The 144179-nt window shown below is 36.6% G+C and overlaps 2 protein-coding genes across 2 annotated transcripts; one reads left to right on the top strand and one right to left on the bottom strand.

Annotated features, from left to right (window-relative positions):
* Window positions 1-38868: 38868 nt before the first annotated feature.
* LOC145682718 (uncharacterized) lies at window positions 38869-39366 on the top strand. Its single transcript, XM_081754104.1, has one exon. The coding sequence runs from the start codon at window positions 38869-38871 to the stop codon at window positions 39364-39366; it is 498 nt and encodes a 165-aa protein (XP_081610230.1).
* Window positions 39367-47118: 7752 nt separating this feature from the next.
* Window positions 47119-110487, bottom strand: LOC145683805 (GATOR1 complex protein NPRL2-like). Its single transcript, XM_081755396.1, has 9 exons — window positions 110136-110487; window positions 96751-96842; window positions 84175-84331; window positions 80905-81037; window positions 69138-69274; window positions 64736-64833; window positions 62207-62337; window positions 53346-53515; window positions 47119-47870 (listed from the first exon to the last, which is right to left on the bottom strand). The coding sequence occupies exons 1-9, from the start codon at window positions 110241-110243 to the stop codon at window positions 47706-47708; spliced, it is 1191 nt and encodes a 396-aa protein (XP_081611522.1). The 5' UTR covers window positions 110244-110487; the 3' UTR covers window positions 47119-47705.
* Window positions 110488-144179: the final 33692 nt, after the last annotated feature.

Raw genomic sequence — 144179 nt, 5'->3', positions numbered from 1 at the left:
TAAGAGGTTACCACCCGCAGCGTTGTTTAGCTGCTGATTTATGGTCACTTTAAAATGCTTTTGTCAATCTAGTGTGGTACGGTGAAACAGGATCACTGCAACCATCCAGTAACCCCTTGTGAATTGCATTGTGTTCCTTGTTACTTTACGAATACTCACTGTTCGTGGTACGGAAACATTATTTAGGCGATCACACAAACACTATACTTTAACAGTCTCTAATTCATTAATGCAAAGTAATAAACTGCCATCAATATGTAAGCATTATCACATAACTCGTTCGTAACTTGTCACTGAACCACTACACAAGCGCATTCCAACAGTTTTACCACATCAAGACGAGCGACCTCATAATTACAGATAGAAACCGAAGAAAGGAGTGAAAAAATAATTTGTGATTTCGCAGCTATTGTGATAGAAAAATTCAGACTTTGAGTCCAGTAGTTAATCCTACTATTTAATGTCTTTGTGATATAGGCGAATGCAGTGCAGGCACCTTTAAATATAATCTCTGCCTGATCTCCCAAAAACTTCTCCCCCATTCCATTGTTAATTTTTCTAGCACATGATGTCCTAATACCAATTCTGTCCGCAATTTGTTTAATAATCAAATAACATTTTCATTAAAATTACAAATTAATTCGTGGCAAATCAATAATATATTGAAATTAAAAGTATTTTTTACATATTTAATCATAAATCAGTCAAACATAAAACATTTAATGATGATTTTTTATCTTTAATATTTTACCTTTATTATTATAAATCTTATTAACTGATAAATTAATGTGTATACATCTTTTTTAGGAATACTGCAGGAGTGACCGCAGTACATTTTTAACTTCGCCGTAGCCGGTCCCCAGCCCGGTTGAGAAAGAAGGAGGGAAGATGTACTGCCAAGTAAGGATGGTTCTCAAGGAGGAGGGGAGATGTGCTGGCAAGTAAGGATGGTTCTCGAGGAGAAGGGGAGATGTGCTGGCAAGTAAGGATGGTTCTCGAGGAGAAGGGGAGATGTGCTGGCAAGTAAGGATGGTTCTCGAGGAGGAGGGGAGATGTGCTGCTAAGTAATGATGGTTCTCAAGGAGGAGGGGAGATGTGCTGGCAAGTAAGGATGGTTCTCAAGGAGGAGGGAAGATGTACTGCCAAGTAAGGATGGTTCTCGAGGAAGAGGGGAGATGTGCTGCCAAGTAAGGATGGTTCTCGAGGAGGAGGGGAGATGTGCTGGCAAGTAAGGATGGTTCTCGAGGAGAAGGGGAGATGTGCTGGCAAGTAAGGATGGTTCTCGAGGAGGAGGGGAGATCTGCTGGCAAGTAAGGATGGTTCTCGAGGAGAAGGGGAGATGTGCTGGCAAGTAAGGATGGTTCTCGAGGAGAAGGGGAGATGTGCTGCTAAGTAATGATGGTTCTCAAGGAGGAGGGGAGATGTGTTGCCAAGTAGTGATGGTTCTCGAGGAAGTTATCGCTACAGGTTAGACATGAAATCTATTTTAGTATCATACATTTGTACGATCATTAGGTAAATGTAATGATAAATTTATTTATTGTCTTTTTTTCCGAGGTGATTTCCTTTTGGTCAAGTATTTGAAGTACATGTGACTAGACAGCTATAAGAGAGAATAAGCAATTTTCTTTTCGGAAGGTCTGCATAAACTGAATTTCGTTGATTAGATGAAAAAATATAATAAATGTTAAGGATTATACAAAAGTATAGCCATCATCTGTTCGATACAACGAAAGTTTGTCCCCGTCTTTTTTTTTTTTCATTCATTATAAATAAATATCCATGAATAAATTGTGAGAAGAAACTTTCTTAAATTTTCGCCCAGTACTATTGAACTTCATCACGCAGGAAAAATAGGTACAAAGATAAGAACAAAATGTTTATAAAGCAAGGATCATACATCGTTGTAAAGTGATAAAAACGGGTACCTGAAGAAAAATTGAAGAGTTTCATATCATGAAAAGTATCTGTGTGTAATTCGCAAGGTACTGTTTAAAATAAATAAATAAATAAATAAATAAATAAAATCATATTTGCTATAAGACTTCAATGGAGATCGTTTTGAATTTTACGTATTTGTTAAAAGTTAAATCCTGACTTCTAGAAATCCCTTCTTTCGACAGATAAATGGGAAAGTACATTGTGTTACTATAACTGTGATTATTTAGTTAACTGTAATAAATTTTTTGGAGAGGATGTGAATACGGGTCGAGTTTCTAAGCTGGATTTGAAAGTTACATACGAGGATCAGTCAAAAAATTCTCGGTACGTTGTTGTAGCTCTTTATCACCACAATATAAGTACATACAGGGTGTCTACTAAAATTCCAAAATAAAATTTCGTGACCTTTTCTTTCCCAAACCATAAAATTTAGTAACATTCTCAAGAGCGAATTTGGGTGCGAATAGGGCCGAATTTTCATGCATGGGATACAAGCGTGCTCTGCTTGCGATTTGGTAGCGTCTAAAGCCCGACCATAGACATTTTTGGTGGTGAATTTTGCCGTTTTACACAAATTTTTTTAGTCTTCACTTATATTTGTACCGATTTTTTAAAAAATCATGACCCAAAAGCTAAATTTCGTGACTTTTTCTTGGCTTTCAAAACCGTTTTCTGATTTCGTGACTTTTTAATGACTTTCGTGACCGATAGACACCCTGAGTCTATACTTATATTTGTACAGATAAAAAAAAAATCGTGACCCAAAAGCTGAATTTCGTGACTTTTTCATGACTTTCATGACCGTTTTCTGATTTCGTGACTTTTTCATGACTCGTGACCGATAGACATCCTGACATATTTACTTAATCGCCTTCAAAGTATGGACCTTGGGAACAAACACACTTTTTTCAACTATCCTGCGATTGATGGAAACGCCAGTGAAAGTCCTCTTTTGGTATATTCCAGAGTTCAGCCCGCGTTCGTTTTGATCTCTTATTCGACAGGTACCTTCGAGGCCCATTTTTAGCACTTTTAGGCCAAACATCCCTTGGTGGTACACTATTTTTAAGGTTATCAGAGTCTCTGGATCAGATTTTCCCCCATTTGCACATGAACTTGATGGTTGAGCGGTGGTCTGTGGCGATCTGTGAAATTGTTTAGTTATAGGATCAAAGCTGTATAATAAACTAACATCCTCCATACAGCAGCTGCCATTTAAGGTCTCTAAGAAAAAGTTATAGGGTAAATGTGCCAGTCCTCGACCACCTAACTCATTTTCTTATGGTCCTTAATCGTTTTTCATTCAATAGAACAACTTAGGAGGATGCAAGTAGCTCACATTTATTCCTAAAACTATATTTTATCTATACTTTATCCAAAACTGAGATAACTTATACCATTTATGTAATATTAGTCGTAGGAACACCAGTAACTGATTTCTTTTAGTGTTCGACCATTTTTCGTTAATGTTCGACCGCCTACTGTTTAGTCATCGACCACTACTCGGTTAATGTGCTTTTAATTACAGTATGAAGGCTAAAGCATAACTTGATCAAACTAATAGCATCTGTAGATGTTACATCATTAGTTTTTCAGGTATCACTTAGCATTTTCGCACAATAGTCGCTGAGATTAAGTAATTTTGTGATAGTTTTGTCAAGAAAGGGACCACCAAATTCATTTAAGATTCAGTGGAATGCAGCGCCAAACATGCTTCGTCTTCTCTGGGTTGAAGGGGTATAAACTCCATCTTCTAAATTCGTTTTTAATTACTAATTGTGTTGCTACCTTGTATATCACTCTTTTAATTAGTGGTGAAGAAATAACACGTGTAACATTTTACTCAGTTTCCATGTAGTACTCTCGAAAACGATTTGAACACCGATACGTCGCAGAGTTGAAGAATATGTGTGCTGTTTGGTGGAAGGCAGTAGAGTACTATAGTATGGCTAGAACAAAATTCGTTGACTTTCATTGCCAAGTGAGTCTTGTGGCCGTCGATTAGCAGAAGGACTGGTTTCTTAATAGAGGGATCATTCACCCATTTTAGGAAGCCGTTTGCTATCCATTCGTAATGTTTCACTTCGCATCCAGCCGCTATCTGACCTGACCTGCCTATGAAAATCTCTGAACTGCACTGATGACGTCCTTTGGAAGATGTCTTACATACAGATATACGACCATTGGGGATACAATTTCTCTTGCTGCGGAAAAAGTGCAAAGCAGTGTTAATGTTTCTTTCTCGTTGCCCTTCACCTCGTACATATTTTTCCACGCTTTGGACCCCAACGCCTTTCCTGATTTGTGACACAGTTGAAAGCTGGATTCATTAGCATTCAATATTCGCTCAGAATCATTTAGAATACCACATTGTCCCGTTTCTTTCAAGTATTTCTCAAGGTCCTAAAACCACAAGCGAATGTTTCCCTCGGTGGGTGTCTCCTCAAGTAAGTGTAGTACCAGGTTTCACCGGCTCGATTGTCTTTGAACAGCGTTTTGCGTTTTTCTGAATCGACAATTTTTTAACACTGTTCAGAAGATCGTATTTCTTCTGTACAAAGCCCTTTTGCTCATATTAAGGAGCCAGTTTGCTAATCCTTCTTCTTCTTTCTGTGTTAGGTATGGTTCTGGATCTATTTTTCGCTTTTTGGGACTGTGACCATGAAATTTATCCATCAGTGTTACACGAGGAATTCCATAGATTACTGATGCCTTTCGTATGAAGCGCTTTTTTTTATGTTGTTGTTGTTTGTTAGTTAGTTTGTTTGCGACAAGCCTCCAGAGCTTTTTGTAGATCCTCGTTTGAATAAGCTGGCAGTTTAAGCTTAGGCCTACTCACTCATTATCTCTGAAAGAAACAAAAATTCTTAGAGACATGCAAGGAAAACATATGTATTCCAGACGTAAGCTGATAGTTGCTATTCCGCTAACAATATTTGAATGCGTTCCACGACGAAGCGAGAATAGTGTAGTTCAGTATTAAACGAATTAGACCAAATATAATAAATTTATTATTCAAATGAAATGTCATACCCTAACAGTGTCGTTAATTTTCCATGAAAATGTTGGGAAACTACATGAATATTCAGTTATTTGAATTTATTTTTTGGCCTTTAGGCATCTACGGTTCCGACCGGGATAGGGTGGGGGAGAAGATGTTGGAAGTTAGATGGCCAGGGCCAATTTTGAAGATACCGTCCCAGCATTTGCCTGATGTGACTGAGGAAAAACCCGAAAAAACTCAGTCAAGACGGTCGACCGCTGGGATCGAACCGAGGACCTTCCGAATGCTAAGCCAACGCTTTACTATTTTTTTTTCAAAGTTCGTCTCAGCCGAGACATTAAGTCTGAATGCTCCTCGAGCCAATTGGAGGTAATCCAATCCTGACAGGAACACGAACACAGAAATATCGAGGACAAAAATACCCTTGCTCTTGAGAGGGATTCGAACCCTCAGTGGATTGCCTCTTCACCATTACCACTAAGCCACGGCCATTCGGTGAATATTCATGTATTAACGGTAAGACTCAGCAGATGATTATACAAATGTAAATTGATCACTGAATTAGCGTTTGAATCAAAAAATTCTGCGAGAAAATACAAACGCAAAGCATGGCCGGACACTGAGAAAGAAACAGCTGTTCTTCGACCAGTACAAATGTATTACGAAAAGTAGTGGTCGAACACTAGTAAATGTTTTCGTATTCCATTATAACTTCAGAATTGGTAACTAGGTACTCATTTCATGCAGATTAATCGAAAGTTAGTCGTTATTGATATTTCTACAATTTTTCAGTGCTCGACCACCCTGTGGTCGAACACTAGTTAACAAAGAATATTTCATAAGTCATTGTCCGACCACTACATTTTATTGATTTATTCTTCATACCTTACAGTTATCACTAAAATTTAATTACTAAAATGTGCTCTACAGTTCCATGTAACAGAATAATATGTGCATTTCTTACCTGGTGAGATAAAACTATTGAAAAGCACGAAAAACAGGGCGCTGTCGTTCCCATTTGCAACAGATTAAAGTTGTCAAAAATTCAGTGCGTCTTCCGTAGGCATACATTTGATTGGCTATTACCGAATGCATGTGCAATATATTTTGTCAGTATCTTTGTGATTGGTTCAGAATAAGCTGCAATTCAATTATAACGGAAAAGCATGCTTTTTTATCGGAAAATAAGCCTAATATATGGTTTTAAAGTAAAAAGTGGTCGGCAACTAGGGGGTGGTCGAAGACTGGCACAACCACCCTATGATTGGTTAATAACGAATTCATTTTACTCGACTCAAGAGTTTAGTGAATGTCAAGACATTGTGTCCTAATTTGGAGTGTCACTTTATTTCAAATATTATTAGGTTGTTCATTACAATATTAACCAATAACTGATTGTCTGTATGTAATGATTATTTTTTTATATATCTGTATCTATATGTATATCTCATTCGGACGTTGTCTATTGCTTGTAAAGGTCAATGACAATAAACTATTCTATTCTATTCTATTATTGCGCCAATTGATCACTACACACTTCCGTTCAGCTACGCCGTATTTGTACACTGCCTGCTAAGACGCGTTGACACTTGTTAGATTCGTCAATGGTAATTGCATCACAAATGATAAAACTACAAAATTCCGGGAACTTTTTGCCCCTCGTACTTCTTTAAAGAATAGTTTTAAGAGTGAACTGCCTCAAAATATTGAAAAACTGTGCCTCCCGAGATAAAACCATAGACGTACATGTTATATATATCTTGTCGTATTAGATTTTCATATCCCTTTTCAACACCGAGAGCATATATAACTTGAATCCATAGTTTAACTGAAGATTCAAACTACATTAGTTCACTACCAGAATCGAACCTAGGACAACTTTCACAGAAAGACTAAGCTAAAGGTTACTTACAGTACGCAGGAAGTGTTTCATCAATGCGTAATAATTATGAGGTACGTCCACATAATAAATGTACCAGGGTGTCTACTAAAATTCCAAAATGAAATTTCGTGACTTTTTCGTGACCTTTTCTTTACCAAAACATGTAATTTTGTAACATTCTCAAGAGCGATTTTGGATGCGAATTAGGCCGAATTTTCATGAATGCGATAGAAATGCGCTTTGCTTGTGATTTGGTAGCTTCTAAAGCCGACCATACACATTTTTGGTGGCGAATTTTGACCTTTTATAGAGCAAAATTTTCCAGTCTGTACTTTTATTTGTACAGATAATAAAAATCGTAACCCGAAAGCTAAATTTCGTGACTTTTTCTTGACTTTCATGACCGTTTTCTGATTTCGTGACTTTTTCGTTACTTTTGTGACTTTCGTGACCGATAGACACCCTGTGCCCTCGCGGGCAGAGGGAATTTGTTATTGCTATGTTGGTCACACTGTCATGTAGGTTAGTTTCTATCCTTTCCAGCGAGCCCAATCACGCGTCAGTACGACCAAAACTGGCCACAGTAACGTATCCCGTTAAAGATGTCGATAAAATCTGCCGGAAAGTGCGAGATTAGCAGCGTTATTCGTTATCTCGCTGTGAAAGGAAAATCTTTGTCTGAAGTTTTTAACGAGATGAAATCAGTTAATTGCGAAGGAATTATGAATCGTACGTGTGTGTTTAAGTGATGTGGTGAACTTAAAAACGTCGTAGTGATGTGCACGATAACCAAAGGAGTGGAAGACCGTCGATATTATACGCACTTCAGATTATCATTTGTTCACCTCCCTGAAGATACACATGGGTGGGGAAAAATTTCAACTGACGAGAAAGTGAAGGTGGAGATGACGAATTGGACAAAAGAGGTGGCGGCAGACTTCTTTGACTAAGGCATAAAAAAATTGATCCCTCGTCTCACTAAGTGCATCGAGAAGGATGGCGACTACATGGAAAAATATTTCACATATGTACTGATGTAAGCATGTAAAAGTTTTATTTTCAATATTTTTTTTGAAACCTACAAAAATCTAGTACACTTATTTTCTGAACATGCCTCATATGTAATTAATATTCGTTTTAATTGTAGTAGTCAAGAAAATTGAAAAGAAAATGTGCCCGCAGTTATTATCCCGGGTCATTATGTAAGTTATATGTACTGTGGAATATGTGAATACAGCTAAAATGGATATATCTTGTCTATATCTATATATCCATACTATTGGTCATTTTTACTGAGTACAAAATTACACTTTCGCTTAAAAATGTTTTAATTGCTTTATATATATTATAATTTCAACAGTTTTTGAATCAATGCGCTTGTAAAAGATTAACCTGTAAAATGGTGAAGACGAACAGTAAGTGCATGTAAAATGAAAATCACAAGTAACCAAATTAAAAGATACTTAATAATACAATTTCTTCTAGTGAATGAACTGGATTGAGGGATATCAGAAATCCAACACGAAAATTATTTGCCGAGCTCTAACGTCGTATGAAAAGACTGGCTGTATTAAATACAAACAGTCGAATGGTCAATATTCTGTGATTTGAACCACAAACAATGATAACAATTAGAAGAGAAAAACGATAGAAAACCCAGCCATATCAACTCGACGAACCACTCATCGAATGAAGATCAACGTATCAGGTAGAGTCAAACTGAAACGAAAAACTAAAATTGTGCCACGGGTAGAGGTTGTGGTTCCATTATATAAACTAAAAGAACATAGACGGGCTAGGAGATGATGCGTTAATCGTTAACACGTTAACTACCGGCCAAAATTAGCTGGTTGGGCCCCAGGCGCCATTGATATATTATGTAACTCTCACTGAAATATTCACTGGTTGCTATAATCCTCCTCCCATAAAGTTAGTAAGCAAAAAACTTTTTCACAGGCCCTTAGTTCTGGTATACTTTCGTGCACCGTATTGGTCCGACAGCACGAATAAGTAGCTTTAGTTGTGAGCCAACGGCTGGGAATATTCATAAACTCATTATTACAATGTTGGTCCCATCGGATCAACCCGGCGCAGTAGGAAAGTTCACTGTTGCGCCCATCGGCCCAACACGGCAGCCAACGTGTTAATATAAACTTTTGTGGATGAAAATTTATACATATAGATGGTGAGGATCTTACTTCATTTTTTAGGATTTTTCTGTGATCCTAACTATGTTCCATGAGACAGTTCTGAGCTGATCTATTTACGGGGGGATGTCAAAAAGTAAAGGAACTTTCGAGGAAAGGTACGTTTCGTCGTTTGAGATTCAATACCGCGTAAGTAACATTTCACCAGTTTTACAGGAGAGACAAAAAACTGTTTAAAAACTAGCTTCAGCCTCAATATAGGCGATATTACTTTGAAGGAATAACAGAGCCATTTGTCATGATATAGGTGCACTACTTAACCAGTTTATGCGCCATACTATACTGATTCTAATGTGATATTTTCCATAAGTAGAAGCTTTGCTTTGTTATAATTAAATATAAACTAATTATGCTGAGCGAAACTATATATTTTCGTTAAAATTCAACACGTGTTACAGTTTCGCCAACTAACTCTTTGGCTTCATCACTGTCTGATCAGTATAGGTATCACATAGTGTCTGATGAAGCCAAAGAGTTAGTTGGCGAAGCTGTAACACGTGTTGAATTTTAACGAAAATATATAGTTTTGCTCAGCAAATAATTAGTTTATATTTGATTCTAATAGTATCAAAAACTTAAATTCGCCAAAATTGGAGATACGCGGTGTTGAATCTCAGACGACGATCTATTCTAATGATAGAAAACTGAAACATATATTATTTTTCTACATAAACTCCCTGCACTTCAACGTACTTTTCCCAACGTTTCACAAGTTTTTTGATTCAATCAAAAAAAAAAAAAGTTTACGGTTGCACCTGTAATCAACTTTGCATCGCATCAATGACTTCTGAATCGGTTGGATCTGATTACAGGTTTCAGTTTAGTTCGCAATACATCAAAATAGTTTTCAATGTTCACAGTTTCTCCTCTTCGGGTGAAATGAACGGCTACCACACCTCCCATGTCCCAGAATAGTGTTAGCATAATCTTACCAGCTGATACTTAACGTTTAAATTTCTTAAGTTCTATTCGTAAATTTGCTTCGCGATAAACAGCTGTCTCCATTCTACGCTTGCATTCGACGAATAATTTCCACAGGTTTAAAACCTTCCGCAAACGAAAAGCGAATCACTATCCTCATTTCCGTCTTGGTGCAGATTGATAACGGCCCCATGCTTAACGGTCTGCTACACTCCGATGACTAACGCGGGAATAAGAGTAACACGCTGCATAGAAGTGTTGCAGACGACACTAAATTCAGCGCTGGATACTAGCAGTGTTACCAAACTCTAGTGCGAGGCAGTGTTACCGAACTCTAGTGCGAGGCAGTGTTATCAAACTCTAGTGCGAGGCAGTGTTATCAAACTCTAGTGCGAGGCAGTGTTACCGAACTCTAGTGCGAGGCAGTGTTATCAAACTCTAGTGCGAGGCAGTGTTATCAAACTCTAGTGCGAGGCAGTGTTATCAAACTCTAGTGCGAGGCAGTGTTATCAAACTCTAGTGCGAGGCAGTGTTATCAAACTCTAGTGCGAGGCAGTGTTACCGAACTCTAGTGCGAGGCAGTGTTATCAAACTCTAGTGCGAGGCAGTGTTATCAAACTCTAGTGCGAGGCAGTGTTACCGAACTCTAGTGCGAGGCAGTGTTATCAAACTCTAGTGCGAGGCAGTGTTACCAAACTCTAGTGCGAGGCAGTGTTATCAAACTCTAGTGCGAGGCAGTGTTATCAAACTCTAGTGCGAGAAATTGTTAAGTCCCTTTACTTTTTGACTTCTTCTCGTACTTCTTTCGACAAGCGATTCATCAAGATAGCGCTATTATTAAATTACTTAGAAAACAGTTCAGTTTGAAAGGAAGATATACTGAAATGATGTTGTAGAAGGTTTATGTAACGGGTATATATTTATCAACAATAAATAAAAATTCTTAAGTTAAAACATTCCCCCCCCCCAAAAAAAATCTGCAAAAACAACAAAAAAATAAATAAATAAATAAATAAAATAAAAATAAATAAATCTGCAAACCGTTTCGAAGCACTCCCCAGCTCTTCTTCGGCATATCTAAATAATAACTTGTAACTACGTAAAATATTCTACTTGTCTATTTGTAGAACAAAAGAGAGATGGGATAAATTTGTAGTTTAATTGTATGATTTCCTTCTCTTCCTAAATGATGGGCAATGAAAAGTTCATGCTACATGCTTCTACTTAAGATCACAAATAACAAACACCCGAGTAATTGACGATCTTGAACTAACCTTCAATTAACAGCCTTGAACTGGAAATCAATTTGCAAACTGATGATATTGTAATATACGTTGACATTTTTTTTTTTTTTTTTAATTTCAAACTTTTACACGCACTCTAGACGTACTTGCTGTGTAGTAAATTTTGTGAAGAAAAAACGCAACTATAAAATTTATTTAGACGCATTGGGGAAAAGATAAGGAGTGCCTCAAAACCGTTCGCAGGTTTTGCCTTTTGGATGTTTTAAAGCATGAGGCTTGTATTTGAAATTTGCAATTTAACTTTCTAATTACAGACCATTGCAGCGAACTAATACTATCATTCCTGCTAGAGGATAACATAACTTTCAACCCAAGCGAAGACAATTCTCCGTGTACCTAAGTGAGGATATTTTTGGGCACTCGTGTGATGCAATATTTTAAAATAAACAAAAATCTTATGGATGTGGCCACATTCAAGCATCCATGAACTCGTACCTAAGATAGTCATTCATAAATATAATATGATCAAAATTTTCTCTACAAAATTTTCGGCTGGTTTGTAACCATAGTGACGATGAAATAAATCTAAATGTTATAATGGATTCTATGTATTCTGTTTAAAATATCAGTATAAGTGTGATTGAAAAATCATTCTGGATAAGAAAACTAAGTTTTTTTAAATCTTATTGCATCTTATGTGTATTTCATGATAGGGGAAGGCGTTGTACCTTTGAAACAATGTACTTTGAACACCTGTGCTTTTCTCGAATTCAGAGCTATCTGGGTGCAGTGATTAAATTTCATTTGAAAGATTAAATGAAAAAAAGCACTGCAAACGCGTTTGGCTGTTGTTTACTGAGTAATGTGTCGAGTAATGTTCCTTTTAATTTTTTCACCCCCAAAACGAAGATTTTTTTGTAATTACCTTTTGAGTTCTGTGCTCTTAGGTTTTCGTAACTTGTGATATTTATTTGTCCAAACTTGGGTTAGAATCATTGGTGAATACAGTAATAGTTTTAGTTTTAACTTCTGTTCAATATTTAAGCTAGAGGATAACTTTTTTCCGTAATGGTCACCCTCTTGTACCCTCTTGTACATTAATGCATCGTGTACCTTTGAACGATAAATTATACTGTTTAAAGCTACACAATGTAAGTAGTTAAAACAATTGATATATTTTATATAGGTTAGGTTAGGATATAAAGTCATTAATTATAATTTTAAGTAGTTTCTATATATTCGCTTATTACATAACATAATGTTAAGAGTTGTATATGCTCAACTTTATTGTTCACAAGTTTATGTTAGAATTTCTCTTCAATTTTTAATTTAATTGATAAAATTTTAATTCTGGGAAGCTTTTTATAGCTAAACCTTTTATTGCAATTTATAACTGTTAATATTTGTGGCTTCTTTTTATATTATTGCCACAGAAACATTGTAATTATCACTGTTCAAAGGTACAAGAGGGTCTGTTCAATGGTACACGACCATAATGTACCTGTGAACAAAACGGATTTGTTCTTATTTTATCTTATAAAAGCTATTGTAAGTATGTAACACGTTTAAAAATCACCCTATCTGATAGCAAAGAGATGACACTTCAAATGTACGACAAAAATTGCGGAAAAAGTGCTGAATATTAGCACCAAAATTTCGAAGACTCTAAAAGTGTTCACAGGTACAACGCCTTCCCCTAGATAAAATATCATAAATGAAAGATTTAATACCTTACATCAGGGTTCCTACTGATCTGGAGAAATCTATTTCCCTGACTTTCCCTAACCTTTGGCAGGAAATTCCCTGACTTTTATGACAGATGTCGGATGATGTTGACATATAAATAAGGAATAAACAACGGTGAGTATTTATATATGAGAACATTTATTCTATAGACACAAATACTAATTAATTGTTCATACGTATATACCACTTACCTCCCATAAAAATCTGAGCAACGTCCCATACTGTGATCATTAATATCTACCCACAAACGTCTGACAATCAATTACTCTGAAGATACGATACTTCTTATACATTCATTTAATAATGACAAGGGTTCTTTTAAAATATCCATATCCAGCCTCAATAAAGATATGTTACTTATCCAATACTGCAATTATTACTTAAAACATGAGATTGTATGTCAAAAGGAAAATTAAATAACATGAGGAATTTTTTTCATTGTCTCTTTCCACAAGTTTCTCTCCGAAATCATGCCAAATTTCAACTCCCCACGTCAACCGGGAGTTTGCGTTGTGTCAGTCAGTTCGTGCAGTCTCTTTTGTAGCTTTGTGCCTTTTTTTCTTGAGCTTGTCTCTAAAAGTCTCTTTCTTTGAGAACTTGTCTCTCTCTCTCTCTCTCTTTATTTTTTCTAAAAGAATGTTAGTATCTGCTTTTTTTTTTTTTTTTTTTTTGTACATTTACATTTTTTTCTAGGTCCAATGATAAAAGTAATAAATTTCAGGATGTAATTATTTCATTTTTTCGGTATCATCTCTTGTGTCATTTCTCTCTCTATAGAGTTAAACTTTTCCACTGCTCTTATGCATGTTTCTTCCTTCAGTTTGGATATTTGATCATACCGAAGATGTCGAAGAACGCCATTTCAATGAGTTGTGGTTGGAGGACCTTCAGTTCAAACCTTGGCTTGCTAAAGTAGATGGAGATCAGTATAAGGCCAAATGTGTTTATTGTAATAAAACATTTGATTTGAGCAACATGGATCGTCGTGCAATACATAATCACTCTGCAAGTAAAGGACGCCAGAAGGACCACAGTACGTACTAAGTCACAACCAAAGATATTCGAGGCTTTTCGTAGACAGCCAGTCATTTCAGTAAACCGCGACTCTCCACAAAGTATAGAAATCAGCCACCCTGAACAAGTGAACTTGCCAGCAAGTAGTTCTATCCAGGTGGCCAATAACTCATCAGAAGTACAAAAGCAGAGATACTGTGAGCGCTAAAAGTTGTTGTGAGTCACTTTTCATTGCGATCGGTGGACAATTGTTCTGAGTTATTTAAAACAAAAAATGTTCTCTGACAGCCAAATAACTACAAATTCGAAATGAAGAAAGACAAACTTTCTTATACTATTGTGTATGATCTTGCACCATTTTTCAAGGATCAGTTAACAGAATCTTTGAGGCGTGTTAATGAATATGTTGTGTGTTTCGATGAGTCTTTGAACAAAGTAGTTGAACGTGGTCAAATGGATGTGCATCTCCGTTTCTGGAATGATAAAACAGACACAGTTGAGACAAAATACTTGATTTCAGTTTTCCTTAATCATGCGAGTGCTGAACACCTGCTGAATGGTTTTAAGAAGTCCATTTGTGAGTTAGATATGCATCAGATGCTTCAAATTTCTATGGATGGTCTTAATGTTAATTTCAAGTTCCTGGAGCTACTACAGGAAGACATGAAAGATGATGACAGTGGTACTAACTGGAAGCTGTGTTCTGCATGTTATAATGGAGCATTCCGTTTTGCGTTCAAGAAAGTGAAATGGGAAATAGAAGAGTTCTTATTTGCACTGTGCAACCTTTTCAAGGATTCACCTGCAAGAAGAGGAGACTACGTTGATTGTTCTGGTTCAAATATTTTTCCTAACAAGTTTTGCAGGACATGCTGGCTGGAAAGTGTATCTGCAGCCAGTCGAGCACTTGAAATATTACCTAACATTAGAAAGTATTGCAGCCAGTACAAGCCAACATTTAACAGCTACAAAATTGTAACACTTGCCTTGGAATCAATCACAATTTCTTGAAGCAAGGTTGGGCTTCTTTATTTCTGTGGCTGCACAGTTGGAACCTTTGTTAGTTGCTCTTCAGACAGACAACCAGTAGTTTCTTTTTTATATACAGACCTGACGTGTGTGATGAAGAATTTAATGATGAGGTTCCTGAAGTTATCTGTTATCAGTGAACCAGTGGTAAAAATAGATATGTTGAAAAAAAAAAAGCTTCTTTACCATGAGTCTGATATTGGATTTGCTGCAAAATCTGTCCTGAAGAAAGCGAAAGTAACTGAACGGGAACATTTAGAATTCCCTAAGGAATGCGGCACCATTTTGGCAGCTCTGGTTGGCAAGATTAAAGATCGTAGTCCCCTGAAAATATCCGTTAACCAAAGGATTCACTGCTTTGAATCCTGAAATTATCGTTACCCAACCAACATTGTCAGTACAAAGATTGTCTGTTGCTCTTGAAGTTTTCGTTTCAAAAAGGCAAATTACAGTAATTACAACAGATGAAGTAAAGAGACAATACACATCTTTCGTAGAGTCCCCAACCTTGAAAGTTAATTTGGAATCCTTTTCGAGAAAAGCAGACAGGTTAGATCAATCATACTCACAACTACTCAAAGGCAAAAAGGAATATAAATAACTGTATCATTTTGTGAAGAAATGCTTTATTATATCTCATGGAAACGCCTCTGTTGAGTCTGGCTTCTCAGTAAACAAAGATATCTTATTACCTAATCTTCAAGAAGTGTCACTTATTGCAGAATGTCTAGCGTATGATTGTGTTCTTAAATTAGGAGGTGTTGTGAACATCGAAATTATGAAGCCCATGATACATTATGCGCGAAATGCATCACAAAAAAGAAAGGAAGCATTGGCAGAAAGTAATCTTCAGAAGCAACAACTGAAGGACGAACAATCAGAGCGAAAAAATCAAAAAACTTAAAGCTAAGAAAGCTAAACTTCAAGAAAACACTGACCAGGAGATTGCTAAATTAAACAACCAGATAGAAGTGTTGCAGAAACTGTAAAGAATCTGACTAACGTTGTGAAGTGCATGTAAATATAGTTTTAAGGTTGTATATTTGTTCGTGAACATTTAATACTACTCAGTGTAAGTTACGTATGTATGTGGAAAATTGTATAACGTCTGTGATAATGGTCTGAGTTAACCATCTGTGTGAACAAGAAAGTTATTGTATAGGAAAATCCATTTCCAAAAGTTTTTGCATTTAAATTCTATTATGGTGTGATGACTAAATAACAAAAATAAATAGGAGTGGAAAGGGTGGCTGTGAGGGGTGAAAGGAGGCCACTACAATAGTCATAAATTACAGATAAATGAATTGGTTCGTTTGTACGTTTGTAGAATATTGTATAAGCATATAAACAATGATGAAAACTTACAGTTTACTTTAAATATGTTATTTTTCCTGAGTTATACTAAGAAGAAGAAGAAAAAAAAGCGACAGATTCAGGGAAAGTCAGGGAATTTGATGATGCTTGATTGGTAGACACCTTGAAGTATCAAAACTTATTGCTGTAATGTTATAGGAAGAGACGAAAAAATATCCTATAATTACGTCAATCTTATACAGTATAGCAATTGCCACCTATGTTTTTCGTGTTCCCATCAATTTGCTGTAAATAGCATGGTGATCTTTACTTTATATTGAAAATCGTTGAATGTAATATTTACCTAAGCACATTTTCGAAATAAAATCTTTTTTAAAAAACTCAAATTTTCATTTTGTTCCTTTGCTCCTACATGTTACAAATATGTCCTATAATGGTTCAAGTATTTAACACTAAAGATTTGCATTGACACGTCCGTTTCCCTTTGATAATTACTGTTGTAAATGCCTCCGAATTTAGCATATTTACGGATGTTTGTGATACTATAGCGTCCGTAGTTTGTAACACTGAGTTGTAAGTTTTCGTTTAATAAGTAGATTTGTAACTTATTTCAAAATTGTTGTATTATTAGATCAAAATATTAAAATTACTGTTATTATTATTATTATCTTTATCAACAATAAATAATACTTATCCCAATATTATTTTTAAAAATGAAACAAAATCTGCTGTCTTGTTAGGTAAACTGAACAGATATTACGTAAAATAATTAAATGTTTAAAAAATTATAACTGATCAGAGAAATATACTAGATTTAGGTTTATGCAAAAGTTTCAAGTGATTAATATTGCTTTGTGCCATTTGTAAAGTTCTAATGATTTAACTTGCTAGCATGCAGCAGTTTAAATTTCGCCGATAATAAAATTGCTAATGGTAGTAAATGAAACTATGACTTACTTTACTAGCTAAGACTCTACTTACCAAAGATACTTAGACTACAAATTTCATCGTGAACATTTCGGAGATTAATTATTTTCTTCTTCAGCATGGATCCTTTCAGAAAACTAGTGTTGCTAGACGAACTACACCACTATTGATTAATCTTTGCTGTGTATGTTATATAATTTACGCACTTTGTTATAACTTATCCTGTTTTCTGAAGGAATCCGTGCTGAGGAAGACAATAACCCTTTGCCGAAACGTTCACGGTGAGATTTGTAGTCTGGGTGTTTTTGATAAGTACAGCTTTGGTAAGTATTGAGCCTTTCCTTCTATAAAATCATTAAGCAATGACATGCTTTGTTTTCATTGATATCAGATCTTCGTTTAATACAGTTACATCAAGTTTGGACACTTACCTCTAGCATTAAGTATGAAGACAGAATCAGTAAGTATGAAGTCGGAATCAAGTTTACGCATAGCAGAGTAAATGGATATTTCTTCAACATGGAGTTAAATATCGTCACTCCTGATGTTTCCATTGAATACCCCAATCAACCAAAACACTACTATAGCTGATCATTTATTAACTTTTCATATTAATACATACACTTAACAAGGATAAACGCAGATCGAGTGGAAGATTGGTCTGAGCTAGTTGCTTCAAAAGCATCCACGTCATTACCACAATAAACAAGTTTCGTCACTATAGCTCAAATCTTCCATGAAAATTAGAAAAAGAATCCTACAAACACACAATAAAAGGTATACCGGCGCAGTGAGGGCCTTTTAATAGAGGAGATAGGAGCCTACCAAGGCAACTGAAGCTCTCCCAATAGATAGCAAATATGTTAAATATACAATATTATTTCTCTAAGCAATGTACACATCAAATTGAAAAAGAGTTTTCTCACTAATTTTTAAGTTCGATTTTGAAACTGTTAAACTGCTGTAAGAATAAATAATTTTGTTTTACAAAACAGTTTCGGCATTGAGGATTTTACGAAATTTGTAGCTTCTCAATATTTTGTTTCCCAAATAAACATTTTATGGACTATTATCGTAATAAAATATTGATCATGAACTTACTTAAACACCCGTATTTTTAACTAATTCGCATACAGACATTTCAAAACCACGTTCAGGAATTCTAACTATCATTCTGTTTACAGATTTCTGTAATTCCTCAATTTTTACGAAACGAAATTTAGAAGTCCGAGTAAAGGAACACATTGGAGATTCAAAAGCGGAAAATTTGGTGTCAGCTTTATCGAAACATTTAAAAGAAACGCAACACAGAGTAGAAGATTAATATATATATATATATATATATATATATATATATTTGGAGCTAGAAATGAAGTAGAGAGACTGGTTTTCAAAAATTTATTTATTCATTTGAAAAATAAATTTAGACAAGGAATGGTTGCGTGACGAATGGGATGCGGTAATTACAAAATTTTCACAGCATTGGCATGACAACAAAAATAATATGAGCTGGCAACCTATCAACAAAGAACAGGAAAGGCACACAAATTGACTCCGCCATATTTTTAGTTCGCATCTATAAAGGTAACCAAGAAAGTTCTGTCGCCTTTTCACCCACCACCTTCGAACATCGATATGTCACCTAACACGTACCTGGATGATCAAATATAGTCCCCATCAGCATCAACGACCTTCTGCCAACTTTCTGGAAGGCTATAGATTCTATCCCGGTAGAACTTGGTGGGCCGTGGAGCGAAGAACATATCAAGTGCATTTTACACCTCTACTCGAGATTTGAACTGGCGTCCTCTAAGGTGATTGTCCAAGGAATGGAAGAGGTGATAGTCGAACGGTGCAATGTCCGGGGAGTATGGCAGATGCAATGTTTCCCATCCAAGGCGTAGAATGGTGTCCCGACTCATCCAAGCCACGTAGGGCTTAGCGTTGTCCTGTAACAGCAGGACCCCTTTGCCATTCAGAAGTGCTGGTTTCATAGTTTTGAGTTTTTCTTGAACACGGCTCAACTGCTTACAATACACATTTGTATTGATGCTCTGACCAGCTGATAGTAATTCCCAATGCACGATGCCACTAACAGTCCACCAAACACACAGGAAGATCATCTTCTGGTGCACTGCTGGTTTCGGATGTTTTGGAACCGGTTCATGGGATGCTAACCAATGATGATGGTGCCGTGGAGCTTCGTACAGGACCCACTTCTTATCATATGTAAACACCCTGTCCAGAAATGGTTCCTTTCTCAGACGAGACAACAAAGAAACTTAAGTGTCTCCTCACGTTGCTTTCAGGCTCGGAGTCGAATCATGTGGGACCCATCCACCCAATTTGTAGTGCTTCCCAAGTTGATGGAGGTGCTGCCGAATGGTTTCTGTACTCACACTCAATTGTAGTCCCAGTTCCTCACATGTCTGGCCACTGTTCGCCTCAATTGCTGCCTGAAGATCTTCATTTTGTACATGTGTTGGTCTTCCGGCACGTGATGAGTCTTCAAGTGTTTCGTCACCTATCTTAAATTTGTTAAACCACCGCTGCACTGTCCGCGTAGTCACGACACCCTCAACAAAGGCTTGGCATATCTTCCGCCCCGCTGCAGTGGCGTTTGACTCCAGTTTGAACTCGGACAGCATACACGCCCTTATGACGCTCCATGAAGGTCACGGTGTAACTGAAGTGCCACAACCAGGTAGTATGTTGGATATACCCACACTAACAACTGACCTTCACCTTATCTCCATTCACATGCAATTCACGGTGTGAGGGCCAATGGAACACAGACTTCCACAAAAAAACGACACACCTTTCTTGCTTAGCTTTATACCTCACCTGGAGATTGCTGACGCACTTGACAACGTGTTTTCGTACAACACAGCCCTTCCCTTTATTCCTTGATATTTCTATTCTTTTTCTTCCTGTTTTTAACCTCCGTAACCAAGACTCCATAGCAGAGTTGAAAGCTTGGAACTCTAAAGATCCAGCAATTACAGAAATCGGTATGTAGACAGGGTGTTTACAGATCAAGAAAGTCAAGGAAAAGTCAAGAAATTGAACACTAAGTCAAGAATGTCAAGAAAAGTAAAGAAAGCCCGGTAGGTCAAGAATTTGTTTTATATCCCAATTATGATATACAGCTACGTGCAGATACCCAGCTGCAGTGATGGCGTAGCTAAGTTACTGAGGATATTAAAATACTTTTTTGCAGGAATCAAAATCAATGTTAATAACGGAATGTCTACTGACCTGGAATTTACTTTTGGACTTGGAAAACGTGGAAATAGCCTAGAATTGAAAGAGAAACCTGGAATTTTTAAAAGTTATTTTTATAATACTGTTTTTAAATTATTTTGAAGTGTGCAGTCTGATCAATTAAAAAGAAATGGTAAATGTAATAGCATTGATTGAGGCAAGGACGTAAAACATTATCTAATTTAGTGCCGACACGGGGCCTATTAGACTGTTGGAATGAACATTTAGATTGGGTGGTCACTTCACGAGTTTCTTCGTTCTTTTTTATCTGTTCAATGATTATCCTTCCAGACGAGCAGATTATACACTCTTTTCTGTTCCTTGAGATTTTCTTTAAAGTTTTGTACGATCAGGTGGCTGGAAAAACTCGAAAGTCATTAAGAGAGCCTTAGAAATGATCACGCCTCTTAGGAAGTATGTGAGTGGTGTCCACATAAAGTCTCCACAAACTACGAACTTTGAAAAGGTAAGATGAAAGTTAAAGTGGATTCTAAGAGATAAGACTGAGATAGTAAGATTAGGTAAATTAGATGTGCAGTCTTTATTAATTACAGTTGCTAAGACAAAAGTGTAAAATACCTTTAGCTTTCATCTTAATCGGCCATTGGTAGGGGATTAAAATAAAAATACCCTTAAATACTGTAGTACTTGGTCAAGAAAATTTCTAAAATAGTCAAGAAAAATATTAAAAAAAAAAAAAAAAAAGTCAAGAAATTTGGATTCTCAAAACTTGTAGACACCCTGGTAGAGTAATTCGTATACGTTTCAACGACTGCTGATCACCATCCTCAGCACTTACAAATTAAGGAATTTTTACAATGTTTTGTGGACTCTCATTGTCCGTAATAGATCTGTTACTATATATATATCAGGAGCGGATCCAGGACGGACTTCTGGGGGGGGGGGTTGTAATACTGCTACTTCGAGCTACTTTTAAAGAGCTCCAAACTCTGGGATGGGTTTTATTTATATGTAAAATAAAAAAAAAAAAACTTTCCTCTTCTCGCTCCCCCCCCCCCGGACCCGCTACTGATATATATATACGTGTACGTGTGTTTCATTATCACCATAATGTTAGACTTAAATAATCTAATTATGAATTTGAAAAGTATTAACATGTCACAACAGGCAGTGTGTGAATAATGTAGCTGAACAAAAGAGTGTGTGGTAATCAGCTGGTGCAATTTCACAGATCGAGCAAAGCACTAACATCAAGTTCATGTGTAAATTGGGGAAAATCTGCCTCAGAGACTTTGACAGCCTTACGACTGCCCCTCGTATACTAACATTGATGTACCAGAATGATAGTATTTCATAGGTTAATTTTGTACATTAGAAAGCACGGTGATTTACCAAAAAGAATTCATGGGAGTTTTGGGAATGAATAACGTAATAAAAGCCCCGATTTTGAGACTGTTGAGCCAGAACACAATATACTGATTGAAGATATAAATGTAACGATATTATAAACGTCTTTACTTTGCCCCTGCGAAAATCTTTTAAGTATATAGCACCACCACACAGTTATCTTTTTACTCAGGCGTGAGCGCATGTAGGTTCCAGCGACTTCAACGCTTCAAATCAGATAATCTTTTATTATGGATTGGGCTGCAGTTGATCCAGTCTTCAAGCTTAACTGAATTTCCTCGTATGTTATATGGTTATCCCCTTTCACAAGATATCTTACTGATGTGACATTTTCATCTGTAACTGCGTTGCTAGGGCTACCAGATCGAGGTTCGTGTCGGCCCCGTTTAAATTTCGCAAACCAATTAAAACGATTGACCGTGAAGGAGCATAGTCTCCGAAACATTTTTTTTAAGCTCTTGCGGTAACCGTACTTGAAATCGTTAAAGATCGTTGCAGGGAAATCACGTCGCTCGAGCTCCATTTATGCCAACTGACAGGCTCAAACTAACTTATACTCCCAGCCTTCTAATTTTCAAACAAACAAGCCTGCAGTCTTGCAGATATATATATCTCAATTCTAGAATCTAAAAGCTTTCGGCACGCCCCTCGTAAATTGTCAATACCACATATCTTTGTTTTCCCCGCTAAAAATCGTAAAAGCTTCCTTTTCTTCTCTGAAAAATCTGGTAATCCTAGTAAGCACCATCCTGTGGGACAAAATCGGAAATAATGTAAGCAATAGGAGAATAGCGGGTGTGGAACCAACGAATACTAAAAAGAGTTGTTTTTAAACTCGATATCCTCTTAAGTACTTCTACCGAATTATGTCTTAAATTCATGTCTTATTTTTATTCCGTCGCGAGTCACTGCAATAACTTTTGTTTCTCTTTTACTTAACTCGAAAGAACACCGTCTACTGGCACTGTAAATGCATATTTTGTTCATAAGATATCTGTACAAGTATGGGCCAGACGCGCCTCTAACGTATCTTTGTAACTTGTTTCCCTGAACACAGAAATGGCTGTTTCGTTCTTTCTATGTACCAGGTGAGTGTAAATGATGTTTCCGATTTTGTTAATTTATTATTCGAGAAGTAATGAGGTTTTCTTGCCATTTTTTTTTTCTGGAATATAATTTCAAAAAGCTTTTTCTCTTTCTATTGCAGAGGCATAGTTACGTAGATGTCCACCAGAAGGCAGTTTAGTCGAAGTGAGCAATATGGTTTCTATAGCTCATAGAGCGTTGTGTGTACTTCATTTTCACCATACTGAGTCCGTTGTGCAAGTTCAACGGCATTTCTGTGGAAAACTTAGGGTATTTGTACCGCCATTTTCTACAACTGTGGTTGAATTGCGTGAGCGCATCACTGCAGCTGTGCCCAATATAGGCCCTGTCATGCTAGGATGTTTGGCAGGAACGTGATTGCAAACTAGATGTGTCTCGTGTAACTCGTAGATCGCATACCTAACATTTATAATATGTTAGGAAAAAAAAAAAGAAAAAAAAAAAGATTTTGAATTCATCACTCAGTGTGTAAAATTTGTTTGCATAGGTGTTATTATTATTATTATTATTATTATTATTATTATTATTATTATTATTATTATTATTATTGAAACCGGAAACATCATTTTGACTCACCTTAGGGTTTGTGTAAATGAATGACGTCAAATAAGAAATTTGAGCTACTTTTGACTATTATTGAACTGCATATTATATTTACCTAGCACAAAATATTGTTTCAGTACTGGTATTTCTTGTAGCTAGCGCTTTCTTGAAGGCCCGAGAAAATTCAGGACAAAAATCAATCTCTCTTTATCTACATATTGGTATAAAGGTTTATGAAAAATAGTTTTAATATGTACTACTCTATATTCATATAATTAAAACAAAACTTTTTTTTAGGAAAACTTTTAAACCATTTAATCAATTTGGACCTTAAAGGATTAATATACTTTGCCATAACACCAGTGAATTAATTAAATGAAAATAATGTTCAAACTTAATTATTTATTACCGTATATTTGAAAATCGTGCAATATAAATAATACTGCATATTCAGAAAAAAATAAATGACACAAAGAAATGTTCACAGCCTGTCATTCAATCATTTATCATTTATAATATTAGTCTGTCACACAAAGAATAATACTTTTAAAAATTCTAAACAAACAAACAAACAAAAAAAGGACATTCTAGGAATGTACGAAACTAACTATCCAAAGCAAGTATCTTATTTCTATTTTATTTGTAAGTCATTTTGCGAAATGGTTTCTTCTCATAATAACATTACTACTTTTTTCAATGCTTAAACACAAAATTCAATTGTATACGAATAGGAACATACTTTTCACTTAAATGCTTCAATGGACAGAAATATTTGAATACTTCAACATAATACTTTATAGTTAAATAATACTACACTCATCGAAATTTTTGTACAGCCATATTTGCAACAAAATAAATACCACTCTTTCAAAAAGCTCTAGGATTGAAATAAAAGGTGTATATTTATAAGTTATGTATAGAAAATAACCTCACTGGCTCTAAATAAGTTTAACCAGTGGCGTACCCAGAACTTAATCAAGGGAGTGTTCAAACTCCGAAGTTACTATAATTTTAGTATTTTTGTATACGGTATATCTTGCTCAAGGGGGGGGGGAGGTTAAATCCTGGGCATCTTTTGTGTACGCCACTGAACAATTTTTTTACTCAGTTTAAAAATGTCACAGAAGAACAATAAATATGCCATTTTTTTTACATCAATAACATTTTTACCTGTAAGCACAACTCTCACAGAAACAAGTTCTGAACCTACTGTACAGCCATCAAGAGAAGAAAGAAAAAAAAAACTATATTCAACTCCAAACACCCAATAAAAGAAAAATTCTTAACTTCCAATTTCACTACAAAGTTAAGTTTAGGTGTACAAGTACAGATACTCCTTTTTTCTCGTGGCTGACTGCCATCACACTAGGCGTACGCAGTGCAATACTGCACGTATACGAAGTGCGCACGTCACGAAGGCGTAAGTAGTGATGTGGTGGACTCTACAAAAGTTTTCTGTGTATAAGCTTTCGCGGAGCTGAAATCTTGTAATACTAATGCAACACTGCCTCAACTTCTTCCAAACACAATCTCCCAACAAGATGACGCACCATGTTACTATGCAGGAACTCTGTGTGACTTTTTGGACAGAGAGTTTCCAAGGCAGTGGATTTGCCAATGTAGGCATCTAATTTTGTGGCTCCCCTAAAAGCCCTGATTTTATACCACTTAATTTTTCTTTTGGGATTTGTAAAAGAATCAGGTTTATCGAACTCCTGTTTGTGAGTTACGAGATCGCATTTGAGCTATTATCAACAAAGCTACACCTGAAATGCCGAACAACACGTGGCGAGAGATAAGATATAGGCTCGACGACTGTTGCGTTACGAATGGTACACATATTGAAATCTATTCACTATGTATGTTTGAAAGTTATGAATTTTTCTTTTATTTGACGTCTAAGCCGGATACCTTGTATACAGATTACGTGTCAACGTCTGGGGAATTTTGTTATTTACAATTCTTGATGAAACTGACTGCTTGTAAAAGAAATCCATACACGTACATGTATTACATTCCGTTTAATCATAAATAACAAACTTATCATCTGTAATAAGTTGTGAAGTACAGCTGGTAAATATTTTTATCATTTTTTTCAGACGATCAAACAAAATTTCTTCATTATCGGATATTGATATCTATTATTTGTCAACCATATACCTCACACATAAACGAGCAGTGACAAATCCAAGTTTTATTATTATTTCTTTAAGGATTATTATGTTGTACGCTCGTCCTGTTTATTTTTCTAAGCGAAATTAATAAAAACGTTCTTGCCAACTATTTATTCTGTTATTCTATTTCCAATGTCTTTAGTATCCCTTAAATTACATCAAATTAAAATACCCTGTTGATTGTTAAAAGAAAAAAAATCAATTTGTAATTAATTTTTACTGCGCAAACACTAAATTTAATTAACATTATGTAGCACATATTCCCTAAATTTTAGTCTCATCTATTCCTATTTTTTTCTCTATTGAACAGAACAACAACAACAACAAAAAATATCCTTCTTATCTTCACATCTTAAAAGCCACTTTTCCTTTCAACATTCTTATTGTTGTCTATCACTCACTTTAGCCTATTGCTGTGTTGTCGAGTATTTTGTCTTATTTCAAAATCCTTGGATGCTTGGAACACAACACAGAGAAACTAATGAGATTTCACATGTAACAATATTGATCTTAATGTTAATAAATAAATGATACAATATTTTATAATTAATTAACGATCGCAAGGAACAAATAGTAATTTTAACAGGAAATTTGATGGAGTTTGAGATTATTTTGAAGATTAGAAGCTAAACAGGATTAATTTCGAAGATGTATATTTTGCAATTCGAAAGATGTTTGTCAATTTAGCCACAGATTCTGTAAATTCTGCGGACATGACACTGTGTACCACAAACTCAAATGATCAGGGAACGAACATAGGACCTCTCGCAAGAAGTGAGCGCTCTATCTTTGAACCACCATTTCCCCTCCCTCCATTACGATATCTAATTTTTTTTTTACTCATTCTTACTGTAGACTCCAGCGAAGATTGCCATAGAAGAGCTCCTGAACCAGAAATCTATTCCGAAACTTGAATAACCACCTTATACTTCTAACTTAGTACGTTGCCGATTCAAATTATAAGCTGAAATTTGGAATTTCGAAACATGGAAAGGTTACGTATTCCTATTTTTTTTGATACAGTCTCTTGAGTTGAAACGTCGTTAGTACCTAACATTTTTTTTTAAGTTACTTTATTGAGACATGGGTAGTAATTGCCGACAGAGATTAACTTTCTTTCAGGTGTAGTGTGATATTACATGTTTCGTTGAAGTCTTAATTCGCAACCTTTTAATGCGGTATTTTCTACAATGCTTTGTTTTAGCTACAATGCAGTTGTTTTAGCTGTTTCCAGGTAACAGCTAAAAACAAATCAAATTTGTAGAAAATATCGCATTAAAAGATTGCAAATTAAGACTTGAATGGAACACGTAATATTTGAAAGATGCTGTGGAGACAAGAAACCCAGTGCAATGTAGAACTTTGAAGAAGTAAACACAATAACCCAGCTAAAACTTGGACAAAATATTACTAGTCCAAAACTAGTATTAAAGGGCAGTAAAAAAAAAAAAAAAAAAAAAAAAAAAAAAAAAAAAAAAAAAAAAAGTACACATATTATTAACGCGGGATGAACCTCCAAAATAAGATACCGATATATGTTTCAGGGAGGTCGAAAACCTTGTTCAAGAACAGTAACAGAACTACTGTATCATTAACACTACACCCATAATCCAATAATCAATATTGGTGAAAGATACTTGTGTATTTATGTTACAATTTTCATTTTGTTGTAAATAACATATGCAGTATAGTAAACCACGGCTTTCGTCCAAGAATTCTCTAGAACACATTCACCAATAGTAGGTGAAGGCAGTGTTAATTAGTTGGGCATTTCATTAATTTACAACTTTTGTCATGCTGATATTATTATTATTTTAATGTTCAAATTTGCTACAAATTCCTCACCTAGCACCTGATCGCACTGATAAAAGAACAAGCAATAAACGCTGTCCCAAATCTGACATTTCAATTAATTCTCATACTCTTGCATGTCGGATAAGAAACCTCGAATTTTAGTTTCTTTTATATATATATATATATATATATGTATGTATGTTGAGGCCTCTTTTTACAACATGATTTTCCGTGTAAACGTCCCCTATCAGAATTCGAAATTATGACTTTTAAGAGTGAGAAAACATTCGAATGGATATGCATATGGGGCACTGAACATTAGTTAAAAAATTTATTCATAAATCAGAAATTTATATTAGAATTGTACTTGTTTTGAATGCGACTGTGTCTTGATGTAAACTCTCCACATGTACGACGTATTATCTTACATCAATACTTAAGAAATTCTTTTGAATTATGGAGTTCTATGATTATATTGTTTCAATCCCAAATTACGGACTGAAACCATTTACATGTGTGTGTGTACAAATTGAGACAATCTTAGCTATTCTACGAGAACATTTTAAAATTAATTTAGAGAGCTTATAAGAATAATTCAATGTACAAATATATAAATAAATTATTAATAATAATAATACTGTAATAATTGGGCAAAGTAACATTTAAGCTGAGTAACATACAATTTCTAACTAAGTACATACAATTTCTCATGGTTATCTATTATATCAAAAAATACATTTCGTTTATTAAGAGAGCTTCAATATTCAATAAATATCTGAGAAGCAACAATAAAAATGATAGTTGCCGATAACATACAAGAAAAGATAACTTATTTACTTTGACAAGAAGACAGCTTACGGTTGTTCAGAAAGAGACAAAAGTTCTTATCATTTGGTAAAATTTATTTTGGTAGTATAGCTGGAACGTACACTCATGTCCAAAATGATTGTCGCATATCTATAACTGTCTTCTTTTAAGAATATAATTTTGCAGGGTACTTTAATACTGATACTATGTGATTAATCGGGAAATGTATATTTGTGGTAAATTTCATGGGAAAAGAATCATAAATACGAAAATTAGAATGAGTAAAACAAAATGTTGCTAAATGGACAAGAAAGTTTTATTTTCGTTTAATTGTTCTTATTTACTGCTCTTTTGACATGAAATTTGCCCCATACATGTCTTTGCAGATTATACACATACTAACATTATAAGAAATACCGGGCGAATTCGTTAGCAAATTATATTCCTACAACAATATATTTATAGACATGCAACAATAATTTTGGAAATGAGTGTACATAAAATTACATCTTTTAGATTTATTGAAAACTGTAATCAAATTATCCTTCCATGAAGTTATTTACGAAACTAATTTAATCAAACGGAAAACAACTTTTGTCGCCTATTGTACATGCCAGGAATTAAACTGTAAAAACGATGAAAGTAAATAGGCCAGTAAAAACAGCATATTACAGCTAGCATTTGAAATTCTTTTCTCGCAACACGGCAAGTACAGTCATTTATTTATCAAGAAGAGGAGCAGAAGATCAAAATTAAAGAATACTTTTCTAAAATTAATATATACATATATATATATATATATATATATATATATATATATATATATATATATTAACAACCAAACCAACAATCCTGAGAATCCTAATAAGATAATTATTTCGGCAACCAATCTCGCTGCCTTCGATTAGCAGACACTAAGTCAAGTGTAATATTTTAAATTGTAAAAAGATCTAAATAACAGCATCTAAGATTGTTTTTATTTATGTATATTGTAACGCCAAGCCGTGGTCAGCAATCGTCACTAAGATTTTAAAAACTTTTCCCTGATTGTAGTCTTTTCTTTGAAAAGAAGTACTACTTAAATAACATGCAAAATATCTTAGTGAAGCCGAAGCTCTTTATTTAGTGTCTGGCAGTCAAAAACAACAGGACTGATTTATGATTTCCAGGGTACATATAAAAACAGTGGATGTTGATATTCATAAAGTGTAATAGGCTGTACCTGTACTAGAATATACAAATTACTTTAAAATAATTGATTTGATGTTCTTACTACTCTATTTATGCTTCTCAATTATTGGAGTTTAGTATGTAGACTTCTCCAAAATATAATTGCATACCCGAATTTTTCTAAGTCCCTCAAAATTGTAGCTTTGGCAACATCGCAGTCGACGTAATGGTAAGGGAAATGAAAAGAAAAAAAATAACGAGACTTCCCAACACAGCTCAGTTTGCTGTTTGAAATACTCAGTTATCTTTTTATAACTTAATGTAATGATACATTTAGAACATCATAGTACTTGGTAAATGCAGAAAACTTGGTTGTAAGTAAAGCACACACGCTTTTCGACCACAATATTCGTTAAAAAAAGGGAGGGGGAGTTGTTAAGAAATTCGTTCTCTATTCATGAAATAGGAAAGGAACTTCATAGTTGTTTCGATAGCCATTCGAGCTAAGTTCTTGCTTTCTGTGCGGATTTAGTACTTTTGAACTCGGTTCGAGTCCCACTCAATGCTCTTACTTTTTTTCATTTTGTAATTTTTCATTTATTTTTGCCGTACACTTTTATAGTATATGTATTACACGGAGGTGATGGACAACTTTCTAATTTATCCAAAAATAAGAAGGTGTACAGGTGTAAAACCTTTTCTATATATCAAATTGTGATTCCTTCTTAGTGCAAATTACTTCTTGCATCGATCCATAAGATTTTCGTAAACCTCAAAATAAATCCGGAGTTCTAGTGTCCAGAAGATCACTATCAGCCCTAATATTATCTCCTTCATCACTACCAGAACGCAGTTCATATTATTATTATTATTATTATTATTATTATTATTATTATTATTATTATTATTATTATTATTATTATTATTATTATTATATTATTATTATTATTATTATACGCTTCTTTAGCGTGGGAGACCCGGATCAATTCCCGGCGGAAGTTCATGTGGTTCGGGGCTTAAGTTAAGCTGTAGGTTCACTTCTCATATAGCCTCGCTGCTGAAAGGGGCACTAAACTCAAAACTAAATATATTATTATTATACGCGTCTTTGGTGTGGGAGACCCGGGTTTGATTCCCGGCGGGAGTTCATGTGGTTCCGGGCCTACGTTAAGCTGTAGGTTTACTTCTCATATAGTCTAGATGCTAAAAGGGACTCTAAACTCAAAATCAATCAATTATTATTATTATTATATTATATTATTATTATTATTATTTATTATTATTAAGGCCTATATTATTATAAGTAGGAAATAGAAAAAAGTTTTAGAGTACTAAATTTGGTGAGACATTTTATTTCCTCCCAGTTTGTTGTTACACCCAGTTCGTAACTTGTGGGGGACATCGGGCAACTGCCCCTTCCAGAGAAGCTCCCCGCCGTTCGATGGGGGCCCATGTTAAGACATTTTTTATTCCATATACGATACGAAGATGAAATTATAAATGAAGCATCAAACAGATTCACTACATTATATAAACAAAACAGCACACAAAAGGTAAATAAAACAAAAATGAGTCTGGGGCCCATTTCAGTAAAAAATGTTTATTATTAGGTGCCCTAGAAATAATATGTATTAGTATGGCTTTGAGTTTTGTCAATATTGTCCCCTTAATTAATTTGTCATGTACGAAACGGGCTCGGGGGCGCAACTAATGGAACCGTAGCCCTCGCCGTGCGGGAGGGCCCAAGAATTAGAAAACAACTTTTCTCTGGAACCCTAATACGCGTCTTAATGCTTGCCCCACAGAAAAAATCTAAGTTACGGCGCTGGTTACACCTATGGACTGTATGTTATTATCTTGGTGTATCAGAACCATTTTAGATAGGTTTTCACGACGATCTCACATTTTTTACTTAAACGTCTTAATAGCTCTCAATAGTATCACCGTTTGCTAGAGTCTATCTCACAAGAATGCCCTCAGTTTCATGAAACATTGGTCATCATCTTACCCTGAACAATCTCTCATGAGTATTTTGCGAGCGGAGATTAGGTGTTTTCTCTACTGCTTTCAAATCGGTATTTTTCAGGTTCCAAATAGTAATGTTGTCAACGGCTAGAGCAGCTCGGCTCCCAGCTCAGTCACCATCAAGCCGAACTGAGAAGTAAGACGTGCCAACAACTCATCTAACCGTGCCGGCTAGAGCCAATGGCTTACCTGAGTTGAGCCGAACCGAGCCAATGGCTCATTCCAATCATTCCGACTCGAGCTTTGGTTCAGTTGAACCGAGTCGGAGTTCAAGCCGCGCCGGTGGCTCAGGGCTCGAGCCGAGCCGGTTGACACCACTATTTCCAACTCAATAAAGTTTTTGCATAGCTATCGTAAAAAATTAATCGATTTAAGCAGTGTTTAGTAGTTTTCATCGGTTCAGGTGAGTAGGGCCATGGTTTTCATGCCCTTTCTTTGGTTATGACCCAAATACTCTAAATCATATCCTTAACTTTAAGTTTTCTGAGCATACAGAAAACCAACTGAGAAAGGTGATAAATTTCCTTCTATCGCTTGTTGAAATCGAGGAAAGCAAGGTCGCCTACAGTAGATCCGAGCGGCACACGTAGAAAGCAAGTATACAATATATTCACCATTTGCCAACGTTATTTTAGTATGAGCAGTGGTTGGAAAGTTACTTTTCAGAAGTAGCTGCTCTACAGCTACATGATAAAAATTGTAGCTCGCTACAACTATTAGCTAGTTTTCCAGAAACGTATTCGCCACTTAAGCTCTTGTCACAAATACAGTTTACTTGGCATCATACATTATAATATATGTCATGGCATCTACATGCGTAGCTGAACTTAAAAGTTTGGTTAGAATATTACATAAAAGCTTTGTCTGTTAATTTGCATTTCACAGTAAAGTATGCATTTTGTTTGCTTATTTAAAGCGTATATATATATATATATATATATATATATATATATATATATATATATATTTATTACCCCCTCCCCCAAAAATGTATATGCTTTCGCTGCTAGAATGGCATGTAGGTCTATTTTAAGAGTCATTACTATCCTTTTGACCGATCGTCAGTACACAATTTATTTCAGAAAAATTTCTTTTAATATTGCTGCAAAATAATTGGAGACAGAAATCAGAAAACAATCATATTTTCTCCCTATCATCATATAAAAATTTACTAAAAATTGTGAGGAAATGTTTGTTACAAAATATTTTTGCGTCCTGGAAAAGGTTTACTTGTAACTTTAGTGCAAAATTCGCTACACACTATAAAAATATGTAGCTCAGCTACAGGTTTAGACTTGTAGCGCCGCTACATCTGGAGTTACAAAATTTGTAGCTAGCTATTGTAGCTTTGCTACAAATAGTGCGCTACTTCCGAACCGACTATGAGTTATATAAGTAACAACTATCACCTAGTATAACTTGTGTCATATACTGTATATAAGGAAAAGTTGATGATAAAGTAATACGATACATTTTAAAAGTAACTTAACCAACAGACTGAATTCTAGAGAAGATATTTCACGTTTCTGTCAAATTATATTTCTATATCATCATTTTGCTTTTAATGTGCCTTTATTAGGCCTATTCAAAATTACCCTTATATATATATATATATACACAAAAGTTTGGACTACCGTTTAGAGAATTCATTTCCGATAATTCATGAATCTTCACGCTTACGCTGTGAAGCATGTGAGAACATCAGCGTGTCGTTGTTGCCCAAATTGATACTCATTAAACACTTTTACTGATATCTCCAACAGAACAGCAGAGTGCATAAACAGTAAAGAAAATGTGAGTTAATTGTTACTTGAATATCTTTTCTCCAATGAAAATCCTGCGGTGCTGTATGGATGCGAAACATGGTGTTGTAAACAAAACCTGTGAAGTTTTATTTTCAATAATAAAAAACATCGTTCTTTTTTAGTGTTTGTTTTTCTCACCTCAACTGATAAAAGCTACTGAACACTGCGTAAATCCATTAATTCTTCAAGATAGCTATACAAAAAATTTATCGAGTAGGAACTTTACACCTGACTTTACAAGAACTCCCGTGGTGTTGCCACAATATTGGAACACTATCCAGAACTTAAATCTGCTTTAAGTGACATCATATATAACGATGGGTGGGACTCAAATTCTATTCATATTGCAGTTGGGTTAACAAGAGACTTGTGTGACTCGACATTTGTTTTCCTGCTGAACTTATTTAATTGTAGTTTAGTGCATTCGAGTGTACTTTTCGATATCCTGCAAAGTAAAATATCGGGTATTAACTACGCAATAACGAAATATCAAACTGCATTAGATCTTTTAAGAAATTAAGATCTGAAGAAATCGTACTAAGTTGTGTTAAAAAAAAAAAAAATCAGAACACTCCTGAACTGTGATAGTGTAGATAAAAATGGAAGTCATTACACAAATAAGATCACAGAGATTTGGACCCGTTTCGCCGAACGACCTTACAGCTATTTAGATCAAAACTCTTATCAGATCTTGATTTCGGCGAAAGGGGATATCCCGTTTGGCCGAATCCCCTTTCGCCGAAAATGGAGTTAGGGAAATCTTGACCTGTTTGAGGGATTATTCTTTGAGAGTCAGGGAAAGAATTTCCTTGAATGGTTAGGGACTTATGTTTTTCATGGGAATCTAAAGAAGACAAACAAAGTCTCAATTTATATATAGCCAATAGGGGAAGTGAAAGTGAAAGGGGAGATATCGCTCATGACAAGTTGTTTTGGTGTTTATTTCGATAACATAGTTCTATGAATAGTAGTGTAATAGTTTAGCTCTTGTGTTAGTGAAATAAATTATTGCTTTCGTGGGGTATACAAGTGAAGAATGGCTACGTTTGTGAGTACCAAGCGCAAGGGAAAATTACTGTATTTTGAGGGATATCTCTATAGAATTAGTAAGCGAACTACCAATAAAACCTACTGGAAGTGCAATAGTGGATGTACAGCTACAGTTGTTCTTGAAGAAGATAGTGTTATATCAAAATCGGGGTTTCATTCACACGAAACCGATAAGTCAGTGTATTATTATAAGTGTGTAATAGAAAAAATGAAGGAAAGAGTGAACGACAATGTAATGGAACCCATCCCAAAGATTTACAGGTACGTACTTTTTGTTATGTGGTTTAGTGTTTTAACAACTAGTATCCTCCAGTCACTAGAACACGAAGTTTAGAAGCTTGTGACGTTTGCCTATTTTCATATACAGCGCTTTTCGGATTCCTATTTCGGAACTTTAACAGATACAGACTTGAATCTATTTTCTGAAAGTACTTGAATCATATTATGTTTATGCGAAAGCTAATTGTAGTTGTTAAAAAAAAAAAAAAAAAGGCAATAAAATACAAAACATCTGTTATTTTGTTGAATCTCGGAATCCTCGCGTTTTGTTAGTTGTTTGTTCAGAAAGGTTTCAGTTGTTCAGCTTAGTTCCATTAATTTCCTTTGTACGGGATTTCTTTTTTAAATCTACTTAAATTTGTATGGTTTGCAACGCGTTTCTGTATATTTCACGGTATGAGGTGAAGCATGGAACCTGAACCTTTCATTCAGGTGTATTTAAGACTGAAAGTTAGAGTTTTATCAAAATAATACTTTTGGCGCATGGGTAAATAGTTTGTTACAGCCGTCAATAGTTTATGGGTTTGCTATCCTTTAGACTTTTCCCTATTGAAACTTAGGAAAAATACTGTAGAATCTCAGTCAGGATGGTCAGCCACTGAGAAGTGAGATCGAACCCAGGTTACCCAATGTTACTACTACACGTTTTGATCCTATTTGGGTCCGAGCAGTTTTAACCCATTTTCTCAGTGTAATTACATGCTATTATAATTTGAGATCATAATTATTCCCTTCGTTGGATAAATACTAAAATCTAAACTTATGTAGCTTTCTGAAATACGCTTCTGGGACTTCTCTCCAGTAGAGCAATGGATAATTTGAAGCTGCGCATATACTAACATATTTCTCTGTGTAGACATAGTTTTTAGATGTTATTTATTCAGATTAGTTAAGAATGTGTTGATTAATAATACATTGAAAAATTATTTTCGTTCGGATTGGTTTCAAATTTATGCATGTTTTAACTTTCTTTTGCAGGGAGATAATAACTAAAGGTGAAATGAATACAGAAACTGCAGTAGCTCTGCGTACTTACGATAGTATTAGACACAAGTTGTACAATGTACGAGCTTCAGCTCGTCCACCACTTCCACAGAACTCACAAGATTTGCTATTGTATGGAAGATATAAACAAACCGTGGACGGGAGAGAGTTCCTCTTAGTTGATGATGGAGTTGGATCGGATCGTTTGCTGGTAATACTTTAATTTATTCTCAAATGGTAGTGTTTCTTTGGGTAACAAATCTTCTTGTTACAAGATTCTAAACAAATACAGCAAAAACTAGTCAAACCAGTTTTTTTATCTATTATTATTATTATTATTATTATTATTATTATTATTATTATTATTATTATTATTATTTACTAAAGCTGGCAAGAGATTTGAACCTGGGAATTTTGCAATTACTTACTTGATTCTTTGCTTGTTCATAGTGATACCTGCTTTATTTACATGAACGGCTCAGGCCAATAGAATGGTAAGCTCCACCTCCATATCGAAATTGCGCTTTTAGGTGAAATGGGTTGGGATAGGATCACAGAATAGTATGTAAGTGGTTGAAATTCTGAAGCTACTTGCAATTCTTTTTGAGATAATGCTTTATTTTTCTTCTTCTTCTCATTTTCTTTTTGGTTCTTTGCCTATCTAATTACTTATAAGACTCATTTCTTTCTGTTGCAAACAGTATCTTGCTTTGCTACATTCACCTAACACATTCACTCTTTGCAGATATTTGGAACATTAGAAAATCTGCAGAAGCTGTGTTGTGGAAATACAGTTTACATGGATGGTACCTTTAAGTGTTTCCTCGCATCTTTTGTAAGCTGTACACACTGCATACAAAGTACTTGGGGCAGACATTTCCCTTATTGTTTTGTCTCCTTCCCAGCAAGCGAGAGGAAGTATATGTCAGATTATTTAATTTAATACGACAGAAAGCTAGTGACAGTGCACTTAATTTCAGCCTATCGGAGCTAATTCTAGATTTTGAGAAAGCAGCAATGAACGCTTTTCGTAGCATCTTCTCAATGTTTATTTCATTACACTCAGTGTATTTGGAGGAAAGTGCAAGAGTTAGGATTATCTACTGCGTACAAGAAGGAACAGGAAGTGAGGAAATGGATACGTCGAGCTGCTGCCCTCCCATTAGTACCTGTAGAGAGTGTAGGAGATGTATTCATTTATCTACAAGAAAATGCACCGGACGTTATCAATAAAGAAGAATTCCATGATTATTTGGTGGAAACATGGGTTGATGAATCGGATGCAATTTTTCCACCGTGAGTATTTATGTATTATCTTCTTCTTTAATATAAAACCTTTACACTTAATTAGCGTGTGTAGAACCTAATATATAGCAAGGATATTGTAACAGTTTCGGTATTTGCAATACAACATTTGCGACTAGTGAAAATTCGGAAAGTACAATAGAAGAAAAGATAAATAATGTTTCTAAATTGCTCTATTTTATATGTATTTTTAAATTATCTATTTTTGCGGTTTCATTTTTTTTTTTTTTTTTTTTTAACTGAATAGGTGTTTTTATCCCGTGGTAAAAATCAAATTAGGCAGCTCAAGTTATAATATTATGTTTGTACATTGATCTTTTCTCAATTTTATTTGATGATATTCATCGTTTGGGTGTGTTTATTTCAGCGATATATGGAACCACTTCAATAATGATGGTCTTAGGACAACGAATCATGTGGAAGGATGGCATTCGAAATTCAACAAAAGACTCGCAAAGGAACATCCAAATATCTTCGTCTTTCTAGAACTGACGAAACAAGAGCAAGCTGAAAATGAAACTGCAATGAAAATGTTGGAAGTGGGAAATACGCCAAGGAAACAAAATCCGAATTATAGGCGGCTGAATGAGAGGATTCAAACTCTTAAACAGAGACTAGTGTCTCGAGAGATAGATCTTTTCCAATACGTAGATTCAGTATGATATTGTTTTCATCTAGGTACGTAACATTTGAATTTTCTGACTGAAAGTTTCTGCCTGTATCGTAACTAGCAAAATTAATACTGATAGGGATGTATGATTCAGCATGCGAATGATTGTGTACTTCATATTTAATTCTATTCCATTTATAAGTCGTGCTGTAAAGTACTTTTTTTTTTTTTTTTTTGTCTTGCCTTTGTTCCTCTTATCATTAGTATATTGGTGGTACACTGTAGCAATTTAACGCAGTTAATAAGGTATTTCTTGATAAGCCTGCTTAAAATAAAAGGAAAGCCCTAGCAAACCACTAGGTAGAATTTAATACATTTTCTGTAAATATAATAAACTTTTTATAAGAACATTCATCACAAGGGAAAATATAACCTTTAATTTTTGTTTTCTCTTATGAAATTGTAGATTCTCTTAATCAGTTCGTTAAGTTCCCTTTCAAATGTACTAAAGTTTTTTATTATTATTAATAATTTCAGGAACTGCATAGTGAAGGAACTGCAACCGTGAAGTGAGAAGAATTCAAGAAAAGTAATGGACTGCGAAAGATTTTGATGGATACCATGATCAATAATATGTACTTGTATGTATGATTTTCAATAAATCCCATATAAAATTTATTTAAATTATATGGTATGTTTGAATTGCATTACAACATCAACTTATTTACATTACCATATCCGCCGAAAATATAAAAAATAAACCACATTATGTATTAGAAAGTACACATTACTGATAATAAAAGGGAGGCTAGTTCGAGTTTTACTTATCGTCGTTGTGCACGAAATTGTTTCAATCCGTCAAGGAAATTCTTTCCCTGACTGTCAAGGAAAAATCCCTCAAACAGGTCAAGATTTCCCTAACTCCATTTTCGGCGAAAGGGGATTCGGCCAAACGGGACTACACGGATCACAGATAGTTTACGAAGGCTTTTATTCGAGATCATTGATTGCATCACCGTCCATTTCGAGACACGTTTCCGGGATTTTCAAATGATTGAATTTATACAGCTAATTGGCGAAAAAAAAAAAAAATCCAGTGTACAACACAGAACTTCATTTTCCATAAGAAAACCTCGATAGCTTGTTAAGAAAATACCCGTGTTTCAATAGGGAAGAACTCAAAGGAGAACTTCTGTTTATACGAGGAGCATACTGAAAGTCGTGAGCAACATGTTTTCACAACCGTAATCTTTAGTTGAAAGTGAAACCAAGTATATCATCTCAATCTACAGACCTTTCTTTCCAGACGTTGACGCTTTTTGTTGCTATCACGTGACCACAGCACGTTTCCAAAATGGCGGGCAGCGAGGTTTCGTTTCGACAGCATGTCTATGGAGATGTGTGCATGAGTGCCTTCAGTGTTAGGAGGTGGGTGAAACATTTTAAGGATGGAAACACAAGTATCGAAGATGAGCCTCGCAGCGAGCCCCCTCGAACTGCCTCCACGGAACACAACAGGGTAAGGGTTGATGAGCAGATTAAGGGAGATAGGCGTATCACTGTGAATGAAACTGCTGCAAAACTTGGTGGTGCAAGAAATGATTCACAGCTGAGGTTATCGGAAGTTTGTACCCGTTGGGTTCCACGTTTATTAACCGAGGACCACAAACGTCAGAGACTAACCATTGCCCAAACCCTTCTTCAGAGATTTCAATACGAAGGTGATGACTTTTTGATGAGTATTGTGACTGGAGATGAAAGCTGGTTCCATCATTATGAACCTGAAACAAAACGACAGAGTATGGAATGGCACCACTTGAATTCGCGAAAGAAGAAAGCGAAGGCAGTGTAATTGGTAGGGAAAGTTATGGGGAAAATCTTCTGGGATGCAAAGGGTTGCATTCTGGTTGACTTTCTTGAGCCTGGACAAACCATAAATTCTGCCCGCTACATCCAGACACACTTTTGAAGCGCCATCATGCCTTGCATGATAAATGTCCTGGAAAGAGCATCCTTCAACAGGATAATGCGCGTTCGCATACTGTACTATGAAGCAAATCACGAGATTTGGTGGGAAACACTTTCACATCCTCCTTACACCCCGACATGGCAGCCTCCGACTGCCATCTTTTAGGTTTTGTGAAGGAAGAGATGCGAGGCCATCGCTACGAGACACTGGAGGATATTCGGCAATCAGTGCGTCACAGTGTACGGCAGCTGGAACGGAATTCTATCACAAAAGTATTTTCAAAAATGGAAAACGATGGGAAAAATGTGTATTAAAAAAAAAAAAAAAAAAAAAAACGGAGACTTATGTGGAAAAGTGAAAGAAAGGTCTGTAGATTCAGACGATATATTTGGTTTCACCTACAAATAAAGATTACAGTTGTGAAAAATGTTGCTCACGACTTTCAGTATATCCCTCGTATATGCAAATGGATTACAGAAAGCACTTGCAGAAACAAATCCTTGCTCTTGTATTGAGTATTCCTGCTACAACGGCCTCTTGCGAGAGGAATATGAGCTTTAAAACGTTATCAAGATTTATCTTCGTAATACGATAAAAAATGTAAGACTATCAAACTTATCTGCGTTGGCAACGAAAAAAACATTGTAAAAAAAACCTTGCAAAGCGCCAAGAGATTATTTCCAAAGTCCTCGATGTATTCGCTCGAAAAAAAGAGAGACGGATTGAACTTATCTACAAAAAAGTTGAGAGAGGTAAGTAACGATATAATTATATAATTGTTTTCCATGAAATGTATTTACAATATTATTTTTTATGTGATATGAAATTATTACTTCATTTGTTACATTTTTCAAATAATTGATTGGAATTTTTTAGTAATTTATTGACTGTGTAATAAACTGGAACCGTATATGTAAGGGAAATATGAAGCAGAACCACTCTTATACTTTTCCTTGCATTGTATGAAAAACATACTGCATGAATTAGCATTTTCTATCAAGTATTACACCCAGATCCGTAGTCAGAACACTAAGACGTGATCTTTTTTTTTTGGGGGGGGGGACTTGAATTCACTTTAGACATATATATATATATATATATATATATATATATATATATATATATATATATACAACAAACAATTGCAAGTTTCAGGGGACTGTCCTCACCTAGCCACCCTCTAGTTACGAATTTAATTTCAGCCTACCCATTTCAAAACTTCACGCTACGTTACTGTTCATAAGAACATCAAATGATAAGCACCCGCCTATACCAAATCTAATTCAGATATTTCTCTGACTTGCTTTTACAAATTACAATATAAAATGGGAGTAGACTAGTACTTCTTTTACTTTTCACACTCATATGATTCAATCTGCTAGAATATTTTGTTCAAGAGGAACAACTTGGCACATTTTACACAACAAACATGTTCTAGCACTTAAAATGATTGCGTAACAACAAATAAATTCGCAAATTAATGCAATACCCTGATTTCTCCAGTACAGATTGTTCGAAAAGTAGTGTTTCCTGAAACACCACACAAAAAGTAAATAACAGATGAACGATCTTTCGAAAGTAACATTGTTACGTATACTCTTCGTTGAAATCCAAATGAGGGACATGCCTAAAACACTACAGAGCCAAAGACTACGAACACTGCAGATGCAGTTTAAAGCATTACTAAATACTAAAATTTCTCTTGTGGACTACTTAAAATAATTTTAAGATTTTCCTTTGAATTTCAGGTACTTTATCAATTATAATAGGAATGAAAAAGTTGTGCTCTCATGTTCATATTAAAGGAATACAACGCTTTAGGGTGTAAATAAATTTAAGAAATTTATCAATTTTCTCAGCAACTATTATCACCTAGCTCAAAAACACTATTGTAATATGTGTTGCATGTGGAGTCTTGTTGCTTTAAAAATAAAATAAAAAAAAAAAAAAAAAAAAAAAACTGACCACCGACTTCTTGTATATTTTTACGATCCATTTTCTCACAACAGTTAAATATGTTAATACTTCCGCCTGAAATAAAGATGGCTATAAACACAAGAAGTTTCGCACTTGTTATATTTAGATCCGTCTATAGATAAGAATACAAGGCATTCCACGAAAAAGTGGTTGGCCAGGATTTTTGAACAAGACAAATATATATTTCCATTAAAACTCTTTACAAGTGTCAAAGCTTACCTTTTCTGTTCTCAAGACTACAAAATATAAGAAAAATATTTTCGAAATTTTCGAAAATGGCTCTGTATGTAAACCGGAAAAATAGGGTAAAATACACACAACACTTAACGCTGTTGAACATCTACAGCATCTTTCCTTCTTAGCACATTGGTTTATATGGAGAATTAATTTTTGTTCTCTTTGAAATGAACTGGAAAAGTTAATGGTTTGATTTCTGATTTCATGTTCAAATTTATTTTTAATGCCCCTTACTCCGTGAAAATTTAATCTTGTTACACATAATCTTAATAACTATTCCATTAGGCCTTTTTTACCATATTGTTAAAGTAAAACACAACAACACACTGAGCAACGCTACGTGCTAATATAATATATATATAGGGTATTAATGAACTATATCGACAAACTTTAAGAGGTGAGTCCTCACATCAAAACAAGAGAAAAAGTTCATATGGATCTATGGCGAAAAGTGCATAATTTCAGAGCTAGGACTGTCCAAAATCGCGAAAAAGCCAAATTTCAAGAGGCCCTATTTCGAATTCGAGAGACTGTGGATGGTGGTCCTTATCAGCGTAAGGGAAGCCATGCATACACAATCCAGAAACACATATTTCATTAATGTTCGATGCGTGTACAGATTATTCCCTCCAGGGTGAAATTCCCAGACATGCCATCGGCCGAATTTTGAAATATGTTCTGACTTTACGATTCGTCCAAAGTAGGCAAACGATAAGCCTTGATAGCAGTGAACACGGAATCCTTTGGCGTTATATCAGAAGTGTTAACGATAGTCAGCAGCACGGTCTCTCGTACTCGGGAGAACGCATGATGGGATGTTTTCTTTCATGCTTATAAGTGCAGAAAACGTGAAATATACCGTGACGAAATATATATCATCACACGTTATTCCGAACCCAAAGAAACATGGAGCTGCCGGTTCCTAGTACTTCCGCCTTCCTTCCGAAGCACTGGATGTCCATTGTTGTCAAGGTTTACCTCCTGTATAATTTGGACCCTTCTTGAAATCAGGGTATATCTGGAAACTCTATTGAAAACATATCTGAGAATTACACCCTGTAGGGAATACCCTCTGCACCTATTGACAATTGATGAAATATGCACTTTGGGATTGTGTATGCGTGGCTTCCTTTACGCTGATGAGAACCACCATCCACAGTTTCTGAAATTCGAAATAGGGCCTATTGAAATTTAGCCTTTCTCGTGATTTTGGACAGCCCTAGCTCTGAAACTATGCACTTTTCTCCATAGGTCTGCACACTGTTGCCAATCTTAGCGACTTGTAGCTAAATCTAGCGGATTTGCAAAGGCGTCTGGCGACTAAATTTTTACGAAAGCGACTAACGACTTTTTCAGCGACTTTTGAAGTGTCTTGGCGACAAAACTGGCGAATTTTTTAAAGCGATTTTGCTTTTAAGTAAAATTAATATACATGATGAGCGATTGCCTCAAGATTGATGAATAAAACGAACGCGAGCGCAAAATTCGGGAATAACCCGTGTGGTCCATGACATCGAATCGCCACCTGCATACATAGCCCTACGAATGTGTGAAAAATTCGGGAAATTCCCGGTGGATTGTGACACCTGACAACGCAACTACGCAACCACTCAATTGAAACTTCGCAGTTCTCGGGTCGGGATAGAGCGAGTGAATATTATTTGCGTGTAAATATTTTGAATATATCTAGTTGAAGTGTCTAGTGTATAGTGCATAGTGCTGTGTAACTGATAAATTAAAGTGTATTCAGCGTTGTTTTTCTCCCTTAAAAGTGTGGTGTTCTTTAATTAAGCATGGGTAAACCCCAATACCAACAACATTATCGAAAAGAATGGGAGAAACAGTATGAATGGTTGCGGCCAGTTGATTCCGATCGATAGAAAGCGTTCTGTGTCTACTGCAAAAGTGAGATTTATGCAAAGGCTACTGATCTGAAAAAAAAACATTCTGAAACAAAGAAACATAAGTTAAGATCCGATCCTTTTATCTCGCATAAACAGCAAAAAATTCCATTTAGGAAAGAAAGTTTGAAAACACATGCAGCTGAAGGTAGGCTCGCTTTATTCATTGCTGAACACTGTTCAATATTAACTGTTGACCATTTGTCCGAACTTTGTACGAACACCTTCCACGATAGTGACACAGCAAAAGACTTACACATACATAGAACAAAATGTACAGACATCTTGAAAAATGTTCTGGCACCATATTTTCTCGAGAATTTGGTACTTGACGTTGGTGCACAGGGTTACAGCCTTATAATTGATGAGTCAACGGACATCTCGGTGACAAAACTTTTGGGGGTAATTATACGATACTTCAGTGTTAGTTTAAAACGAGTAGTGTCTAGGTTTTTGGTTTTGCTAGAATTAAGAAATGGCACTGCACAAGTAATCACAGAGACAATTATATCACTTCTACACAATCTCAAATTGAATCGTCCAAACTGTTAGGTTTAGGAGTTGACAATGCAAGCGTTAACACTGGTGTTATCAATGGTGTTTTCGAAATTCTAAAAAATAGAGTTAAATCTTCCCCATTTAGTTCTGATAAGATGTGTGTGTTACTCATTACAATTGGCAGTGTCGCATGCAACTAAGATACTTTGCCTCGAAACATTGAATTTTTAGTGCGTGAAACTTATAATTGGTTTGCCCACTCTAGTAAAAGGCAAAATATGTACCGGGATATTTATGTTACGATTAACGATGAAGAACCGCAGAAAATTTTAAAAGTGTGTGATGTTAGGTGGATATCTCTAGAACCGGTCGTTCGACGCATTTTGCAACAATGGGAGGAGTTGAAGTTGCACTTCGAAGTGGTTCGATCCGCTGAAAGCTGCTATACGGCTGAAATGTTATTTCAGATGTACTCAGATGTGTCCAATAAATTATATCTAATTTATCTGAAAAGTGTTCTCAGCGAGGTGCAAAAGACAACCAATGCATTTGAAGCTGAAAACGTTGATCCCACACGACTGCTTGATGACTTAACTAACCTTATACATTTCACAAGCAGAAAGATTTTAAATCCAACAGCCGTGGTAGACCCTCTGTCTAACACGTGCGAAATAGATAATTTTGTTGACCCCAAACCCTACTTAGGATATGAATTTGAAAAACTGGCAGAGTCAATGGGTTCAAACCAAACAATTGAAACTGTACGTAAACGATGCGTAGATTTTACAAAGAAACTGGTTAGAGAATTGAAACACAGGCTCCCTACTAATTTTCAACTCCTACAAAAAATGTCACAGCTCTCTGTAAATAATTGTTTGAATGTCGTTAAAAATCCAATCACCGATTTAGCGGAAGAGATGGGTTGTTCCCCATTGGAAATAGGTAACATCGAAAACCAGTGGGGCAATCTGACTGTGATTAAGTGGAAAAATACTGCGACAACAGTTGACTTTTGGGTGGAGGTCTATGAGTACAGAGATTCAGCGGGGGTTAATTCATTTCAAGATTTAGCTAATTTCGCTATGGCAGTGCTATCTCTTCCTCATTCAAACGCTGAGGTTGAAAGACTTTTTAGCCAATTAAATATTGTAAAAACCAAACTGAGAAATCGGTTGAAAGTGGAAACTGTGTCGGCTATACTTCAAGTTCGAAATTCACTTAAAATCTCTGGGAAGAGCTGTCATTCCTATGAGATACCAGAGGCTGTCATTAAAAAAATTGGAGTCAAAGCAGCGTACTCGCAGCCGTCGTCTACTGTGACATCCCAGCCTTCAACATCGGTAGCAATAGAAGATGATGTAGAAGAGGAGACAGTATATCTTTTCGAATAGGTAAGTCATTTCACGTGGTCTCTGCCTTTATTGATTATGTTTAGCCTATGTATACATGTTTACTTTATATTGTTCCAGAAAAACATTCTTTTTAGGTTTAAATTCGATAAATATCTGTTTTGGCGACTTTCTAGCGACTTTTGGACCTGAATTTAGCGACATTTTGTCAGTAAGAGTTGGCAACAGTGGGTCCGTATATACTTTTTCTCTTATTTTCACGTGAGGAATCACTTCTTACAATTTGTCGGTATAGTTCATTAACACCCTGTGTATATATAAACAATCACGTAACAGTTTCAACACAATAACTGTGTCGTCATCAGACTTCCATTCCTTCCGGCTACTTCGGAGTTGGTCACATCTTTTATGCTTTCCAGAGATCAATTTTGAATTAGGCTCCACTCTTTCATTAAAAAGTAACACTTGTGTTTTGCACTTTCACTTGTACAGCTGCACACTTGTCCAATTAAAAATATAAGTTTATGCGGATAAATTTTTATCCTTTAATATCCTTGTTATTTTCTCTTATTAATTTGTTCTTTCTTTTCATTTCTTCTTTTTTAAGTAGAATCTCCTCCCATTCTTTGTTTATCGAAAATCCTGCTTTTCATTTCATGACCTTGTCTCCTGCCTTCATAACTTCCTTGGCTTCTTTCCATTTTCTCTCCATTGTCCTGTTCTCTGCTTCTGTGACCTCTGCTCCTTCCCACTCTATCCTGTGGTTTGTCTCTTTCTGATGCTTATATATTGCATTGTTGTTCCTTTTCAATCTTACGTCATCTTTGTGCTGTTTTATTCTTTCTTCCATCTTTTTTGTTTCTACTATGTAAATTTTGTCACACTCCGCGCATCCTACTCTATATATTGATCCCCTTTAATCTTTGCCCGCTATTGCTTTTTCCTTGATTTTTCTGACTACTTCAATTATTCTTCTTTCTCCTTTCCGGTACGTCCTAATTCCTGCTTTTCGAAGTATCCTCTTTATCTTCTCTGTTTCTTTACTAGACTCTCTATACCAAACCATTTTCTTGTTCTTGTCTTCTTCTTTCTTCCTTTTCCTTGTTACGTTTCTTCTTACTCTATCCCCTTTATTATATCCATAACTTCTTTAAATTTCTTTTCCTCTGTTCTTCATCTGTATTTAGGTCACCCATTCTTTCCTTCATGCTTTTTATGAAATTCTTCTTCATACTCTCATCCACATAATTCCTTTTGTGTGTAGTTGATCACCGGGAAATATATAAGAGGTTACCAACTCCCACGTAGCCACGAGTGAGTATAAGTAACTATCACAACCACGAAACTATAACACTAATACCATTTCGCAAATGATGACCTACGAATAATAATAATACTGTTTAAAGTTTTAACAGGCAAGAACAAAAGTAAATCATAAAAAGAATACTGTTATAAAAAAAAAAAGATCATTTCCAGATTACTGTCACTCCTGGATCAGATTCAACCTGATGAAAACACAGTCATTGTTCTGAAACTGTTATGTGATTGTGTTATATATATATATATATATATATATATTATCGCATAGCCTTGCTCAATGTGTTGTGCTTAGTTTGATAATCTTAATTTTTAATTATCAAATTTAATTTAAAAAAACATAACATCTCTAAATGAAACAGTAGGCAACACTTAACTAGACTCGATGAAGAAATCAACACAATAACATCACCAAAATCTTAGTTTATTTCAAAGGAAACAAAAACAACTCTCCATGTAAACTAATGGGGTTAAAAACAAATATTGAGTAAGTACCATCAGAGAAAACAAAAATGAAGGATCAAACGACAGAACACGAAGAATCACTAAACGAAAATAAATTCTTCTTCCTTAGTTCTCTACTCATGATAGAATTTTTCAGCTTTACGCCCATTTCGTTTATTTTGAATGGTGTTAGTACAGTTTTTTTTTCTTTTGGGGGGGGGGGTATATTTTCCGAAATTTTGTTTTATACAACAGAAAAGGTAAGCTTTGATCTTGTAATGTCTTCCTGCAAACAGAAAACAGAAATAAATAGTTTGCGGAACATGCCTCTTTAAATATACTTTACTAGTATAAATAACTATCACAACCACGAAACTATAACACTAATACCATTTCGCAAATGACCTCCTACGAATCATAATAATACTGTTTAAAGTTTTAACAGGCAAGAACAAAAGTAAATCATAAAAAGAATACTGTTACCAAAAAAAAAAAAAAATCATTTCCAGATTACTGTCACTCCTGGATCAGATTCAACCTCCTCTTCCAGCTGCTGGGCACTCAATCCGGTATTACAGCAGATTTCATCGTAGGAACATAGTCCTGTGAAAGAGCGACGTAACCCCGTAGATTCGCATGGATTCTCCATCAAGCTTATGGGATACTAAGAAAGAAAATATAGCATTTAGTACAGGTGAGGTAACTATCAGGTGAGTATGACACTAGTCAACTATCTGGAAAAATTCCTAGTTATGAAAAAAGTAATACTGATTACAACTGTACTATTCGTTCAGAGATTTTAGTTTTCTTTGTTCGTTCTGTTTTCAACAAGATTCGGTAAAAAATCAGATTTTAGGTTTCTAAGATCGATCATGCTAGTAGGCCTTGTAAGATTTTAATGTTATTAGGATAATGCTGGTGGAAATATTCTACAGACCTACTCTACATTTGATCTTTCATCATCATCATCATCTTCGTAGTAGTAGCAGTAGTAATAGTAATAATAGCAGTAGTAGTACCACTACCTCGAGAAAACCCACGGATACAATGTTGTCCACCATATACTTACTTGGCCGGGATCGAACCTACGCACCAGATAAACGCTCTACCAGTGAGGAAGAGAAGGAAAAAATGAAATGAAATCTTTGAGTTTAACGTCCCACGGTTATACTGGTTTGGCTAAAGGAGACGATATGATGAGAAATGAATGAAATGGTGGAATGAAAAGTGGGAGGAAACGTGAGAGCCCCGAGAAAACCCACGAGCACGGTGTTTGTCCACCACAAAGTCTACGGCGCGAGCTGGAATCGAACCAGGGACCCCAAGCACCGGAGGTGAACGCTCTACCACTGAGCCACCGTCCCCCCGAGGAGGAGGAGTAGGAGTAGGAGTAGGAGTAGGAGTAGTAGTAGTAGTAGTAGTAGTAGTAGTAGTAGTAGTAGTAGTAGTAGTAGTAGAAGAAGAAGAAGAAGAAGAAGAAGTAGAAGTAGAAGAAGAACATCATCATCATAATGATATTAAATTACAGTGGTCCTTCAATGTCGACGTACCCCATGACAAAAATTAGCTCAATCTATAAAAAATTTCAATGACACAAGGATTTACCTGGTGAAAGCCAAACTAACTTATAGCATATGACATATGTATTATGGAGAAGAATTCTTGAGAACCGACCCAGCAGACAGCTTCCCTTCCCTCTGGAGTGCTAGTAATGTTGCCAATTCATACGTTAAAAGACGTTCAACTGTAGTTGCATGATAGACGTGATAAGTATCACAAAATAAGTGTTTTGTATAAGAGTGGGCTTTTCGGTACCCAGATGCCTTTTCCTGAAGGAGGCACACCTCACATATGCTTCTCAGCTGTAAGCGAGGAAATAATACTTTCAGGTAAATTTCACAGACACTTTTGTTTCTCCTTTCTTTGTGCTTCAGCTCCAGCGCAGTTTCAGCATTCGACGAACAATTAACGAAAAGTTAGCAGAATGAATTTGTTCCTTACTACTGACAACGATCACACGAAGGCCTGCAACTGGAAGCACCCTTTCAGAACATTATTCCAGACGAAATGCTTATCACTACAAAGTGTATATTGAATAGTAATCAGCAAGCATGAGTTCTCGTTAGTCTACAATTACCAAATAAACATTATCGAATGTAGGACATTCTTTCAGAAAGAGTTTGACTTTTCATAGGACAGCAGGATATTTCTTCTAAATTTTGAAACGGCTTTTTTCTACCTTATAACTATCTTGACGTTGAAGCTGTACCGTTTTAAACAGGAAAAACCTTTTTTAATCGTTGTTCAGGCTTTCTTTAGTTCTAAAACAGGATGATGCCGAATGTCAGGTTAGTTTTAACTAATGTTGCTCACGAGATGAAAAATTTCTCTTATTGTCTTATTTTCGAGATGAGAAGTATATTTTAAAATTCGAGACGATAAGAAACATGAGACAATTCTCGTTTCGTTTATAAGTAAAGACAAGAAGCTTCTCGGGATTTCTAGGCAAAGCTAGGGCACTAAAGTCTAAGAAAAATATAAATAGATAAAACGATTTACGAACATAACAAAGTGCATTTGTCAACCTTTAAAAACATGCAAGTCGTTACACAAAATGTATTATAACACACTCTTCGTGGGCCTCTCGTGATGCGGAAGGCTTCTTATAATTTCTAGATAAAATTAAGAAAAATTAAGACATTCTTTTATTTTGTGATATTAAAAACTGAAGTATTTTCTTAATCTTTCGGAGAAACCAAACAATAAACAAGTAAAAGTTAAATATTTTAAATAAAGTATCGAAAACATCCTGATAATATAGTGAAAGTAAGCAACGAACATTATAAACACGGAAGACTTTCACAAAGGAAAATAAGCCATTTCATAAACAATCCTATTTTCTCAAATCCGTAATAGAAAATGAAAGTATGGAAAATAAGTACATAAACTCTAGAAAATCCTACCAAAATCATCATATCACAATCACAATCACAACTCAACCACAACGCATTCGCACATCGTTTACAGTGGTGCTCTGCAATTTCAGTGTTAGCGGTGTGCAGACTTAACCGTCGATTGACTATGTTGAACCATGGACTTTTGTCAAATGTAAGTACGCAACCATGAACTCTGTTAGTTATTGTAATGAAATATCATATGGCAGTCTTAACCTAATAACGAGAATATGTAACCCCGAGCAATTCGAAATATTTGTTATCTTCACCATACTCACATATTGTTTTATAATGTTATTCATTTCCTTCTTGACTCTTTGATGACTGTTATTCATTATGTATGCTTATCCAATAAAACCACATTTTGTATTATTTTTTCAATTAGTTTCTCTCCATACACTATACTATCTGCCCTATGTCATTCAAACATGTTTTTTCACATGTTTTTTAATACATCTTAAAATGAAGGTATAGATTTTATACATAAATTTATGAAACGAGACCAGCAAATTTCCCAGACGAAACGAGAAAAGCTTTCAGAGGATCGAGACGAGACAACTTTTCTCTCGTCTCGTGCGGAAACATTAGTGATCGCCACTTGGGTATGCTACTCACGTCACACTGGTTTGTGTGTTCAGTTATGTCTCGTTTTGCATATAAAAATGAAAGCGAACACTCTCTTCATTTTTCGAAGAGTAAGATATCAGCACCGACTGAGCGCAGTATTACATGGAAACGAAAAGAACCTATTGATAACAAAAATGGACTATGATTATGCGCTTTTCAAGAAAGAGTAAAACACACACACACATACTAACATTAAAAAAAAATCGATCTTAAAATCTGCAAAAAAAAAAAAATTTAAAACCTGTATAGCTTATTTAAATAATTAAGCTCTCTTTTTATAGTAGAATGCTAAACATAGTCCCAGTACATATGATATCAGGTTCAATCCAGTGTGGAATACACATCTCTGGAAAGAAGTGAGCAATAGTTCAGGTAGCATTGTGATATTAGATTCTCTACTTTATATTTTCGGAGCTGATTGAATTAGTGATGATTTCAAGGCCCGCGTAGGAGATTCTATCACGAAGCTACGACATTTTCCTCGGTGAATATCTCGGACCGTGCTTAACGACTATTATCAGTATTTTCTAAGTACTATTTTCACCCCTTCCCGATGAAACGTGGTGCTATAATCCCTGAGTTAGTACTACTGCTAACAGAAGGGTACATGTGTACTCGCGCAAGCGTAGTGCGCTCGTCACGTGTTGGGTAAGCTGAAAAGAAGATCTCACGGACTATTCGTACCAATATATATGTCTGGGTACTACCGGCATCTATGGCTTTAAGTCCGTCACGTAGCAGGGACAATGTCCTTGGTAAACACACTATCTGGGGAAGAAGTGGAGGAAGGAAGGAGCCTAGAACCCGTATGTTAGATACTATCCCGGTATTTGCCTGGTGTGAATGAGGAAAACCCAGAAAAAAAATCACTTAGGATGACTGCCCTGAAAAAACTGTTATATCTTTTCGACCGAGTGTCCCCACCGGGAATCGAACCCGGGACCGCTCGCACCAAAGGCAATAGCGTTAGCGACTATGCTACGCTGGGCCACTGCTTGATGAACTGATAGAATGCACATTTAATAATAAACAAGCTATGTTGAACTCATTAAGTGTCAGTATTCAACGACTACTCAACTTTTCCGTACACTTTTCAACGACACATTCCTTGTCATTTTCAGTACGTGCCCACTAAGGAATTTTAACGTTGATAAATGGACTCATACTACCAGTATCAGATCATATCTATAATTCGTTGACACCAAACACCATCTTGAATTTATTCTACAGGAAGTTAATCATATGGGCACGTAAGTTTTTCATTCATTCATTCATTGTTTATTCATCCATGTCGTACATTATTGGTCAGAGACCAGTACATAGGACTTGTCAAATAATAATAAGGCATTTCAGTATAATTGATTTACATTATTTTACAAACTATCACCCAAGTATTCATTAATATGATAATACATTTTGTTACACAAAAAATTAAATAGTTCATTTTTGAAATTTCGTATGTTTTTGATATTCTTCAAATAACTTGGGAGCTTATTAAACAACTTAGCGGACATAGGAAGAACACTTCTTTTGGTGCACGCATAGTTTTGGTATGCTGTGAATATGTTATTCTTTTGTCGTGTGTTGTATGAATGTACATCGTCAACATGAAGAAAACTACTTTCATTTCTCTTTACATATATGATACTTTTGTATATGTACAGACAAGGCACAGTTAAAATTTTATTTGACTGAAAGACCCTTTTGCATGAGGACCTTGGTGATAGATTAAAAATAGATCTTATTGCCTTTTTCTGTAGACGAAAAGTAGTAACACTGGAATAGGAGGCTCCCCAGAAAATTATTCCGTAATTTAACAATGATTGAAACTTACCATAGTACAATAACAGCAAAGTTTCTTTTGACACTGAACCACGTAGTCTATAAATGACAAAACAGATACGACTTAATTTGCTGTTTAGCTCAGTAATATGTGCATCCCATGTAAGCCTATTGCTTATTGTTACACCTAAAAATTTAGTGGATTTTGAATAGTCTACATCAGTTGAATTTATCACAATGGGTGGTACTGTTCGAGGTGTACATGAGTAATGAAAATTTAGTGCTTTTGTTTTCTTTGCATTTATCAGCAGTTGATTCTGAGATGTCCATTTTATCAAACGCTCCACAGTTTGTTTTAATTTACTTTCTAGTTCAAGTGTATTGTCCGCTGTTACTATGACATTTACATCGTCAGCATATAGTACAATATCTTGGGGATACATATATTGAACAAGATCATTTATGTAAAATAAAAAAAGAATTGGCCCAAGAATTGAGCCTTGAGGAACACCAGCAGAGATAGTAGCAGTTGTGGATGAAAATGTGACTTGTTTATTGTTAATTATTTTTTGTATTTTTACTACTTGTTTTCTGTTTGTCAGGTACGAGCGAAACCATTCATGTACTACACCCCTAATACCATATTTCTGGAGTTTTGCCAGTAGAAGAGAATGTTGAATTTAACACTCGTTTATTGAGCTATAGTTGTTAAATTTATTGATTATTCATCAGTGATAAATAATTAGAAACATAATCCTCATAAAATTACCACTTACTTTATGAATTCGTCGTATTAAACCTTTGAGCAATCCAAATTGCACTAGCCGCCGCTCATCAATCTTCAAAGAGTGAGGACTAAAACGAATGCAGAGATCTCGAACTGTTGTGCCATGAGTCATACTACAATACATCATAAACACATCACGAAGGTTTGGCAACTGTCGCTCTGTAATAAAAAATAAAAGCAACATCAACTTTTACTATAATTCTATTCGTGGTATATGGTTTATCTCATACATACATTAACAACACACTTAATATATGTTATAATCCCCTTCCTTTCTAACAACTCAAAAATCAAAGAAAAACACAACGTCCAGGTTAGCAAAAAATGTTTCCTTACTTTGGAGTACTTTCCTACGCCACCCACCACCTTTCTGAACTTTTAAATAGTAAGAAGCAGAATGCAATATCAAAAATATGCAATTAAATAAAAGCTCTTTCCTTATAACTGATATCGGTGCGCAGTTTAACTGTACAGTCAAATTCTGCATTGTATAAAAAGTTCTGGCGGTATGTTGATATTGTAAAATTACTTTGTTAAGGTAGTACGTAGAGAATTTGGCCACAAGGAATTTTTGGATACAACCTTCTTATTACAAAATTCCTGTTACGTACTATATAACACAAAGGCACTACAAATGTGGACCTAAGACCAATACAAAGTTCCCTAAGTAGTCTAGATAAGGGGGGATTCTCACAAAGCTCCAGGCAAGCTGAGTAGAGGTGGTTTAGGAATTCTCAGTGCTCCAGGCAAGCATACAGAGGTTGGTTTCCCGCAGACTTCTAGGCAAACTAAGCGAGTAGAAAAACCACAGAGCTCCAGGCAAGCTAAGAGGGGAGCATTGATCAGCTGAAAGTAATGTCGATTCAGCAGTTGCGCTGATGTTCCTCTTCTGTCACCTGACCTGACGATGACGACGATTCCTGTCGTTTTTTCCTTGTAGTAATTGTAGTAGAAGAGCACGTGGTGTTGTTTACAAAATTAAAGCACGTGTTCGTGCTTACAAATACATACCACGTGTAGGGTATTACAATGTGCTCAAAAACATTACAAATCATCTCATTTACTTCATATTCTAATTCCTGAGTAATCACAGGACTTTCAGCCTCCACTAAAGCTTGATACCACTTCCGGGAAAGAGGAGTGCACACTTGAGTATGTTGCTGCAATTCTCAGGTCAAGTGGCTGTATGGCTTGATATGAGATCAAGTTTCCAGCTTCTTTGTTTGGATATCAGAAAGTTTCACCAGTTTGTATCAATAATAAGTATTACCAGTTTGTCTAAAAGCTATTGAGCCTTTGGAGGTCAAAACGGAGAAGATATTTATTGTGATTTGAAAGTAACATTACGAAATTACATATGCCCATTTTGATAACCTTCTGGAATTTTTTCAGGAACACAAAATTGCTATAGAACTTACGTTGTTTTTGGATTTATATAAAGTGACACGTTGTTTTCACAAGTCTGTTTCGAAACTAACTTAACACCATTCAGAGTGTTCTCCAGACCCGAAACAAATTGTAGTCTGACGGTGCCAGATCCAGGCTATACAATGGAGGCATTGAAACGTCCCAATCACGTTATCTCAATTTCTGACGGATCGTTCAAGATCTATATGATCTAGTTTTATCAGAGTGGAATACAAGGCCCTTTCTGTTGACCAGTTCCGGCCGTTTCTTTCCTTCTTTCTGTAATTGCTAGATGCGCTCGCGCTGTGACAATATAGCATAGTTTACTATCGTTCTACCCTATAGTAGAAGCTCGTGGCGCAAGAAATGTTTCCAATCTCATCAGACACACAGTATAACCTTCCTGTCGTCAGTGTAGGCTTCGCAACAGACTGTGGACCTTCTCCTCGTTTTCACTGTCGTTGTCATATGTTATCCACTTTTCAACACTTGTAATCAACCACTTTGTAACGTTGCAGTAGAGATTCTCAAACAGAAATTCAATCAAGTAAATATTTTCAAGTCAGATCATGTGGCACACAAACATTGAACATCTTTTCGCAGTCAGTTTTCTCCGAATGGTTTAACACTATTTGGTGATGTTACGTTTAGGTCCTTAGCGTTGTCATGACTGCTTATTTGCCGGCACTGCTCAACTTTTGCTAGTGGTCACGCACTGCGACGAGCACATTGGACATTTAATTTCCAAAACGTAAGCAACTGAACCATCTTTTAGCTGCTGCTCTTGGTAACATTATCTTGCCCATAAATTTCTTCACAGACCTGCACAGCGTTGCGTCTTTATCGACATGAAATTGTAAGATGTAGCACAGTTTGGCAGAAAGTTTACTCATCTTTACGGCGCAATGTCTTACACCTGAATATATGAATTCCAACATTTTGCTCATCTACTAGCTACAACTATCAAATGTCAAATGCCGTTAGCCCTGACCCGCTGTGACTCATATGCACTGAGATTTGGGATTCCAACGCCATCTCGTGGATAGAAGTCTCAATACTTTTTAGATTATTTGGTACGAAGGCAGTAAACTATGTCAAACTGTGACAACAGGTTAAATGAGAACAGCTATTCTTTAGAAACTTCACGTAAAATCATTCGTATTGAAAAATTCTACAATATTGTTAACATTTAACTAAAAGAAATGTAGAAAGAGCAGACATACACACATCGATAGATCTCATTAAGTTGAATAAAAGCTCATGCGTAGTTTTTTTTAACCTAAAAATTTATGCTTTACAAGAAACATGTCAAGGATCTTCACTACAGCGAAATTTAACTGCCGCTAATTTTAAAGTTTTTTCTGTAATATCTTCAACACAAATAAAAATATTCGAAAAACAGAAACGTAGTGAACTAGACAATACGATTTTGCATGTGGTACCTTTACCCCATTTCACCTATCTGCTTTTGATATGCCACTATTTACAGAACCCGCAAAAAATGCTAAATCTACCTACAGTTGCAAATCGAAAACAGACAGATGGGTTGTGATAACGGTGTTACATGCAAAATCGTATTGTCTAGCTAACTACGTTTCTGTTTTTCGAATATTTTTATTTGTTTGAAGATATTACTGAAAAACTCTAAAATTAGCGGTAGTTAAATTTCGCTATAGTGAAGACCCTTAAGGTGAAACTGACAATGAAATATAAACCCATTAACGCACCATTTTTCCGATCAGACTGATTTTATTTATTTATTTTGGAGTGGTTTCGGTGTAGGAAACACGGGATTAAAAAAAAATTAATGCAAATAATATAGGGTCTATGGGACACTGCTTTTCTATGTCGGAACTAGAAACTACATGGTGCAATACAATTTTAAAGTAAACTTTGCATATATGCAAAGCTGCGCGCTAAAGGCTTAAGCTCCAGCAAGACAACAGTACGTAGTATGGTTAATGAGAAATAGCTCAAAATTGTGATTAAACTCTTCACAATTTTAATTTCTATTTAACTAAAATATTGTGCAAAGGCATGTGTCAGGTGACAGATCACATTCGGATCAACAAAGTGATATACTTGAGGGTAACTTCTGATGCGTAGTTTCCGAAAAAATGCCAAAAACGAACTTTTACAGCGCTAAAAAAGTATCTCATTCGTTGCTAATAGTAACTAGGAGTTCCGCTGGAACAGAGTTTATAGCTATACTTATATAGTGTTTCGCTACTTGAAAAACTTCATTTGATGATATAATAGATACACTATACTGAGATATTTCTTGAGCAGCTAAAACAATAGAAATACCTCAATATGCTTATGGTGGTTATGCTTAAGATTTATACTTGAAATCCTAATTGAGATGCATTGCGAGAGGTTCTGTATCTTAAACATAACCAGCTCAGTCCTATACTCCTCATAGAAAAGTTATGCAACATTACTTAAACTTGGTAATTCTAGGCATGAATAAAAAGATACAAGCCTCAAATGTGTGATTGATTTAATGTTTTCTGATTAGTTATGTGGTGTTTGTGAATTGGTTGATGTGTTCAGATAGTTCACATAGTTCTTAAGCACATACCTGCGTTTCTTATTGAAGTTATCGTTCCACAACAATTACCTGAGGTCCAATTTCAGCGCAAGTACTTAATGTCGTGGAGATCCATAAAAGTCACTTTTCCCAACTTTAACTGATACAGACTATGATGTTCGAAGATAAAATCCAATTTTCAAGTTACATCGAAAAAGCTAACGATATAATTTCTGGTAATACACGATACTATCCTTGAAGTATCTTGAGATTTTATACTATTACTTTTGCTGAAGAATTTACCCAAAGTGCCCATGGTTATGACGTAGAACCACGCCATCGAAACAGTAACCCAGAAAATCGAGTTGATGTACAAGACGTTGAAATCAGTCAACGCAAGATTTACATAATCAGGAAGTTCATTATGTAAATGAAACTGTCTTTAGCACATAAAACGAATTCGTAGACAAAATTACACAACATTTTATAATAGATTTCCGACCTGAAATTATGTGAAGGAATCTTTTCCTTGTTTTGTTCATCTTTTTTGACAATTAATGTTAAATTTGAAGTCAAAGTACAACAGAAATAAAAACTTTATAACTGGGCAGTTACAGTAGCAAGTCGGTAGTAAGTGAAAACTACAGAAGTTTAGATGCATCTTTCTATTTACATGAAAGAAGTACAATAAGGTTATATTAAGTTAATTCATGTAACATAAAATATTACGTTTGAATAAATAAAAATAAAACATTAAGAAATAAATACTGTCAAGGAGGAAGACCACCATGCATAATGAACTTCCTGTTAACATCTTTCACATAACTGGTAAAAATAAAAGGTGTAACTTATAATTTGAAGAATGAGGAGGTTTGTCCGAAGTTGACCATGACTACTACTTCGAACTTCTTAAGATTGAAGAGATTCAAGGTAGTCTAATCGTTTACGAAGTCTGAATCAAGTCTGACCTTTTGTTTATTTTTTGGTCGGTTTATATATGTTCCAATTTTACCCTTTCACCTCTACGTTTTCCTGTTTTGTTTTTGATGTTTTCACTTCCTTGAAAGTGAACTTTTTTTTTTTAACTAATCCTTTTGCATCATATTTACAATAATCTACAAATTTTAATATACACAGATTTTACTAAATTATATTACAGTAGGTTACATGTAAAAAGAAAATGTTCTTTAAACATCAAATCGTGTTTTCTCCTAAAAGTGAAGCAGACACTTCTAGCAGTGACACACATATTCCTAACAGTTGCCAACATAGGCTACTACAGAAGGTTGATCCGTCGATCTATGTCCGATTTTGACGTCTCACCTACCTTAGGAAAAACCACTGGACTGTCATCGGTTGCCGTCCATCTGAGCACTAAGTGTCTTGGCAATAGCCCTGCATCGTAACTTCCATTGTAGGGTACTGCGTTAAAGTACAGTGACGGGAGCCTTGAGCCACTCCTCCTGGCAGAGTTTAGGCTACGGACAGTAGTGACACGACGAGATGCAAGTGCTCTTTCCAACAGACCAAACCCGCAAAAATCCATAAGACTGGCATCAGATGGCTTCATTGTTATGTATTGGAAGGGAATGCTCTGGATGCCGGTGTCTGCCCCTATCTGTTTCAGAAATCTCTGTGTACAACGGGATGTATGTGATGAGGCCTTATCAGGGGCGCCCGAAGAAAATTTTCTAGGGAGGGGCCCGTCTTCATAGTTGCTATATTACGGCTGGTATTTCTGGTATTTAATATACATGGTTTGCTATATTACTATATATTTTCGTAAGCCAGAGAAGGGCCAGGGCCCCATCCTGCCCTTCCCTTCGGGCGTCCATGGGCCTTATCCATATGCACATCGACTTGATTTTTTTGCATTTCCACTCAAACGGGACAGATATTCTGTACAAATTGGTGTGAGGATATGTTGCTGATAAAATGTGGAGTTGATTTTGCAGTATTTAGGCATCTGCCGAATCGTTAATTTGCCTTCATGGCAATATCACGCAACAACCACATGAAACTTACTTTCCATTAACGGATGCAGTCAGGATGGGCTTTTGCCTCTCGTGGTGTGTAGGTTACGGCTCAAATTTTGCCACAATCTGGTAGAGAAATCCATGCTTTATTGAGTGTGGCAACATACTTCAATTTTTCTCCGGATAGATGGCATTCGTAGAGGCACCTACAGTAGGTCTTTCTCTCCATCCAATAGGTCGCAGTAAGGACATATCATGACTTTTAAACACCATCCGTCATCCGGAGCTTTAATTTGCCACGTAGCTGATTCACAACTGACTATGACATGCACAATCGTGTTCCCATCACACCTGTGTAGGAGGGTTTTCCTCCAGGGCCATTCGGCGCAACTTCCAATCGTAAGATGGAATCACCGCAGTACACAGTCGCTTTATACTACCCTTACTGTGTGAACGAAATGCTGGAACGTCATGGTATCTATGTCGATTAATTACGTTGTTCATGGTGATTGACCATAATGCACATACACCCTGCATGTTTCTGAAAAATGAAATGCAATGAAATCTTTGAGTTTTACGTCCCACGGTTATGCCGGTTAGGCTAAAGGAGACGGTGATAATGAGTAATGAATGAAATGGTGGAATGAATAAAGTGGGAGGAAACGGGAGAACCCCGAGAAAACCCACGCACACGGTGTTTGTCCACCACAAAGTTCACTTGGCGCGAGCTGGGATCGAACCCGGGACCCCAAATACTAAAGGTGAACGCTCTACCACTGAGCCTGCATGTTTCTGAGTCAGTGTCATGGTAAACTTAGAGAGTGGAAAAGTGCTACGACGTAGCCTGCTCAAAACCGGTTCACCTTGGGAGCCATGATGTACACACCACACACACGCGAACTTGGCGCGATATTATAGGTCTTTGGCTTCCTTCTCCTCTTTGAATCATTTGGATCTGTCGACTCTGTGAGCAATTGGTAAAGGTTTAAAATCGGACACATATAGACGGATCAACCTGCTGTACTATAATATACTTGGTTATATTAATTCGATTTTTACCTATGTTCATGTAGCTTTCCAAAACTGGAAACCAAAGGTAAAAGTATATAGAGGAATCACAATTTCGTAATGTAGAGAGTTATCAACCACTTTGATACGCTCAGAAGTACATCGTTTAAAACGCAATATACATATAACAACATAAATATAGAAACAGTGTACTCAAAGTAATGAGTTATTAGAATCATCTACAGAGTAACAAAATTGAATACAAACAAATATATAACACGAAATATTTAAACTCTAAACGACAATAACAAGAAAGAATAACATATCACTTAGGAACACACCTCAGGGGAAGAGGAAACGCTTCTCTAACAGAAAGGGCCAATACAAATGGATATTCCATTTTTTTCCTTCTGATAAACGATCACAAAAATTACTAGTTTTGTGAAAAGTAAAATATTAGATGCTTTACAGTGTATTTTTCTCCAATTACCATTATTTCTGAGCTATACTGAAGATATGTGATTTTATTCTTAGATTCTGTTTCACGTGATAAGTTAATGATGAAGTGGGCTTCTAAGAAGCAAGTGTATTTTTTATTTTATTATTATTATTATTATTATTATTATTATTATTATTATTATTATTATTTGATAATGACAAAATTGAGCTTAACACTTCTGTTTTGTACGTTTAAAACCAAAGGAAAATTCCGGCTTCATGAAACTCTCGTACAGTAGGTACTGGATATTCTACAATTATTATTACCGTTTAAAGGGATAAAGCCTGAGACCAAATAGGTCCACGCATGCCGGATGCGACCAGGCGTGTTCATAGGTTGCGGGTAATGAAAAGGTCCACGGATATGGGGGTTAGCTGCGAAATAAAACAGGAATAATCTGACAATATGGATAAGGTAGAAAACCCTGACAGAAAATCCTGGTCCTCCAGGTTGGGGGTTGAGCGTAAGGCTTAACAACTTTATCTCGTAAAAAGAAGATTGTTGCGGATACCCTAACCCGCCTCGGAATTGGAATGGAAATTGGAATCAGAACGGCAAGGGAAGAAAAATGAAATGAAATCTTTAAGTTTAACGTCCCACGGTTATGCCGGTTAGGCTAAAGGAGACGGTGATAATGAGAAATGAGTGAAAAGGTGGAATGAAGAAAGTGGGAGGAAAGAGGAGAATCCAAGAAAACCCACGAGCACGGTGTTTGTCCACCACAAAGTCCACACGGCGCGAGCTGGGATCGAACCAGGGACCCCAAGCACCGGAGGTGAACGCTCTACCACTGAGCCACCGCACCCCCCGGCAAGGGAAGAGGATAATGAAAAAGAAAAAGGATATAATATTAGTCACATGGAACATTAGAACCTTAAACAAACCTTGGAAACTACGACATAGAAGAGGATGTAAAGGAATTAAGAATTAGAATCTGGGGAAGAAAAGCACAGAATCCAAGAGAATGGAGGAGAGTGGTTAGGAAGGTCAAGGCCCTCCGTAACTCGTACGTATGAGCTGGCAGTTGGTTCCCTCACTTCATAGTAGTCTCTCGCATAGTTCTCACTACGTTATCATTAGTCTCTCTTTTAAGTTGCTTCTGACGTCACATCTTAATATGGGCAAAGAACTGACACCAAATGCAACACATTTTGAAAAGAAGTTAGCAACGTTACTTGAGAAAACTGCGTAGGTGAGCGACAAGATGTTCTCACAACAAGTTGCCGTCAGCACAACAAAGGGATTACGTTTAAAAAAATGAAAAGTAGGAACCTTTCTCCTACTCGGCTCACTTCTCATACTTGTTTTATAATAAGATACAACAAAAATAAAACTTATCACGAGATATTTTACCCAGTAGATTAAAAAAAAAAAACTCAGCACTTATCAACTGAGTTTACCTTAAAAAAGATAACACACTACAACCTTACCTACTCTCGCAACAAAATTCAGGCATTCCTCCTGAAGTTTCTTGTCCTGTGCTAAATTCCTCAACTTTGGTGTAACTGCATATACATTACTGTATTGGAAAATTGGTGTGAGACTAATAACTCCATAATATCTAGAAAGATGAAAACAATACAAATTTGAGCTTAAAGATTATTTATTAGCCGCTGAGATTAATTACTTACTTGATTACACAAAGTTATCTTAAAGCGTTTCAACTACAGTTTGTCCGCCCTTAGGAACAAGCTGAAGTAATTTAACGATAAGGAACATAAAATATTTTGTAAATAAACTTTAAAAATTGAAAAGAAATATGTTGACTCCTAATCTTGGTTTGAGTAACGTTCATTGCGTTTATAATTACACAGGTGGGCCAAAATTCATGAACGATCCGTGAATTTTTTAGTTTCCATTGATATTTCACAGACTTAAAAGACCAAAGATGGGAGATTGTTTACACTTATCTGTGGAATATAATCTCACGTAGGTGACCGTCATTATGGGTCTCGCAGATACGAGCCCTATGTAGCAAATGATTCACGACAGAGTTCAACGCTGATTTCATTCCGATTGATTATTTTGTTTAATCTCTCTGAAGGACAAAGTGTATGTGAACAAACTCCAAACAATGCAGGAGCTCAAGGACAATCGTGCAGAAATATGGACAATCGGACCAGAAGTTTTCATTCCTGTCATGAATCATGTGCTACGCAGGGCCTATACCTGTGAAGCCCATAATGGCAGACATTTACATAGAATTATCCACACACACAAGTGTAAAAAATTGCCCATCGTTGGTCTTTAAGTCTGTGAAATATCAATGTAAACTAATGATAAATAAAAATGTTATTCAGGGTTATAACCCCTTCGAGACTTTTGGCCCACCCTGTACATCGCTTTATGTCACTCTTCCTTTTACAACTAGTATGTAGACAAAGGAGCAAGTGTGCCACCGTTAGAAAAGACCAACAGCAACAGATACAATATGCTAGTTAATAATGTATTTTGATACATATACAGAACATAAATAAACCATAGTTAATTCCAGCAAAATAAAAACTATCAATTAATATTGGCAAGGAACGATAACTTCTCAGCGCAGAAGAAGAAGAAGAAGAAGAAGAAGAAGAAGAAGAAGTAGTAGTAGTAGTAGTAGTAGTAGTAGTAGTAGTAGTAGTAGTAGTAGTTGTAGTTGTTGTTGTTGTTGTTGTTGTTGTTGTTGTTGTTGTTGTTATTATTATTATTATTAATTATTATTATTATTATTATTATTATTATTATTATCTTGTTGAAAACTAAGAAAAACAGTTTACGCTCATGCATATTATGCTGTTCAGATCGATGTTATGTACTGAATATACGTCTTATCTTTGGACAACAATTTAATTTCACAAATACTCAAAATTTATAAATTAACTATAAGTTTCGACTATATATCATTAACCATACTGTGTAATGTTGCCCTGCTTGGGTCATAATAAATGAAGGTATATTTCCGAATCAGTTTGATCTCAGTAAGTGATATGATTCTTATACTCTTAATTTTTAGCATTACAAACTAACCCTATGAATACTGGAATCAGGAGATTCAATGCTGCGTTTAGAAAATCTTTACATTGATTTCTGTCCCTAGTCTGGATGCAGTTTAAATTTTGTACTCCTATTTCTGCGAGATCCATATTGTCCTCCCATCTGTACTATTACTTCTTCTATAGTCCGAATTCAATGATAAACAGTAGTACAGTCGTGGATTTTTCCATCCCAAGTATATCACTGAATATTCTACATAACATCATCATTAACTTATTAGACGTGAATTAAGTTTTGTACTTATGACAACATACGATTTGTAATTAAAACAGTAATTCCACCATGGACAATCACAATTTAAACATAACCTCTTCATACAATGAAGTCTAGCTTGGTGATTCGCAGTTTTCGATAGTATTATTATTTAATGACGCGTGAATAACCAGGGTGTCTACTAAAATTCCAAAATGAAATTTCCTGACTTTTTCGTGACCTTTTCTTTACTAAACCATAAAATTTCGTAACATTTTCAAGAGCGAATTTCGTTGAGTTGATTGTTGATTTTAGTTTATCGTCCCTTTCAGCAGCGAGGCTATATGAGACGTGGACCTACTGATTAACGTGGAATCCGAATCACATGAGCTCCCGATGGGAATCGAACCCGGATCTCCCACGCCAAGAGCGAATTTGGTTGCAAATCAGGCCGAATTTTCATGCATGCGATAGAAGCATGCTTTGCTTGTGATTTGGTAGCGTCTAAAGCCGACCAAAGACATTTTTGGTGATGAATTTTGACGTTTCATAGAACAAAATTTTCCAGTCTTTACTTATATTTATACAGATAAAAAAAAATCGTCACCTTTTCTTGACCATCGTGACAGTTTCCTGATTTTGAGACTTTTTTCGTGACTTCCATGGCTTTCGTGACCAATAGACACCCTGATAACTAAGTAAATACGGACGACTATACGTAATATACTCACAATAAATTCTGAACACATGCCTTGACAAGATTATTTTCAACATCAGCTTCGGCTGCAATCTTTGCTACATGGTTAAACCCATTAATGTAGGGAAGGACCTGAAAAAAAAATAAGGTAAAAGAGAGCCATATATATATATATATATACTCACAAGTCTAGTACTTTCAGTGTATGTATGTCTTTATACAATACTTATATAAAATTTACTCGTACAATGACATCTGTAACATCGCCAACATCTGTACTATTGAAAAGTGCCCAACTTACAGATATGTATATATATATATACGAGAAGAATTCAAAAAGTAAAGGCACATTTGCAATTTCTCTTTCCAGGGATTGGCAACACTGCTAGTAACCTGCGCTGAGTGTAGCTGGCAACACTTCGAGACAACGTGTCGCTCGTATTCCTGCATTAGTCGTTGGCAGACGGTTAAACATGGCAGCTCCACTGGCGATCGAAAGTCATCGTATTTTGGTGGAAGTGTATGGTGACCATGCTCTAGCTGAGCGAACGTGTCAGAAGTGGTTTGCACGGCTTAGAAGTGGTGATTTCGGCTTGGCAGACCAAGAGCAAGCCGGACAGCCAAAAAAATTTCAAGACGAAGAATTGACAGCATTGCTCGAGCAGGATTCGTGTCAAACGCAGGAACAACTTGCAGCAGCATTAGGCGTTGATCAAACAACAGTCTCCAAACGCTTGAAAGCCATGGGAATGATTCAAAAGATGTCACATTGGGTTCCACATGAATTGAAAGACAGAGACGTTGAAAGACGAAAAACCATTTGCGAATTGCTGCTTCAACGACAGAGCAGAAAGGGGTTTCTGCATCGAATTATTACGGGTGATGAGAAGTAGATCCATTACGAGAACCCTAAACGAAAAAAGGCCTGGGTGAAACCAGGTGAACCAGGTCCGTCACAACCAAAACGAGATATTCACTGTGCAAAGGTTATGATGTGCATATAGTGGGATATGAAAGGTGTGGTGTACTATGAGCTGCTGCAACCGGGTGAAACTATGAATGGAGAACGTTATCGACGACAATTAATGCGTTTGAAGCAAGCTCTGGCCAGAACACGACCAGAATGGGAGAACAGACATGATAAACTTATTGTTTAACATGATAACCCTCGCCCACATGTCGCAAAACCGGTCAAAACCTATTTAGAAAATGTCGGATGGGAAGTTTTATCCCACCCGCCGTATTCACCAGACGTTGCTCCTTCGGACTACTACTTATTCGATTGCATGAACAACGATTTGATTGGACAGCGGTTTACTTCTTCAGAAGATATCGAAACATGGGTCTCTGACTGGATCGCTTCCAAGGATGAGGACTTCTTTCGCCACGGAATCCGTACATTGCCTGACAGATGGGCGAAAGTGGTGGCTAGCGATGGACAATATTTTTCTTAAGGTATTTATATATTTTGTGTTTGTACTACAGCTTCAATGTGTGCGTACCAACCGCACGAATTAATTCCTAGACCAAATATATCATAAAAATTTCCAGTACTTTATCACTTCACACAGCAGACTAATGCTTTACAATACAGGGTGTCCGGAATGGAACTGACGGTTTTTAAAAGTGTATAGTTTTAATATGGTCAGATACAGAAAAAAAAAAAACATTCATATAGAAAGGAAAACTCAAAAAGTTTTGTTCAGCAAATTTCCATACTTGAACAACTACCGGTGACGGCGCTAGTATCGCCAATAAACAGAAATGGAGTCGGCAGTTGAAAAGGCGCAATGCGTGTGGTGGTTTGCAGAAACAGAAAGTGTTGTTCAAGTTCAACGAAACTTTCGACGTGTTTACCATAAGAATCCTCCATCTCGCAACAGTATCCAGGCGTGGAAGGATCAATTTTTATTAACAGGGAGTGTAGTGAAACAACACAGCGGTGGTAAATCGCGATGTATCAGAAGAAAATGTGGAAGCAATAAGAGAGTGTTTCTAACGTAGCCCGAGGAAGTCAATTCGCGCAGCGAGTAGGCAATTGGCAATTCCAAAGTCAACAGTGCACGATATGTTATACAAACGATTACGTTTGCGCGCGTATAAGATGCAATTGTTACAAGAAATTAAGCTCAACGATAAGCCACAGAGAGCAGCATTTGCTGCTAAAATTCTGGACAGGATTGATTATGACCATAATTTCCTATTGAACGTTGTTTTCTCTGATAAGGCAACTTTTCACTTGTCTGGCTGTGTTAACAGACACAATGTTAGGATATGGGGATCTGAGAAACCGTATGCGTACATAGAACATTCTAGAGACAGTCCCAAATTGAATATTTGGTGTGCTTTAACACATAATACAGTTATAGGTTCCTTCTTTTTCATAGAGCAAACCATAACAGGAAATGTGTTCTTCCCCACTTACAACATTTGCAACCTCAAGTGATATTCCAATTGGCTGACGTCCTGTCACATTGGAGCCTACAAGTGAGGGAGTACCTTGATACTGTATTTCCTGGCAGTTGGATAGCCGTGATGGGCCCAATTAGGTGGCATCCACGCTCTCCTGATGTTACCCTCCCCCTGGACTTCTTCCTGTGGGGGGTATGTGAAAAACCTTGTATATTCTGGTGAAAAGGTACGTAACGTTGATGAACTGAAGAACCGTATTAGGAATGCGATTGCTTCAGTAACACCTCAGATGTTACAGAATACGTGGAGAGAGACTGAGTTCAGGCTAGATATTGTAAGAGTTACAAATGGAGCTCATGTGGAGTTACACTGAGTTAGAAAAAAATGAAATCTTTGAGTTTTACGTCCTACGGTTATGCCGGTTAGGCTAAAGGAGACGGTGATTATGAGAAATGGATGGAATGGTGGAATGAAGAAAGTGGGAGGAAACGGGAGAACCCCGAGAAAACCCACGCACACGGTGCTTGTCCACCACAAAGTTCACTTGGCGGGGGCTGGGATCGAACCCGGGACCCCAAGCACCAGAGGTGAACGCTCTACCACTGAGCCACCGCGGCCCAACACACACTGAGTTAGAATGACTTGTAAGACCAAATAAACTTTTTGAATTCTCCTTTAAAATGAATGTTTTTATTTTCTTCTGTCTCTGACCATATTAAAACTATACACTTTTAAAAACGGCCAGTCCCATTCCGGACACCCTGTACTTTACATGCTACAATTTTGTAACTCACCAATTTTGGTCTTGTTTGGAGAGATATTGCAGACAAATAAATATACTCTGACATCTCTTTAAGAGCTCCGTCGGTACAATGATCATGATCGAGTAATTTAATTAAAGATCCTCAGCTGCTCATCATACTTCGTCCGGAACAACATTACACTCTGAGCTGAGGATATATATTAAAATAGAAATTTATTAGATTGTTAACTACCATAAAACTTGAGCTGGAGAGGCGTGAAATGAAACCTTTATGAAATCTTTAAGTTTTATGTCCCACGTTATGCCGGCTACGATAAAGGAGACGGTAAGGATGAGAAACTGGGAGAACCCCGAGAAAATCCACGCACACGGTGTTTGTCCACCACAAAGCTCATTTGGCGCGAGCTGGTATCGAACCAAGGACCCCATATACCAGAGATGAACGCTCCACCACTGAGCCACCGCGGCCCCCTGTAGGGACGTATCTAATGTATTACGAGTACGAGCACGCAGCCGGTACTCCCTTTGATGAATATGGTATCCGTGCCCTACCTGTGTGAATCACGTCATTGACATAAGTAGTTGAATTACTCACCGGTAATGACAATTATCCAAAGGAGGGTCTATTGTTACATATCCTCATCTATGTGTAATTCCTGTGCTGCGTTAACGTTATTATTGAAGTTTGTTTTCTATACAAATTTTGTTTTTCAACTCTGAGGCATAGTATCAAACCACCGAGATGCGGTACACCACTGGCATACAGGCGATCACAACCAGGGAACCTGGGAAATGTGATAGCGCCATCCTGAACAAACTTTCACTTCGAATTCTACTTTGAATTCTACAAGTAATCGTCGCACCTGGTTGTATTCCGCGATGGAGATGGCGTGGCTGTAGCAGTCTGAAGAAGGGAATTATCGCCGAGTTTCGAATTAGCAGATACATTATTGAGTTCTTCTACTTCAATACACTCTTCGGTACTCCACCATAAGGAATTATTCAAAGAAATATTTTTCCGAACGATCTATTACTGGAAACACTATAACTTTTTCTGTGAAATAGTTTAGTATAACTCGGACGCAGTGTGTTATATTTTTCAAATAACAAAACTATGAGTATGATCGTATCTTTAAAAAAATATTCATTCCATGCAATTATTATTTTCATGGAAAATCTCACTTTCACACTAAACTGAACGTGGTTACTTAAAAAATTAAATAATGCTGCAATTCGTTTGTTGCATTTTTCAATGACTTACCTGCTGAGTAGTTAAATCCCATTGTTCAGATCTATACGCATTTCTATCTACTATGAATACTGGAACGTGGTAGTCCTGAACTGGAGGAGGATCCGGGGCTACTTTTACTACCTTTAAATGCAAAGTAGTTGTTCCTTCTGCAATATCAAATTACAACCTATATACTTAAAGATTCAACTATAAGTTCCCATAAAATTTAATGAATCCTACTATTATTCCTCCTAAATTAAAATTAGCAAGTATTATTCCTTCTAGCCTAGAGGACTTATTTTATTCTTCAATAGGCAAAACGTACCCATATATATGAGAAAGAGAGAGTGGGGTTGTCAATGAACTATACCGAACAATTGTAAATAGTGCAAAAGCTTTTCCACACGCGTTGTTTCGAATTCGAAAAAATCATGGAGTGCTGGTCCATACCAGCATAAATCACCTGACATATGACATCTAAAAATGCATATTTTAGCAATGTGCAATGAGTGTATAAGGGATTTCCTACACAGCATAATTCCCAAACAGTCTCCCAACAAAAGGCAAAAGGTATGCACTGACAGCAATGAATACGAAATGCTTCGGTGTGAAGACGGAAGTTTTAGGGACTATGAGCACCATGGTCCCTCATGATGGAAATAACGCGTGCTGTGGTATGTATTTTGACACGGTTTATTTCAAGTTTATCATCATTATTACACAAATAAGCATGAAACAAAACATCGCAGCACATGTTGTTCTCAACACGAGGGACCATGGTGCTGGCAGTATCAAATTCCTCCGACTTCCCGCCTAAGCATTCCGTGTTCACTGCGTACCTTTTGCCCACTTTGGACCCACCTTGAAGTCGGAGCGTATCTGAGAATTTTGTTCGAAGCTTGTATGGGAATTATGCCATCTAGGGAACCTCTTATGCAGCCATTGCACATTGATGCATTTTTGTATGCGTGTGTGTGACTTCCTTTACACTCATATGGATTGCCACTGCACGATTTTTCGAATTCGAAATAACGTGTGTTGAAATATAGTTTTTTCATGATTTTGGAAACAATGTACTTTTCCTCCCACAGTTACATATAAACTTTTTCTCTTATTTTGATGTAAAGAATAGTCTCTTACAATTTGTGGTATAGTTCATGAACACTATATATATGAGAGGAAGTCAAAAAATTCCCGGAATTTCGTTGATACTATTTATTACCATAATATAGGTACACATTCACTTAACCGCCTTCAAATAGGCTCCTTGAGAGCACACATACGTGTTTCACCGCTTCTGTCATTGCTGTAAACAACGCTGCAAGACCTGTTTTGTTATGTTTCGAAGTTCATCCGTTACGTTGGTTTGGATTAGAGATGCAAGAGCTGGGAAAAAAAAACGGCTTTTTTGAAAAAAAAATCTCGGTTTTTTCTGCTTCCCTTTTTTTCTTGGGAAATTTTGGGCTTTTTTCAAAATACTGCTTTAAATTGATAAAACAGACTTTGTATCGCTTCTCTATAACACAAAAAATCATTTAATTAGTGGTTGATGCTGATAATAATATAAAACTTTGAAAATAAACTATGAATCTCGAAAAGATATTTCAAACAATTTTTCTTCAACATATTTACATTATGAATTCGACAGGATTAACCAATGTATATAATAAGAATTTTTTAACCTCCTATATACAAAAGTAAGCAGAGTTGGCAATAACCATGGTTGTTTTTGAAAATGCCAAAAACCCGTTTTTTGGGGGATGTTTAAACCAGGCTTTTTTGGTTTAAACCAGGCTTTTTTGATTTAGATTTTTTTGCTTTATGTATTTATATTACATATTCACAGAACCGTTTGTTTCGCCTTGGTGTTGTTATGCAACAGAGGGGTTATGCCGGAAGAACTCCCATAAGCTTAAAGAAGTGCGGTCAGTAAATTTCTTAAATTGAGAATCTCCCGCCCTAACCATTGGGAAAATCCCGTCATTACTTGAAATGTAAGACAATAACGGGAAAATCCTGTTATTGCTTTGCATGTAAAATTTAAAGGTCAACGTATCATAATCAGTACGCTAATGAAAGTCCAATCCAAGCTAATGTTGGAAGCTACGTAGGCAATCGAAAAATTTTGCCAATTTCTATCAATATATTTAAGCAATCTTGGCTTCTTTATAAAACAACAGGCATTTAGGCATGCAGAAATATACAATTTGGTTTGTTTCGTATGGTTAGTCTTAACATCCTTACGAAATACCGAGGTTATCAAGGAGAAGACTTTCGCTTAAATCCTTGATTAAAAGGTGAAAGGGAAATAAAACTATTGCAGGTGGTTTGATATCTGGAAACGTCACTATGAAGTTCACACGATTCGCATTTTTCATTCTTTTTATTTTTTTGGTTTAAACCAGTTATTAAAAAAAAGTTGGTGTGAACCAGCCAACCCTAAAAGTAAACACTTCTTTTAAAAGAATACACAAATAACTAGCAAAATAGTATGTAGTATTTTTACTTCAAAATATTCCATACCCTCTTTTTGAAACAAAATAAAATTAAAATAAAACATAGGAGAAATACTTAGATTTATATGATACACTTAAAGGCTGCACATCTAGAGCTTTTGGTTCTGTATATTCTTGAAATTCTACAGTTAAGTTTTATAGAACCACCATCACAGTTTATCCAATCCTCAAGTTTTCTGAATTTTTAACAAGGGGGATTCAACATATCATTACGGAAAAAAAAAAGGACTATGGAATATATTTAAGTTAAGCTAAATACAACTGCACAACAAACATGACTGAGTGATTAGCTTTTGCGCTTCTATCGGGAAGTCCGGGATTCAACCAGCATTCGACCATTCTGACAAAGCTTTTCTTCATTCCATCTGTGAATGTAGAAATAGTGCGTGTACTGTGAGTTGGCCGACTTCCTTTCTTATTGTTTTTAAATTGTTATTATTACTAATTACCAGCAGTGACGGTTTTGCGAAGGTTAGGGGGGCGGTCTTTCGGACTGAAGCCCGTTCCCCAAAGTTACGGAATGTCTACAACAAACAAAATATCTATTATTTATGCCTTTACTCATAAACTTTAAGCTCCCGTCAAATAAAAATTACGAATGTTTAAAAAAACTAAACATTAGTAAGAAAAACCCTTCCCAAAATACTTTTCTAAATCCGCCACTGATTCTCAGTATAAAATGATTTTTAAAATTGTATCCGGAAGATTATTGCTAAGCATATAAACGAAACGAAATATTAGCTATGCCTGTACTCATAAACTTCAAGCACCTCCTAAATAAAATTAGGACATTTCAGGAAACGAAACAATCAGAAAACCCCTCCTAAAGTATTTTTCTAAATCCGCTACTGATTATTTGTATAAATTGGTATTCAAGGTTGTATCCGGAAAATTATTGCTAAATCGTTGCACAGCTACAGTATAACAGAAATGTGGAAGTACGGTTTGACGGATATATTGAAAAACGTACGCTTTGACGGATAAATAGAAAACGGGCAAGTTTAACTTTTGCGCTAGAAGCTAGAGTACTAAAAGCTCTTAGAAATGAAACACGGATGACAAACTAGAGAAGAAAAAAGATGTCGATTACTCAAAAGTTAAAATAAAGTTAAATAACCTCTAAAATTGCCCTCAAATAATACTACATTCTTCATGTTAGCTTTAATTCGTAAAACATGTGCTCACATCCATCTTGATGGTGAATTTCAGAGCGAAATATCGCATTTAGGTCATGGAATTCTTATCTAACTATAGAATATACTATAAGAAAGCTATTTAGATAGAAAAATCATGAAAATGAAAAAAAGCCAAAATTTCCAAAATTCTCGTTTTTTTTCCAAAAAAGCCGGCTTTTTATGCGAAAAAAACCATCAATTCAAAAAAGCCGGCTTTTTTGCATCTCTAGTTTGGATATCTTCTACAAAACGACTCGCAGAAACGAACATTCCACTCCTCTACCAGCCTCTCTACTCAGCGAATTTAGCACCAGCGGATTTCTGGGTCTTCCCCAAGATAAAGAAGGGCTTCAAAGGATTTGTCACCGTAGAAGACATCCAAACAAACGCGACGGTTGAACACAGGAACATACCAAACCAAGACTTTTAGCGTTGTTTCCATCAATGGTAGGAGCGGTGGAACAATGTATGTTCTCAAGGAGCCTATTTTGAATACGATTAAGTGAATGAATATCTGTATTATAGTTATAACTAATTAAGACGGAATTCCGGGAACTTTTTGATTGTTCCTCGTATATAATTAAAAATCTTTCTATAAACATGGGTCCGATGCCGCTTCGTTTCCGAGATACAGGGTGATCAAATGTCGAGTTCCTCTAATGGCTTACTATGGGAAAGTAAATGGAAATGTTCAATATTACAGGAATAATACCATCAAGTGGAATTATGCCTATACAAATATATTTGCACTAACATAAAGAATGAAATTAATCAACATTTGAGGTTATTGGGTTGTCAAGTGTTCCCAACCTGGTATCGTTGTGTTCAATTGTGCGCCGTTCTTCACACTTGGACGCCTTGTCTTTCGAAAACGAAACGGAATCTGTCCCATGTTTAGGAACGTGTGGACGTCTTGTGCTATTTGAAAACATAAGTTTTTGTACCAGGTTGGCAACACTGACAACCCAATAACCTCAATTTGATTAGTTTCATTCTCTATGTTAGTGTAAATGTATCTTCAAAGGCATGATTTCCGCTTGATTGTATTGCTTCTGTAATACTGAACATTTCCATTCACTTTTCCATAGTGAGCCATTGGACGGACTCGACATTTGAACACCCTGTATCTCGGAAACGAACCGGCATCGGACCCATGCTTATAGGAACATTTTTACTTATTTGGATGTCCACAATCACCCATGCTTTTGTAAGCTATGCAAATATCAACATGAAGACATTATTTGACATACTCTGCAATACTACCAGATTAAGTGTTGCTAAACCAGAAAAAAGTAGTGTTTCTGTAAATGGTGCTACGTCAAGTTATTACATATTTCAAAGCTACTTTCAATGCAACATTTATTATTCAGTATTACAATATCACAAACTTCCGTTTGGAGGCCTCTACAATAGTAAAAACGTAAGTGAGACAGACATGTCAATACACATTGGTAGTATTTTAGTGTCGAATCCTACAAGCATGATATGACTCGTATCTAACAGGAAGAAACAAAGTTTCAAAAGATTGAAAATTAAATTTCTTCAAAAGCTTTTCTTTCGAAAAATTGCTTGGATACGTATTACATTCATCACTTGGACGCTTTTCAATAAACTTAAGATCAAATTTCAATCTTACAAATTAAATTTAAAATACTTTCAGTTTATTAGTGAAAACTATACATATATACGAGATTGCTAAATAGGGAACTTTTAGTTAAGCATGGAGTCTGCCTAAACAATGACAACAAAAGAAGTCAGGATTTCTGGTTATCAGACCTCTACTTAGAAAAGCTGGTAATTAACAATTAAGAAAAAAATACATTTTTTATGGGAAACCCCTATCAAAAGGCCAGCAAAGATGTGAAATGAAACTATTTTTTAACGACAGAGGATGATTTGTTTTGTCTATTAATACATATAAAAACTAATGTTTTTCACTCTTTGTGTGTCATAGAATTTGCACCTATAAAAGATTTGGTGTGTTAAAAATCGGTTATTTCCTCCTATCGCTAATATAATGATTAGAGACCGGATGTTAGGCAAAAGGCCTGTTCCTTAATATTAAAGATATGATCAAAATTAACGTTTTAAAATCTATATGGGGTGTTATAGTTTCAATATAAAACCAATTTTATTTTGCCTATTTCGCCCATTGTTGCCTAAATAATTGCTTTAGTGCCTAATGTTGCCTATTCTATGTATTTTCTTCAAAATAATACTTTATTGCGGATAAATATGTAAGAAAGGATTCAGTCTTTTCCGAGAAATATAAGTGTTGCTTGTAGTGATAAGATGTAAAACTTTGGACTGCTATGTGTACTGATACAGTCATTTAAAACTTCGGACTGATGTGCGTACTCATAAAGTGTATAAACTTTGGACTGTTACGTGTAGTGATAAAGTGCTGTAGAATGGAATACAGGTCAAGCTTCGTTTTTACATCTACAGTAAAAGAAGATATTAACAACAAGTATGTTTCTATATTCTTTGACCATTATCTATGACTTGAATTTATTATTTAGTTGTATTGACTATTTATCTTCATTATTTCCAGTTACATTTTAATGCCTATTTTTTAAATTTTAAGTGCCTATTTTTCAGGTCTTTAGTGCCTAAACACCCGGTCTCTATAATAATACAATCGTCAAAGGTGTTCTGAACATTGCGGGGTTCTACACGTGTTCCCAACCATGTGTTGGTGTATACATACTTTAAACAACAACCACGAAGCCGACGACGTTAACAATCGCCAACGATCGCCACGTAACGAAGATTTAAGCAGTCAGCAACATTTTATCGCGCTTGCGCGGGACTGCCGATTGCTAGTTTTAAATCTTACTTTATTATGAATCTTTAAAAAAAAATAAATCTAAAATTTTGCCGCCCTGTGCTCGAGCACAGAATAGCACTTACCTAAATACCTGATTATAAATAAGGAATAAATAACGGTGAATATTTATATATGGGAACATTTATCCTATAGAGACAAATAGTAATCAATTGCTTATACGTACAGCGATAAAAAAAAAAAAAAAAAAAAAGCAATAAAAACCAAACAGGTATTATAATGGCTGTCTAAGCTGAAATTGGTGTAAATTAATGTTAGAAAAAATATATCTTATAAAATTTCCCTGATTTCCAGTCTTTTTTCCTGACCTTCCCTGACCTGTACCATTTTCCCTGATTTCCCTAGGAACCCTGTAATAAAAGGTGATGAGAAAGTCCAAATTCCCGTGTACCATTTTCAGCTCTACCCTAAAAGGCAGAATTTTACAATATGGACACCGGATTGTCCAAACACAACAACTACTTGTGGTACATGTGCTCAGAGTGAAAGAACATAGATTTCAAGACAGAGAGTGTATAGCTGTTCTGGAAAGCGGACTGGGTGGCGTAGTAGTTAACGAATCAGCAAAGTACACCGAAGGTCCCGGGTTCGAGTCCCCGTCCAATCATGCACTTTTTCATTCTCTGCGTATCATTGGATTCGCACCTACAGAGAATTTGATGTGTTGTTTCCTCCTATCGTTAATAATAATGTTTCATATTTATCCTAAATGGGGATTGGTCATATCATTAATTTTTTTTACAAAAGTTTACAAATACATATATCTTAACCACAAATTCTCCCTTTTTCTCTTTTAATTTCTGAGTTAATAGTTTCAATGACATTCTTTTTTTTTTTCAACAATTAGTGTTCTTTTTCTTCCTACTAAGATTACATCCTGTCTTATTTTGTTCATTCTGTTTCTAAACTTCTATTATTCTTTACTTTCTTTATGATCTACTATCCATTTCATAAAGATAGGCCCCTGACTTCGCGGTGCTGCCGTGACGTCCAGTCAAAACTTATATTGCATTGTCGTACCTCGTTGGAATTGCTGGAATGTTGTCTTTTTAATACTTAAGACATAAAAATTTTCTTTGTACTATGTAGTGAGAAAAAAATAAAAATTAATGAAAAAGTGCGTATTTTTTCGTACTTTTTTGGTAGATCAATGTTTATAGAGCTATATCTCAGAAAAGAGATCACGTGAAATAATTTCCTGTGTACAATATGTAGATGCATCCATTAACTGTAAGTTGTGAAAAGTTCAATTTTCATCACTTGATATTTTTTGTGTAATTAAAACAAATGTGCGAAGCTCTGATCTCCTTTATCATGGTAGGTAGAGAAACGTACAAAATACTGTTCGAAAATTTGGAAGTCTAGTGTTCCAAATATTTGGAACTATTAACAAAAAAGGGTTTAGTTGGTAGAGTATTTATTTTTTTAAAAAATATGTTTACTTCAACATGTTCTCTGCGTTAAGCGGTGAGCCATGTTGCAACCCAATCTTTAAATTCCCCGCGCTTATATGAAGAAACAGCATACAGTAAATGGAAGTGCGGCAACGCTGTCGTGCAATGTTGTCGCGTTCAGGAAGCTTGTAGCGCGAAGCCTACTTCATAAGAATGTAATAGGAAAAAGTATTTATTATAACCTTTCACAACATCATAAAAACATTAATGCATGTACACTCATGTCTAAAATTATTGTCGCATGTCTATAAATATGTTATTGTAGGAATATAATTTGATAACGAATTCGCCTGGTATTTCTTATAATGTTAGTATGTGTATAATCGGCAAAGACATGTAGGCTATGTGGAAAATTTCATGTCAAAAGAGCAGTAAATAAGAACAATAAAACGAAACTAAAATTTTCTTATCCATTTAGCAACATTTTGTTTTACTCATGCTAATTTTCGTATTCTTTTCCTATGAAATTTACCACAAATATACATTTCCCGACTCTACATATAGTATCAGTATTAAAAGTACCCTGCAAAATCATTATCAAATTATATTCTTACAAGAAGACAGTTATAGATATGCGACAAAAATTTTGGACATGAGTGTACACATCTCAATGTAATCGAAATAAAACGTTGAAGTAACACATCCAAAAACTCATCTCTTAATCTATTTACTTCATTCACTTTCGTCATGACTTTGTTGACTCATCGCTGCTCCTGCTATCTTCCCTAATATTCATAAACAATTGCTCCATTTCTACCAAGATCTATCAGTCTACACACTCTCCAGCTTACGAACATGTTAAAGGTTAAAAAGAAATGTGCCTTGGCAATCACGTGTTCACCCAAGTTCTGCGATCAATTCCCTTGCCGAATGTACAGTAACACAGAATGGGTCCTTTGTTTTCTTTCAACGAAAGAAAACAATGCAATGAGTAGGTGACGAGGGCTGTATTTGCGTCTCATCACGTCGCACTGATTAAGTCTTCAATACTTCCCTTCGGTTCGTAGGCGTCAAAAACTTACACACGCATTCATATCATATGGGTTCATTGCAATGAGATGGACGAACGGGCATTTATATTTTCGTGAGTATATCTTGTGCTTTTTGATTTAAAAAAAAAAGAAAAAAGTGGATATTCCTTCACGAGCGGCGGTATTACAAAAAGAAGAGGCAAAATGTTTAGCGATAATGAAATCGCAGAACTGATGAATGACTCTGACTCAGACGGTTATGAGTTAGTAATTAATAGTAAGGACATTGATTATTCTGTGGTCAGTGGCGTATCCGGGAGTGAACAAGATAGTAACTCTGTTTCAAGTAAACCTGAGGCTGCACCGAAAAAAAAAAAAAAACCGCGTCATTCCTATTCAGAGGCAGATTCTAATGTAGCTTGGAGCTCTTAGATCTGAAAACAGATTTTCTGTGAAGTGTAAACTCAATATTACATATCAACTAAGGTTGTATCATATAATAAACTTTGTGCGTGTTTTTGTTTCTGTGCAAGTGTATTTTGTACTGCGTGCAATAAGTGAAGAACTGACAAAAATCAACAAATTTTCGAGGACCATCACATGCAAATCCAAACAAGATAAGAGTTCGCTTTTCTAATTTTGAACACTTGGTACATTTACTGTATATCCTGTTAATTTCTAAGAAATTGGTTTAAAATCTGTGGAGACATTACATTTTTAAAATATCTCTAAAAAGTGACGGACAGTGCGTAACAAGTTTAAATACCCGTCCGGCTGAGAGTGTATACGCGTCAGGAAAATGTGGCAACGTAGCACTCCGTATAAACTGCGATAGCGAAGGGCGCAAAGCAGAGAAAATCATAATGTCATATTTGTGATTGTTTATCTTTTAAAACAAGTCAAAACAGTTTGGTTGAAAAAGCTACTTTAAGATCTTTCTAAAAGTTTTTTCAGATTGTTAATACACCGCCGCAATTCAGAGATAATGATGTCTCACTTTTTGCTGAATAACAAGAAAATTACTACGTGTTGAGTAATGAAATTTTCAGAACTTGCAGGTAATATACGCATCTACATATCTTGCACAGGAAATTATTTCATGTTAACTCCTTTCCGAGATATAGTCCTACAAACATTGATTTACCAAAAAAAATACGAAAAAATACGCACTTTTTCATTAATTTCTATTTTTTTCTCATTATACAGTACAAAGAAAATTTGTATGTCTTAAGTATTGAAAAGACAACCTTCCAACAATTCCAACGAGGTACGACAATGCAGTATAAGTTTTGACTGGACGTCACAGCAGCACCTCGAAGTCAGGGGCCTATCTTTATGAAATGGATAGTAGTCGTAGCTGCCTGTATTATAGCTTTTGATATGTTTTAATCTAAATCTTTGAGTTTTACGTCCCACGATTATGCCGGTTAGGCTAAAGGAGACGGTAATGATGAGTAATGAATGTAATGGTTGAATGAAGAAAGTGGGAGGAAACGGGAGAGCCCTGAAAAAACCCACGCACACGGTGCTTGTCCACCACAAAGTTCACTTGGTGGGGATGGGATCGAACCCGGGACCCCAAGCACCAGAGGTGAACGCTCTTCCACTGAGCCACCGCAGCCGTTGATATGTTTAATGTTTAGTTTTGGAAAATTAACAACTGGTCCAACAACCGCATGGGCATACTCTGCCCTTTGAGCAATTAGTTTTCTAACACACAAAAAAAAAAAGTTAACTAAAAATCTTCGTTTAACAGCAACGTTTCCAAGGAACATTGTAAGGATAAGATGGGAAAAAATTTAGGAAGACTTTATTCGACACTTCTTTTTTTCATAATGCTTATTAAGAAATCATCGTCTCATTAATATGATCAAAATTAATTATGTTTCACAAGGACGGCAGAGTATCTCTTGATACAATCAGCTAAAAATGGTGTTACATACTTTTTACATATAAACTCCTCACAAACTACAGTAACACGAGCAGTCCTCAAGCATGAAGCACAACGGACTGTTTTGTATTTTAAAGGACTTATTCGTGGCAACTTTGTAAATATTGTAACAACAAACTTGTGTACACGCTTCTTTGATATAAATAAACTGAAGTTCTTTAGGATCTTTTAGAGCAGAAAATGCACCAACTCACACATCAATATCCTTTGACATCTTTACATTTTGAGTGTCTGATATATCAACAGCAAACAGTTTCAGAGGATTATGTACATCTGATGAAGAGGTGTGCAGTGCTTCGAAAAACAATACTCAGTTCCTAATACATAAACGGGTAAAAGCGGGTTGTTCGACTGGAAAGATATTATGAATGGTCTAGTTCTACAATTGAATCGGTAAGTGAAAAAAGAAAACAAATCCACACTACCTTACTTTTGGAATAGAAAAACAAAACCAATTATTGGAAATACCGTTGCTTTTACAAAAATATTTGTATGGAATAATTGAAGTGTGTGTTACGATGTTTCATTTCATAAAATATTTCAATTATCCCTACTTAAATAATATTTAATTTACTTAATAGTGTTTGATTACATCCAAGTTGATTTAATTAACAGAAAACTTTGGCTAACAAACTCCTCTATCCTATACAGATAGTGAAACTGATCTTATCTTCTTAGAGCATCAATTTTGTTTTTCTTTCTTCAGTACACAGTTTTTAGACGCTTTAAAAACAAAATTCCACAGCACAACACAAATCAGGTAAATATTTAAGGAATTCTGAGAACTTCTAAGGGTTACGTACAACAGGAACGACCAATGCTCGTTTTTTCTGACTCAGGTAAGGATTGGGGGGGTAGATAAAATGATTGAATTCAACCTACCTACCACTACTGTTGATACCCTATGTGAATTGAGATCTTGAAGAATTTGTCTCAAAATATTTGGAAGACGTGCCTTGCCTGTTTCCGCTTCGCTTTCATTCGACAAAAATCCACTTTCCATTTCCATTGTTACCTACGATTTAAAAACAAAAGCAAACATAGTTAATAAAAACCAAACGACATAGTAAACAGGTTGAAAATTTTCAAATCAACATAATAAATAAGATGAAATTTCTAAATAGCTAAGCTGAACATGAATTCCGTGAAGCTCTACATTATATTTTTAAGGAATTAGGCTTAGCAAAAATTACTTTTATTTATAACTACTTGATGGATCATCATCAACTTTAGCAAGAATGTGAATTCGTTAATGGAGGTGATAATAACTGACACTGTCAAGCATGATGAAGTCAATATGTTCAGTTAGTTGGCGAAACAGTCACACAGTTATGATTTTAAAATAAACATGGATTTGCTCAGTCATTTGTATTTCTAATTTAAAAATGAAAATGAAATGAAATCTTTGAGTTTTACGTCCCACGGTTATGCCGGTTAGGCTAAAGGAGACGGTAATGATGAGAAATGAATGAAATGTGGAATGACGAAAGTGGAAGGAAACGGGAGAACCCCGAGAAAACCCACGAGCACGGTGTTTGTCCACAAAAAGTCCACACGGCGTGAGCTGGGATCGAACCAAGGACCCCAAGCACCAGAGGTGACCGCTCTACCACTGAGCCACCGCGCCCCCCTTTTTAGTTTAAGTTATTTAAGATAGCATAGCTAGTATGAACCCCAGTTACCTTTTCTTTAAGAGAGGTAATCTGCTTTGTCTATTAACACATGTGAAAAAAAATAATACTTCGTACTTCAACTTGGACGGGGATAAAACTTCGCATATACATAAATCTTAAATGCAACTCAATACAATATAATCCAAATGCTAAATACTCTTTTAGTTTTTTTCTTCAATATCATAATCTCTAAATAGACAGTTTAATTGACTTCATTAGTGCCTTTTTTCTTTCTTCTAAAGTGTCCACTTTACAAGACAAACTACGGAAGACTTTCAAACTATGAGAATTCAATATTCAACTTAAAATAGTACATTTATAATTACCGGTTGCAATAGACTAATAAGATTAAAAATTGAACTTGTTTCTCGATGCTGTTTGTTTGTTTATTTACTTTTGATTTGACGTATATACTGTTATGTAAGTATGTACAGATATGCTTAGAAATATGTTCTTCACAGTGAAATCAAATTGCTAAAGTTATTGCTTTCAATATAACTTTTTGTACTGTGGTTTATTCTGGTTGTTTGTGGTGAAATTGGAACGAAATTTCGTTTTGTGTGAATTACACCATAATCTGCATTGTAATAGCATTTGTGTGTGATGAGGATTCAATCCACAGATTCTAGATGGATCTGAAGTTCGATTCCCTAGCGTGTTTGATTGTTTTGCTATCCGCACTAATCATAATAGATTAACTTCGTAGACTGCATAACTCCAATTCTTCGTCTCATGGCTGCGTTACAATTTCAACACTTAATAGAAAACTTGATATGGATGCATTCAAATACAGGCTACCAGTTCAAACAGTTTATAGGATGAGCTCCTCCGTGGCTAAGCGGTTAGCGTGCGCGTCTTTGGCGTGGGAGACCCGGGTTCGATTCCCGGCGGGAGCTCATGTGGTTCGGATTCCACGTTAATCAGTAGGCCCACGTCTCATATAGCCTCGGAGCTGAACGGGACGTTAAACTCAAAATGAATGAATGAAAGTTTATAGGATAAAGTTAGCCCATTAAATAAAAAAACGACGTTCCTCCTTTTATGTTCCTTTCATTGTTGTTTCTGATACTTAAAAAATTTTTTTTTTATTTCCTATCAATATAAAATAGTAAAATACAGTAATAATAATTATAACAATAACTTACGCTGCCAAAAATGCGGTACAAAATTTACAAATTGGTACGCAAATTTAAATTTCCTCAGCAACTTACGACGCAAAAGCCAAAATCTAAAAACTAATATACAAAGGCTGAAAAGATATAAGTGCCAACAATGTTTTATCCCCGAGCTGCTGTTGGCAACACATGAAGAGGGTGGGTGGAGCTATACAACTCGGGTGGCGGCGTTAGTATAGGTGCTGCAGTTATAGTAATCGAACGTGTTTAATGTAGGTTGTCAAATCACACCGCTCTAGTACATGGATAAGAATCAAAGCGGTCCATGGAAAAACCGCCAGAGAATATAATTTTGGACCACGTGAAACATGCGGTAATGAGGCATTCCCGCATCGGACTGTGGCACGTTGGGTTCCGGCGTTTCGTGCAGGACGTGATAGTATGATGCAACAGGAACAAAGTGGAGGTCGAAAACGAAGCATTGAATTGATTCAATCTTTGCACTGCGTGTGGACAGGAGGTAGACTACCAGGGAATTCGCTAACGAGGTAGGAACATCTCACACTACAGGTGTTGCACAATGTCCTTGGTTAACGAAAAAATGCATTCCGGGGGATACTGCACCACCTTACAGAAGTTCAAAAATGGCACAGATACGCCCTCGCCACCCGAGGTACGTTTCAGACGGGAAGGTCGCGTCTTCCTGGACAGGATCATCCGTACCTGACGAAACATGGATGCACTCTTATGAGCCAGAATTTAAGCGCCAATCATCATCTCCCTGACCCAAGAAGCTGCGTCAGGGACATGGGAATGTGAAAATGATGCTGATAGTGGCATACGATGTACGTGGTGTCATATTATGGCATGCAGTTCCTCCAAACCAGATTGTAAATGCAGTGTACTACCACAGGTTTCTGGAACATCATCATCGTCCTGCACTGCACTGGAAAAGAACCAATTTCATAATGATCCATCCATTGTTCTGCATGGGAAACGCCCGTTGTCACAAGGCACCTGTTTGCACGATGGGGGTGGGAGGTTCTGGAGCACCCACCCTATTCACCGGACATGAGTCTATATGACTCATCTGTTCCCTAAGATAAAAGAACCACTGCGACGGATACGTTTCCGCAGCAGAGGTGCCATACTTCGAGCTGTAGGACACTCTCTTGCAGACATTTACAAAGAAGGCACAGCTGCTATCCTGCGACTTCCCCAGTCACCCATGCTGCAGGAGATTACGTTCAAGGCTTGTAGAATATCTCATGACTGTACAATAAATGGTTCACGAAAGATTTATATGTTGACACTTATTTCTTTCCAGCCCCGTATATGCAAAAGACAATAAATTAGTGAATTACCAAATACTCAGCCAACTTCTTCACCACTGGTTCATATTGAACAGTCCTTGCCCAAGCATCACATACAAAACACAAGTTGAAGTAGAAGGCATTCCGTTCGTACTTTGGACTGTCAATTCTTACGGGAAACCCTGTGATTTTGTACCCTAAAGCGTTTCTGTAAATTAAAAATACTTATATAATTACTTCACTAAATTATACACAGTAAAGAGTAAGAGTGAGAGTAGGAAATTGGAGTGTCTTTTCGTACCAGTCAGTGTCTAAAATTCACTGGCAAGTTCACCATGAAAGAAAATACAACATGGAAAACATGCAAAGACAGTGATAAAAGCACTAGGGCAAAATTAGTAACAGTGGGATATTAATCTTCTTTTGTCGAGGTTATGCGGCAAGAGTACAGAAAGGTCAAAATTGCTATTAAATGTAACTGGTAATGAAAAATGAAATCTTTAAGTTTTACGTCCCACAGTTGTGCCGGCTAGGCTAAAGGAGACGGTGATTATGAGAAATGAATGAAATGGTGGAATGAAGAAAGTGACAGGAAACGGGAGTATCTCGAGGAAACCCACGCACACGGTGTTTGTCCACCACAAAGTTCACTTGACGCGAGCTGGGATCGAACCAAGGACCCCATGCACCAGAAGTAAACGTTCTATCACTGAGCCACCAAGGCCCCGCAATGAAAAATAAGTTTAGTAATAGACATTGGACAAACACCAAGAAATGGGAGCAAGAAATGAGTTTAATATAAACACTAGGATTATCACAATGCAGATAGGATATGGAGGTGACGGAGAAACATAAAACCATTAAGATCGCTCTCTGGTCATCTCCACGCAGTGTTGGTAAGTCTGCTTGTAGGGCAAAGTCTGTTCCAAGCATGATGAAGTCAGTCAGGCCAATCCACAAGAAAATGTTGAATATTTTGTCTAGCACAAAATGGTGTCTTCGCCACGAAGTAGAAATCCATGTGTTAAGTGTGAATATCCAATGTGAAGTCGAGTTAGAATTCGTTCCTCCTGTCGAGATCTTGAGCTAGTGGTCCAGATACAAAATGTAGGTTTGAGTAATTTATTGTTAGCAGCCTGGTCCCATTCGAAAAAAAAAACACATATGTTACGTCCCACGCTTATGCAGGTTAGGCTAAAGGGGACGATGATTATGAGAAATGAAGAGGGTGAGAGGAAACGGGAGAACCCTGAGAAACCACGAAGTCCACACGACACGAGCTGGGATCGAACCAGGGACCCTAAGCACCGGAGGTGAACGTTCTACCACTGAGCCACCGCGCCCCCATTGGTCCCATTCGAGCTGCCACCGCTGATGCAACTAAGCAGTGAACAGCGAACGCAGATCGGTGCTGGGTATGGGGAGACGAAGCTCTCTTCCTTCGTGGGCATCAGTTTTCGCTGCACGGTCTGCTTCATCATCACCAGCTGCGCCAACATAGCTTGGAATCCAGCAGAGTTGTACCTCACATTCCTGTGCTAATAATCTGGGACACGATAGGAAGACTTGCTGGACGAAAGTGTGGACATCATGAAGGCTACATTTTGAGAGTCGCAACAAATTAACATCCTACGTATGACATGCAGAGAGATATAACATAAAGTTTGTAATATTGCAACCTGATCAGCAGTGAATGTATATTGAAGAAAAGTCGTATAGTTTAAAATAAGAAGTACGTGCATCTTTGGAACCATCAGAAAAAAAAAAAAAAAGAGCATTGAAACTGCACTGAAGAGGAGAGAAACTCTTGTTGAAATGCGTAAGGACTGGTGCTTTGCTTCTTATATTGGGTTAAATGGAAACAAATAGCTGAACGAAGTACCTTTCATAGAGGTGTAGGCGGAAAATCCAACCGATATAAAGGCATCCGAAAGGCCCAGAGCATAATTTCCAAAAGATCTAATAATGTTAGTAGCGCTCTCCAGTTTCCAGTACAAAAGATGAAGGATGGCGAGGCATTGACTTTAGATGAGTCAAATAGTGGAGCATCAACTGATGACGGCGCTGATTAGAGATGGCTCGTGTGCTTCAGCATACAAGCTGTGAGTAGGACTAGTACGGAATGCATCAGCAGCTAAACGTAAAATAGAACGATGAGCCAGTGTTTAATTAGCGCAACGTGGTAAGACTGACTGATCAGTAAACAACACATCCGAACTTTGAACGAATTAGAATACGATATAGTCGTAAAAGGACAATGCATCACTACCCCAAGAAATATGGGACAATACTTTCAGAAGATTGAGTTCTCTTAGCTCTCGTAGATGAACTGCCTAAGACAGCTAGTGATCAAACTGAAGCCCCAGAAATCGGATGTTATTAATAGAAGACAAGCATGTATGACCCAGACAAAGATCTGAATGATACGCACAGTACAGTACGCGACAGAAGTGGATACAGGCTTGTCGATGGAGAAAGTAAGTCCAGTGATCATTGACCAACATGAAAGCATGTTCAATGTGAGTTCTAATTGTCTAACAGCAAAACAGAGATAACAACTGCGGCAATAAATAGCCAGGTTGTCCACATACAACATTTCCATGAACGGGAGCTACTATCTGTGTCATAGCACCACTTATCGCCACAGCAAAGAGAATCACGCTTAAAAAACAATACCTTGTGGAACGTCATTTTCCCGCAAGAAGCGGTCGGAGAGTGTAGAATCTAATCGGACTCGAAAATATCAATCTCCAATAAAACTGGTGTACAAAGAGACCCTACAGCCTCGTGCTCCCCAAAACTGACGTAAAATTCCATAACGCCAGGTGGTGTCATAAGCAGGATTGTTGGAATTTTCCCCAGCCCAAAATTCTCTTTTTTGGTAAAACCCACATAAAAAACACAATAAAAACCAAAAAAGCCCATCTCAAAAAATACACTTCAAAACTTGGATTGAAATAATAATCTTAATATGATTATAATTACTTTCTTTAATCGTACTATACTTCTTAGTGTATGCTCAGTTTCAAAATTGGTTTAAAATATGTGTTTACTACCAGAACAGAATACCATTGAAAACAAAAAAAAAGGTTTGGGAATCATTCATGATAAATCAGGGTTTGAGCTCGATCAAATTCCCTGTAACACTGCACTGTTCAACTGTAATCTATGACATAAAAATTACAAGAATCTTGTTTGTCTGCAGAACACGGTAAAACGGTTAAACCATTTGGAATGAATTTTTGAGTATACAATAGTTAGTACCCACCCTGAGCTGGGGATTTTATATTATTTTGATTCAAGGGCGCAACCTAGGAAAAGGAATAGAGGAAGTTCAAGTCATGTAAAAAAGAAAAAAAAAATACAGTATGTCATGAGCGCGCCAGGTTAGGAAGATAGAACTTGGTATATAAACTCCTCATTAAAAATAAATTGCAACTTTTTTTTTTGAAACTTTTCGTTTTAAGGGGAAGGAATAATTTTCCATAATTCATTTGTTATCATTCAAAACGATGTTACCTGTTGTTTGTGATTGCATCACGGGGAAACGGTTGAACAGTTTGAAATGCATTTCGGAACGCAGATTATTATTTATTTACGTATTTATTGTGTTACTCTGATTAAAGAGCACATCGTAATGGAAGTAAAGGTGGTTCAAAATTTCAGCCAAAATTACAATATCTTGTGAGCACGTCAAGTTAGGAAAATAAAATTCGGTATATTAATACCTCACCAAAAATAAGGAGACACGTCACTTTCTGTTTTTGAAAATTTTAAGGGAAAAAAGAGGGTGTTTTCTATAATTTCTTTCTTAACATTAAATCGACGATGTCTGCTTGTAACCGCGTAGCGGAAAATAGTTGAACAGTTTGAAATAAATATTAAAACCTATCTCAAGCTAGGATATTCATATAACTTTCCTTAAAGGGTGTATCCTAAAGGTGAAGGTGGTTAAAAATTCTTGCCAGAAATAGAACAACATCCATTCAGTAGGTTTTTTTTTTTATTTATTTATTTATTTATTTATTATATCTCTGGCTCTTGAACCTGATTAACTATCTCAATATTTGCCTGACGTGTATTGAGTGGACGGCTGGATCAAGGATTTGAATCATAAGTGTAAGAAGGGATTTTATTCCCATTCTGTATTACATAAGATTATCCACTTCCTTGTTACTCTAGAAAATTATGAACTTCCTTCTTTCTAGAAATCGAAATATAACAGTGTGTAATGGTGTAAAGTGTGTCCACGAAACAGCATGGGACTTCACGGATTCCTCGTCATCATTTTCTCTTCCTTTTTTGTTATTTCTAAGTCTAGTTCAATGTCCCATGATTATGCACCAGGGCTAAGGAAGACTGCGATGATATGGATAATAATGGTGGCATGACGAAAGTGGTAGGAAACGGGAAAACTCCGAGAAAACCCATGCACAAGAGGTTTGTCCACGCCGAAGCTGGGATCGTACTAGGAACCCGCGCCAGACGTGAACTACCGCGATCCCACAAGGACATTTCGTAGTTTCATGTGCACAGTAGAACCTATATGCTTAAATGGGATTTTAAGTAGAAATATGGCTTTAAATATACGCACAAAATTTAATAAAACCCAATATTACCCAATAAGTTAGTTGGGTCGAACGGAAAACGAATGAGGGAGTGTTAGAAATGGTGGGGGAGAAAAGAACAGTTTTAGATATTATTAAGAAGAGGAAAAGAGACTGGTTGAGACATTGCCTAAGAAGAAATTGTATTATGAGGGACATCCTAGAGGGTATGATGGCGGAAAAGAGAGGGAAGGAGCGAAGGAGACTACAATTAATGGATGATATAGAAAGAAAAAACTCATACGTGAAGACGAAGAGGTTAGCGGAGGACCATGGAGCATGGAAGCTTCTCAGCTGCGGCAAGTGACCTGCCAATAAGAGCAGAATACCTATGATGATGATGATGAATATTACCCAATAAAACCCAATTTTACCCAATAAAATCCACTGGGCTTTTTTTTTTTTCTAAATAACTGGGTTCTTTACAACCCTGGAAGCTTTCAGAAAATCAAAGATGGCGATCAGATGTTGGCTATGGCGAAAAGCATTCTAGATTACACACTCAAAATGAACAAGATGATCAGTAGTGGAATGAAAGTTTCGAAAATCACATTGGAGATTAGAAAGTAACGAGTAAGTTTCCAAATATCACACTAACGTGCATAAATCATTTTCTCCAATAACTTGAATAAGCAACTTAAGGCAATTGGTCTGTAACTGGTGCTGAATGTCGCCGACTTCCCAGATTTGAGGACAGGAAGAATAAAAACCTCACGCCAGATAGTAGAAAAGGGTCCTTCAATCTAGATATGATTTTAAAGGTCTAAATGATCACATTTTGCCAGTGGCATGAAGATTGTAAAGAATAGCATAGTGTATGGAATTTGGTTCAGGTGCAGTGTTCTTAGTGCTGGGAAGAGTGTAACCACTCCGTGTTCGAGTCGCTGTTCGCGGTTCGTGGTCCTACTAATAAGGATTCTCCTGAGACTGGAACTTACCTGGACAGGACGATGAAGGACCTCTCCAAGAAGAGGTTACAAACTGTTTCCAAATCGCTCGTCGGTCTCAATGATGAGATGAGCATTAGGCGCCGAGAGGTTCGGATATCTCGTCCCGAAAACCTCACGGACGATAAGACGGTCATCAGACCATAACGCACATAAACATCACTCACACAAACAACGAAAACACCCTAGATTAAATAACACTATGTTTATTTATTAGAATACTAATATATAAAAAAACAACGAAGAGAAATGAACACAACACTTAACACAGAGTATGGATAATAATTTTCAGCACTAAAATCGCACTTTGCCTTTCTAATGCACTGTAGCCCTTTGTATATATATATATATATATATATATATATATATATATATATATATATATATATATATATATTATAATTCAGATTTCACTGCAGATGCTTCTCTTACACCATTGACACACTTAGGGGATTAGCACTGGGGAAAAGTTGCCGGGATAATCCCACATAAAATCCAGTTGCTGCGCCAAACAATCCTGAAGCGTAAAGGCGAGTCTTCAGCAAATTAAAATAGAGAGCCTCCAAAGTAGAATACTGATGTTGGGGGGCGCGTATATAACTGACATGTACGCACAAGGTCTGAGGACCTGGGACTTCACTAGCTGGGGGCTAGCCGTAAGAAAACGTCCTTCGCCGGCTAATAGCTTATGCCCCTTAACACAAAATCATACTTAATTCCCGACGCAACGTGCGTGGTGGCTGCAGACAATACCGGAGTCAAACTCCCTGAGCACCCAAGCTCAAGGTACGAGCCGCAGTGGTTTACTGAAGAGTGTTGGCAGTTCATTCCAAAAACCACTTAGTTAAATCACCTGTGTGCACATGCAGACAGAATACGGAAAATAATTTATGTAAATTTTAGTTTACTGGCTACGATGCACGAGACACTGCGATAACTCGGGCGTGAGAAAGCACAGATAAGAAACTGTAAAACCAACGAGACTGGCGTCACTTTGGTCACTTGAACATCTGGTCCAGCCAGTATTTTTCTAAACTACTTCCATAAGCGATTAAAGAAAGCACTTAATTTAGTTCCAAATAACTGCAGTATATATACTGTGCATAATAAGAAGTCAGGGAGAAACACTGAAATGGTTCGTCACTAACTGAAATGTTCTCACCAAAAGCAATGTTTTAAATATATATATATATGAAAAAATAATGAAAGACTTCTTTGTCCAGTTGTGTGGGAAGGAAGCAATTCCCACCAAAGAAAGAACTTATTTGCATCGCAGAATGAAGTATAAACCGAAAAAATAATCACTGTCTTTACGAAATATACAGAGCGTCCACAAAAAATACTTCTATAACCTGGTGGCGGTTATAAGAGCATCAGTAAAAGGTAAGTTGCAATCTTCATTATTTGATGACGCAAAATGTAAGGGTATTCTCCTCGTGCCTTAGCTTGTTGAGAGAATGGCGAATAATTAGCCGGACTCGAAACTGTAGCAAAGTCCTGGCCCAATTCATTGGCAATCCGCTTCTGGTCACCGATCAGTTCGTCTTGAATAACCTAAAAACGTTGACCGGAATGGAGTAATCCTAAAGACGACGAACTTTGGGCCGAACAGAACTCAGTGAACTGGGGATATACTGTAGTTGCACCAGCTACATCGTTTGTTTATCGAAGTAACGTGCTCTGGCACGAAGGCGACGAAACTATGTTAAACTGTCAACAGTACGAGCACGATAAAAGGGACGAAGTGCGCGGCGTCGTACATGAGTAGCTTGACATATTTCTTCCGACCACCCAGGAACAGTTCGTTTTCGAGGAGCCCCTGAAATCGAAGCAGTAGCAGCAGCTACCACACTTGCGTGAAAAGCCTGAAGGTGTTCATCAACAGAAAGCTGGGGGACAGATATAAAGTCAAAACTGTCAGAAAACTGATCAAGTCTGAACGGCGGAGATTGTAACGAGGCAAATGAGTAAATTGTAAAGCAGGTAGCCCAGAGAAAACGATTGGAAAGTGATCAATGGCACATTAATCATGGTAGACATGCCACTGAAGATTAACTGTGGCAATGGTAAAATGTGTTGATCTGCCATTATTTGGTAAGATAGGTGTAAAGTGTAGAGAAAAGTTGCAAATTCTAGACCTCGAAGCTCGGTACGAGGGGAACTCCACAGTTCATGATAAGAATTAAAGTTCCCCAACCAGAATAACTGGGTGTGCGAGTTGACGACATAGCTCATGGAGATCAGCAGACGTAAAAGCTTCAGGTCGTGTGATGTAATGTTCCAGAAAATTATCGGCTGTCCAAAGAAAACTTGGAACAGCTAGAATCTGGAAATCGCTAGTGAAAGTGGAATGATCTGGGTGAAAGTAGAATGATACTTGTCCTGTATTCCAACTTCTACTCTATCAGCTGCATGTCCATCACCGTCCTTGCAATGGCGGTAAAGAGTGTAACTGGAAAAAACAACAGAGCGAGTATCAATAATGCCAGATTCTTGGAGACACAAAATGACCGTCTGAATGACAGTTAAAAGGTGTTTAAATTCTTCAGCGTGGAACAGCCATTAACATTCCATTGGAGAAGAGCCATTATGGGTAAGAATTAAGAATGACTGAAGGTTTACAACGTTTTATCTTCTTCTTCTTACTTTTAAAAGGAAGGAAATTATCAAGATTGCCCTCCATCATACATTCCTTCAAAGAGGTGCGGGAGTAAGTAATGAACGTTTGTTTTTTACTTATCCGGAGGACTCAAAGACTGCTGACGTGCACGATTTTGTTTCACAGAAGAGGTGCGCTCAACTGCACGGTCTGATGTGGACCTTTTAGTTTGTTTCGATACAGAAGAAGGTGGTGTACTCTAAGAACTGTTCCTTCAAGAATCGCTGAACAAGATTCCCGGGAATTTCTCCACAACTAATGGTGGTTTGGGTAACTGATGTGCATTGTTCACTGCTGGCGCAACAGGAAGATCACATTCCTGAGTGCTGACATCTACCGTCTGTGTTCCGTGGAACGAGTAGATTTCAAAGCAGATGAAAAGGTGGAGTTACGACAGTATTCACCAGTTTGATGTGGCACTTAGACTCAGCGGTGCATTTTTTTTTTTTTTTTTTTTTCGTAATCATAAGTTCACGAATTACTTTCTCATCTTTGAATGTCGGACAGTCACGAGACTACGCCGGACATGCTGCTTTACAATTTGCACATTTAGGTGGGGCCGTACATTGTATTGGACCATGTGCTGCGTCAGAACATTTGCCACTGATGGCAGAGGCATTGCATGATGCAGATGAGTGGTCAAAATGCTGGCACTTGAAACAGCGCACAGTGAGAGGAATGTATGGTTTCCCCTTTACGCAATAAGAGGCTACAGAGAGCTCCTTCGTGTCTAAGCGGTTAGTGTACGCGTCTTTGACGCGGGAGCTCATGTGATTCGGATTCCACGTTAATCAGTAGGTCCACGTTTCATATAGCCTCGCTGCTGAACGGGACGTTAAACTCAAAATCAACTCAACTCAAGAGGCTACAGAAAGATTAATAGGTAGGCCGGGATACCAAACGCAATGATATAGGAAGCAATGGTCCAACATGCGCATTCCTAGCTTTCCTTTTTAGGGCATCACTCCATCCAGCTCGGCTAGGCGCCAATAAGCTTCACTCCGCCGTCCCAAGGCAACCAAATTCAGATCCAAAAATCACTGCCAGTTAAAATAATTAAAACAATGAAAATTCGACTCACAAATGAAATCAGAATTCATAACGTTTTGCCAAGTCACAACAGAAAATCAGGCCGGCTTCATCCGAGACATCATATTATACAATAACATCATTTTCCTGCGGTAGATTAGTGATATAAGTGACCATCCGCAGCAGAAGTTTTACGGGATGTGTGATAAGTTCTCCACCTGGAGACCAGTGGCTGTTGCAGTTCCGAAGAGCTAGGTAATGAGGTATTGCCTTATTCCTGACGTCGGGAAATTGTACACAACAGTTTTCTATTAAATAAAAACCAGTACTACCTTGTATCCGTACGGAGAGTAAATTTCCACTAAATGATTTAAATACTCTCTGTTATTTTCATCATTAACATCTTGGAACTCATACGCTAAATTTATTGTAAGTCCTCTCATCTAAGAAATATTCCATAAGAGAAGAACGGCATTAATCAGAAATGTGTTGAAAACAATTCCGAAATACCAGAAAACTGTGAAATCTTGTACGCTTCTTCTGTGAAACTCTTTATGTAACGATTATCTTCTTAAAACTAAGTCATAAGCTGTCTGTGAACTGCTAAAAACAAGGCAAAAAAAAAAAGTTACACTTTCATATTGCACCATAACGTCACCTTGAAATGTTACTCGTAAGCTTCAAATATTGTCTGTGCGTAGAAAATTTAATGGAATTATTTTTACATTATCGAGGATTCACATGAATGTACAGGATAAGGAAATATTATCCCTTATCTACATCAGAGATTTCTGCAAAAGATGAAGGTGGTTATAACTCGTTATAGCCATATTTTTGTGAATAATATTTCCTTATCCTATTTGAATTGGTGAGTGAAAGAACACTCCAAGTTTAAACTAAGCCATTATAGTTAACTTAAAAAATAATTGTTGAATGCATAAAACATATACATGTGGACTGGTATAACGTTTTCAAGTTATTACGTAATTAAAAATGAATTTTATGTATAGAACAGTATAATATAATTTTCTTATTGAAATATTCATGAAGTGTGAATTTGGAGTCTAGTATTGTTCTTCCACTCACCGATTCATTTATATCCCAACTTTACGATCACTTTATTCGCGACTCTATGGACTGGCGTGTTTAAAAATAATTCCATTGAACTTAGCGACTTCAAAAGTATAAAAAGAGCAATTATAAATTTATCCAAGGGTTGGCACTTTTTGGTAGTGGCATGAATTATCAGGTTCTTCAGTAAGATTTGTCATGCGATACGAGATTATGCTAGTAGATTCGTCGTTTTATGTTTCTACAGATGGCACGTCTTTGTGATAAACACACGTGAGATTTCATATAAATCCGTCAACTCATTCGTATCATTACAGCTCGTCAAAATTGACTTTTTTTTTTTTTTTTTTTTTTTGTGACAAAATTGAACATCGTGCAGTGATAAAATCTCTAGTTTGGAAGGTGTAACTCCGAAACAAATCCATGAACGATTGATAAAAGTGTATAAAGACTGTTCACCGTCACTGAGAACAGTAGAAAGATGGGTTACCAGGGTGTCTGCTAAAATTCCAAAATGAAATTTCGTGACCTTTTCTTTACCAAACCATAAAATTTCGTAACATTCCCGAGAGCGAATTTTGGTGCGAATTAGGCCGAATTTTCATACATACGATAGAAGTATGCTTTGTTTGCGATTTGGTAGCCTCTAAAGTTGACCACAGACATTTTTGGTGGTGAATTTTGACGCTTTTCCCAGTCTGTATAGAAGAAAATTTTCCAGTCTGTACTTATATTTGTACAGATTAAAAAAAAAAAAAAAAAAAAAGTGACGCAAAAGCTAAATTTCGTGACTTTTTCTTGACTTTCATGATCGTCTTCTGATTTCGTGACTTTTTCATGACTTTCGTGACCGATAGACACCTGGTTACTGAATTGAAGCATGGTCGGAGAAGTCTTAAAGATGATCCACGTGAAGGACGTCCAAACAGTGCATCAACACCAGAAATAGTAACGAACACACAGGATATGGTTTTGGAAGATCGTTGAGTAATCGTGAGAGACTTAATAGAACCCCTAGACATCTCATTAGGCAGTATGAGCCATATTTTGGCTGACGTTTTGGGTTTCAAAAAACTGTGTGCAAAATGGGTGCTGTATTCGCTAACGATGGAACAAAAACTATGCGAATGCACCTTTCGTAGCAAAATCTAGAGCGTCTTTGAAAGGACAAAAAGGGTTTTGTACGTAGTTTCATCACAATTGATGAGACGTGGGTCTATCATCGTGATCCTGAATCAAAATCAGACGCTAAGAAGTGGTGTGAACCCAGTACTTCGGCTCCGAAGCGAGTGAGGGTCCAGATTTCGGCGAAATAGGTGTTAGCACTGGTGTTTTGAAAGATTAAAAGGGATTCTGTTTGCAGATTATCTGCAACCAGGTAAAACAATCAATGCAGATTGTAACCTTTTCGACTAGCTGGATGTCAAACATCGTGGGAAAAGACCTGGTTAAGAGACGAAAAAAATCCTTTAACATCAGACAAAGCACCGCCACACAGCTTTAAAAAAAATGCCAAAATCAATGAATTGAAGTACGAATTGATGCAACATCCACCCCATTTACAGGATTTAGCTTCCTCAGACTTCTGGTTGTTCTCACGTCTCAAAAAATTCCTGCGTGGAAAACGATTTGCATTGAATGCTCAGGTCATAGCAGCCGTGGACGTATATTTCGACAGACTTCCGGAGTCTTACTTCAGGGAGGACATCCATAAATTGAAAGAGCACTGGAACAAGTATCTTGCAGTTCAGGGAGAGTACATTGACTAATCACAGGTATGTCACCCCATACACTAGTCTGTTTCGTATCGAACGACAAAACTTATTGAACAAACTGGTACCTCTTTTCCTTGTTCCTGAACATCCCTCTCCATGACCACTGACCGACACCTTATGTAGCTGATTAATAAAGAAGCATTGTTTCTCAGTCTCACTTGGTTCATATGGAAGTAAGAAAAGTAGTGCTATTCAGAAGATAATCAACGCGATGTAGTTTCACAGACAACGTTAGTTTTCTTAGAACAAGTGCTGAAGGAAGCAATATCTTTTAGCTGAAGGAAGCAATACCTTTTAGCTGAAGGAAGCAATACCTTTTAGCTGAAGGAAGCAATACCCTTTAGCTGAAGGAAGCAATACCTTTTAGCTGAAGGAAGCAATACCTTTTAGCTGAAGGAAGCAATATATTTTAGCTGAAGGAAGCAATACCTTTTAGCTGAAACACTCACAATTACATTATTATGAATACTTTCGGAACAAATACTTCTTAATGGATATTTTTAAGGAGAGTCTTCGGAATTTATGATATGAATACTTACATAGTTAAAATACTCCTTTGTAACTGTGGCTTTGGAATAATATACACACTCACAGCATCAAATACTTCTTTGGAAACATAATCCTCAGGCACCTATAAAATGAAATATTACTATTGACTCAAAACCAACAACTTTATCTATATAACCTAGCTCTCGACTTCCACTTAGTTTATACTTGTTTTACACACAAATAATCTAAATTTCAACAATGAACTGAAATGAATTTTTAAAAAACAAGAACTACAATTACCCACTACAAATTTTTAAGACAAAATTAACAACGTATTACACTAAAATTAAAAAAATTCTATTAAAAATGCGTAACTTATTGTTCTCAAATAAACAATTATGAGCTTATATACATATATAGGCTACACCCCCTTACCCTCCCCCCCCCCAAAAAAAAAACGTGTAGTGAGAACCCAAGTCTCTGGCTTATGGTTATTCAGAGAGTGAAATGCGGAGTGTAATGAATGCTTAATGTATCATTTCGATATCCGAATTCGATTCTTGGTACAGTCATGAATTTTTCACTATATGTTGTTGAATTTGTACTTTTAGAAGAATAACTATGAAGTAAAAGCAGTCATCTATTTACAAAAATGAAAGTAACTATGTTTTCGACTTAACTCTTGAACCACGTGACCGATTTCGATCAAATTTTTAACCTAGATGAGGTTCGGGCTTGGGATGTTTTTTTATCACTTCACCTTGACGGTGCAACTTAGGGGAGGGATATATATATATATATATATGATCGAAAATGACTGATATTACTGTCGGATCTATAGTTTACGGAGTCGCGAGACGAACAGTGGAACTTCTGATGCCATTTAAATCCAAATTCAGCACTTTATGTCCAAAATGAAACGTATTCTTTCCGTGCGAAGAACGGGTATTCTGCTAGCTTATGATATAATTCAGCCGTCAAGAGTGTTCTGTAAAGTAAACATTGAGTCGCCCAAGCGTAACAGTTGTTGTTTGAGTAGCTGAGAAGCAATTTCAAAAAGGAAAATGAATGGTTGTTCAGAAGTGAACCGAATTGCATAGTGGTTAACGCATAGGCACGGTAAGCCGCAGGCCTGGGTTTGAATTGGAACCAACCAGATCTTCATATGTCTAATTTGCAACTTCAGTGGAAATCAATTTAAAAAAAAAAAAAAGTAACGTATATTTTCAAGTGAGCGTTAGAGAAGCTCCTATCCTTTAACTCGATTGACATTTATGTGTCAGTCCATCTTTCCGTCAGCCAATTGCACGAAAACTCTGGTACAACTTTACCGATTTTAACAGGTATGTATCTTCCTTCAACATGTAGAAATAACCTTATTATTTGGGGTTGCGACCTATCAAGTATAAGGAGAATGCGATAAAATCGACTCCATGTTGTAAATTTGCACATGAGTACATGCAAGATAATTTTCCACGTAAAACTATTCGATTATAACAAAACTTCTTTCTTTATGGTATCATGAATATCCCGCCAGTGTGGATTGAAATCTGCCAAAAATGAAAAAATGAATTACATCCTTCCCTTGAATTATAACAATATGTTCCACGATAATTTTCGTAAAACAAAAACAAAAACAAAAAAAAAAAAAAACGATTTTGGCACAGTACGTCGTACATTTTCTTTGAGACTTCCTAATCATTACCTATGCATGGACTTAAATCACTTCAGAATAAAGAAGTGGATTTACCTTTACCTTCCTATCCCCCCCCCCCCCAATTTCTTTTCGAGTTCCACGACAGATCTCATAAAATTCATTCCGTTTTGATACAACATAATGCACGTTTTCATTGACTTTTCCCGTAACCTCCAATGCTTGGAATTAAAACCAGTTAAGAATAAGAGGTGAATTCAGCCTTCTCATGTGAGATAGATACCTGCCCCTCCCCCAGTAACGAAGTGTGCCATTAAAATTGGGTCCATACAACAAACAAACAAAGAACGGAAGAAAGAAACGAACGAACGAAAGAAAGAGTTTTTACTATATTTTCTTTTCTTTATCTTTCCGGAATGGTTTGAGATATCAAATTACTGTAAACGACATTACAATCTTTATATACTTTGAAACGCACGTACGTAATTCGATGAGATACTTACTTAATCTGAACATTTTTCGAAATAAATTCTTTTGAAGAAAATCAAATTTTTAATTTCTTGTTCAGTTACTTTGTTTTTACTAGTCCGAAACACGGCATATGATGATCGCAGCAATGAACATCAAGTACTTTGGATGTGGATTACCCTTTCTATCTTACTTGTGTTATTACTGTTGTCTACTCCTTCCCTCCCTCTTCAAATTTTGTTTATTGATGTTTGTGATACTGTAGCGTCATTAGCTTGCAACACTGCATAATAAGTATGGTACTGTATGTTTTCAATTAAATTTGATAGACGTTTCAATTACGGTAAAGCGGCTATGATATGTAATACCACTTTATGTAAAATTCTAAACTAACAATTGTGAACATTGAAATGTTAAATGAGTTTACTGATTTCGAGTTTCAGGGTGTCTACTGAGTTTCAATTTCAAAATTCCAGTATATTCAGCATAAATATCTGCAAAATTCCAGTAGCAAATACAATGATTTTTTAAAAAGTTTTTTAAAGGAATAATCACACTGTTGATGATTTCAGGTTTGTAATTGTTTTACCATCAAATGAATATTTTATTTTTAATAAATTTAGTTATTCTTGATTTCTTTGAAATACAAATGATAAGGTATATGTAGCTGCCCATGAAAGCGCTGAAATCTTTACACAAGCAATGTGCCACATCCATACCAAACATTAAAACTCACCCTCACTTTCTCATCATTGGGCATATTTTTACTGACTAGTTTGCAACCTGTATACTGTACTTGAAGCACTGCATATAACATAATGCATTCATTGTTATTATACGTGGGGTATTGAAAAAAAAGAAAAGAAAAAAAGCGAAAGATGAACACAATATTAGTAGAAAGGGGGAAGTTAGTGACTACCTGATACCCCAAGAGAGATGGCGTCATGTCTTAACGCCGGATCATTAGGGAAAATCACAATGTATTATTTCAGTAACTGTACTGTATTACGTAAGTATTGTTGTTCTATAAAATCACTTTTTTCATGAATTTCACTACTTTCCTTTCACCGACAACCTCAATTCATGACTTTCATATCCCGTAAATACTCTCCTTACAGGCCTGACACACAGTAAACCACGTATTATTTGTATTGTCTAAATGTATTATTAAGCTATATAACTTGTACAAATAATTGTATATTATTCTATTCTAATTATAATGCAAGATTGTTATTATCCTGGACTTTCGGAGTTCAAAAATACAGGGTAGATTATAAAGAATGGTAATTTTGCGTATATTTCATAATTTTTCCAGTATGTGGATCAAAATTCCAGTATATTTTCAGTATTTGAGACGAATATTCGGACCCAAGAAGAACGGGAATGGAGAATGGCGGAAACTTCATAACGAGGAACTACATAATTTATACGGTTTACCCAACATTGTTAGGGTCGTCAAGTCTAGGAGGCTTAGGTGGGCGGGTCATGTAGCTAGAATGGAAGAAAGTAGAAACGCTTTCAAAGTCTTGACTGGAAGACCAATCGGAAAACGACCATTAGGAAGACCTAGGCGCAAATGGGAGGACAATATTAAGATGGATCTCGTAGAGATTGGAATACAAAGTAGAAACTGGATGCAGTTAGCTAAGGATAGAAGTCAGTGGAGAGCTTTTGTGAACGCGGCATTGAACCTACGGGTTCCATAGGCCATAGAGTTAGTTAGTTAGTTATTTTCAGTATTTCCAGTATCAAAATTAAATTCCAGTATTTCAAGTATTTCCAGTATCAGTAGACACCCTGAGTTTAACGTTCTTTTCAGCAGCGAGGCTATATGCGATATGGATCTACTGATTAACGTGCAATATGAACCACAAGAGCTCCAGGCGGAAATCGAACCCGAGTCGACCAACGCCAAAGGCAAATACACTAACCGCTTAGCCACGAAAGTGCTCGAAATACTATATGAATTTAAGCTTACTTTTCAAGTCTCATGTACAATACGAAATGATTATATTAAGTTGAAAAAAAAAAATCATGGCCCATTAATTTTTACTTAAAATTTTAAAATATTTTGTTTAAACTTCTGATCGAAGATCCTACCATCATATAGTACAGATTAACATGCAGTTTCAGATCAACATTCGATTAGCATCCAAGAATGGTCAGAAATACTGCATTTTAATTGCTTTAACCAAAATAAATTTGATTCAAATCATTCATTTTTTTAAAGTATTCGATTTAATTTACTTTGATTTAAATCAGTCAACTCTGATGCAATTGTAACCCATCCACAACTAGCTTGCAGTCATTACCTGGTATAGGTTAGTGCAAGCTGCGGCGTAGCTTTCGTCAACCCCACCAGCTTTTACCGAACAGAAATAACATATCAAAAATTACATATCGTCTAGAAAATCAATTTATCTGTACTAGGCTGCCATACAAGAAGATTCGTACCTCGATCCTACGGGTTAGGTAGCATGATAACGCAAGTAAGGGTGCCGTGCGCCGAAGGCACCGGATGGAGCCAGATGGTGGGGTGGGCAATGCCACAGGCATTGCTAGGTGTTGCTACATAAAAACCAACACTGATAAATCAAAGCCTCCACACCATTTCACAATAGGATAAGTTTCCGCCGCAGCGGGATTTTTCGGTAGATAGCTCCAATCTTTTTGTGGTCATCTCTATCTTTACGCGCATACCTACTGTCACTTCGTGCCTACTCCCTACGCACGTATACACTAGCTTCGCCCTGCCCTAAACCCGAAATAGAACGAAATCATTCTAAAAGTGACTACCTAGTGTGTTTCTCTCAGCAGTACGTTTTAAAGATACCTAAAGCGCAAACGCATATTGGCTTTGTTTATGAAATCTAAGTTTGCAAGCACATTATAAAGCTTTATGGGAACGCACCAAGGAAATAATAATGTGCTGTCCTATTTTAAGTACGCATACTTGCCTTGATCCAATATGCAGCTCCATTATCAGGAGATTAATTCTCAGTACCTTAGAAAGTGAATGATCTTAGCAGAGAAACTGCATTACTGAGTGAAGGTACACTTTAGGAGGACCTGATCCGGGTGTAAATACGTGTGGACATATGCTATGTACGTGGAAAAATCAAAAAGTAAAGGGATTTTTGAGAAAAGGTGCATTTATTCTAATGGTAGAAAACTGAAACATACATTATTTTTCTACATAATCTTCCTGCACTTCAACGCACTCTTCCCAACGTTTCACAAGCTTTTTGATTCCGTCGGGAAAAAAGTTTTTTGGTTGGATCTGTAACCAATTTTCAGCGCACCAATGACTAGCTGATGATTGACGTTTAAATTTCTTAACTTCTGATGGGTGTTTCCAAACCATGTTCGCAGCCTTACTTTCCGGTTCATGATGATGTACCCAACCAAGTTTCATTTACGATTTGCTGTAAAAATCCATCTCCTCGCGACGATAAATGTTTACAAGAGATGTCCAACCTTTGTGCCTTATGCTGCGCTGACAATATTTTTCGGGACCTACCTTGCACACATTTTCTCAACATTTAGATTGCCGTTTAACACCTTTTTAATTTTTAGGGAAGGAACTTCATAACCTACCAAAGGGAACAATCCGTGCCGATTTTTTATTTAGAATTTTCTTTATTGTTGAAACAGTTTCATTGTTAAAGATTTAGATAACCATTTCAACAATCAAGCAATTTCAACAATGAACAAAATTCTAAATAAAAAATCGGCACAGATTATTGCCTTCGATAGATTATGAAGTTCCTTTTCTAAAAATTTGAAGTCTCTAGGTTGAAATTTGTAAGAGAAATCGTGAATTTTCGTGAAAGGTAAGAAATATATAGGAGAGATACGAAGACTGTAGTGCCATCTATTGGCAAAACTTGTCCCTTTAAACCAACCTTAACCGTCTGCTACACTCCAACGACTAACGCGGGAATAAGAGTGACACATTGCATAGAAGTGCTGCAGACGACACTAATTCAGCGTTACATACTAGTAGTATTACGAAACCCTAGTGCGAGAAATTGCAAAAGTCCCTTCACTTTTAGACTTTCCTTCGTAAAAAATGATTGAATTTTAATGCAGACGTCAACAACGAGGTTATTTGTCCTCGTCGCGATGAACACGACTGCTAAAAAATACGGACTGTCGTAAATAAAATTTAAAAACGAATATATCAAAATACAAAAACAAAAAATTGCTGAAAAATAGATACAAAAACCTAAACAAAAAAGCAGAAAATAATACATATATGTGAATAGCAAATACATAACATTAAAAATAAACAGTAATAATTATATGTTATAAAACAAAAACAAGAACGAAAAACAAACCAATTTGCCTCTGGTGACTATACTAAACCGTACAAATGCTATCTAACCGAGCAACAGGATTACAGCAGGGAAGACCGCGAGACAGCGTGGGCATGCATTCGTAGGGAACAGACGCGTCAATAACTGCGACTATGTGCATATGCGAGGAGTAAAAAAAATATACATATATATATCGCATTAAAGTACAAGCCTTATGTTTGGCACAGCATTCCAATACTTTTACAGTTATACTTTATTGCACAATGCCTGGATTTTATCATGCCTTTGATATGAAGTACTATATTGTACAGAGAAAATTACTCCTACTTTATTATGCGTGTTACAGGGATCTAAACAATAATAAAGTAAAAGTATCTTCGTCAGTATTGAAAAACCAAGTAACACATTTCATTATGCCTCGTAAACATTGGCATTATGAAAGGAAGAAACATATTTCTCGATTGCAAATTTTAAAAATTTACGTAGACCTACCTAAAATAGGGTAGGACGAAAAAATAAGATTACAAGAGGCATTAGGAGACAGTGGAAAAAATGGTAATCCTTGATCAATTATTTCTAGTAGCATTCCACAACACTATCTGTTCAAGTGAGGGTACCGGCATACGCTAACGAAACAAAAATACAGACGACAAGAGCGAACTTCCAACTTTTTTCGAGGTTAAACTTTTATTTATTTCTTTTTCAATTTTTTTGAAACATTTTTACTCAATTTGCTGAGTGGAATCCATTGGTGCATGTCTCGTATTCTTAATCTATATAGAAAAAGGGATAATGGAAAATAGCATTTTTTTTCGTACGCAGTTTTGAAAGTATTCGTGTACCAAATGAAATTATGTCCAGATTTCCATATCAAGATATATTTTCGAGGTAAACTTTATAATACACGTTCCAGCTCCGCATTCATGCATAAAGGTAACAAAGAAAGTTCTGTTGCTTTTTGTGGAGGTCTGTGTTCAACTGCCCCTCACACCGTAACTTGAAATGAAATCTTTAAGTTTTACGTCCCGCGTTTTTGCCGATTAGGCTAAAGGAGACGATGATGATGAGAAATGAATGAAATGGTGGAATGAAGAAAGTGGAAGGAAACGGGAGGACCCCAAAGCCCACGAGCACGTTGTTTGTCCACCACAAACTCCACACGGCGCGAGCTGGGATCGAAGCAACGACCCCAAGCACCGGAGGTGAACGGTCTACCACTGAGTCACCTCGCCCCACACCGTGAGTGGAATGCGAATGGAGATAAATCGAAGGTCACTTGTTGGTGTGGGTATATCCAACATACTACCTGATTGTGGCAGTTCAGTCACATTGTGAACTTGCGTAAGGACAGAGTGAACATAAGACGTCCACAGCGAGTCATAAGCGAGTGTATGCTGTAAGAGTTCAAACTTAGATCAAACGCCGCTGCAGCGGAGCAGAAGATATGCCACGCCTTTGGTGAGGGTGTCGTGACTACGCGGAGAGTGCAGCGGTAGTTTACGCAACACGTGCCACAAGAAAAAAAATATGTACAAAATGAATATTTTCAGACAGCAACTGAGGCGAACAGTGGCCAAACACGTGAGGAACTGGGACTACAATTCAATGAATCGAGAAACCATTCGGCAGCACCTCCATCAACTTGGGAAGTACTACAAGTTGGGTCGATGGGTCCCACATGATTCAACTCCGGGCCAGAAGGCAACGCGAACAGACACCTGTGTTTCTTTGCTGCCTTCTCTGAGGAAGGAGTCATTTCTGGACAGAGTGCTGACATGTGATGAAAAGTGGGTTCTGTACGAAGCTCCAGGGCGCCATCATTATCGGTTAGCATCCCATGAACCGGTTCCAAAACATCCGAAACCAGCACAGCACCAGAAGAAGTTCCTTCTGTGTGTTTGGTGGGTTGCTCGCGGCATCGTGCATCGGGAACTACTACCAGCTGGTCAGAGCATTAATTCAACTTTGTACTGTAATTAGTTTAGTCGTTTCAAGAAATATTCAAAACTCTGGAGCCAGCACTTCTGAATCGCAAAGGAATTCTCCTATTACTGGACAATGCTAAGCCCCAGGTGGCTAGAATGACCCGGGACACCATTCTACACCTTGGATGGGAAACACTATTGCATCCGCCATACTCCCCGGACATTTCACTGTTGGATTATCACCTGTTCCATTTCTTGGACGATCACCGTAGAGGACGCCAGTTCAAATCCCTAGTAGAGGTACAAAATGCACTTGATACTTTCTTCGCTTCACGGTCCATTAATTTCTACCGCGATGGAATTCATGGCCTTCCAGAACGTTGGCATAAGGTCGTCGATGTTGATGTGGACTCCTTTTGGTTATAGACGATGAGCCGAACTTTTAGGAATTATTCATTGACTGTCTAGGATGTTAAAAAGTAGGTAACAAAGCGACTTTGATTTAGTTAATGAGTGATTCGAGAATAAAACAAAGTGTATCTGGATTCGCCTCTCCTTGTGTTTTGAACTGTCTGTTTATTTGACGAGTACCGCTAGAATTTTGTATGGTAACTGTCTGTTCTGCATTGTTGAATTTTGGATCATTTACGAGAATTTCGTAGTTCTTTAATTAATATATTTCCATGAACAGTGATAGCCGTGATAGGAAGCTAAAATTTGAGGAAACTCGAGTAATAAAACTTAAGATATGAATAGAATAAGGAAGATGGCGGGAAATGGAGGCGTGCTCGCACACGCCACGTTTACGTTCGCTGGCCAACAGTCTTAACCAACAAGTAAGAGTTTTCGAGTCTTTTCCAGTAGGAAAATGCTGGACAAGCACTATTAATATACATCCTCAGCGTTTCTTGCTTCCTCTTCCTTTTCGATTGTTATTTGCCCCCGATAACTTCAAACAAAAAATACAATTTCATTGGCCATCTGGCCTCCTTTCTCTTAAAAAAAAAAAAAAAAAAAAGTCTCCTCGGAACGCGGTTTCACAACTTTCTGTTGGAAGTTGCTCGCATATACCCTCCAACGATTTGAGGTATGTAAAAATGAATGCTTCCTGGTCCTTATTCTCTTTTTCGTTGCATTCCTGAAATTTGCCCTAGTACTTAATGTGAGCGTTTCCGCCTGGTACTTCTTTTTTTATTGCATTCTTGAAATTTGCCCTTGCACTTACGGTGTTTGTGTAGGAATATCTGTGTTTATACCGTATGGGAAGAATAATAATGTGCCCTTGTACTTAATGTATGACTACGTGTGGGGGAATTGAAAACACATATCGCATGTCCCATGCACGTGGATACTTCTTACTGTTGTACTACCTACAGAAATGATTGTATATCATGTACAACTGGTAACAGAACACAGAATAAACCGAGATCACTCTGTATTCACACTCCATCACAACATAATCCACAACATAGTACAACAGTAAGAAGTATCCACGTGCACGGGAGACGAGAAGTTGCTTTTGTAAACTATTACACCACTTTTGATGTTCCAGGTACGTGTTAAGTGACACATCGATATTCGACGGTGGTGGGTGAAAAAGCGACAAAACTTTCTTGGTTACCTTTATACAGTAAACCCTCGTTAACACGAATTCCAAGGGACTGAAAAATCAGGAGTTCGTGTTAAAAGAATTCGTGTTAACCGGGGACACAAATTTTATTATTCGAATACATTTTCTCCATACATACGCACTACAGTATACAGACTATACATACCACTACAGTATATTATGTATGTCATAGAAAACACTAGAGATGGTATCGAGACGAGACCAAGACTATTCTCCGTCTTGATACCATCCATAGAATTGTATCGAGATGAGACTGAGAGTTTCGGTCTCGTCTCGATTTCGAAAAGCACTCCTCGGTCTCAAATTCGAGTTAACATCGAGATCGAGACTAGTTTCGGTCTCGGTATCATCCTCTGAAAAGTGAAAACACTACAGTAAGTTTATTATCCTATCTTCGAAGATTAAAAAAAAAAAAAAAAAAAAAAAAAAGTTTCCACGCAGAAAATCCAGGTCAAGTTATAAAATTGATAACTCCGCTAGCAGGGTGAGTACCGCTAGTAACGGAAAGGTATTTATGATTGCTGTCACCAGTTTGGAGTTACAGGGGAGAGAAGATTTTTTGTCTCGAGTTGTCGTCAGCTTGTCTGCCAAGCACCTGCATGTTCAGCGCTTGACGGAGGACAGAATCAACACCTCATAAGACAGGAAAGATACCTGTTTCTGGTTTTTCTCTTATTTACAAGGCAATTTTCGTCTGTATAAATACCGTATGACAAAAACTGATCTGGAGTGAAATCTGAAATAAGAAAAATGATCTGAAAAAAAAAAGGATTGAAAGTTCGTGTTAAATCAAAACCTTTACTGACTCAAGGGACTAAAAATTAGTTCGTAATTCGTGCTAACCGAAATTCGTGTTAACCGATAAAACTTCCTATAAGATAACGTACAGCGATGCCGGGACCGAAATTTTGTTCGTCCTAACCGAGTGTTCGGCTTAAGCGAGTTCGTGTTAACGAGGTTATACTGTAGTTTTAAAAGGTTACACTAGGGTATAGTCGGCTTAGTTTAGAGAGAACTTAGCTTAGAGAAGTTTGGATCGATTTTATAAAAATAATCGAGTGTAATTTCTCATATCTGCGTAAGAAAATCAACTGAAGCGGGCACTGCAAAGTTTATTTCAGTGCTATATGAGCGCCAAACACTTGACGGTGCAGGTCAAGTCCAGTCACACCATATTTTACAAAATTTACAGGTTAAATTCAATACTCACATTGAAAGACGTGTTTATAAGGATAAATTTCTGTAGGTGGCAGTATTAGGCTAAATACTAAGTAATATAGCTGTATTCTACGCTTACAAGTGCCATACGATGGTAAAAGTAAGCGAGTACACATTAAAGATGACTGTATAATACACTATCTTCGAGCGACGAATAGTTACTTCTGTACAGTGTACCGCTGTATTTCATGTTTACAAGCGTAGCGTAAGCAGTGCGAGACCATTACACGTTCTACAGAAAACTTGTGATACTGTGAAAGACCAACGTTTTCACTACCGGTACCCTTACTTATGCGTAAACCCAGCTTAGCTGTCGCGCATGCTTCTTTCGGATGCACCTGCGCGGCCCTATCAGCCCTGCACATTTCCGCTTATGTTTAGCAGAAGGAGTCCAGCAATTATGTTATATAGTTTCAGTGTAAAATGGCTGCCTTGCTGTATCTGGAACTTTAGCAAATAAATAAATAAATAAATAAATTGTTCCTAAAAAGTGTAACAATTTCGGTAGATTGTTCACATTAGGTCAGGTTAGTTTAGTTTATGTTTAGCGACCTACATTATGTTAGTGTTTAATAATGGAGGGCCAACACTTCTTGAAGACAGAAAACAACGTGCCCTGCGGGGCTCTAACCCGCATTGACTCGCTAACGCTCGATCGGCAATATTGTCTGAATTAAATGTTAAACCTAACAAAATGTGAATAGAACATCGCAAAAAAAAAAAGTTAAAAACCTAGTCCCCCCACAGTTTAACACTAGTCGTCTAGGGTTCCAGCATAATCTTCCGAAAGAAAATGATAGAATCTCGCTCATTTCTGGATTCGGTCACGTTATATTAGGTCCAAGTACTTGCATCATTCATTTCTCCTGTAAATTTTGCGTTTTTTACGGGTTTCTGGGCCCCTTCTGTTAAACATAATCCCACTTTCCTCACTCGGTTAAATAGCATTTGCCAGAGTAGTTGTTTCACATTCTATAGTTTTATTACATATGTCTGGACGCTGTATTTATACGAAAATTGTAAAAGAATTTAACAACTACTTTGTTAAATTTAATTTATCTTAAGTCGGGTATTCTCGAGTCGCCAGCAGAAATGTTTTGAAGACGATAATAAAATTAGTGAAAGAACTATAGGGTTATGTCGCACACATGGGGGCCAAAATTATGTGGAAAAAAGTGTACAGGAGAAATCATTCCGTGTTACGAAAAGGGGGTTAAGTTCCAAAATTGGACGTCAGTTTCCAGCAATTTTTTTTTTTTTAATTTACAGGAAAGATATGGATAATTTGATCGTTTGTGTGCTTTGTGATATATGAGTGTCTCGAAAAATCTGTTGTTATATATAAGCGGCTATAAACATGGGACTATACGGCGAGCGGAGGGAACTACTTGGTGCAAGGTAACCGAACAGTTGCATTGTGGGAAAGAAACGAGCATTTATGTTATCAACATGGCGAATGTACAAAGGCAATTAACTAACAGTTTTAACATTTGTGAAGCAATACGTTGATAACGAGCAAAATCTTTTAAGTTTGTGAAGAGCACGGATTAATGAACCTAATAACAAATTGCAGAAAGAGTGCAAAGAAGATAACAGCGAAAAAACGTGGCGAAAGCGGACGCCCAACTTCGGAATAAATGCCCGAAAAGGTAATTGAATAACCTAACCTAGCCTGACTGAAAATTTACCAGGAAGTAACAATTTTTGGTAATAAATGCTGGCCCCCCATCTCTCCGACATATGCCGAATTATTTTTCAACATTTCGTGTGCCTAAACTTCACCTGCACATAGCTAGTTCCCTATATTAGATGTGGAAGCGGTCCATGTTCCGTTAAGGGGGTCCAAAACTACACTGGACCCCCTTAAGCTAACCTAACCTAATATAACGTTATATTATGTAATCGAAAATCAATAGAAAGAAGTGGTGTCAAAGACACTAGACCCCCTTAACGGAACATTGACCGTGGAAGCATCTTCAAGCGGGAAGGTTCTAGAACACAGGTCTCCCCCATATAGGTTAGTACCTAGGATGGTTCCTTTCTGTACCAAAGTTTAATATTTAATTCAAATAGTATTGCCGATCGAACGTCAGCGAGGGAAGGCGGGTTAGAGCCCCGGAGGGCACGATGTTTTCGGTCTTTATTACAGCTAAATGGGAAAGAGGACCTGTGTTCTAGAACCTTGCCTCTTCAAGTAGTGTTATTCAAGGAAAAACAGTACCTGGCAAGTGATCTGTGGGCCAGCTGTCGGATGAAATTCACATAAAAATATACATCTGATGGGTCCTTCTCGCCCACATCCTTCGAAAAATTTAGAATCCTCCTCCATGATTAGTTTCCTGTATATTTAGATTGTACCTTAATAGTATATATTATGCGCATTTTTCATATCTTGTAAGTGAATTACCCAACAGATCATATTCCAGCGGATAATAAGATGTATTTTACATTTTCTCTATTGTCTCCTAATCGTAGTACCGGGCCAACAACTGTTTCGATTGAGTGCACTTGACAGAGGTGACATCTTGTGGGTGTGTAAAGTCGGTCTTCCTTCTTTCCTTTCTTCCATCCGTCGAACTATAGCAAGTTGAGAATCTAAAAGCATAACTTGTTGTAGATATTTTGTAACGGTTTGCGTTAACGTAACGCAAAATTGGCAATTTAGTTTGTGATAATTGGCGTAGTAGTACAATGACTTATGATACTTTTTGTGTTGTGTTTCTGTATGCATAATTTTCGAAAGATTAATACGGAATGACCCTCTATGATCTGAAGATTGTCTTCATACTATAGGTATAAGCGAATCATTACTTTATCCCCTTCCTCCTGAAAGCCATTCGAAGAACGCAGTGCGATTTTCATAATATTGCTTACTGAGTATTATCTTAAGTATTCACTTTTGGAGTTCCTCAATACTTGTTACTTTTTCTTTATGTTGATGATTGTTTTGATATGCCTGAATTAAAAGTCGATACCTCCATCCTGTAAAAACTGTAAAATATATTTGATTATTGGCCAATTATATCTTGCCAAAAGTTGATTAATAGAGTGAGAATCAAATCCGAGATTTCTGCATATATTTTGAAACAATTCATTTTGTTTATCATTATAGATTTGACATTGAAATATATGATTGAGTGTTCATGGATCTTCTCGTTTTTCTCATTTGAAATAATTTAGCGGAATTGACTGCAGTTCGAAACAAAATTCCGTAAAATCATACTATTTTTGGTCTCATCCAATATTTAATGAATTTTCGTTTTTCTTTCTATTTTCCAGATACTGAAAATTATGATTTACCTGCTTAAGTAATGTTATGCGTTTCAATGATGAAGATTTTTGTTTGTACTTCTCGTTTATGATGTATTTGTTACTGTGATTAGTAGGGCCCGGATCTTGTTGACAAGTCAACTTTTTTCTGTTACGCATAGGACAAGGCAAGTTCAAATAAAAACATTATCCATCAACTCTTGGTTCTAAAAAAAATATTTTTTAGGGCCAACTTTTGGTCACTTTTTGCCGTTTTGAAGTTTCAGGTCAATTTTTAATATTTTAAGGTAACTTTTAGGTCATTTATGGTCTTTTTATTCTTTTTCTTCCACATAAGGAAATCTTAAAATGAAAACTGTTTACGGATTTAAAAACAAGAATTTAAATGATCTTTTTTTCTGCTTCCTGATTATTGGGGTAGAAAAAACTGCATTCCTAACAAGTTAATGAACACTAAGCTGTAGCTGGTTGACGAGGGCTGGGGGTTCGTAAGTGGCCAAAGCAGATGGTTGCAGGTTGTTTACCACAAAGGATATGACTACGTGAATAACTAAAAATGGATTAGAAGACGTTCAAAGGTTTTAAACAGGGTTTTTATCTATTATTCTGGTGTATACAATCTACACTTGCAAACTTTTATTCTTTAAGTGTGCTTCCTAGTTTCAACTCGAGAGTGAATTGATGTTTTCAGTATGTAGAATGCCGAGGTCTAAACCATCTACGGCTTCTCATTTAAGACAGATTGTTTCTGAATTTGATGAGGATGATTTTAGTATTGACGGTACAATATTGTTTTGCAAGGCATGTGAAGTAAAAGTGGCAGCAGAGAAAAGAGACACTGTACAAAAGATATCAGAAGCGAAAAACATTTATGCGCAGTTGAAAACAAACATAAAACCAAGTGTTCGCAGTTGTTACTTGTGGAGAGTGCTTCGAATAGTAAAGGCAAATCCTCAGTTTTCAAAAGAGTTGTGTGAAGTTTTTGTGTCTTCAAATATTCCTCTTTGGAAACTCAACAATGTGAAATTGCGGGATTTTCTGGAACGTCATACAGGTTGTTCCATTCCAGACGAAACGAATCTTAGGTAAAAATACATGCCAAAGTGTAACGAGGACACAATAAGAAAAATAAGAGAGGAACTTTGGACTCAAATAATTTTTGTTTCTATAGATAGACTAGTGATGTGAAGGAACGCTATATAGTCAATATTATTGTTGGGGCAATGAAAGCCGACGAACCTAACAAAATATTTTTGCTAACTGGTGAAATGTTGGAATTTGTCAACCATTTTACAATATGTAAACTTTTCGATAAATCGATATCCCTACTTTGGCCTGAAGGTGTCCAACATGACCATGTTGTTTTTGTAACAGATGCTGCTCCGTTCAATAAAATCGTAACAATATTTACAGTTATCTACTGCAATGCTGAATAAGGTATGAACTAAATTTTCTGACGATTACAAAGTTCCTGAGTTAGTTTGTTGTATCACAGCTTATAAAATGTTTATATGTTGCTTAACTGGATATAGACCTATATATCTGTAATTCAAATATGAAATGCTTAGCTATTTACTAAATTATTTAAAGTTTAGTTTTAATATTATTGCTTTTTTAAACCAAAGACACAAATGATCAATGGACTGCAACTAACTGAAACAAAACTTTTGAAAATTAGTAAGAAATGGTAATTAAAATCCAATAGGTATTCAAAAAATGTCAGTATTTTAATGAAATAAACGTTTAAAAAACGGCAAGTTTTAAGGTCAACTTTTGTGAATTTTAGGGTCATTTTACAGGAATTTTAGGGTCATTTTACAGGAATTTTAGGGTCATTTTATAGGTCACTTTTTAGAAAATTTTAGGTCAACAAAATCCGGGCCCTGGTGATTAGAGATCTGGATAAGGTAGATTTGTCCATCTGTTTATTAGCTGCAAGTACACAATCGAATTATCTTTAATGTCTGCATGTACAGGGGGGGCATTTAGGGGGGCATGGAGGAGCATTTGCCCCCCCCTGAGTTTGATATATATATATATATATATATAGATTTTATCAATAGAATCGTAGTAAATCAGTGAGAAACGCGAAATTTTACTATCAAGGAGTCTTGTCCCCCCCCCAGCAAAATCTGAAATGACGCTCTTGTGCATGTGATTTAAAGAAAATAAGTCTTTTGAAAGAGAAGTTAGCACACTGAGAGAATACGTGCATATTCAAGCTATTGATAGAAATCAAGATAGCGGATGACATAGATGAGTACACAAGCTTCAAACTTAGCTTTTTTTTAAAAAAAAAAATCAACTTTCTAAAAATCTTACTTTTAGACATTTTTTTTTAGTTTGATACAATCTTTAACTCATTTTGAACAATTTATTTTGTCTGCCACCATTACCTCTTATTCATTACATTTTTTATAGTGCACTTCATGTTAACAAGCTATTCGCCTCATGGCCGGGTCATTTTGGTACAGTTCATTCTGTAAATTTTAAAACAATTTCAATATCAGAACAGGGGGCTCAGTGGTAGAGCGCTTGCCTCTGGTGCACGGGGTCTCTGCTTCTATCCTCGGCCAATCAATTTTGTGGTGGGCAACTTCGTGTCCGGGGATTTCTCGGGATACTCCTCCCCCACATTTCTAATCCACCAATTCTTCCATCATCATTCACTTGTTTTAATCGTCCCTCTCCTTTAGCCTAACAGGAATAATAGTGGGACATTAGACTGAAAAATTTCATTTCAATATCACAACAATTTTGGTGATAAAGTCTACATGATTCTTTGGCCGCGCCTCTATTGTTTAATAAACGACAATGTTATATAGGATAAAATAGCTATTGATATTGTGTGGTTTTAAGTGAACAACAAAGTTAATCTTATTGCAAATCTTAGCCTTCAAATATAGATGTTATCACAAATCTATATTTCATGACATTCCTATTTAAAATATACACTGTTGCTCCAACATTTTGATCGGTTGTTTTAGTTGCATATGTATAAATCAATAGAGTCTGAAGAAGGTTGTTGAATATGGTTATTTCCAGAATAAAAAGTATATTTTTAACGTAGCTGTTCGTTATCAATTTTGACACAACTCGGAATAATGAGATTAGTGGTAGTAGTCAGGGGTGCCCACAAAGGGGGGCGTTGACGCAAACTGCGTCATTGAAATATTTGGAGGGGTTAAAAATCTATATAAATATGTTTGAGGTGGTGTAAAAATTAATCGAAAAGTTTTTTTTTTTCACGGAAGAACTCCAACGGATAAACAATTGAGGGGGGTGCGTCATGGACATGAGGGGGGTTGGGCACCACTGTAGTATATACATGATAGTTTCATGAGAAGCAATGTAGTTGAGGAATTTTATGTAATTTGAATACATTTTTTTTTCTTTGCTATGCAAGTCATATTCTTTTAGTACCGTGACATGGGGATACTTTAAATCCTGGGGATACTTTGATCAAAACTTCCAAAGTGAATAGAAAGACACCTAGCGGCACCAACGCATAATATATCGTAGTTATTTCTGCGAATGTTAAAGCCCTGAGAATCATATCATGTACTGACTGCACAGCTGTCGAACAGTTTGCACGTGTCCCTACGAGAAACTGCTTTATCTCCAGTGAAAATACGTATAAATTTGTAAGCGTTTCCCACCTGCAGAGATATGTGTAAAATATATACCAATTAAACTGAGTATAACTTGTGTTTGGTGGCTCTGGGAGTATAGAAAAAAACACAAATGCAAAATGTATGTGCTCATATATGTTATAGAAAAGATTAAAATTGGAGGGGTAACTTTGAACACACCATAGGGGCAACATTGATCAAAGAGTAGTAGTACGTGCCACACATACTCACGATCACAATTGCAACATGACATCAGCAGTTAAGGTAAATTTAATCAATGGATTCCGAACATGTGGGATATATCCCACTGATCGTGAACAAGTGTTTAACAGATTGCTCAGAGAACGTGCTGCGGAAGATCTCATCCATAGTGTCGAAGATGCTTTAACCACTCTTCTCAAAGAGCATCAATTCGGTACCGGTACGTCAAGCAAACTACCCAGAAAGAAGAAAAGAATGGATGTTGCACTTGGATGTAGCATATCAATAGCTGTAACTGCACCAAAAGGAGACACAGAGAGCAACGGCCCCACTGATTTGCCTGGGATAAAAGAGCATACCTTGTCCGGAGATGCCGCATACTCAACACTTGTCTCCCAGCAGCCAACATCAAAGGTTTATGAAATTGGTCAGTATACAGGGTTTGTCCGGAAAGTAATAGGAGTGAGTCGATTTAGAAAAAAATATTGAGCCAATCGTTACAATTCTTTAAAAACTTTCAAAATAGGCTCCTTCTGCGTCGATGCAGCGCTACCAGCGCGATTTCCAAGCATTGAAGGCATCACGAAAGGCATTCTCCGGAATAGCCTTGAGAGCTGCGGTGCAAGCTGCTTGGATCCCCTCTGTCGTCTCAAAATACTTGCCTTTCATCGGGCGTTTCAGGCGAGGAAACAAAAAGAAGTCCGGGGGGCACATCTGGGCTGTAGGGCGGCTGCGAAAGCGTTGGGATGCCGGCCTTGGTCAGGTAGCTGTTCACAAGAAAGGCGGTGTGAGCCGGGGCGTTGTCGTGGTGCAGCTTCCAGTCCGCTCCGATGTCTGGTCGGACCCGATTGACCCTTCGTTTGAGTCTCTTGAGCACTTCCACGTAAAACTTGGCGTTGACGGTTTGTCCAGGAGGAACAAATTCATAGTGGACGATGCCTTTGATGTCAAAAAAGACAATGAGCATCGTTTTCACTTTGGATTTGGTCATTCTTCCCTTTTTTGAGCGAAGAGACGCCGGCGTGTGCCACTCGGAAGATTGCCTCTTTGTCTGGGGATCATACTCAAAGATCCATGATTCGTCACCTGTGATTACGTTATTCAAAAATTGGGGGTCACTTTCACACATGTTTAAATTTTCTTGGCACAATTCCACTCGCCCCAATTTCTCGTCGTCAGTGAGCACTTTGGGACAATCTTCGCGCACACCTTGCGCATGTTCAAATGCTCCGTCACAATTTCATGAATCACAGTCTTTGGTAAATTTAACATCTGGGCAATTAAACGAATACTTAGTCTACGGTCTGAGTTCAAAACTTCGCGCACACGAGTCACATTGTCGGTGTTTGTCGAAGTCGGAGGTCTTCCAGCACGGTCTTCATCGGCGACCTCTTCCCGGCCCTCCGAAAAGGCCTTGTGCCACCGAAACACACCACTTCTTGCTAAAGCATCATCTGGGTAAGCCTGCTTGATCATATCAAACGCTTCTGTCGCAGATTTACCGAGTTTAACACAGAATTTAATCGCGTACCTCTGCTCTAACGAACGCTGCATTTTCGGCTTGCAGCACTCACGGAAACACGTCGCGCGAAAAAGCCTGTCCTGACTCTCCGTGTGCTCGGAGACAACTGACCAGCCGCTCGTTCGTTAGTTAGGAACGCCCTCTACCGGATCCAGTCGGTGCGCGCACGCTCCGAAGTGGCGGAATAAAATCAGTCCTATTACTTCCCGGACAAACCCTGTATTGTAACAAAGTTTGTTCCTCAGTGAGGGAAAAAAAACACAAATATTTGGGTCAAACAACAGATACTGAACCCAAAAATAATCGTCGTAGGTCTCAAAAGGATTGGCGTAAATAAAAGACAATTCAAGCTTGTTGTTGATTATGTCTGCGTCATTAGGGATGCGCACGAGACAAGATTTGAGTCTGTCTCGTCTCGAAAAAATGCTGTAAAAGTGATGTCTCGACTCGAAAAATGTATATTTCTGTATTGGAAGAGTCGTGTCTCGACTCGAATTTTGTCAGGAAAATCCTGTCTCGACTCGTCTCGTGCGTATCCAACCAGACGATATAGTTGAGATCCTTTCGAACCCTTTTCCTGATGTAAACTTCAATGGGAACATATGTTTTTCCTATGGATGTACAAGTGATTGAAGTTTAGTTTGTTTTTTTTTTCACTTTTCTTAGTTTTCTTCTTTTGTTTGCCATGTTTTGTGTTATATACTTTGAGTGAGGAGCGAAATCAGTAAATGGAACTACAAGCTATATGATCATCTCATCAAGTTTCACTATTTAGTATCGTTATATGCTTCTAGCTCTCGAACCATCCAATGTGCCATATTGCAGCTACGTTCTTACTACATACAATTCCTACATATTTGCAATGACATTTACTATCTCCAACTCTTACATATGAACCTACGATATACTAACGGATATTTCCTTTCCTTTGTCTAGCTTTTACGATGGGTTTTCTTTGATATTGCATGACAAAATGAAGAATGATGAAAGTATCTCCACACCAAGTACAACTTTGATCACACACATTTCCTTTCTTTTCTCGGCAAGTACAAAACAATTCGACTTTACAATTACAGAATATGTAGATACAGCAAGACTGATTTTTTATTTCGTTCTAATGCAGAAAGGTACGGAGATATTGACTTTTACAAATGAAATTTGATCAAAGTATCCCGAAGTCATGGTATGTTGTCTTCTCTTTATGTATCAGAGGATCAATCTTTAGCAATTTTACTATACTGTTATTTGTGAGGAAGTTTCTCCCAGACGCAACAATGACGACAGCTTTAATGGGAATGTTATAGGGATGAAAGTCAGCGGCGTAGCGAGCATTACAAGATTGGGGGGGATGAAACTTGAAATTGCCAAGTCTTGATTTTAAAAATGCCAAGTCTTGATTATATATATATATATATATATATATATATATATATATATATATATATATATATATATATATATATATATATATATATATATATATATATATATATCAAGTGTTTCGAAAATCTTAGTCTCACTTTTACCAACTCTGCGGAAAACTTCACAGCAACCTTATTTTCATATTCGCCCCATTCCGTGCCCCATCTGAGTGACGGACGAACAGCCCCCGGTTTCGAGTAAAGTTTCACACCTCAACTCAGAATCACTATCATCTCCCACGATGTACAACTGTTAATTTGACAACTTATGGCTAGTTTTGATAGTCTGCGCCAGTCAGTCCTCACCAGAAATGCGGAGAGTTTTTTTCTCTTCTGTCCTCCAGTCTCCTCCCACTTCGATTTCATAATTTCGCACTCTGATGAAAATTATTAAATACCAGCAAGAAAAATACTAATATATAACCTCCCTTTTAGGCGCCCCTCCAACCACAAGCCCGGGGCACGTGCCCCGCTTGCTCCCCCATGAGCTACGTAAGTAACATACAATGATTACGTAATGCTTTGACTTATAAATACTATAAAGAAAGGAAGAATTGCAATTTTTGTTTTACTTTCCGAAAGAACCAACTACGTGATTAAAAATGAAGTAGGAAAGGCAACACATTTGTATGAAAATGAAGTGAAACACACACCGGTCTATGCTTTCACCCAGCAGACGTATTGTTTGGCCCCCCAAAATGTGACTTTTGGAATCATGCACTTAGGTTCATAGCGGAAGAGACAGAACGACTTGACTCATGAATTGTAGCTTTCGTCCATCGAACAACATTTCCAGAAACCTACTGTGTTCCCCTGTGCCGTGGCATGGAAAATCAGCAGCCGGGGCGAGAGTATGACGGCGTCCTCGTACATATGAGTTAGGGGACAGATCATCCGCGAAGCGCCACCATGGTTGGCGCGAAGCGTAAGAAAATTTTCAAAAATAAACCCTGCTTTTCCTTGATTTTGAACACCTTTTATTACTTTTTTCCTTCCATTTTATATATGTGCACATATATTTTCCTAACATGAGTAACATTATAGGACCGTTTCCTAAAGCAGAAAGAGGATTTAAGTACATACTAGTTGTATTCCAAATAATTTTTCCTGTCTCTTTTTTTCTTTCATTCTCTTTTTTCATTTTTCTCCCCAATTTTGCGCCCCCCTTTCTTCGGAGCCCGGAGCTATCACCCCCGTTATGCAAGGCACTGATGATATCATTCCCAAAACACACTTTTGTTCAGTTCTCCCTACTCGAAAAGCCCTGTAAATAGAAAGTCTTACTGCAAAACAGAACTGAAATACGCTATCCTTGTCCTCTATATTAATATGATCACCTTTTGTTTCAAAGCGAAAGGTTTATTCACACACAAAGCATACACGGTTACACAATACAAAGTATATTCACTCTGGTATAAAAATCTACTTCCCTTTGACACTTTACTATTAGAAAAAAACTCTTAAATTTGTCAAATTCACATACTATACATAGTAAAAGGTTTATACTAATAAACCTGCCATGTTTTCTTCATGGGAATACGGGATCTTAGATCCCCTTTCCCCCCAAAAACTTTCCAACAAAATCCAATAAACTGTACCTCTGGTTATGAATAACAGTATAATAGGCCGCGGTGGCTCAGTGGTATAGCGTTCATTTCTGGTGCATGGGATCCTTGGTTCGATCCCAGCTCACTTCCAGTGAGCTTTGTAGTGGAAAAACACCGTGTGCGTCTCGGGGTTCTCCCGTTTCCTCCCACTTTCTTCATTCCACCATTTCATTCATTTCTCATCATCACCATCTCCTTTAGCCTAGCCAACATTTATTTTTTTCAACAATATAATAGGCGGAAGTTTCCTAAGCTGCAGCTACTTTTCTCTCGTCGTTCCCTGCAATTAACTTGACGGACTGAAGATGTTTACAATCCAACTACAATAAAAAAATGCCTTAAAAACTTAAGATAATGTCTTATATAAATGCTTTACAGAAAAACAATATGCAAACGGTTCAAATCAGTAATACAATCTACATTCAATATTCTTCGCGTGTTTAGCAATATTTATTTACATGGTAGTATTTGCCAAAATTACGTTTGTCAGTTTAATCTGATGAAAAGTTGATTTTTCTCCTTGTGTCGTGTATAATTATCAGGACCAGATTTACATATTTCTAAGCCCTGGACCAAGCACAATTCTGTGCCCATAACATCTCAAAAATATTATAATTCTTGTTACTTTATTTAATGTCTCTATGAAGAAAAAGTCACTCATCTTTCCTGTGCTTGTACATGTAGAAACACTCAAAGCCATCTTACTTTTTTTTTTCTTATGTTGGAGAGTATCCGAGTTTCCACCAGGTACAATGGATAAAGCATTGTTGCAAATTTCGCTCGCTATCAAGTCGGACAGGGTATTGTGATAACTTGATCAAAACTGTTACATGCTACACTTTATCGTTCATTCACATTATCCCAGCCACTTCATTACTTTTCGAATAAGCTTATATTGATAGGAGAAATGGGATGGAATTAAAATATGGGACATTTGCCTGTCCTGACTAAATTTATTGGGACGCGGTATTCTCGGGCCCAAAATCGGGACTGTCCCGTTTTATACGGGACGAACAGTAGGCTTAATACTAACCAGTCACTGCCTTGTTCTTGTTTTATTAATATCAATTCTTTCAGTCACTACCTGTTGCCTTGTATACGCTCTTGTATCAAATGCTTTTGCGTAAATTCTCTACTTGCCACCGAAACGCCTTTTCTGTCTGTCTTTGCATGCCAACTCCATTCTGCTTTTGTCAGTGGTACAATTTCCGATTTTCATTAAAGATTCTTCAAAATGTTTACGAATATCAAATGAAGAAAAGTGAAGTGTAATCACTTGCAACAAGTAAAGAAGCTTTAAACGAATAAATCAATTTATTTCAAGGTAGGTAACTACACAAAATTTATGCCAAGTCTATAAAAGAACTGATAATGTTTTACAGCAACTGGCTACCTAAGAAAATGTTAAACCGAATAAGTCAATTGAACAAAACGGCATTCTTCAAATTGCCAACTATGTATTTTAATTTGCCAACTTGTCAAGCGATTGGTAACTTTGGGGGGGGAGGCTCCCCCCCTTTACCCCCCCTTAACGACGCCCCTGATGAAAGTAGAGCTTAAATACTACAAAGTCTAGTTTCATAAAAACATGTGTACTTTATCAATCTCGTATTGGTAATCTTGAAAATCTTGTAGAAATGAATTGTTGTATAAATGAATTGCTTCACACAGAAGTGTATTATATATTTGAGTATAATAGTTTTTCATTAAACATTTAGGAAATGTAGAGTGTTTAATAGAGCGTAGTGAATTTGCGTATACCAGAAACATAATTCTCTCTCACTTACCTGCTGTTGATGAAGTAGATGACTTCCATCTTATAAACATAGAAACGGTTTATCCTTGTATATCGGTAAATGAGACTAGGCCCGAAGTCCCCTGGATTTACTACTTATCCAATGGGACTTAGGTAGAATGAGGATAGATGGTAGTTGAGAGTTTCTTCTCATAGGATAGATTGAGTTTAGAGTTTGCGTTGTGGACTTGCATTCTTATCTCTAAAAGGTTAAAGTGTTGGTCTACTAGTTGCGGATGACTGTACTAAAGACCTAATGAATCAGGGGCGTACGCAGGGGGTGGGTCCCCGAAATCCCAACTTTTTTGTAAATGTAGTCTACTTTTAGGGGCAATTTTAGAAATTTTCATATAATTTACCCTCAAATTGTATTTCGACCCCCGAAACACTTTAGACCCTTCCCGAAATAAATTCCTGCGTACGTCCCTGTAATGAATGAAACTAAGAAGTCCTGTTTCAGGACTGAAACTAGGAACTAGGAGAGAAATACGTTCTTTAGCATAACATAACTATTCAGGAAGTTCTTACAGTTCCTTCTAATCTATTGTATATACAGTTTTATATGACACGGAAGTTATACAATGGAGACAAACAACATAATTTATATATGTAGACATAGCGCTATTCTTTTCCGCTTGTTTGGACAATTTAACAAACGGATAAGGAAACTAAGAAATCTACGTGGGTGAAATAAACATAAAGATTTCGATAAAATTAATGTTATGTTATTTTAGATGACCATGTTATTTTAGACTATTCTTTATCAGCTGCAGACATTTTAGACTGTTTTGTAAATGGATTTTTTTATAGGGATCAACATATGTATAATTTGGCTCACACATGTTTACTATAGTATGATTTGCGGGAAAATACAGTGGGATAGAATAAATGATAATGAATTGAATTAATTTTATTCTTACGGTTCGCTGTTTGTTTGGAATCATTTTGAAGTAGCATGCGAAGATATCTCCCCTAAACGAAACCATAATTTCAATACCAATAACACATGCAACATTAGTATTCATGAGCTTTCAATTTTAATGAAATACGTGCTACAAATCAAAATTCCATTTAGATTTACTTGCAACAAATCACTGCCAGGCCTATGGGGGAACTTCATGTACGGAATCCATAGGTTCATATTAATATTCAAGCCTATGGGTACCGTATTCATGCGATAAACTTTGGCCAAAATAGGAAATGGTCATTCTCCTAGAGGATATGCCGCTAGCCACGAAAAAGAGACATGGCTTTCCACAATGAATGGCCAGCCCATTTTTAGCAAGGCGTGCAACAGTAGCTGGACAACAATTATCCACTTAGATGGATCGGTCGAGGTGCCCCGATGACATGGTCGGCTTAAAGTCCGGATTTGCCGCCATGTGACTTCAACAGCTGGGATCTCATGAAAGATCTGATAAACGACATACCGGTTGCATCTGTAGATGAGATGAAAAAGATTATCTTGGGAGCCGCCATTCTCAACACGAGTCCCAGTGACTGATGTACACTCATGTCCAAAATTATTGTCGCCTGTCTATAAATATGTTGTTGTAGGAATATAATTTGATAACGAATTCGCCTGGTATTTCTTATAATGTTAGTATGTGTATAATCGGCAAAGACATAAATGTGGCAAATTTCATGTCAAAAGACCAGTAAATAAGAATAATAAAACGAAAATAAAACTTTCTTGTCCATTTAGCAACATTTTGTTTTACTCACTCTAATTTTCATATTTATAATTCTTTTCCTATGAAATGTATCACAAATATACATTTCCTGATTATACATATAGTATCAGTATTAAAAGTACCCTGCAAAATCATGATCAAATTATATTCTTACAAGAAGACAGTTGTAGATATGCGACAACCATTTTGGACATGAGTGTATGCTGCGTGTTGAAATACGCAACTAAAGAGGCAATTCGAACAAAACTCCTAATTTGTCAGTGCATTTTTTCTTTATTTCTCTACTGAAATATAACATAGGTTAGCAGTGGCGTATTTACGACTTTGTTTCGGGGGGGAAGGCTTTGCTAACTTTCGGGGGGGCTTTGCCTAAAAATGAGAAAATTCTGGAATTATATTTCATATACTTTACTGTAGTAAGTAAGATTTGGGGGGGCTTAAGCCCGGAAGCCCACCCTTAAATACGCCACTGTAGGTTAGTATTCAGGTTAATTGTTCCTTACAGTCCATGATAAACAAAAACACGTTGATTAGTATCTAATACATCTAAAGCCAAATGGAATTATGTCGAAAAATCTGATTTCTTTCTTGTCAAACGGCAATTTTTAATATATATGCTAACAAGAAACAGATCAGAAAGATTAAAAACACGGTACGTTACTATAAAGGTAACCAAGAAAGATCTGTCGCTTTTTCACCCACCACCGTCGAACATCGATATGTCACCTAATACGTACCTAGAAGATCAAATATAGTCCCCATCAGCATCGACGACCTCCTGCCAACGTTCTGGAAGGCCATGCATTTTATCGCGGCAGAACTTGGTGACTCGTGGAGAGAAGATATCAAGTGTATTTTGTACCTCTGCTAGGGATTTGAACTGTCGTCCTCGAAGCTGATTCTCCAAGGAATGGAACAGGAGATAATCGGACGGTGCAATATCCGGGGAGTGTGGCGGATGCAATAGAGTTTCCCACCCAAGGCGTAGAATAGTGTCCCAGGCCATCCTAGCCACATGGGGCTTAGTATTGTTCAGTAACAGGAGGATTCCTTTGCGATTGAGAAGTGTTGGCTCCAGAGTTTTGGATATTTTTTGAAACGACTAAACTAATTACAGTACAAAGTTAAATTGATGCTCTGACCATCTGGTAGTAGTTCCCGATACACGATGCCGCGAGCAGCCCCCAAACACACAGGAGGAACTTCTGCTGCAGTGCTGGTTTCGGCTGTTATGGAATCGGTTCATGAGATGCTAACCAACGACGACGGCGCTATGGAGCTCTGTGCTAGATCCACTTCTCATCACATGTCAACACCCTGTCCAGAAATGACTCCTTCCTCAGCCGAGACAGCAAAGAAACACAGGTGTATGCTCGCGTTGCCTTCTGGCCTGAAGTCAAATCATGTGGGACCCATCAACCTAACTTGTAAGTGCTTCCCAAGTTGATGGAGGAATGGTTCTCCACTCACACTGAATTGTAGTCCCAGTTCCTCGCATGTCTGGCCACTGTTTGCCTCAATTTCTGCCTGAAGATCTTCATTTTGTACGTGTGTTTGTCTTCCGGCACGTGGTGTGTCTACGAGTGTTTCGTAACCGTCCTTAAACTTGTTAAACTACTGCTGCACTGTCCGCGCAGTCACGACACCCTCACCAAAGGCCTGGTATATCTTCTGCTCCGCTGCAGCCGCGTTTGATTCCAGTTTGAACTCGTACAGTATACACGCCCTTAAGATGTTCTGTGGAGGTTCCATGTCCTTACGCAAGTTCACGATGTAACTAAATTGCCACAACCAGGGGCCTATTCCACCATTGGACATTGCAACTTTTCACTTTTCACTTTTCACTTTGCAAGGTTTGCAAAGTGAAAAGTTTTTGAGTTCCACCATTATTTTTGAAGAACTTTGCAATTTGATGTTCTGCAACCGCAAAGTTGCAAAGTCTTTGCAAAGTGACAGTTGAATGTTCAAGTACGACTTTAGGCGCTGTATTTAAAAGGATTAGTAATTAGGAGTTTTAGTAAATTATTTCAGAAATGGGAAGAAAAGAAGTTGAGGAGAAGAAAATAGCAGTTCTTCAGGTGGTGAAAGAGAAACGTCATATATTATTTGGTTCCTATAAAGACAACAAATTGAGCAAAAGTCTGAAAGAAAAAGCATGGACAGAGGTCTTGGAGAAAGCCAAATCTGTAGAACTTGCTGGAGAGAACAGAGATTGGACCTTTGCTCGTGACAATTTATACGGCTTATGGAAAAGCCGAGCATTAGTAAGTAGTTTCATTTGTAGTCGGCTTATGTTTAGCAGAAAGGGTCCAGCAATTGTTTCGGGTTATGTCGGACAGATGGAGGCAAAAATTAGGTTAAAAAAACAGAATGGTACAAGAGAAATCATTCCATGTTACGAAAAGGTAATTGAAGTGTGAGCAATGTGTGGTCGTAGTGATATCGAAAATCAGTGTGTGCAATTGGGGGGTGGGAAATATGTGATAGACTATTTGCTCTTCGCGGAATAATACGTAAGGGTGTACGAATACACAAATTAAAGTGTGACCGTTTTGAGGTATCGGGTGCGACATTTGAATTCTGAACCTAACATAACCGAACCTAACCTAAGGCGGGATCCTGTATCGCGTGCGATATTTCAATTATGAACCTAACATAACCTACCTATGGCGGATCCTGTATCGGGTGCGGTATTTCAATTCTGAACCTAACCTAACCTGATCTGAAGTATCCTAATATAACCTAACCAAAAGTAACCTTAGTTTTAAGAAAGTACTGAAAACTTATCAGGAAGTAACAAATTTTTGGTAATAATTGCTGGCCTCTATCTGTCCGACATATGCCATTGTCTAAAAGATGTTACAATTTCTGTTCACATTAGGTTAGGTTAGGTTAGATGAGGGAATATTTTTGGAACTGGGTAGCCGGAATATTTAACTTAAATTTCGTGATTTCTTGCTGTATGTTCTGTATCTTTTGATGGTGTAGGTAGATTAGGTTAGTTTGGGTTAGTTTAGTTTAGAATAGGGTAGGATATTTGGATTTGATGGACTAGAATTCTTTACTTAAAATTCGACTTGGTTTTAGGTTAGGTTAGATTAGTTTAGGTTATGTTATGTTATGTTAGTGCTTAGTAATTATACTTACGTAACATCAACTCATTTCTCCTGTAAACATGGTGATTTTACCTGATTTTGGCCCCCCCAGTTCCAAAATTATCCCGGCGTGTTTAGGTTATTTGATGTTAGACTATATTAGTGTAAGGGTTCAGCATAATTTCCAAGAAAACGATAGAATTTCGCTTATTTCCACTAATATTAGGTTAGTTTACGTTAGTTCAGGTTAGTTTATGTTAGGTTAGGTTACATTTGGTTACGTTATGTTAGGTCTAAGTACTTGCATCATCCATTAAATTCTGTTATTTACGTGCTTCTCGACCCCTTCTGCTAAACATAACCCTTGTAGTCCATAAGTAATTGCATAGAATGAGTACTCGACATTGTGTTTACTCGAGCAGGAGGTTCTACGAAATAGAAAATTTATAGGTAAGGTACGATGTGAAATACTTTTTGTGAAGGAATGAGAGTGTGAATATAAGTAATTACTGTCAGAATATAGCATATTGAAACGAATTTTGAGTGACACTAAAAGTATTGTATGTGTAAGCATACTCTTCCACTATCCTCGTTTATGTGCATACCTCCATAAATATTTTATTAGCAAAGCTATAATGTATTATGAACGGTCTGTAAAGAAAAACTCTGCAAAATATTTTTTACTCTTGTGTATGTCGAGATGATTTGTTTTAAAGATTGTTTTTCGAAAATTGCTGAGCCGGTTTTGTTCATATTTCATGAACAAATACTTCACTAACAACTCTATAATATGGCGTAAGCTGTTTCTGCTTGAAAAATTTGCAAAAGTGGATTTACTCTTGGAGTGGATTTTTCATACTATTTTCTCAGAAAGTACGGCAGTCTTGCTCATTCTTTAGAAATATTTTAGTAATATCATTTATTATTTTATTATTATTAACATTTATTATTATTAAGATTTATTATTTTTAAAATGTATTATTTTATTTAATTAATGAGAACGAGAAAGTTATTGCGGTTGTTCTTATCTTGTGTTGTACGGCATAGGCGTCTCTGGCGGGGGGGACGAGGGGGTCGCGTCCCCCCCAATATTTTGAAGTAAAAAATATTTAATATTTAATTCTAATTTAATTTATTTACTAACGACAGAATAACAAATAAACTTTCTTCGATGTCCCCCCAAATTTTACATGCCAGAGACGCCAGTGTTGTATAGTATTGTTCGAAAGATCTTGTCCACCTGCCTTGCTTTAAAATGCCACATTCTGACAACCTTAGATGCAAGTTAAATTAATGAATTATGTAAAAATTAATGCAAACAAGTATAATGTGATGTAAATTCATCCTCAATTTAAAAGTTCTCAAATTAAACGAGGGCCGATTTACACTTAATTCAACTTCCCAGTTTTATTTATAATTTTGCGATACGTATTATGAAAGAAGAAACGGCTGGTTTAAATCAAAAAATCGATTTAAATAAAAAAAAATCTTGATTTTTTTTTTCACCATGGTATATAATCTCGTATATTCAGATGTGATGGTCGGTAATTTCATGTAATAGAAACAGAAAAAAACAAAGCAGTGCTGTTTCTTGTCTTATATTAAAATTAATTATTTTATTAAAATAATAATATATTTGTGACAGATGTAAAAGGGCCAGTTTCAAAATTACGTTTTTTCGTAAAACGCATTTTAAGTTTTTTGAGTGTATCGTTTCAATGTATTTCAACCATTATTCGGAAAATCATTTCAAACTAGTCCATGCTGACACAGCTCTTCTTGCACAGAAAAATATGCATTTAAAATTGACAAAAATACGATTATTTGGCAAAAAAAAAAGTTGCATTGACCCGTTTAGATTGAAACCACATATATATACACACATAACCGTGCCATATTTTAATTTCGACTGAAAACAAAAGATGTCAGTTTACCCAAAAGTCGAATATTATATATTTTTTAATAAAGTAGTGGTTTAATAAAGTATATTGTTTTTATTTTCTGCACTTTTCTTTATTACTCAGGTAAAACTTTTTACTGTATACATTTCTTTTTCCTAGGCAAAACGAGACAACGCCAGGAAGACCGGACATCAGGGCGGAGCAGCTACTAAGCTGGATCCAGTGGATGAATTTATTTTTACTATACTAGCAAAGGACAATGAGGTTATAGATGGGCTGTCCCTTCCAGAGTCATATGCAGAAGTGCGGCTGCCAGAACAAATTCCTGCTATTGAAAACGAAGATTTCCACATTTCTGAAGTTGTGATGCCCGAAATTGAACTGAGTGATCCAGTGCCAACAACTTCTAATAATATTCCTTTAAAGAAGAGAAAGTATGCCAGACAGGTCGAAGGAAGTGCATCCGAGAAAGTGAAGTTGAAACTCGAATTGTTGCGCGTTGAAATTTACCATAAGAAGTTGAAGGCGTTGAAACTAGAAAGGGAGATGGGTCTCCCCCCTTCAGAATTCACGGAAGAACTGGCACAAAAAGCATCAGCAACATTTCAAATTGTAAATGCGGAAAATGTGGACCTACTGTAACTGCTCTCTATAACAAATGAAAATGAGAAGTAAAAACTTTTTGTCACGGTTATATGATTGATTATCTGTTTTGAATTCCTGTTTTCGTTATATTGGCAAAGACATTGGAATATTCTTGTTTTCATATGCAGGGCGTTTCAAAACAATAGCGACAACGTTCGGGGGGTGATTCCTGACACCAAAATAAGAGAAAACTAATAGACCAATCTGTGGCCAAATGTGCGGAGTTACAAGCTGCCGAAAATGTGGAAAAATGAACTTTAAATATCCTCAGCTCCACCACGGTGTGTCTCATCGTAGTCGGGTCAAGATATCATTGTGCCCTATCCAAATATCAGTGTTTCAGAATCCTCCGGTACTTGCACAACTATTCTCATAGAGACAGTTAAAGAGTATTTAGAAAATTTGAAATATTCCCGAACTGTATCTCTAGAAATTGTAGCGCAAGTACTGAATAATTCTGAAAGATGCATTTTTGGATAGAACACTAGTTCCTAAGTGATGTCTTGACCCGACTACGATAATTATCTATAAAGTTCTCTTTTTTTACGTTTTCGGCAGCCTATACCTCCCAAACTATGCACTTTTGATCACAGGTTGCTCTATACTGTTTTTTGTTTTTTGTCAAGAATCACCTCCCAAGTGTTGCCGGTGTTGTTTAGAAACATCCTGTATATGTTACTTAGGGTTGGCCTGTTTAAACGAAAATAATTTAAACCTAATTGTGTGACAGCATTCAAATTTGAACGAATTTCGTTTTCGTTTAATGAAACATGTCTGAGGCAGATTTATTATTATTATTATTATTATTATTATTATTATTATTATTATTATTATTATTATTATTATTATTTATTCATGAACAGAAATAGAATTTAGATATATAAATATATTGAAAGTTGAAGAATAGAGTATAGATTTACATATTACAGTGTATAGTGTGATTTTGATTTAAGAATAATTACACTTTTTATAAACATCAAGCATGACATAAATACTTATGTTAAAATCCATGTGTGACGAATAACTAATGTTCCTGTTATGACAAAGATTATACAGTATGTTTCTGTGAATTATGTATTACATACATTCCTATTAGATTTTGCATGAATAAAATACTTTCTAAAGTTATGATAATTCTTTTTCTTTCTTTCTTTCTTTTTTTAAAGTTTGTTAAACTCCGTTTTTAAATTTTGCCAAATAGTAAATAGTCAACAGAACAGCTAACGTAACTGAAAACTTTCAGATGTGAATTTATTTATTTTATTTCTTGTTTTCGTTTTATTTAATTTATTTTTGCTGTGCTCGCTTTTGTGAAGTAGTAATTATTCAGTTAATTTATGCGTTCCAGTAAGTAAATGTGTTCCTATTATTTCATTTAGGCTAAATTCTTTTACGTCCAGTATTTAACAAGTTAGTGGTAATTGTCAGTATGAAATGTTATGGTATCAGTTTCATAAATGTTATTTGTTTTGAATCGTGTTTCTTCTTAATCAAGTATTTCTGCAAATAGAATATTTCACAATCGATCTCATGACGCACATGTTAGTTTATTATGAACAAGCACAGAATAACTTAAAAAGGATATATTTACTGAATGTATTTTATAAAATATTTATTTACACACCCGTAGCTACTACCGTGTCTTGCAACAAACAAATTATGAGTTTACTTGGGTCTCAGTGATTGGTTCTGTGTTATGGACTTGGGGGCTTTAAATTTCTGAGCTCTCATCATCTTAAGGCCATTTAGCCGATCACGTTTGAGGGATGACATCCCTCGGCGAACCCACTATCCGGGGAAAGGAAAAGAAGAAAGGATTGGGGAAGGAAGGAAGCGGCTTAAGACCTATAAGTTAGGTACCGCCCCGGTATTTACCTAGTGTGAATGAGGAAAACCCACTAAAACCTCATTCAGGGTGGCTGGCCTGAAAAGCGTTTTACACTTTTTCGACCCAGTGTCCCCACCGGGAATCTAACTCGGACCCGCTCGCACCGAAGGTGAGAGCGTTAGCGACTACGCTACGCGTGGCCACTGCTCTGGACTTGGATAGTGTTTCCACTTGTGTATTTGCCAAGTATACATCTGAATAATGGAAGCGCTGGCTCTTCTACTAGTGTCTAAGGAGGTTTTCATATTTTTTGTTACGTAATTTTTCATTTAATTCATATTCCTGAATTTATTTTTTGCCGGATACGTTAAACATTATTTCCTATGACGTCGTTACCTGTTTTAGACATCTCTGCCTCCAATTTTTCCCATTACTATTGGGGAATTACATTTATTCAGAATGTTCTCTATTGCAATGTCAACTAATTATTCCGAAGTAGGGGCTAATCTTTGGTTTTAATATCAATCGTGGGCTTTAGATTCCCCCCTTTCTTTTCTTGTTATCGTCCACTCTCTTCCTATTGGCTCATTTATTTTGAAGATCGGTATGCAGCGGCTACAGAGTCACTCAAGATGAAGGTGACGAGGAAGTCATTGAAATGTAGCGTCGGTGCGCTGTGTTAATATTTGGATGTTTCCGTTAGTACAAAAATTTCTACTTCTATTATCATTAATATGAATCCTATTACGTCATTAAGTAATACAACATCCTCCTTTAGAAACATTCTGTATGTGTTACGGGGGGTTGGCTGATTTAAACGAAAAGGAATTAAACCTCAATGTGTAAGAGGCAAGTTTTTTCTTACTCAGGGAAAAAAAAGTTTCGAGATATGAATGTAATTGAAAGGTAAAGAACATGGTATAGAGTCACAAATTACAGTGTATAGTGGCACTTTTGTTTGATAGGTTACTCAATAAACCAATAACAATATTGCAAGGATCCCCACATCATGACAAGAGCACATAACAACACAACACGTGGTATTGTTTGAAAACAGCATAACAGACGAGAAGCCGACACGGAAAACTCCGAGGGACGCCGAAAGAAGACGGACCTCACGGAAGGACCCGAAGAGGATGGATAAAGGGCGGACCACCGAGGGACCCAGCATCAGTCGTTCAACCGATCAAACCACCTACACTGCCCTGAGGTCGCACTGGACTAGGGGTCCTTTCTACTACCAAGTCTCGCGAAGCTTCCTTGAGCTGAGGGGGCTATCCTTCAAGACTCACCAGAACCGGTAGGTGCCTTGGAGACTGCCTTGAGAGAAGGGTCACCATGCAAACACCTACTTCCTCTCATCTGGATAATAACAAGATAGACACTATTTTACTCTTTGTAATCAAAGACGTTTTGTATTTTACAAATTTTATAATAAATTCGTGAAAATGAAATGAAATCTTTGAGATTTACGTCCGACGGTTATGCCGGTTAGGCTAAAGGAGACGGTGATGATGAGTAATGAATGAAATGGTGGAATGAAGAAAGTGGGAGGAAACGGGAGAACCCCGAGGAAACACACGCACAAGGGGTTTGTCCACCACAAAGTTCACTTGGCGGGGGCTGGGATCGAACCCGGGATCCCAAGCATCAGAGGCGAACGCTCTACCACTGAGCCACCGCGGTCCCAATAAATTGGTGAAGGGGATAAATCTAGGTCCATTATTGACTCTACCAAAGTCATTACAATATAGAGTTGTCATCATGCACACCATTTACGTGGGTGTTCCGGGGCTGCAGCGCCCACACAAATAATCTTGTGGGTGCGCCGCACCCACAAGATTTTTAGTTTGGATCCGGGTTTGAACCCGTTTCTATTGCGTTTAAGACAGCCGTGTTACCGACTGAGCTAGGGCAGCCCCAACTTTGTAGTACTTTATCACAGCATAGCCCTTTATGACAGTGTTCATAAGATTTTAACTAAAAATAAGTCAATCAAATATCAAAACTTACCTGAAAACATATAACACGTCCCGTACGCACCCACATAAATTTTGGAAAGTCGGCGCCGTTGGTTGTCATCTTTCCAAAACAAAATGTACGCGCTATTTATGCCACTAATATGTGGAGAAATTTACCAGCAGTTCTTTTCCAGTAATCGTGCAATACATTTATGTGTAGCGAATTATATTTATCTAGGTAATAAAGAAAAGTGAAATAGTTGAAATCTAATAGGTCAGGATACCAAATGTTGTCTTTCCCCGGATATGGAAAATTCTTGAATAAGATGTACGAGATTTAGGTTCATTGTGAACGGCACATCCACTGGGTGAACTTCTAGAGAATTCCATTCCATTAACGGGACACAAACGCACTTACTACTGCCTCAATTGTCGCTAAAGGGGGTTCTAAGGACTACTGTGCATCTTATAACCAACCTATATGATTTTATTGTTCATTGGGAACGGCTCCATCATGAGCTTGCACAGTGCTTATGTAAAAATACATGGTGCAGAACTACAAATCTTAACTTCAGGATGCAGCACAAATAAAATAAAACAAGAAATAGTTAACCTATCCCAATACTTTAATAAATATACTTAATAAACACAAAATCTGTGAAATCGAAGATCAAGCAGTTTAGGTTGGCTAGGTTAAGTTATATCAAAATAATGTGAACAACAGATATAATGGTTCTGTCATACATGTCCAAAATGATTGTCGCATATCTATAACTGTCTACTTGTAAGAATATAATTTGATAATAATCTTACAGGGTACTTTTAATACTGCCACTATGTGTATAATCGGGAAATTTATTCTTCTGGTAAATTTCATAGGAAAATAATTAAAAACACGAAAATTACAATTAGTAAAACAAAATGTTGCTAGATGGACAAGAAAGTTTTATTTTCGTTGTATTTTTCTTATTTACTGCTCTTTTGACATGACATTTCCCACATACGTCTTTACCGATTATACACATACTACCATTTATAAAAAAAAAATACCGGGTGAATTCGTTGTCAAATTATATTCCTACAACAACATATTTATAGACATGCGACAATAATTTTGGACATGAGTGTATATATCCAATAATTCAGGAAAAGTATCTCAGAAGGTTATTTAAACGTTCAATTGCAGCCGGTTGGGCTACGTTCTCTTCCTCGACATTGACGGTCCCATCATCGTTTATTTCCAAGCCATTGCCCATCTCCAGAAACTCCTGCCGACCAACAGTACATGCAACATTATGCAACGTGGCACACGCTAGAATGACCTTCCCAGCCTCTTGTGGACTCATTCGAATATGATTTAAACACGGGAACTGCTCTTTTAAAATACCATAACTGTTCTCAATAATTCTCCTTGTGCTTTTGTGGGCTCTATTGAAACGTTGCTCAGACGGATCTTCTGGATTCCTATGCAAAGGTGGTATAAGCCAATTCTTCAATTCATATGCACTGTCGCCAAGCAAAACTGCACCGGGAAACGGTCTCCAACCTCCTTCAAATAGACGGCTTACCGCAGAATTCCGTAAAACACGACTATCATGTACACTTCCAGGCCAATTCGCACTTGCACTGTAAAACACATAATCGGGACCACATATCATCAAAACATTAATTGAGTGCTTCCCATGCCTATCTACAAACACCTCTTCATTTTGTGATGGAGCATCGATATTAACAAGTGTTCCATCTATTTACCCACAAACTGATGGAAAACCACCTTTCCGTAAAAAAATCTCGTGCAATGTTGTTTCTGTCATTTGGCCATTTTACTATATCTGGAAACATAATGTTTATAATAGAATTCACAACACCATGTACTGTTCTACAAACAGTTGCTTTTGATACACCGTGCATTTGTCCTAATCCGTGCATTTGAGCACCATTTAATAACCAATGAAGGCAAAGAAGTACTTGTTGCTTTGCTGTAAGGTCTTCACTACGTTTTGTTGTTCTTTTCAAAGCCGGTCCAATGTGTTCTAATGCAAATTCTACTTACTCACTTGTCAAACGAAAGCATTCTTTAAACTGAAATAAATTCATGCCGTGGAAGTTGATTCTGTTTTTATACACTTTCTTAGGAATCTCATCCTCACTTGATTCATCACTAGAATATAATAACCTCCGAAACATTTCCAAATGGCAATGGCTCTTAGTCAATCATTCAGGCAAAGCTAAACTATTCTTTGCAAAATACGATACAACTTTGCAGACTCTTGCTTTGCACTTTTCAGTTTTAAGATGATGGTGGAACAAAAGTCAGAAATTTCTGCAAAGTCTTTGCAAATTTTTGCTTTGCACTTTTCACTTTTCACTTTGCAGAAATATTTTTTCGTGGAACATAAACCTTGCTGCAAATTGCAAAGCGCAAAGTGAAAAGTTGCAAAGTTCAATGGTGGAACAGGCCCCAGGTAGTATTGTTGATATACTCACACCAACAAGTGTTCTTCGCCTTATCTCCATTCACATTCCACTCACGGTGTGAGGGTCAATTGAACACAGACCTCCACAAAAACGGACATAACTTTCTTGGTTACCTTTAGAATTAGCTGAAATTTTATATAGGATTAAAGATAGAGCTTCTTTGAATTTTTTTACAAGACTTACAACACTCGTTAATGCACCTTCTACTTTAGGTTTATGTTGCTATGTAAATTTATATTTCTTAGTTTAGTGTTTTTTTCTTTTTAAAATGGTACAACTTAGTAAGAAAATTAAAATGAAATGAATCTTTCAGTGTAACGTCCCACGATTATGCCCTTTAGGCTAACAGAGACGATGATTAAAATAAGTAAATGATTATGAAAAAAATGGTGGAATGAGAAAGTGGGAGACGGAAATGGAGTGGGTCGTGAGTCAAGTAAATTAAGGTTTGTGAGTGGATCAGTGAGTCGTGAGTCAAGTGGATTAAGATTTGTGAGTGGATCAGTGAGTCGTGAGTCAAGTGGATTAAGATTTGTGAGTGGATCAGTGAGTCGTGAGTCAAGTGGATTAAGATTTGTGAGTGGATCAGTGAGTCGTGAGTCAAGTGGATTAAGATTTGTGAGTGGATCAGTGGGTCGTGAGTCAAGTGGATTAAGATTTGTGAGTGGATCAGTGGGTCGTGAGTCAAGTGGATTAAGATTTGTGAGTGGATCAGTGGGTCGTGAGTCAAGTGGATTAAGATTTGTGAGTGGATCAGTGAGTCGTGAGTCAAGTGGATTAAGATTTCTGAGTGGATCAGTGGGTCGTGAGTCAAGTGGATTAAGATTTGTGAGTGGATCAGTGGGTTGTGAGTCAACAGGACATGTCCTACTGCGACCCATCACACAGTGTGATCCACTCTGATCCGCTACGACTTACAAACCCACTCTGCTCAGTGCATTATAGACAGCATCTGAACATGGTGAAATTGCCTACGTTTTACTTTCAAAATGTCCATTTTTCTTCCTTTTCCATTTGTTTCTATTTACTTACCTGAGATGCGTATATCTAAATGAAGAAAGAACTTCAGATATTTATTGAATACACTTTTGGATATTGATATTTGTAGTTGCAATAATAGCAATAGGACTTATTACTTGGCTTGAGAGAGACAGTCGAATTTAACACTGCTTTTTTTTAATTCCTTTTCGTTGGTCTACCTTTATTTCAGACTTTCAAATTTCATCCTATTTCGCATTGAAAAGTATCTGTAATTCAATAAGAAAATAATTACGAGTATATATATGGTAATTAAATTAAAATTCATCGTAATATGGTCCATAACAAACATTTTACCATTTTATATCGTAAAGGTCAGATTCACTAGTGTTGTAAAAGAGCAGTTTACCGTAGAAATTCAAACCCCAATTAGTGATAATTTCATAATCTTGTTTTATTACAGTGTGTAAATCATTTAGTCAGTTGAGAGAAGGGCGTGGATCAGAGTTGATGATGAAAGGCTTTGGTGGGTCAAAAAGGGTCAGAGTGGGTCACGATGAGAGGTAAGTCAGTGGGTCATGGGTCAAGTTTTCATTGTGCCACGCAATCTCTGGTGGGAGGAAATAGGAATACCCCCAAGAAAATCCGCGGACACGATGTTGCCCACCAAAGACTCACTTAAGAGATCTCAGGGATCCTATGCACCAGAGCTGAGCGATCTACAACTGAGCCGCCGAGCTTTGGATAGGATTAGAGTTCAGTATAGTCTCGTCCCTTTCAGCAACTATAAGGAGTTGAGTGCCAGAGTTGCCTAAGCATCAAAATAGAATTTTTTCAGCTGTGTCCACTAACCAGTACTATATGCCATTCTTTACCAGGAGACATCAACCTATTAGGAAGCTCATTCACTGCTGGGAGGGCATTGATTTCTTACTAAGATGTTAAACGATATGAGAAAGGCGAACTTCAGGTCGAATTTTCTCGAAAAATATTAACTTGGCACATAAGGTACTCTGGAACTCAACCCTTCATATGAGATGTGGACGTGAGTAACATGGAATCCTAACCCTATGGTCTCCCACCGGAAATCGAACCCGTGTTTCCCGTGCTGATGTATTGATATTGTTGGGTGGAATTGCAACAATGTTGTTTCGAAAAAATGCGCTTTCACTTAAATAAAGAATTTACTAGATAGTATTATACTCGTACTACTATCTAGTATTATTTTTAAGGCACCCACTCACCTCTGGTACTGTTTGGCTTAACGACTTAAGGCAGTCACTTCTGTCTCAAACAATTGCAATGGAAGGTCTCTTCGTTTGTAACGTTCTCGCTCTCTCTTTTTGTCTGTATTATTAACCCTGCCACCCTTGCGCGGGGTAAATATGACCCCAGAGGAATATTTTTTGTTTGGCTCTCCTAGACAGTTGGCAATTCTGACCCGGCCACCCTACTAGCTGTCTGTTATATTGTCTACTTCAAGGCCAACAATTAGTTAGTTGTTTACTGCAACATTTTTTCGTACACAAAAATACGTTTAATATAAAGTGGGGTCACTGTGACCCCACGCGAGGGTTGTTGATACCTAACACCGCGCGAGTGGTGCAGGGTTAATAAATTTTTGTCAGCCTGGCACCTGAACTTTAATCCAAACTGTGATTTTGATTTATTTTATTTTACTTTTTACTGTATTATATTTTTTAATTAAAAAGACACAGGATACATACAACATAACGTATATTAAATTCATATAATAATAGTATTAAATACGTATAATATAATCAGTGGTTTGGTTGGGAAAATATTTATCGTAACTCGCCTTACGAATTTAATGACTCACACTGGGTTTATCACATCTACAATGGTTTATCATAACACGATAATGACTCGTACTAGGTTTCAACATTATCAGAAACTAGCAGCGTTCACCCCGCTTCGCTGGGGTCACCCCGGAACGCAATAAACCTTGTTAATTAGATAATTTTTACTTTTTAGCTTTCAAGTGATATGATAAAAACCATAGTAGATTGCAGTAAATGTTAACATTATATCGCCTGTCATTTATGTTAACCCGCCGAGTGACACGGTCATGCGGGTTGCATATAAATACGTTTATTTTTACCTATGATGAACTAACAAAGGATTTGTACGTTATGGACACTTGAATGGTCAATTATCTCAAGACACTGGTAATTGAAAATTAAAGTGATATGATAAAAACCATCTAGGGTCCAAATCCTAATAACCCCCCAAAAATGAAAGAAATTGGTTCAGCCGTATTAGCGTGATGAGGGAACAAAGGATTTGTGCGTTCTCTTTTATATATAAGATATTTTCCAGATAGGTATTCCGGTGTGTTGTGGCCCAACTAAACCAGTGTATAATGTTAAAATCTTATTACTATTGATATAATTAGTGAAATTGCTAAAGAGCTGTATCAAATAAATTGCTTTTACGCATGAAAAATATACGACAAACAACAATAAGGAAGATGTTTGATTTTTCTTTTTCTTTTTTTTTTTTTTTGGTATTTGTGCTATTTTTGGTGGAACAGTGTAGTTTGGAATAGTTTTCAGTCTACAGGACATTTCAGAATTTTACGTAATGTGTTAAGAAAATAATATTTGTCTACGAGATCGGATAAGTTTCCCTTCAACCGACCACCGCCCGCAGGAGCAGAACTAATTGAGAGACTGACTCATACGTAAGACCCAATTCACACTCTGGCTCCATCTTTTTTTTTTTTTTTTAATCAATAAGATATCGGATTGAAAGTGTTAAATATCGCATAAGACGTTGTAATAATACCGGGTATTACAAATGTAACATATTGCATAAAAACTCAAATCCTTTTTCGTTATCGGATGAAATTGTATTAAGGAGGGCGGGAGCTTCAGCCGGGCTATGATGTAGGTATCCTCTTCCTTTCCCTGGAATCAAACTTGACTTTTCCTTACCGAAGATGACAACGTTGACTATCTAGTAAAGGGATAGGGATGCGAAAAAGACAAGATTTGAGGCTGTCTCGTCTCAAAAATGTGCAGTTAAAGTGATGTCTCGACTTGAAAAATGTATATTTCTCTATTGGAAGAGCTGTGTCTCGACTCGAATTTTGTCAGGAAAATTCTGTCTCGTCTCGTCTCACCTCATGCACATCCCTAACAAGGGATACTATTTTTGTTTGAGTATATATATCTATATCTACTCTACGTTCTATCTATCTATCTATCTATCTATCTATCTATATATATATATATATATATATATATATATATATATATATATATATATATATATATATATATATATATATATATATATATATATATATATATATATATGCTTCTCTGTAATACTTTTCCACGTTAATGAACTAATCCTCTGTCTTGAATGGAAAAGATTCACAATTTCGTAGCGCACATATGAAGTGAATCATATACTTGCTGTTGCGGTAAATAAACTTGCTGTTGCGTGCGTGTGTCTGTATTTTATTATCAAGGTAATGCAATTTTATATCCTGATAAAAAAAATCACTTTCACATATTTGTAAATTATTTTATTATAAGTGAGTTTATATAATGTTAATTAAAAAGTTCAAGTTTAATACGCTTTCACAGGAAGTTAGCTATCTCTTCGTAGAACTCTAAAATTGTAATTACAAATAACTTTGATTCGTTGGATTTGCATTCAATTATACTACTGACGTTTAATTAATTGTTTCCCTATTATTACTCAACTATGTTCTTACGAAAGATTCCACCTGGATAGTACATTCTTGGCGTTTGTACTTTGAAAAATTTTTTTTAAAAAAAAAAATAACACATACTTTTTTGAAAAGGATTTTTTTTAAAAAAAGGAACACATGCTTAAAAAATAAACAATATAAAATAAATATTACCTAAAGGTTTTAAAAAACTGTATTTCCAAGAAATTTAGATTTGAAAAAAGAATTCTATTTATGCATAACTAATAAAAAAAATGAATGAAATCTGTCGTCACAAACTCTGTCGAGGAATTTGAAGCTTAAAATATATAAAACGATAATCATGCCTTAGAGACCTGGGCAGGGCGACTCTGTTATTTCTTTGGGCCGGGCTGGGCTTGGGCGGGCCGACACTGATTTCTCTTGAGGTCGGGCCGGGCTAGGGCTGATTAATTGAAATTCTTTAATAATTATTGACTTTCGTTAAACGATACTTATAATAAAGGCAAACGTTGAAGAAGTATGTTACAAAATGAAACTTTTAAAATTTATCGGGCCCGGGCCGGGCTTGGGCCAAGAATTTAAAAAAGAAACTTATCGGGGCGAGCCGGGCTCGGGCCGAAAATCTCCAAAACTTTTCGGGCCCGGGCTGGGCCGGGCCTAGGTACATTCGGGCTGGATTGGGCTCGGGCCGAAACATTCGGCCCGTGCAGGTCTCTATCATGCCTGTTGTTCTGTATGGTTGCGAAACACGGTCGCTTACTCTGAGCATCGCCGGCTACGATCCCCTAAGAGATCGTAGCCGGCGATGCTCTGAGGGAAGAACGTAGACTGAAAAAAAGAGAAAGAGAGAGAGAATAATATCTTAAGACGAATATTTCGACCCAAGAGGAATGGGAATGGGGAATGCGGAATCATAGGAATAATTTCCTATGTTCCTTCATAACGAGGAACTGCATAATTTATACCGTTTACCAAACGTTGTTAAGCTTATCAAATTTAGGAGGCTTACGTGGGCAGGTCATGAAGCCAGAATGGAAGAAAGTACGAAAGCTTTCAAATTTTTAACTTAAAATCCAATCGGAAAACTACTATTAGGAAGGCTTAAGCGCAAATGGGAGGATAATTTTAAGATGGATCTCGCAAAAATAGGAATACAAAATGGAAACTGGATTCAGTTGAGTAAGGAGAGTAGCCAATTGAGAGCTTTCGTGAACGCTTCATTGAATCTCCGGGTTCCATAGACCATAGATTTAATCAGTTAGAAATACGAAATTCGGTACATAAACTCTTAATTAAAGATAAGAAATCCAGCCTTAAACGGAAAAGGTACAATTTCTTAAGTTTTCAGTTCTTTATTCTGATTTAAACATGAGAATTAACGTAAGTTGGAGTTTGAAATTTGGTATATAATCTCATTTAAAATGAGCGAATATATGTTGCAGTATTCTCGAAGATATAGCTTCTAAATGAGAGAGGCGGTACCATATAGATTACTTAAGGGGAAAGTGTGAGGATTACTTAAAGGGCAGTACTCTTTATTCTTTAATTGACAACATTCGTCAATGGGAAGTGTTTAGTGGAAGAGCTGTTGCAGAGATTAAATTTTAGTTATAAGTAGGGTCAAAAAATATAGTATTTATATCTCAGTAGGGTTTGATATAACCCCAAGATGATTAAACTGTTAAAAGTCTTTGACTAATTAAGCAGATGCATATTAAGTACCAAGTCAGGTGTGTAGTGTGCTGCGGTTCACATGGTGCTGATAATAGTATTCTTCAGTGTTACCGATCTGTTTTGGAGTAAAATGTACACATAATGTACGGGAAAATTACCTCAAGAATGTGATATGAACGCTAAGATGGACCTCTTGAACCACATTCTAGCTTGTTTGTCGAGAAAAAAAAAAAGTTATGAATATGTTACTTTTTCTTTGTAACTCTGAAATCCGTCAGACTGTGAGCTATAGCTATTCGTATCTCTATCACAAAATTTTCGACAAACTTTAAAAAATAAAATAGAATATAATAAATTATATTCAGACTCGTATTTTAAAATTATATATGTAATGTCTAGAGTAATTAACTTAATTAACAGGTTTATAACTCAGGATCTTATCAACATATGAAATCATAACATATTAAAAGTTTATTCAGAAAAAGTTGATAATTCTATGAAATATCTTCCTTTAAAAGTGCATGAGAAATACCTGTTGGGTATTCTCTTCTCAAATTCCTTAATTTTTCTCTAGTTTTAGTAAACTTTATAAAGCTAAGGTTTCTCTAATTATGTGCCTGTAGCAGACAGAAGGGTTAGCCCTCACTAAAAGCGTCCTCTGTCAACCTTAACTTATAAAGGGCATTGACTCACTACATCAAAAACCCTGGCCTACGACCCTATTTCGTGTACTCCCTTAAATAGGAGATGCACTAGAAGGATATCTATCTAAAAACTTATTATAGGGATAGGTAGGTAAGGAGAATGAGTTCGCCTTAAAGTAGCGAAAGATCCTTAAATAGATCTGGCAGGTAAAGGTTAGTTAAGAACCATACTCCCTGAATTAGATGTGATTCAAAAAAAAAAAAAAAAATCTAAGAACTCTATCAGTAGCCTCTTACGAGTCCACTTTGAGGAATCGAACCCAGGAATCTGTGTTCAGAGTATTCATAAAAACCTATTGCGTCCTGCAAGAGGAACAAATTACCTTATAACCGACCAAAGCAGTATACAGCTTCAGATTTGAAACACGTACTCAAAAATCCTAGTATCAGGGAATTGTTATTCTAAATGCCATATCCACCTAAATATGGAATGTAGCATTTCAAGGATCAAATCCTGTCCCTATTCTACGGGGCCTAATTCCCTAGCAAAATTCTGTTTCTTGAATTAGTATAAGAATTATTTTCTAAATCCCTTCTTCTCACAGGACCTCATTTTAGTCCATGAAAGCAGTCCCTTAAAAATAATAATAATAATAAAAAAAAAAACTACTAGAAGGTAGAACCTAATATATAGCTCATGCCTTCTGCCCTATTTAAGACTCGGAGAAACCTAACGAGTCTAAGCAAGACATTCTTAATACTCCCCCTCTTCATTTACTTGAAGTCAAAATATTCTCTTACAGGAAGAAAAAAGCTCCCACTCGGCTCATCGTCCGTCCTATAGACTACATTTTTGGAAGACTGTCCGAAGTCTCCCCCAAGACTGACGGTCAACTGACCCTTCCCTGTAAAAATCTTCCGTATATATAGGAAAGCTATCATATCATAAGCTATATGTAGAAAAAACTAGTGGTAGGGAGAAGGGTGTACTCCTACCAAAAAGAAGCTTTCTCTGAATGCTTTAAAACTGACTGCTATTCCCTGCAACAGAGTTGCTATCTAACTATTCTTTTTAGTAGAGGTATTTTTTGTAATAGCTGAAAATAGAAATAATATAAATATACATAGTAAATACAACAATTACATTTACATACAATTAATAATAACAATAATTAATCACCCAATGACCAGATATGGATTTCTTAACCTAATAATAATAATAACTTAAAACATATAAATCAATACCAATATACTGATATAAAACAATATTTAAATTTAAAGCATTATTTAAACATAAAAACCAGCAAGTGATCCAAAAGTGTCACTTGCAAGCTGTACTTGACTGATTCAGATAACTATTGTGGTATTTACTATAGGAAGAACAATGGTAGAATAGATATGAACAACACATGGGATCTGTACTTATGCAAATTTATGAGCGTCATTTCAGGTTTTTGCCAGGGACGCCACAAAAGTGTCCACCGACGTAAAAATTGATAGTATACAATAGTCGTTTATATTGATAGTATACAATTTATTAACCCTCGCACTACCTAGGTATTTTTTGTAACCCGAACTACCAGCGGAGAACAAACTTGTGCCAACCTGTTAAGATTAAGGTTAGTGTAAACGGACAAGTTTTGTCGATAGATGTCACTACTGTCTTCGTATCTGTCCCATGTATTCTTTTACCTTTCACGAACATTTACAATTTCTTTTATAAATTTCAACCTAGAGATTTCAAATGTCTAGAGAAGGAACTTCATAACCTATTAAAGGCAGCAATCCGTGCCGATTTTTCATTTAGAATTTTCTTCATTGTTGAAACAGTTCCGTTGTTAAAGGTTTGGATATCCATTTCAACAATGAAGAAAATTCTAAATAAAAAATCGGCACGGACTATTGTCTTCGATAGATTATGAAGTTCCTTTTCTAAAAATTTGAAGTCTGTAGGTTGAAATTTGTAAGAGAAATCGTGAATTTTCGTGAAAGAAAAAAAAAAAAAACATGGGAGAGATACGAAGACTGTGGTGTCATCTATCGGCAGAACTTGTCCTTTTAAACCAACCTTAAATATATCTCGCAAAAGAAACAAATTAGAAACTGTCACAAAAACCTACACAGACTGAAGTGAACAATACCACGATAAGGCTAAGAGCTATTTATTATGCTGCCATCTAGGAGTGACACTTCTAAATATCAGTCACTTCTCC

Source organism: Thermobia domestica, chromosome 4 (genome assembly GCF_964235325.1).
Source record: "Thermobia domestica chromosome 4, izTheDome1.hap1.1, whole genome shotgun sequence".
NCBI lineage: Eukaryota > Metazoa > Arthropoda > Insecta > Zygentoma > Lepismatidae > Thermobia > Thermobia domestica.
The sequence above is the reverse complement of the archived record's forward strand: the minus strand, read 5'-3'. Positions and strand labels throughout refer to the sequence as shown.

Coding starts and splice junctions, on each gene's coding strand:
- LOC145682718 (XM_081754104.1), top strand. CDS start 38,869: ATGGCGGGCAGCGAGGTTTCGTTTCGACAGCATGTCTATGGAGATGTG.
- LOC145683805 (XM_081755396.1), bottom strand. CDS start 110,243: ATGGAGGAGGATTCTAAATTTTTCGAAGGATGTGGGCGAGAAGGACCC. Junction 84,332..96,750: donor CAAAGGAGTATTTTAACTAT/GTAAGTATTCAT, acceptor TTTAATTTACAG/AAACGCTTTAGGGTACAAAA. Junction 64,834..69,137: donor GGGATTTAACTACTCAGCAG/GTAAGTCATTGA, acceptor TTTTTTTTTCAG/GTCCTTCCCTACATTAATGG.